We start from the raw sequence: 123,931 nt of genomic DNA, 5'->3' as shown, positions 1-123,931 counted from the left end.
ATGAAAGTCTGTTTCTGAGTGGGTATTCACACCAGTGGCCTGTTAGAGGTCATTTTGTAGCTCTGGCAGTGCCCATCCTGTTCTTTGCACAAAAGAGCAGATTCTGGTCCTGCTCATGGATTAGGGTCCTTCTGCAGCCCTGCCCAGCTCTCCTAGACTAACTGCATGTCTGCTGGAATTGCCCCATGCTCTTGAGACTGGGTTGGCAGACACCTGAAGGAGTTGGAAAGAATGTCAGTGGCCTCCACCTGTAAAACCTTTTCTGTTTTGTGTTTTCATTGTTGTCTAGTGTACTTGTTGTTAATTTCATTAACACCAAAACAGCTGGAACTGATTAACAACCCCCTCTGCTGTCCCAGATGTTTAACTGATGATGTTATCCGCTAATTAGAAAAGGTTAAAAGGTTTTCCTTTATTTTTAGATTAATTTTACTCAAGAAACTGTTGCAAAATATCTAACAGAATATAAAGTCTGTAAAAGCAACTCCAGGGTTATTACTTGAAATATTAAGATAATGCTTAAAATGAGTAGATCAGTAATAATGTTCCTCTTGTACCTTTCCCATTGTAGTGTACATTTCAGTGTTTTTTCTGTAATGCAACCATTCTCTGACTTGTATCCCCATGTGATGTCTGTGTTGTATGTGTAAGGTCGGGGGCGGGTTCATTCCACTGCAGGGCAACCTGCCACTGCATGTGGCGAATAAACTTTGAACTTGAACTTGATTGTCTCATTCTGAGTTGTCTTTGTACATTTACGCTGCTGCAGCACTTGTGTCTTTGACCTTGACTGCATCGAGTTGTTAAAATCCATTTACTGAAGCTTCTCACTTTACACATCTTATGGAAACTTGCAACCTAAAATAAACAAATACTAATGGTTATGAGCCTACCACCTGTTCACAGTATAGTCTTTGGAAATTATTTCTACATTAGTGAAAACAATTTAGCATAAAAAAAAAGTTTTTTATTTTTTCCCTTAAATGTTATATTTTTTTTATTATTTGAAATATCTTGATAAGCAACAAGATTTGTATTAACAAAGGTGGTTGTGGGAGTATTTTAAAGTGCCATGCTGATCCACAAGGATTTGAAAAGCTTTTTCTCCTCTGTACACAAATTCAGTGGATCTTTAAAAAAAAAAAGCTAAGAGGTTTTTCTGCAAGAATGATGGATAGATAGGTATGTAAAAAGGATTCAAATATCATCTCCCAGAGATGCTGGACATGGAATGGCTTTACCATGTGCTATTTCTTGTGACTGAAGATGCAGCAGAATGAATTACAACTACAGTGTATGCTTAAACTGCATTGGATGCAGCCAAACCGGTATGTCTTGCAGTACTGATAGGCAAATGCTTTGTCTCCTGAAGTCAGCTGGTCTGAGGGTGTGAGGAGAAAAGTCCTACAAACAAGCAGCAACTGAAGGCAGCTGTAGGAAAAGCCTGGCCAAGCATCCCAAGGGAGGAAAGTCAGAATGATCTGACGTGCATGGATGCACAAGATTTGCATCCAAATTTAAAATAATCATTGCAGTTACTTATCAAAAGTAACAGACTCAAGCACATAGGAAATGAAGGGGAGAGTGCAGGCAGGGTGGAGACGGGTGTAAGGGGTGATTTGTGACAGAAGAGCAGTAAAAGTGAAAGGGGAGGTACAAGGTTTGGAGATGATGGCACTGTCAAAAAGCACAGACAGCAGAGATGGAGATGTTCAGATTTTCATGTGGAGTGATCAGATTGGACACAGAAATGAGTAGATCAGGAAGACAGATTGAACAAGCAGTTTGGAAATAAAGTTAGAGAGGCTGAGATGGTTTGGATATGTCCAGAGGAGGGATAGTGGATATACTGGACAATGGATGTTGAAGATGGCACAGCAAGGAAGAAAAGAGGAAGAACATAGAGAAGATTAATGGATGTAGTGAAGGAGGAGATGTTGATGTGGCATAGAATAGGTGGCAGAGAATCTTGCAATAGGACTTAAAGGTACTGTGCTGCAGGGGTTGTAACAGACTCCACTTTGTTTGTGTGAATGGGGAGTCTGCCTAACAAAGTTTCATCATGGAGTTCCACAGGGTTCTGTGCTAGAACCATTTATATTCACATTACACATGCTTCCCATTGACTGTATCATTGTGGCCTTTAATTTCTTACTGGGCCCTAAGAGTCTTAGAAACATGGGGTATGGTTGTTGGGGTTTTCTTTTGAAGGGTCTTTGCCCTAAAGCATCTTGAGGCCACTGTTGTTGCCATTTATGTAAATAAAATTGAATTAAAGTCTGAATTCTACACCTTAAATGCTTCATTTTAAGTTCACCGTGTATATTGAATTATGCAGTTTTTTAAAAAGTAAGGTATGCTGTTGCAGAAATTGCCTCTTTGCTCTTTAATAATCGTGCTCACCCAGAGGTCCTTTGCATATAAAATTCAAAGGGGGGTGGGAGTGAGGGCAACGTGACGGGCGTATCACGTTGACGCTGGCTTTTTTACAAAGCACCGCCCAATAAGCGTCTCCGCGGTGCTAAACCTATCGGAGCCCGGTAGATTCAAACGAACGCGCTGATTCAGCGAGTGGGGGCGGAGCTACTTCTAGGTTCTGTTTGGTGCTTGAACAGCGAAGCGTCGGATTGAGAGCGATTATCTTCGTTACGGTGGCAAGTGTTACGTTTAGATGTTAACAAACCCCCACGTAAAGAAAAAAAATGAGACTTAGGTCTCAGAAAACTGTTGCTGCTTGTCCAGAGACACCGAGGCGCTCCCGTCGACGGTCTAACGGAAAAAGGAGTCGATCGCGCCTGTCCGGGTCGGAGATTGAAAGTCCGCTTCAAAGCAAGGTAATTTATTGTTTGCCGGGTTATTTCTCTATGGTGATAGTGCTGTTATTAATGTTGGTGGAACAGGTAAACATTATGGTAGCATACAGAGCTGGATGTTGAATATCGTCCCTTTGTTAGGATGCTAGGCTAGTTAGCTAGCTACTAGCGTTCTCATAACAAAACAGCTAACAGAGTTGCTAACATTAGCACCTTCTCGATGGTAGGTGGCTTTTGCCACCGTTCACTAGTTTTATCTGGATCTGTCTGGACCTATTTAAGTAATTTTTTTTGGTTAATTTTAATTGGTAGGTTAAATACAGCAAGGAGGGTTGGTAGGGATATAGTTTCCAATTTAGACGTGAAAATAAACTATCGTGGTTGTAAATATAAGCTACTGTTAAAACTTCGAGCTACTGATTAAGCTTTATGACTTTAAGTTTAGATTTTTAAACGTGTTGGATTGGCAGACATGACTGTGACTAACCACTGTTTGCATTGTAGATTTAAACTGTAGATCATTCACTGGGTGTCGAAAAGAACAAAGGAAAACAATGTTGTTCATACAGATCCAATTCATTCTTAGTAGCTGCTGTCTTTAAGTAAATCAGTCAATCAATCAATGAAACTATCATTAGTATTATTTTTTTGTGTTCTTTTCTTTTAACCTCTACACCGAGTCGCATTGTTGTGTGTTGCTTTAAATTACTAAAATGAAACAGTGAGTTAACTTTGATTTCAAGTTTAATCCTTTACCTTAAAATTGAGGGTCTTTTCACTCATAAGAGAAACTTGAGAACATCTCAAAGAAGAAGCATACATACTAGGCAGCGTTAATCACATCACAACACTGGATTCCAAGAGGATTGATGCCAACAAGGATTAAAGATCCCAGTTGCATGTGGAAGAGGGTCGCAGTAAAGTAGGTCACCAGGACACGTCTTTCTGTGTAGACCCATTAGACTAGTGTGGATAGAGGCCACGCAGAACAGAATCCCATTCAGGGCAACATATGTGGTGACTTTGGTTGTTGGTTAAATCAACTTGATACTCAGGTTGAAATATGGGGCAAACTGCTGCTTGAAGAAAGGTTTATAACCATATTACAATTGTACTGTAAATAGCTGTGAAACTGTGTGGTCACCAAAATACAAGCTGACTTACCTTTGTTTGAATGATGGCGTATTCACTACGTGAAGGCTTAAAAATAGCCAAATCTTGTACCCATCCTTGGTGAATTGGGTGTGTGCCTCCAGAGATTTATAATTGCGAAATTGGTTCGCCCTATATGTGCTGACTCCTCAGACAAGGTACGAGAATAAATAGCGGTTGGTTTTCAGGGTTTCTACTCCACTGCCGTATTTCATACGGGTCCACATTTCCAATGCGCGCAATTTTTTGCAAGTACCGTCTCTTTGCATCTGGACACAATCTGTCTCTATAACGTCCTTTTTCTTTTGAGCTGCTTTTAAGTATGGTTCATAGCAATCATCCTTCCAACACAGTGTGTTTGTTTTGATTCGTGGCCTACTAAAATGGTGCCGCGCTCCCACAATGCACTGCGGCGTGAACTCCAAAGCCCCATTGTCCTTGGTGATGTAAGACTTGGATGCAGCTGCTGGCCATGGAAACCCATTCTATGGAGCTCTCTACACGCTGTTTTTGAACTAATGTAAATTCCACAGTTTGGAGGTCTGTAATGATTGACTCTGCTGAAAATTAGCGACCTCTGTGCACTATGCGTTTGTTGAAACAATCTGCATGCCTAGGTGTTCCCGTGGAAGTAATTGGAACACCTGAATTCAATGATTTGGATGAGTAAGTGAACACTATAGTGTAGAATAGAATAATCCTTTATTGTCATTGTACGTGTACAACGAAACTATGGGTGCTCTACAGGAATGAAATATAAATAGTAAAACAACAGGAATAAATGGCATACAGGAGATATATATATATACAAGCTAGAGGCATGTCAGCAAAACAAGAGAAGGGGACACATTGAAGAACAAAGTGCTTGGAAGAAGTGCAAAGGGGTTGGTCTGAGTATAGAGTCCGTATGTGAGGCCTGAGTGATGGGGATTACTCAGACCGTGGCACAGATTGGTGGGGGGATGGTGCTGAAGTGCTGACCAGAGGTCAGCAGGCCTTCCTGTTCTCAGTCGTGGCCCCTGCGTACCAAACACCCAGGCAGTAGGAAAGCTTGCTCTCCATCGAGGAGCGGTAGAAGGTCAGGAGCAGCTTCTGGTCCAGGTTATTCTGGAAGTGCAGCTGCTTTTGGGTCTTCTCTAACAGAATTTTTTTTATAAACGTGGGATACTGATTGAGACATCCTGAAGTAATGCACTATTACGCTGTTTTAAATGGACCTTTAGGGGTAATAATGAAGGTGTTGCTTCACTGAACAGTTTTTTCTTCTTCTTGTTTTTATTGTGTAGGATGAAGAGACTGTGAATAAAGACTCAGAGGATGAAGTTCCCGCTATGGTGAGGCGACCACTGCCTCGTGGCCGGGCGAGAAAGAGGGCTATTGCTGTGAATGACCAAGAATCAGGTATTTTAGCGCCATCGGCTGATTCTGCTTTAAAGCACAGTTACACTACCTGTTAGTTGTTAGTTGAAATGCTCATCGTTTTCTGTTGTGTTTTCTGAATGACTCTCATTTTACTGTCTAGATTTGACCTTCAAGACTCCAGTCCGTCCCATCATGCACCACGAGCGCATACTGTCAGAGATCGACCCTGTGACTCCGCGTAACGCGACAACAGCTAGAAACATCTACTCACCCATTGTGCGTTTCCTCACACCCAGCAAAGAAAGTGAGTACCAGTCATCCATTTGAAACTTGTTTACATGTAACAAAAGTCTCTCATTGAGAGACATCACCATACAACTGAATGCAGCTTTGTGATCCATGTGATAAACTCCACCTTGAACAAGCTGACCTGCTTAAACTACTTGGTCGGGAGTCAACTATATAAGTCTTATGTGATGTCATAAAGTCAGACTTGTTACTTACAGTCTGTGTGTGTGTGTGTGTGTGTGTGTGTGTGTTTTCTATTCAGATTTGAAGTACGCAGGAACGGGGACCAGTGTACTGATGAGCCCAGAACACGGTGTGTTCGGTTGTGGCTCCATTGACCTTCTGGGTGGAGACGAGGACGATGACATCTTTGATCCGTAAGTTGTTTTTCTACATACAGTCACAGGAGAAGACCATGATGTAACTTCATCTCATACATTATTTTAAAGGAAGTATTCAAAATCAGTTTACAAAATCCAAAAATATCTTTTTCTAGTTCTTCAGTAACATCATGTCGGCAATTCAATTTTATTTATATAGCGCCAAATCACAACAACAGTCACCTCCAGGCGCTTTATATTGTACAGTAGATCGTACAATAATAGATACAGAGAAAAACACAACAATCATATGACCCCCGTATGAGCAAGCATTTTGGCGACAGTGGGAAGGAAAAACTCCCTTTTAACAGGAAGAAACCTCCGGCAGTGGATATGGGTTTGGTAACTTAGCTATTTGAGAAACAACACAAAGTTTTGTTTGAAAGTTTCTGTTGCTGAGCATCATTTTCATCTGCAGCTTTACGTTCATCAAGAACATGCCGTCGCGGTCCCAGCATTCTAGACCTGCTCTTCTAGATATTCCCCCGAAGACCAGAAGCACCCCAGAGGGAACGCTGGTGGTCGATCTGGTGAGTTTTATCCTCCCTGGCCTCCTGCTCGCTGCACACATATGTAGGGATGGGTACCGGTTCTGACATAAACGGTAGTAACCAGCCCGAAAAGCAGCGCACATTTCGGTGCTTTATTTCGGTGCTTTTTTTTCCTGAGCTGTGATACACTTTGGATTCTAGCCAATCATTTTACGTTTCCGAGGATAGTAGGCGGGTCCAGGTACATACGTTCTTTTAGAGCAGAGCTACAGATTAAAAATGCCCAGGGCGAAGCGGTCAAAAGTCTGGCTGTACTTCACAGCAAAAGATGCAAACTCAGCAGCCTGCAACAAGTGCTTTAAGGTGATACTGTGCAAAGGATGTAATACCTCAAATCCGATGAAACACCTGGCGACGCATAGCGTTCTTTTAAAAGCCGAAAAATGCACCATATTTGATAGCTTGCTGCGAGACCTCACACCGAGCACATCTACTGTGGGTGTGGTGCCTGTTATCGGACCCGGAGTTAGCAACATCCCCCAAAAACCCGAAGAGGAGAGTCCTGGCCCCTAGCCCTGCCAGTGTAGCAGAAATGATGACGGATGATGATGGCAGCAGCAGCCGTTCTTCTCTGCATGAGTAGCTTAATGTTGTTCGTGTGTAATTTACGTTGAGTAGGCTAACCACGTTATTACATTAATGCATGTAAGGTGAACTAGCAAACACCGTCGTAGTTACATGCGGCTGTCTTCTTGTTTGATGGCACCCTGGCCAAAAAGGCTAAAATGACCAAAGAAAAAGTGGAAAACAGTTAAACATAAGAGGTTTTTGGACAAAGTTTGTGTTTTTTTCCATCGTTTAAGCACTGCTTCCAGCCAAGAGTGATACCATATATGCCCCATAGCTGCAGAAAAGGCTAACATTGTTATCTTTTTACAAAAAAACAGCTGAACATGACAGGTTTTTGGACCAATTTTGTGTTCTCCATTCTTTAATAAATGTATGTATGTGTGTATGTATATATGTATGTATGTATATATATATATATATATATATATATATATATATATATATATACATACATACATACATATATATATGTGTATGTAGGTAATATATATTTATTTTATTTATTCGCTTTTTTGCACTACATTAGACAACATCAAAATAGCGTTGTCAAAAATGACAATAGCGTTGGCATTTTTTGTTATTTGTATGTTGTAATCTTTATAAAAAACCTAAAAAAACCCACCTCTTAATCTTTGGTATATGGCGAGGCGCTGTGGACACCCAAGTTTGTGATTGTGTAGAATTTTCAAATCAATACCATGGTTGCATCTGCTGAAAATCTCTGTGAAGCTTAAATCTCAGTGACCTTGACTTCAAGGTCAGAGGCCAACTTTTTTGAAAATCAGAGGAGTTTCACATTTATAACACAGGTATGTCTACTAGGAGGCTGAAGGGTAGCACTATATATTTATAAACAATCAAAAAAAAACAATTATTAGGCAATTTATTTATTTCCAATTTGTATTGAATTTATTTCTGTTAACATGGTGTTTTTGGTCCGATTGAAGGACTGATGTGATGGTAAGGTGTCCGCTGCTCCGCTTTGAATATTGGTAGGCTTTTTTTTTTTTTTTAAATTTTCACAAGAATTGCTAGTTCCCCTAGAGTTTTGGCCACCCCAACAATCAGACGATTCCCTATGAGCAAGCATTTAGCAACAGTGGGAAGGAAAAACTCCCTCTAAAAGGAAGAAACCTTCGACAGAACCAGGCTCAGGAAGGGACAGCCATCTGCCGCGACTGGTTGGGGTGGGGGGAGTGAAAATTTAAAAAAAAAAAAAAAGCCAAAGTGATCATTATTGGAGCAGCTTAATGAATTTTTCCAGTGCTGTTAATATCCTTTTCCAACCCCAGTTTGTGTTTTTGTCACTTTTGCCCAAGGTGGAGGAAGCCATGCTGTAGATTGATTCTGTATGGTCTTTCAATGTCAATACAAGGGAACCTCTTAGAGAGGCCAGGGTTGAAAAAGGGATGCCGGAGAACCTCCGAGGGTGTTATCCGCTGGTGTGCATCCAAGGCCAACATCCCTTTAATTAAGCCGACAAATAAACGTTGGCCATTTTCAGGTCCTCGTCTAAACACCATTGCTTGTTCGAGGTCATCAAGACGCGTAAGTTTTATGTATCGAGTCTCCAGGGACTCATATCCTGTCTCGCACTGAAATTGTTGGTCAGTCTTAAATGTCCAGCGCTGTTGGTTGTAGTTGTCTTCAATGAAATAGTCTTCAGTGTACACGCCAGAGTCCAGAACATGATCTGGTGGCTGTCCTTGAGTCTCTATGATGAATTTCAAAACATCATATTCTCCATTTCCAGGGTAGAGTGGCACCCCTGTACCAAGTTCCACAGCTACCAGCCCCAAAGACCACATGTCAGCTGCTTCATTATAAGGAAGGCCAAGCATAACCTCAGGTGCACTATAACCAACCGTCCCCACACAATCACTAGGATTCACTGCAGACACAGGACATGCGAGGCCAAAGTCTATAAGTCTGACTTTGACTGGAGACTCATGGCGGTTAACAACCATGATGTTTCCAGGTTTGAGGTCAGCGTGCACTATTCCCACAGAACCTAGGTGTGACAGGGCATTTGTGAGTTGATGTAAAATTGGCCTGACTTCGCTTATGGGGAGACCCTGGGTTTTCCGGTCCCGTATGTAGTCCCACAGGCATTGATCAAGGAGTTCAAAGTTTAAGCAGACCCGCTCTCCGTCGTGGAAAAAGCCGTTCCATTTAACTATGTTGGCGGCATCTGGATCCAACCTTCTCAGCTGCTCCAGGATGAAAAGTTCCAGTTTTGCCTGTTGCAGAATATCAGGACGGTTCCTGTTGACTTTAATAGCCACAGCACGGTTGGTTTTGGTATCGCGACATTTGGCTACAATACCAAAGCCCCCTTCTCCGAGGAAAGCCTCTACCTTGTAGCGGTTTCCCAAAATGTTCCCTTCCACTATTTCAAGCTCACCTGAGTTGAAGGATGAGCTGGCTGACGCGTGGACGCATACTTGCTGAGAAAATTCAACCGAGTTTTGGAAACTGCAGTTGATTTTCTGTGATCTCTTGCTTTCCAAGTTTGAAGGGTGCTGAAAGACCACAGGGTTTTGTGGTCTTTCAACACTCATGTTAGTGCAAGGGGAACTCTTACGGTTGAAAAAGGGATGCCGGAGAACCTCCGAGGGTGTTATCCGTTGGTTTGCATCCAAGGCCAACATCCCTTTAATTAAGCTGACAAATAAACGTTGGCCATTTTCAGGTCCTCGTCCAAACACCATGACTTGTTCGAGGTCATCAAGACGCGTAAGTTTTATGTATCGAGTCTCCAGGGACTCATATCCTGTCTCGCACTGAAATTGTTTGTCAGTCTTAAATGTCCAGCGCTGTTGGTTGTAGTTGTCTTCAATGAAATAGTCTTCAGTGTACACGCCAGAGTCCAGAACATGATCTGGTGGCTGTCCCTGGGTCTGTATGATGAATTTCAAAACATCATAATAATTTCTCCCAGGGTAGAGTGGCACCCCTGTACCAAGTTCCACAGCTACCAGCCCCAGAGACCACATGTCAGCTGCTTCATTATAAGGAAGGCCAAGCATAACCTCAGGTGCACTATAACCAACCGTCCCCACACGGTCACCAGGCATTACTGCAGACGCAGGACATGCGAGGCCAAAGTCTATAAGTTTGACTTTGATGGGAGACTCATGGCGGTTAACAACCATGATGTTTCTAGATTTGAGGTCAGCGTGCACTATTCCCACAGAGCCCAGGTGTGACAGGGCATTTGTGAGTTGATGTAAAATTGGCCTGACTTCGCTTATGGGGAGACCCTGGTTTTTCCGGTCCCGTATGTAGTCCCACAGGCACTGATCAAGGATTTCAAAGTTTAAGCAGACCCGCTCTCCGTCATGGAAAAAGCCGTTCCATTTAACAATGTTGGCGGCATCTGGATCCAACCTTCTCAGCTGCTCCAGGATGAAAATTTCCAGTTTTGCCTGTTGCAGAGTATCAGGGTGGTTCCTGTTGACTTTAATAGCCACAGCACGGTTGGTTTTGGTATCGCGGCATTTGGCTACAATACCAAAGCCCCCTTCTCCAAGGAAAGCCTCTACCTTGTAGTGGTTTCCTAAAATGCTCCCTTTAACTATTTCAAGCTCATCTGAGCTGAAGGATGGGTTAGCTGACATGGTGGAATGTGTCGGCTTGATCGGTGAATTGCTGAGAAACGTGAAATTCTCTCAAAACGTTCCAAAAGGTTTTTGGTTGCTGTCAGGTCTACGTCCGTTAAGCACTAAAGTTTAACAGAGCAAAGCCCCTATTTGTGGGTTCTGCCTCTCAGCAAGATTATGACATAACAAAGGATCAAAGGCATTCTATTCTGGATCAAAGGCATTCTATTTTTTTCAGTTGAAACACTGAAAAAAAATAGTGTTTCAACAGGGCAGGCTGGCGCCCTATGGGACGCAGAGGTGATAGGGTAAGGATGCAGTGGATAAGATCCAGGATAAGATTTGCTTATCGGTCAGCTCATCAGTGAGCAGCCGCAGAATCACAGGTGCAGCTTGGCAGGAGATGGACTCAGGGTGAAGACACAAAATCAACAATGACAACACTGTTATTCTTTATTAGTGTGAATTAGGGCTGCCACAAACGATTATTTTGATAGTCGACTAGTCACCGATTATTTTTGCGATTAGTCGACTAATCAGATCATCATCCATTGGACGTACAGCTTATTGCACCAGCAGCATCTGCTCTTATATAACTATCATTAGCTTAGAGCTTTAAGTGTTTAAGGTATGTGCTAACTAAAAATAAAGGCAAGATGATAGTTTATTAAATTTTAATGAAATTTGCAGATTGTTTCGGTGAAGTTTAATAAACTCCTTGCTATCTAAAATATAACAGGACACTGGAGTATATTCTCGAGCATCTGGCACTTCTGATAATCAGCTGTCTGCTTGACGTTTATTCAGCTGTGTAAAAACTTTAACTTTAATCTCAGCCAAACCGATTTACTCAGGAACAAATAAAATACTAAAAAAAAAGCCAAACAATAACATTTTTAAGTTATCTAAGTGACTTATATATCATGTTTAACCTGAGTAGCGAAAGACGGTGGTGGGTTTGAAAACGATTTGCCGGGAGTCCGGTGCTCTCACGGGCTCTAGTGAGCCTTGCCCCCGGCTAGCTATCGAGCTGGTGGGTAACAGACGTCTCCGAAAACGTCGGAGCGCTTTTGAAAATATGTGGTGTCTTGATAAACTGAGCAGATATTTGAAGTTTACACAGCTACATTCTCGCCTGAAAATATGTTAAACGTTTATTTTGTGACCCAGAAAGAATAATAAGAGTAATATTAAAACTAACTAGCTGCTGCCATTGTTGGAAACTGAGCTGGGCTGCGCTATGAATTCTGCGACAGAGCTACTTCTTCTTCGGGGTTTAACGGCAGCTGGCATCCTTGTACATGCAGTGCTGCCATCTTCTGTTTCAGTCCGTTATTACACTCTTAAATCCTACTACTTATTCCTGCATCTTTTGGGATCTTACAAAGCTTCAAACGACGCGTCGACTATTAAATCAGTCGTCGACGATTTTGATAGTCGACGTAATCGTGACTAGTCGACTAATCGTGGCAGCCCTAGTGTGAATGCTGGTAAGCGTGTGTGTGTGTGTGTGTGTTTCAACTGCTGCTGTGTGCACAGTGTTTGCTCTACAGCCATCATTTTACCCTCACGTAGCCATCGTTGTTGTCTTTCCAACAGCATGTCTTTCAAAGCTCAGAGATGTAAACGTTTTTAAACTGTGTGGATCCAAGTGGAGGGATAATCCTCTAACCGACCCATAGAAATACATTATATTTTCAGACAGGAGTTTGTCTCAACAGCAGGAAAGACCCCACTTTTTAAATTGCTCCTGCGGCCAAAGTTTTGACAGCAGGAACATGAAGAACACACTGTTGTATAGAACAGGTCCTCGGGATCGTCACCGTTTGAAAATGATTTTGATGGGAGTTAGGGTCTTGGATTTAGAAGCAGTTGTTCAACAGGTGCACCGAGGCAGATTTGACAGGGTTTTGCCACAGAGTAATAGTATGTCAGTAGTTAGTCCTGGACAACTAGATCAAGCATTCCGATTGGCCCATGAAATTCAGGCTTCTGTTTGATTGGTGCATTTGTTTTCAGCAGCCAGGTGGTTCAGATCTGGGCTTTTGGAGTCAGTTGATGACTTTTAGAATCATCTTTTCTGACTGGATCATTAAAACTTAAAGCATTGATCTTTCTGCAGTGGATTCTCCCACATTTCAGTGATATGGTGAATAAAAGAATATTGTAAAGTCAAAATACACAACGTCGTAGTCTCACTTCAAGCACTTTATTCCTTACGTCATGTTTTTCCGCTCACCCACAATAAGAACAACCCACCGCAGGCAACAGTACTCTCGCGATGTAACAGAAAATAACAAGTTAACAATCTCCCTCTTTCTTTTTTAAAACACACACAAATAACAATTTTTAAATTGTTATTTGTGTGTTGTAATCTTTATAAAAAACCTAAAAAAAAAACCCCACCTCTTAATCTTTGGTATATGGCGAGGCGCTGTGGACACCCAAGTTTGTGATTGTGTAGAATTTTCAAATCAATACCATGGTTGCATCTGCTGAAAATCTCTGTGAAGCTTAAATCTCAGTGACCTTGACTTCAAGGTCAGAGGCCAACTTTTTTGAAAATCAGAGGAGTTTCACATTTATAACACAGGTATGTCTACTAGGAGGCTGAAGGGTAGCACTATATATTTATAAACAATCAAAAAAAAACAATTATTAGGCAATTTATTTATTTCCAATTTGTATTGAATTTATTTCTGTTAACATGGTGTTTTTGGTCCGATTGAAGGACTGATGTGATGGTAAGGTGTCCGCTGCTCCGCTTTGAATATTGGTAGGCTTTTTTTTTTTTTTTTAAATTTTCACAAGAATTGCTAGTTCCCCTAGAGTTTTGGCCACCCCAACAATCAGACGATTCCCTATGAGCAAGCATTTAGCAACAGTGGGAAGGAAAAACTCCCTCTAAAAGGAAGAAACCTTCGACAGAACCAGGCTCAGGAAGGGACAGCCATCTGCCGCGACTGGTTGGGGTGGGGGGAGTGAAAATTAAAAAAAAAAAAAAAGCCAAAGTGATCATTATTGGAGCAGCTTAATGAATTTTTCCAGTGCTGTTAATATCCTTTTCCAACCCCAGTTTGTGTTTTTGTCACTTTTGCCCAAGGTGGAGGAAGCCATGCTGTAGATTGATTCTGTATGGTCTTTCAATGTCAATACAAGGGAACCTCTTAGAGAGGCCAGGGTTGAAAAAGGGATGCCGGAGAACCTCCGAGGGTGTTATCCGCTGGTGTGCATCCAAGGCCAACATCCCTTTAATTAAGCCGACAAATAAACGTTGGCCATTTTCAGGTCCTCGTCTAAACACCATTGCTTGTTCGAGGTCATCAAGACGCGTAAGTTTTATGTATCGAGTCTCCAGGGACTCATATCCTGTCTCGCACTGAAATTGTTGGTCAGTCTTAAATGTCCAGCGCTGTTGGTTGTAGTTGTCTTCAATGAAATAGTCTTCAGTGTACACGCCAGAGTCCAGAACATGATCTGGTGGCTGTCCTTGAGTCTCTATGATGAATTTCAAAACATCATATTCTCCATTTCCAGGGTAGAGTGGCACCCCTGTACCAAGTTCCACAGCTACCAGCCCCAAAGACCACATGTCAGCTGCTTCATTATAAGGAAGGCCAAGCATAACCTCAGGTGCGCTATAACCAACCGTCCCCACACAATCACTAGGATTCACTGCAGACACAGGACATGCGAGGCCAAAGTCTATAAGTCTGACTTTGACTGGAGACTCATGGCGGTTAACAACCATGATGTTTCCAGGTTTGAGGTCAGCGTGCACTATTCCCACAGAACCTAGGTGTGACAGGGCATTTGTGAGTTGATGTAAAATTGGCCTGACTTCGCTTATGGGGAGACCCTGGGTTTTCCGGTCCCGTATGTAGTCCCACAGGCATTGATCAAGGAGTTCAAAGTTTAAGCAGACCCGCTCTCCGTCGTGGAAAAAGCCGTTCCATTTAACTATGTTGGCGGCATCTGGATCCAACCTTCTCAGCTGCTCCAGGATGAAAAGTTCCAGTTTTGCCTGTTGCAGAATATCAGGACGGTTCCTGTTGACTTTAATAGCCACAGCACGGTTGGTTTTGGTATCGCGACATTTGGCTACAATACCAAAGCCCCCTTCTCCGAGGAAAGCCTCTACCTTGTAGCGGTTTCCCAAAATGTTCCCTTCCACTATTTCAAGCTCACCTGAGTTGAAGGATGAGCTGGCTGACGCGTGGACGCATACTTGCTGAGAAAATTCAACCGAGTTTTGGAAACTGCAGTTGATTTTCTGTGATCTCTTGCTTTCCAAGTTTGAAGGGTGCTGAAAGACCACAGGGTTTTGTGGGCTTTCAACACTCATGTTAGTGCAAGGGGAACTCTTACGGTTGAAAAAGGGATGCCGGAGAACCTCCGAGGGTGTTATCCGTTGGTTTGCATCCAAGGCCAACATCCCTTTAATTAAGCTGACAAATAAACGTTGGCCATTTTCAGGTCCTCGTCCAAACACCATGACTTGTTCGAGGTCATCAAGACGCGTAAGTTTTATGTATCGAGTCTCCAGGGACTCATATCCTGTCTCGCACTGAAATTGTTTGTCAGTCTTAAATGTCCAGCGCTGTTGGTTGTAGTTGTCTTCAATGAAATAGTCTTCAGTGTACACGCCAGAGTCCAGAACATGATCTGGTGGCTGTCCCTGGGTCTGTATGATGAATTTCAAAACATCATAATAATTTCTCCCAGGGTAGAGTGGCACCCCTGTACCAAGTTCCACAGCTACCAGCCCCAGAGACCACATGTCAGCTGCTTCATTATAAGGAAGGCCAAGCATAACCTCAGGTGCACTATAACCAACCGTCCCCACACGGTCACCAGGCATTACTGCAGACGCAGGACATGCGAGGCCAAAGTCTATAAGTTTGACTTTGATGGGAGACTCATGGCGGTTAACAACCATGATGTTTCTAGATTTGAGGTCAGCGTGCACTATTCCCACAGAGCCCAGGTGTGACAGGGCATTTGTGAGTTGATGTAAAATTGGCCTGACTTCGCTTATGGGGAGACCCTGGTTTTTCCGGTCCCGTATGTAGTCCCACAGGCACTGATCAAGGATTTCAAAGTTTAAGCAGACCCGCTCTCCGTCATGGAAAAAGCCGTTCCATTTAACAATGTTGGCGGCATCTGGATCCAACCTTCTCAGCTGCTCCAGGATGAAAATTTCCAGTTTTGCCTGTTGCAGAGTATCAGGGTGGTTCCTGTTGACTTTAATAGCCACAGCACGGTTGGTTTTGGTATCGCGGCATTTGGCTACAATACCAAAGCCCCCTTCTCCAAGGAAAGCCTCTACCTTGTAGTGGTTTCCTAAAATGCTCCCTTTAACTATTTCAAGCTCATCTGAGCTGAAGGATGGGTTAGCTGACATGGTGGAATGTGTCGGCTTGATCGGTGAATTGCTGAGAAACGTGAAATTCTCTCAAAACGTTCCAAAAGGTTTTTGGTTGCTGTCAGGTCTACGTCCGTTAAGCACTAAAGTTTAACAGAGCAAAGCCCCTATTTGTGGGTTCTGCCTCTCAGCAAGATTATGACATAACAAAGGATCAAAGGCATTCTATTCTGGATCAAAGGCATTCTATTTTTTTCAGTTGAAACACTGAAAAAAAATAGTGTTTCAACAGGGCAGGCTGGCGCCCTATGGGACGCAGAGGTGATAGGGTAAGGATGCAGTGGATAAGATCCAGGATAAGATTTGCTTATCGGTCAGCTCATCAGTGAGCAGCCGCAGAATCACAGGTGCAGCTTGGCAGGAGATGGACTCAGGGTGAAGACACAAAATCAACAATGACAACACTGTTATTCTTTATTAGTGTGAATTAGGGCTGCCACAAACGATTATTTTGATAGTCGACTAGTCACCGATTATTTTTGCGATTAGTCGACTAATCAGATCATCATCCATTGGACGTACAGCTTATTGCACCAGCAGCATCTGCTCTTATATAACTATCATTAGCTTAGAGCTTTAAGTGTTTAAGGTATGTGCTAACTAAAAATAAAGGCAAGATGATAGTTTATTAAATTTTAATGAAATTTGCAGATTGTTTCGGTGAAGTTTAATAAACTCCTTGCTATCTAAAATATAACAGGACACTGGAGTATATTCTCGAGCATCTGGCACTTCTGATAATCAGCTGTCTGCTTGACGTTTATTCAGCTGTGTAAAAACTTTAACTTTAATCTCAGCCAAACCGATTTACTCAGGAACAAATAAAATACTAAAAAAAAAGCCAAACAATAACATTTTTAAGTTATCTAAGTGACTTATATATCATGTTTAACCTGAGTAGCGAAAGACGGTGGTGGGTTTGAAAACGATTTGCCGGGAGTCCGGTGCTCTCACGGGCTCTAGTGAGCCTTGCCCCCGGCTAGCTATCGAGCTGGTGGGTAACAGACGTCTCCGAAAACGTCGGAGCGCTTTTGAAAATATGTGGTGTCTTGATAAACTGAGCAGATATTTGAAGTTTACACAGCTACATTCTCGCCTGAAAATATGTTAAACGTTTATTTTGTGACCCAGAAAGAATAATAAGAGTAATATTAAAACTAACTAGCTGCTGCCATTGTTGGAAACTGAGCTGGGCTGCGCTATGAATTCTGCGACAGAGCTACTTCTTCTTCGGGGTTTAACGGCAGCTGGCATCCTTGTACATGCAGTGCTGCCATCTTCTGTTTCAGTCCGTTATTACACTCTTAAATCCTACTACTTATTCCTGCATCTTTTGGGATCTTACAAAGCTTCAAACGACGCGTCGACTATTAAATCAGTCGTCGACGATTTTGATAGTCGACGTAATCGTGACTAGTCGACTAATCGTGGCAGCCCTAGTGTGAATGCTGGTAAGCGTGTGTGTGTGTGTGTGTGTTTCAACTGCTGCTGTGTGCACAGTGTTTGCTCTACAGCCATCATTTTACCCTCACGTAGCCATCGTTGTTGTCTTTCCAACAGCATGTCTTTCAAAGCTCAGAGATGTAAACGTTTTTAAACTGTGTGGATCCAAGTGGAGGGATAATCCTCTAACCGACCCATAGAAATACATTATATTTTCAGACAGGAGTTTGTCTCAACAGCAGGAAAGACCCCACTTTTTAAATTGCTCCTGCGGCCAAAGTTTTGACAGCAGGAACATGAAGAACACACTGTTGTATAGAACAGGTCCTCGGGATCGTCACCGTTTGAAAATGATTTTGATGGGAGTTAGGGTCTTGGATTTAGAAGCAGTTGTTCAACAGGTGCACCGAGGCAGATTTGACAGGGTTTTGCCACAGAGTAATAGTATGTCAGTAGTTAGTCCTGGACAACTAGATCAAGCATTCCGATTGGCCCATGAAATTCAGGCTTCTGTTTGATTGGTGCATTTGTTTTCAGCAGCCAGGTGGTTCAGATCTGGGCTTTTGGAGTCAGTTGATGACTTTTAGAATCATCTTTTCTGACTGGATCATTAAAACTTAAAGCATTGATCTTTCTGCAGTGGATTCTCCCACATTTCAGTGATATGGTGAATAAAAGAATATTGTAAAGTCAAAATACACAACGTCGTAGTCTCACTTCAAGCACTTTATTCCTTACGTCATGTTTTTCCGCTCACCCACAATAAGAACAACCCACCGCAGGCAACAGTACTCTCGCGATGTAACAGAAAATAACAAGTTAACAATCTCCCTCTTTCTTTTTTAAAACACACACAAATAACAATTTTTAAATTGTTATTTGTGTGTTGTAATCTTTATAAAAAACCTAAAAAAAAAACCCCACCTCTTAATCTTTGGTATATGGCGAGGCGCTGTGGACACCCAAGTTTGTGATTGTGTAGAATTTTCAAATCAATACCATGGTTGCATCTGCTGAAAATCTCTGTGAAGCTTAAATCTCAGTGACCTTGACTTCAAGGTCAGAGGCCAACTTTTTTGAAAATCAGAGGAGTTTCACATTTATAACACAGGTATGTCTACTAGGAGGCTGAAGGGTAGCACTATATATTTATAAACAATAAAAAAAAAACAATTATTAGGCAATTTATTTATTTCCAATTTGTATTGAATTTATTTCTGTTAACATGGTGTTTTTGGTCCGATTGAAGGACTGATGTGATGGTAAGGTGTCCGCTGCTCCGCTTTGAATATTGGTAGGCTTTTTTTTTTTTTTAATTTTCACAAGAATTGCTAGTTCCCCTAGAGTTTTGGCCACCCCAACAATCAGACGATTCCCTATGAGCAAGCATTTAGCAACAGTGGGAAGGAAAAACTCCCTCTAAAAGGAAGAAACCTTCGACAGAACCAGGCTCAGGAAGGGACAGCCATCTGCCGCGACTGGTTGGGGTGGGGGGAGTGAAAATTAAAAAAAAAAAAAAAAGCCAAAGTGATCATTATTGGAGCAGCTTAATGAATTTTTCCAGTGCTGTTAATATCCTTTTCCAACCCCAGTTTGTGTTTTTGTCACTTTTGCCCAAGGTGGAGGAAGCCATGCTGTAGATTGATTCTGTATGGTCTTTCAATGTCAATACAAGGGAACCTCTTAGAGAGGCCAGGGTTGAAAAAGGGATGCCGGAGAACCTCCGAGGGTGTTATCCGCTGGTGTGCATCCAAGGCCAACATCCCTTTAATTAAGCCGACAAATAAACGTTGGCCATTTTCAGGTCCTCGTCTAAACACCATTGCTTGTTCGAGGTCATCAAGACGCGTAAGTTTTATGTATCGAGTCTCCAGGGACTCATATCCTGTCTCGCACTGAAATTGTTGGTCAGTCTTAAATGTCCAGCGCTGTTGGTTGTAGTTGTCTTCAATGAAATAGTCTTCAGTGTACACGCCAGAGTCCAGAACATGATCTGGTGGCTGTCCTTGAGTCTCTATGATGAATTTCAAAACATCATATTCTCCATTTCCAGGGTAGAGTGGCACCCCTGTACCAAGTTCCACAGCTACCAGCCCCAAAGACCACATGTCAGCTGCTTCATTATAAGGAAGGCCAAGCATAACCTCAGGTGCACTATAACCAACCGTCCCCACACAATCACTAGGATTCACTGCAGACACAGGACATGCGAGGCCAAAGTCTATAAGTCTGACTTTGACTGGAGACTCATGGCGGTTAACAACCATGATGTTTCCAGGTTTGAGGTCAGCATGCACTATTCCCACAGAACCTAGGTGTGACAGGGCATTTGTGAGTTGATGTAAAATTGGCCTGACTTCGCTTATGGGGAGACCCTGGGTTTTCCGGTCCCGTATGTAGTCCCACAGGCATTGATCAAGGAGTTCAAAGTTTAAGCAGACCCGCTCTCCGTCGTGGAAAAAGCCGTTCCATTTAACTATGTTGGCGGCATCTGGATCCAACCTTCTCAGCTGCTCCAGGATGAAAAGTTCCAGTTTTGCCTGTTGCAGAATATCAGGACGGTTCCTGTTGACTTTAATAGCCACAGCACGGTTGGTTTTGGTATCGCGACATTTGGCTACAATACCAAAGCCCCCTTCTCCGAGGAAAGCCTCTACCTTGTAGCGGTTTCCCAAAATGTTCCCTTCCACTATTTCAAGCTCACCTGAGTTGAAGGATGAGCTGGCTGACGCGTGGACGCATACTTGCTGAGAAAATTCAACCGAGTTTTGGAAACTGCAGTTGATTTTCTGTGATCTCTTGCTTTCCAAGTTTGAAGGGTGCTGAAAGACCACAGGGTTTTGTGGTCTTTCAACACTCATGTTAGTGCAAGGGGAACTCTTACGGTTGAAAAAGGGATGCCGGAGAACCTCCGAGGGTGTTATCCGTTGGTTTGCATCCAAGGCCAACATCCCTTTAATTAAGCTGACAAATAAACGTTGGCCATTTTCAGGTCCTCGTCCAAACACCATGACTTGTTCGAGGTCATCAAGACGTGTAAGTTTTATGTATCGAGTCTCCAGGGACTCATATCCTGTCTCGCACTGAAATTGTTTGTCAGTCTTAAATGTCCAGCGCTGTTGGTTGTAGTTGTCTTCAATGAAATAGTCTTCAGTGTACACGCCAGAGTCCAGAACATGATCTGGTGGCTGTCCCTGGGTCTGTATGATGAATTTCAAAACATCATAATAATTTCTCCCAGGGTAGAGTGGCACCCCTGTACCAAGTTCCACAGCTACCAGCCCCAGAGACCACATGTCAGCTGCTTCATTATAAGGAAGGCCAAGCATAACCTCAGGTGCACTATAACCAACCGTCCCCACACGGTCACCAGGCATTACTGCAGACGCAGGACATGCGAGGCCAAAGTCTATAAGTTTGACTTTGATGGGAGACTCATGGCGGTTAACAACCATGATGTTTCTAGATTTGAGGTCAGCGTGCACTATTCCCACAGAGCCCAGGTGTGACAGGGCATTTGTGAGTTGATGTAAAATTGGCCTGACTTCGCTTATGGGGAGACCCTGGTTTTTCCGGTCCCGTATGTAGTCCCACAGGCACTGATCAAGGATTTCAAAGTTTAAGCAGACCCGCTCTCCGTCATGGAAAAAGCCGTTCCATTTAACAATGTTGGCGGCATCTGGATCCAACCTTCTCAGCTGCTCCAGGATGAAAATTTCCAGTTTTGCCTGTTGCAGAGTATCAGGGTGGTTCCTGTTGACTTTAATAGCCACAGCACGGTTGGTTTTGGTATCGCGGCATTTGGCTACAATACCAAAGCCCCCTTCTCCAAGGAAAGCCTCTACCTTGTAGTGGTTTCCTAAAATGCTCCCTTTAACTATTTCAAGCTCATCTGAGCTGAAGGATGGGTTAGCTGACATGGTGGAATGTGTCGGCTTGATCGGTGAATTGCTGAGAAACGTGAAATTCTCTCAAAACGTTCCAAAAGGTTTTTGGTTGCTGTCAGGTCTACGTCCGTTAAGCACTAAAGTTTAACAGAGCAAAGCCCCTATTTGTGGGTTCTGCCTCTCAGCAAGATTATGACATAACAAAGGATCAAAGGCATTCTATTCTGGATCAAAGGCATTCTATTTTTTTCAGTTGAAACACTGAAAAAAAATAGTGTTTCAACAGGGCAGGCTGGCGCCCTATGGGACGCAGAGGTGATAGGGTAAGGATGCAGTGGATAAGATCCAGGATAAGATTTGCTTATCGGTCAGCTCATCAGTGAGCAGCCGCAGAATCACAGGTGCAGCTTGGCAGGAGATGGACTCAGGGTGAAGACACAAAATCAACAATGACAACACTGTTATTCTTTATTAGTGTGAATTAGGGCTGCCACAAACGATTATTTTGATAGTCGACTAGTCACCGATTATTTTTGCGATTAGTCGACTAATCAGATCATCATCCATTGGACGTACAGCTTATTGCACCAGCAGCATCTGCTCTTATATAACTATCATTAGCTTAGAGCTTTAAGTGTTTAAGGTATGTGCTAACTAAAAATAAAGGCAAGATGATAGTTTATTAAATTTTAATGAAATTTGCAGATTGTTTCGGTGAAGTTTAATAAACTCCTTGCTATCTAAAATATAACAGGACACTGGAGTATATTCTCGAGCATCTGGCACTTCTGATAATCAGCTGTCTGCTTGACGTTTATTCAGCTGTGTAAAAACTTTAACTTTAATCTCAGCCAAACCGATTTACTCAGGAACAAATAAAATACTAAAAAAAAAGCCAAACAATAACATTTTTAAGTTATCTAAGTGACTTATATATCATGTTTAACCTGAGTAGCGAAAGACGGTGGTGGGTTTGAAAACGATTTGCCGGGAGTCCGGTGCTCTCACGGGCTCTAGTGAGCCTTGCCCCCGGCTAGCTATCGAGCTGGTGGGTAACAGACGTCTCCGAAAACGTCGGAGCGCTTTTGAAAATATGTGGTGTCTTGATAAACTGAGCAGATATTTGAAGTTTACACAGCTACATTCTCGCCTGAAAATATGTTAAACGTTTATTTTGTGACCCAGAAAGAATAATAAGAGTAATATTAAAACTAACTAGCTGCTGCCATTGTTGGAAACTGAGCTGGGCTGCGCTATGAATTCTGCGACAGAGCTACTTCTTCTTCGGGGTTTAACGGCAGCTGGCATCCTTGTACATGCAGTGCTGCCATCTTCTGTTTCAGTCCGTTATTACACTCTTAAATCCTACTACTTATTCCTGCATCTTTTGGGATCTTACAAAGCTTCAAACGACGCGTCGACTATTAAATCAGTCGTCGACGATTTTGATAGTCGACGTAATCGTGACTAGTCGACTAATCGTGGCAGCCCTAGTGTGAATGCTGGTAAGCGTGTGTGTGTGTGTGTGTGTTTCAACTGCTGCTGTGTGCACAGTGTTTGCTCTACAGCCATCATTTTACCCTCACGTAGCCATCGTTGTTGTCTTTCCAACAGCATGTCTTTCAAAGCTCAGAGATGTAAACGTTTTTAAACTGTGTGGATCCAAGTGGAGGGATAATCCTCTAACCGACCCATAGAAATACATTATATTTTCAGACAGGAGTTTGTCTCAACAGCAGGAAAGACCCCACTTTTTAAATTGCTCCTGCGGCCAAAGTTTTGACAGCAGGAACATGAAGAACACACTGTTGTATAGAACAGGTCCTCGGGATCGTCACCGTTTGAAAATGATTTTGATGGGAGTTAGGGTCTTGGATTTAGAAGCAGTTGTTCAACAGGTGCACCGAGGCAGATTTGACAGGGTTTTGCCACAGAGTAATAGTATGTCAGTAGTTAGTCCTGGACAACTAGATCAAGCATTCCGATTGGCCCATGAAATTCAGGCTTCTGTTTGATTGGTGCATTTGTTTTCAGCAGCCAGGTGGTTCAGATCTGGGCTTTTGGAGTCAGTTGATGACTTTTAGAATCATCTTTTCTGACTGGATCATTAAAACTTAAAGCATTGATCTTTCTGCAGTGGATTCTCCCACATTTCAGTGATATGGTGAATAAAAGAATATTGTAAAGTCAAAATACACAACGTCGTAGTCTCACTTCAAGCACTTTATTCCTTACGTCATGTTTTTCCGCTCACCCACAATAAGAACAACCCACCGCAGGCAACAGTACTCTCGCGATGTAACAGAAAATAACAAGTTAACAATCTCCCTCTTTCTTTTTTAAAACACACACAAATAACAATTTTTAAATTGTTATTTGTGTGTTGTAATCTTTATAAAAAACCTAAAAAAAAAACCCCACCTCTTAATCTTTGGTATATGGCGAGGCGCTGTGGACACCCAAGTTTGTGATTGTGTAGAATTTTCAAATCAATACCATGGTTGCATCTGCTGAAAATCTCTGTGAAGCTTAAATCTCAGTGACCTTGACTTCAAGGTCAGAGGCCAACTTTTTTGAAAATCAGAGGAGTTTCACATTTATAACACAGGTATGTCTACTAGGAGGCTGAAGGGTAGCACTATATATTTATAAACAATCAAAAAAAAACAATTATTAGGCAATTTATTTATTTCCAATTTGTATTGAATTTATTTCTGTTAACATGGTGTTTTTGGTCCGATTGAAGGACTGATGTGATGGTAAGGTGTCCGCTGCTCCGCTTTGAATATTGGTAGGCTTTTTTTTTTTTTTTTAAATTTTCACAAGAATTGCTAGTTCCCCTAGAGTTTTGGCCACCCCAACAATCAGACGATTCCCTATGAGCAAGCATTTAGCAACAGTGGGAAGGAAAAACTCCCTCTAAAAGGAAGAAACCTTCGACAGAACCAGGCTCAGGAAGGGACAGCCATCTGCCGCGACTGGTTGGGGTGGGGGGAGTGAAAATTTAAAAAAAAAAAAAAGCCAAAGTGATCATTATTGGAGCAGCTTAATGAATTTTTCCAGTGCTGTTAATATCCTTTTCCAACCCCAGTTTGTGTTTTTGTCACTTTTGCCCAAGGTGGAGGAAGCCATGCTGTAGATTGATTCTGTATGGTCTTTCAATGTCAATACAAGGGAACCTCTTAGAGAGGCCAGGGTTGAAAAAGGGATGCCGGAGAACCTCCGAGGGTGTTATCCGCTGGTGTGCATCCAAGGCCAACATCCCTTTAATTAAGCCGACAAATAAACGTTGGCCATTTTCAGGTCCTCGTCTAAACACCATTGCTTGTTCGAGGTCATCAAGACGCGTAAGTTTTATGTATCGAGTCTCCAGGGACTCATATCCTGTCTCGCACTGAAATTGTTGGTCAGTCTTAAATGTCCAGCGCTGTTGGTTGTAGTTGTCTTCAATGAAATAGTCTTCAGTGTACACGCCAGAGTCCAGAACATGATCTGGTGGCTGTCCTTGAGTCTCTATGATGAATTTCAAAACATCATATTCTCCATTTCCAGGGTAGAGTGGCACCCCTGTACCAAGTTCCACAGCTACCAGCCCCAAAGACCACATGTCAGCTGCTTCATTATAAGGAAGGCCAAGCATAACCTCAGGTGCGCTATAACCAACCGTCCCCACACAATCACTAGGATTCACTGCAGACACAGGACATGCGAGGCCAAAGTCTATAAGTCTGACTTTGACTGGAGACTCATGGCGGTTAACAACCATGATGTTTCCAGGTTTGAGGTCAGCGTGCACTATTCCCACAGAACCTAGGTGTGACAGGGCATTTGTGAGTTGATGTAAAATTGGCCTGACTTCGCTTATGGGGAGACCCTGGGTTTTCCGGTCCCGTATGTAGTCCCACAGGCATTGATCAAGGAGTTCAAAGTTTAAGCAGACCCGCTCTCCGTCGTGGAAAAAGCCGTTCCATTTAACTATGTTGGCGGCATCTGGATCCAACCTTCTCAGCTGCTCCAGGATGAAAAGTTCCAGTTTTGCCTGTTGCAGAATATCAGGACGGTTCCTGTTGACTTTAATAGCCACAGCACGGTTGGTTTTGGTATCGCGACATTTGGCTACAATACCAAAGCCCCCTTCTCCGAGGAAAGCCTCTACCTTGTAGCGGTTTCCCAAAATGTTCCCTTCCACTATTTCAAGCTCACCTGAGTTGAAGGATGAGCTGGCTGACGCGTGGACGCATACTTGCTGAGAAAATTCAACCGAGTTTTGGAAACTGCAGTTGATTTTCTGTGATCTCTTGCTTTCCAAGTTTGAAGGGTGCTGAAAGACCACAGGGTTTTGTGGGCTTTCAACACTCATGTTAGTGCAAGGGGAACTCTTACGGTTGAAAAAGGGATGCCGGAGAACCTCCGAGGGTGTTATCCGTTGGTTTGCATCCAAGGCCAACATCCCTTTAATTAAGCTGACAAATAAACGTTGGCCATTTTCAGGTCCTCGTCCAAACACCATGACTTGTTCGAGGTCATCAAGACGCGTAAGTTTTATGTATCGAGTCTCCAGGGACTCATATCCTGTCTCGCACTGAAATTGTTTGTCAGTCTTAAATGTCCAGCGCTGTTGGTTGTAGTTGTCTTCAATGAAATAGTCTTCAGTGTACACGCCAGAGTCCAGAACATGATCTGGTGGCTGTCCCTGGGTCTGTATGATGAATTTCAAAACATCATAATAATTTCTCCCAGGGTAGAGTGGCACCCCTGTACCAAGTTCCACAGCTACCAGCCCCAGAGACCACATGTCAGCTGCTTCATTATAAGGAAGGCCAAGCATAACCTCAGGTGCACTATAACCAACCGTCCCCACACGGTCACCAGGCATTACTGCAGACGCAGGACATGCGAGGCCAAAGTCTATAAGTTTGACTTTGATGGGAGACTCATGGCGGTTAACAACCATGATGTTTCTAGATTTGAGGTCAGCGTGCACTATTCCCACAGAGCCCAGGTGTGACAGGGCATTTGTGAGTTGATGTAAAATTGGCCTGACTTCGCTTATGGGGAGACCCTGGTTTTTCCGGTCCCGTATGTAGTCCCACAGGCACTGATCAAGGATTTCAAAGTTTAAGCAGACCCGCTCTCCGTCATGGAAAAAGCCGTTCCATTTAACAATGTTGGCGGCATCTGGATCCAACCTTCTCAGCTGCTCCAGGATGAAAATTTCCAGTTTTGCCTGTTGCAGAGTATCAGGGTGGTTCCTGTTGACTTTAATAGCCACAGCACGGTTGGTTTTGGTATCGCGGCATTTGGCTACAATACCAAAGCCCCCTTCTCCAAGGAAAGCCTCTACCTTGTAGTGGTTTCCTAAAATGCTCCCTTTAACTATTTCAAGCTCATCTGAGCTGAAGGATGGGTTAGCTGACATGGTGGAATGTGTCGGCTTGATCGGTGAATTGCTGAGAAACGTGAAATTCTCTCAAAACGTTCCAAAAGGTTTTTGGTTGCTGTCAGGTCTACGTCCGTTAAGCACTAAAGTTTAACAGAGCAAAGCCCCTATTTGTGGGTTCTGCCTCTCAGCAAGATTATGACATAACAAAGGATCAAAGGCATTCTATTCTGGATCAAAGGCATTCTATTTTTTTCAGTTGAAACACTGAAAAAAAATAGTGTTTCAACAGGGCAGGCTGGCGCCCTATGGGACGCAGAGGTGATAGGGTAAGGATGCAGTGGATAAGATCCAGGATAAGATTTGCTTATCGGTCAGCTCATCAGTGAGCAGCCGCAGAATCACAGGTGCAGCTTGGCAGGAGATGGACTCAGGGTGAAGACACAAAATCAACAATGACAACACTGTTATTCTTTATTAGTGTGAATTAGGGCTGCCACAAACGATTATTTTGATAGTCGACTAGTCACCGATTATTTTTGCGATTAGTCGACTAATCAGATCATCATCCATTGGACGTACAGCTTATTGCACCAGCAGCATCTGCTCTTATATAACTATCATTAGCTTAGAGCTTTAAGTGTTTAAGGTATGTGCTAACTAAAAATAAAGGCAAGATGATAGTTTATTAAATTTTAATGAAATTTGCAGATTGTTTCGGTGAAGTTTAATAAACTCCTTGCTATCTAAAATATAACAGGACACTGGAGTATATTCTCGAGCATCTGGCACTTCTGATAATCAGCTGTCTGCTTGACGTTTATTCAGCTGTGTAAAAACTTTAACTTTAATCTCAGCCAAACCGATTTACTCAGGAACAAATAAAATACTAAAAAAAAAGCCAAACAATAACATTTTTAAGTTATCTAAGTGACTTATATATCATGTTTAACCTGAGTAGCGAAAGACGGTGGTGGGTTTGAAAACGATTTGCCGGGAGTCCGGTGCTCTCACGGGCTCTAGTGAGCCTTGCCCCCGGCTAGCTATCGAGCTGGTGGGTAACAGACGTCTCCGAAAACGTCGGAGCGCTTTTGAAAATATGTGGTGTCTTGATAAACTGAGCAGATATTTGAAGTTTACACAGCTACATTCTCGCCTGAAAATATGTTAAACGTTTATTTTGTGACCCAGAAAGAATAATAAGAGTAATATTAAAACTAACTAGCTGCTGCCATTGTTGGAAACTGAGCTGGGCTGCGCTATGAATTCTGCGACAGAGCTACTTCTTCTTCGGGGTTTAACGGCAGCTGGCATCCTTGTACATGCAGTGCTGCCATCTTCTGTTTCAGTCCGTTATTACACTCTTAAATCCTACTACTTATTCCTGCATCTTTTGGGATCTTACAAAGCTTCAAACGACGCGTCGACTATTAAATCAGTCGTCGACGATTTTGATAGTCGACGTAATCGTGACTAGTCGACTAATCGTGGCAGCCCTAGTGTGAATGCTGGTAAGCGTGTGTGTGTGTGTGTGTGTTTCAACTGCTGCTGTGTGCACAGTGTTTGCTCTACAGCCATCATTTTACCCTCACGTAGCCATCGTTGTTGTCTTTCCAACAGCATGTCTTTCAAAGCTCAGAGATGTAAACGTTTTTAAACTGTGTGGATCCAAGTGGAGGGATAATCCTCTAACCGACCCATAGAAATACATTATATTTTCAGACAGGAGTTTGTCTCAACAGCAGGAAAGACCCCACTTTTTAAATTGCTCCTGCGGCCAAAGTTTTGACAGCAGGAACATGAAGAACACACTGTTGTATAGAACAGGTCCTCGGGATCGTCACCGTTTGAAAATGATTTTGATGGGAGTTAGGGTCTTGGATTTAGAAGCAGTTGTTCAACAGGTGCACCGAGGCAGATTTGACAGGGTTTTGCCACAGAGTAATAGTATGTCAGTAGTTAGTCCTGGACAACTAGATCAAGCATTCCGATTGGCCCATGAAATTCAGGCTTCTGTTTGATTGGTGCATTTGTTTTCAGCAGCCAGGTGGTTCAGATCTGGGCTTTTGGAGTCAGTTGATGACTTTTAGAATCATCTTTTCTGACTGGATCATTAAAACTTAAAGCATTGATCTTTCTGCAGTGGATTCTCCCACATTTCAGTGATATGGTGAATAAAAGAATATTGTAAAGTCAAAATACACAACGTCGTAGTCTCACTTCAAGCACTTTATTCCTTACGTCATGTTTTTCCGCTCACCCACAATAAGAACAACCCACCGCAGGCAACAGTACTCTCGCGATGTAACAGAAAATAACAAGTTAACAATCTCCCTCTTTCTTTTTTAAAACACACACAAATAACAATTTTTAAATTGTTATTTGTGTGTTGTAATCTTTATAAAAAACCTAAAAAAAAAACCCCACCTCTTAATCTTTGGTATATGGCGAGGCGCTGTGGACACCCAAGTTTGTGATTGTGTAGAATTTTCAAATCAATACCATGGTTGCATCTGCTGAAAATCTCTGTGAAGCTTAAATCTCAGTGACCTTGACTTCAAGGTCAGAGGCCAACTTTTTTGAAAATCAGAGGAGTTTCACATTTATAACACAGGTATGTCTACTAGGAGGCTGAAGGGTAGCACTATATATTTATAAACAATCAAAAAAAACCAATTATTAGGCAATTTATTTATTTCCAATTTGTATTGAATTTATTTCTGTTAACATGGTGTTTTTGGTCCGATTGAAGGACTGATGTGATGGTAAGGTGTCCGCTGCTCCGCTTTGAATATTGGTAGGCTTTTTTTTTTTTTTTTAAATTTTCACAAGAATTGCTAGTTCCCCTAGAGTTTTGGCCACCCCAACAATCAGACGATTCCCTATGAGCAAGCATTTAGCAACAGTGGGAAGGAAAAACTCCCTCTAAAAGGAAGAAACCTTCGACAGAACCAGGCTCAGGAAGGGACAGCCATCTGCCGCGACTGGTTGGGGTGGGGGGAGTGAAAATTTAAAAAAAAAAAAAAGCCAAAGTGATCATTATTGGAGCAGCTTAATGAATTTTTCCAGTGCTGTTAATATCCTTTTCCAACCCCAGTTTGTGTTTTTGTCACTTTTGCCCAAGGTGGAGGAAGCCATGCTGTAGATTGATTCTGTATGGTCTTTCAATGTCAATACAAGGGAACCTCTTAGAGAGGCCAGGGTTGAAAAAGGGATGCCGGAGAACCTCCGAGGGTGTTATCCGCTGGTGTGCATCCAAGGCCAACATCCCTTTAATTAAGCCGACAAATAAACGTTGGCCATTTTCAGGTCCTCGTCTAAACACCATTGCTTGTTCGAGGTCATCAAGACGCGTAAGTTTTATGTATCGAGTCTCCAGGGACTCATATCCTGTCTCGCACTGAAATTGTTGGTCAGTCTTAAATGTCCAGCGCTGTTGGTTGTAGTTGTCTTCAATGAAATAGTCTTCAGTGTACACGCCAGAGTCCAGAACATGATCTGGTGGCTGTCCTTGAGTCTCTATGATGAATTTCAAAACATCATATTCTCCATTTCCAGGGTAGAGTGGCACCCCTGTACCAAGTTCCACAGCTACCAGCCCCAAAGACCACATGTCAGCTGCTTCATTATAAGGAAGGCCAAGCATAACCTCAGGTGCGCTATAACCAACCGTCCCCACACAATCACTAGGATTCACTGCAGACACAGGACATGCGAGGCCAAAGTCTATAAGTCTGACTTTGACTGGAGACTCATGGCGGTTAACAACCATGATGTTTCCAGGTTTGAGGTCAGCGTGCACTATTCCCACAGAACCTAGGTGTGACAGGGCATTTGTGAGTTGATGTAAAATTGGCCTGACTTCGCTTATGGGGAGACCCTGGGTTTTCCGGTCCCGTATGTAGTCCCACAGGCATTGATCAAGGAGTTCAAAGTTTAAGCAGACCCGCTCTCCGTCGTGGAAAAAGCCGTTCCATTTAACTATGTTGGCGGCATCTGGATCCAACCTTCTCAGCTGCTCCAGGATGAAAAGTTCCAGTTTTGCCTGTTGCAGAATATCAGGACGGTTCCTGTTGACTTTAATAGCCACAGCACGGTTGGTTTTGGTATCGCGACATTTGGCTACAATACCAAAGCCCCCTTCTCCGAGGAAAGCCTCTACCTTGTAGCGGTTTCCCAAAATGTTCCCTTCCACTATTTCAAGCTCACCTGAGTTGAAGGATGAGCTGGCTGACGCGTGGACGCATACTTGCTGAGAAAATTCAACCGAGTTTTGGAAACTGCAGTTGATTTTCTGTGATCTCTTGCTTTCCAAGTTTGAAGGGTGCTGAAAGACCACAGGGTTTTGTGGGCTTTCAACACTCATGTTAGTGCAAGGGGAACTCTTACGGTTGAAAAAGGGATGCCGGAGAACCTCCGAGGGTGTTATCCGTTGGTTTGCATCCAAGGCCAACATCCCTTTAATTAAGCTGACAAATAAACGTTGGCCATTTTCAGGTCCTCGTCCAAACACCATGACTTGTTCGAGGTCATCAAGACGCGTAAGTTTTATGTATCGAGTCTCCAGGGACTCATATCCTGTCTCGCACTGAAATTGTTTGTCAGTCTTAAATGTCCAGCGCTGTTGGTTGTAGTTGTCTTCAATGAAATAGTCTTCAGTGTACACGCCAGAGTCCAGAACATGATCTGGTGGCTGTCCCTGGGTCTGTATGATGAATTTCAAAACATCATAATAATTTCTCCCAGGGTAGAGTGGCACCCCTGTACCAAGTTCCACAGCTACCAGCCCCAGAGACCACATGTCAGCTGCTTCATTATAAGGAAGGCCAAGCATAACCTCAGGTGCACTATAACCAACCGTCCCCACACGGTCACCAGGCATTACTGCAGACGCAGGACATGCGAGGCCAAAGTCTATAAGTTTGACTTTGATGGGAGACTCATGGCGGTTAACAACCATGATGTTTCTAGATTTGAGGTCAGCGTGCACTATTCCCACAGAGCCCAGGTGTGACAGGGCATTTGTGAGTTGATGTAAAATTGGCCTGACTTCGCTTATGGGGAGACCCTGGTTTTTCCGGTCCCGTATGTAGTCCCACAGGCACTGATCAAGGATTTCAAAGTTTAAGCAGACCCGCTCTCCGTCATGGAAAAAGCCGTTCCATTTAACAATGTTGGCGGCATCTGGATCCAACCTTCTCAGCTGCTCCAGGATGAAAATTTCCAGTTTTGCCTGTTGCAGAGTATCAGGGTGGTTCCTGTTGACTTTAATAGCCACAGCACGGTTGGTTTTGGTATCGCGGCATTTGGCTACAATACCAAAGCCCCCTTCTCCAAGGAAAGCCTCTACCTTGTAGTGGTTTCCTAAAATGCTCCCTTTAACTATTTCAAGCTCATCTGAGCTGAAGGATGGGTTAGCTGACATGGTGGAATGTGTCGGCTTGATCGGTGAATTGCTGAGAAACGTGAAATTCTCTCAAAACTTTCCAAAAGGTTTTTGGTTGCTGTCAGGTCTACGTCCGTTAAGCACTAAAGTTTAACAGAGCAAAGCCCCTATTTGTGGGTTCTGCCTCTCAGCAAGATTATGACATAACAAAGGATCAAAGGCATTCTATTCTGGATCAAAGGCATTCTATTTTTTTCAGTTGAAACACTGAAAAAAAATAGTGTTTCAACAGGGCAGGCTGGCGCCCTATGGGACGCAGAGGTGATAGGGTAAGGATGCAGTGGATAAGATCCAGGATAAGATTTGCTTATCGGTCAGCTCATCAGTGAGCAGCCGCAGAATCACAGGTGCAGCTTGGCAGGAGATGGACTCAGGGTGAAGACACAAAATCAACAATGACAACACTGTTATTCTTTATTAGTGTGAATTAGGGCTGCCACAAACGATTATTTTGATAGTCGACTAGTCACCGATTATTTTTGCGATTAGTCGACTAATCAGATCATCATCCATTGGACGTACAGCTTATTGCACCAGCAGCATCTGCTCTTATATAACTATCATTAGCTTAGAGCTTTAAGTGTTTAAGGTATGTGCTAACTAAAAATAAAGGCAAGATGATAGTTTATTAAATTTTAATGAAATTTGCAGATTGTTTCGGTGAAGTTTAATAAACTCCTTGCTATCTAAAATATAACAGGACACTGGAGTATATTCTCGAGCATCTGGCACTTCTGATAATCAGCTGTCTGCTTGACGTTTATTCAGCTGTGTAAAAACTTTAACTTTAATCTCAGCCAAACCGATTTACTCAGGAACAAATAAAATACTAAAAAAAAAGCCAAACAATAACATTTTTAAGTTATCTAAGTGACTTATATATCATGTTTAACCTGAGTAGCGAAAGACGGTGGTGGGTTTGAAAACGATTTGCCGGGAGTCCGGTGCTCTCACGGGCTCTAGTGAGCCTTGCCCCCGGCTAGCTATCGAGCTGGTGGGTAACAGATGTCTCCGAAAACGTCGGAGCGCTTTTGAAAATATGTGGTGTCTTGATAAACTGAGCAGATATTTGAAGTTTACACAGCTACATTCTCGCCTGAAAATATGTTAAACGTTTATTTTGTGACCCAGAAAGAATAATAAGAGTAATATTAAAACTAACTAGCTGCTGCCATTGTTGGAAACTGAGCTGGGCTGCGCTATGAATTCTGCGACAGAGCTACTTCTTCTTCGGGGTTTAACGGCAGCTGGCATCCTTGTACATGCAGTGCTGCCATCTTCTGTTTCAGTCCGTTATTACACTCTTAAATCCTACTACTTATTCCTGCATCTTTTGGGATCTTACAAAGCTTCAAACGACGCGTCGACTATTAAATCAGTCGTCGACGATTTTGATAGTCGACGTAATCGTGACTAGTCGACTAATCGTGGCAGCCCTAGTGTGAATGCTGGTAAGCGTGTGTGTGTGTGTGTTTCAACTGCTGCTGTGTGCACAGTGTTTGCTCTACAGCCATCATTTTACCCTCACGTAGCCATCGTTGTTGTCTTTCCAACAGCATGTCTTTCAAAGCTCAGAGATGTAAACGTTTTTAAACTGTGTGGATCCAAGTGGAGGGATAATCCTCTAACCGACCCATAGAAATACATTATATTTTCAGACAGGAGTTTGTCTCAACAGCAGGAAAGACCCCACTTTTTAAATTGCTCCTGCGGCCAAAGTTTTGACAGCAGGAACATGAAGAACACACTGTTGTATAGAACAGGTCCTCGGGATCGTCACCGTTTGAAAATGATTTTGATGGGAGTTAGGGTCTTGGATTTAGAAGCAGTTGTTCAACAGGTGCACCGAGGCAGATTTGACAGGGTTTTGCCACAGAGTAATAGTATGTCAGTAGTTAGTCCTGGACAACTAGATCAAGCATTCCGATTGGCCCATGAAATTCAGGCTTCTGTTTGATTGGTGCATTTGTTTTCAGCAGCCAGGTGGTTCAGATCTGGGCTTTTGGAGTCAGTTGATGACTTTTAGAATCATCTTTTCTGACTGGATCATTAAAACTTAAAGCATTGATCTTTCTGCAGTGGATTCTCCCACATTTCAGTGATATGGTGAATAAAAGAATATTGTAAAGTCAAAATACACAACGTCGTAGTCTCACTTCAAGCACTTTATTCCTTACGTCATGTTTTTCCGCTCACCCACAATAAGAACAACCCACCGCAGGCAACAGTACTCTCGCGATGTAACAGAAAATAACAAGTTAACAATCTCCCTCTTTCTTTTTTAAAACACACACAAATAACAATTTAAAAATTGTTATTTGTGTGTTGTAATCTTTATAAAAAACCTAAAAAAAAAACCCCACCTCTTAATCTTTGGTATATGGCGAGGCGCTGTGGACACCCAAGTTTGTGATTGTGTAGAATTTTCAAATCAATACCATGGTTGCATCTGCTGAAAATCTCTGTGAAGCTTAAATCTCAGTGACCTTGACTTCAAGGTCAGAGGCCAACTTTTTTGAAAATCAGAGGAGTTTCACATTTATAACACAGGTATGTCTACTAGGAGGCTGAAGGGTAGCACTATATATTTATAAACAATCAAAAAAAAACAATTATTAGGCAATTTATTTATTTCCAATTTGTATTGAATTTATTTCTGTTAACATGGTGTTTTTGGTCCGATTGAAGGACTGATGTGATGGTAAGGTGTCCGCTGCTCCGCTTTGAATATTGGTAGGCTTTTTTTTTTTTTAATTTTCACAAGAATTGCTAGTTCCCCTAGAGTTTTGGCCACCCCAACAATCAGACGATTCCCTATGAGCAAGCATTTAGCAACAGTGGGAAGGAAAAACTCCCTCTAAAAGGAAGAAACCTTCGACAGAACCAGGCTCAGGAAGGGACAGCCATCTGCCGCGACTGGTTGGGGTGGGGGGAGTGAAAATTAAAAAAAAAAAAAAAGCCAAAGTGATCATTATTGGAGCAGCTTAATGAATTTTTCCAGTGCTGTTAATATCCTTTTCCAACCCCAGTTTGTGTTTTTGTCACTTTTGCCCAAGGTGGAGGAAGCCATGCTGTAGATTGATTCTGTATGGTCTTTCAATGTCAATACAAGGGAACCTCTTAGAGAGGCCAGGGTTGAAAAAGGGATGCCGGAGAACCTCCGAGGGTGTTATCCGCTGGTGTGCATCCAAGGCCAACATCCCTTTAATTAAGCCGACAAATAAACGTTGGCCATTTTCAGGTCCTCGTCTAAACACCATTGCTTGTTCGAGGTCATCAAGACGCGTAAGTTTTATGTATCGAGTCTCCAGGGACTCATATCCTGTCTCGCACTGAAATTGTTGGTCAGTCTTAAATGTCCAGCGCTGTTGGTTGTAGTTGTCTTCAATGAAATAGTCTTCAGTGTACACGCCAGAGTCCAGAACATGATCTGGTGGCTGTCCTTGAGTCTCTATGATGAATTTCAAAACATCATATTCTCCATTTCCAGGGTAGAGTGGCACCCCTGTACCAAGTTCCACAGCTACCAGCCCCAAAGACCACATGTCAGCTGCTTCATTATAAGGAAGGCCAAGCATAACCTCAGGTGCGCTATAACCAACCGTCCCCACACAATCACTAGGATTCACTGCAGACACAGGACATGCGAGGCCAAAGTCTATAAGTCTGACTTTGACTGGAGACTCATGGCGGTTAACAACCATGATGTTTCCAGGTTTGAGGTCAGCGTGCACTATTCCCACAGAACCTAGGTGTGACAGGGCATTTGTGAGTTGATGTAAAATTGGCCTGACTTCGCTTATGGGGAGACCCTGGGTTTTCCGGTCCCGTATGTAGTCCCACAGGCATTGATCAAGGAGTTCAAAGTTTAAGCAGACCCGCTCTCCGTCGTGGAAAAAGCCGTTCCATTTAACTATGTTGGCGGCATCTGGATCCAACCTTCTCAGCTGCTCCAGGATGAAAAGTTCCAGTTTTGCCTGTTGCAGAATATCAGGACGGTTCCTGTTGACTTTAATAGCCACAGCACGGTTGGTTTTGGTATCGCGACATTTGGCTACAATACCAAAGCCCCCTTCTCCGAGGAAAGCCTCTACCTTGTAGCGGTTTCCCAAAATGTTCCCTTCCACTATTTCAAGCTCACCTGAGTTGAAGGATGAGCTGGCTGACGCGTGGACGCATACTTGCTGAGAAAATTCAACCGAGTTTTGGAAACTGCAGTTGATTTTCTGTGATCTCTTGCTTTCCAAGTTTGAAGGGTGCTGAAAGACCACAGGGTTTTGTGGTCTTTCAACACTCATGTTAGTGCAAGGGGAACTCTTACGGTTGAAAAAGGGATGCCGGAGAACCTCCGAGGGTGTTATCCGTTGGTTTGCATCCAAGGCCAACATCCCTTTAATTAAGCCGACAAATAAACGTTGGCCATTTTCAGGTCCTCGTCCAAACACCATGACTTGTTCGAGGTCATCAAGACGCGTAAGTTTTATGTATCGAGTCTCCAGGGACTCATATCCTGTCTCGCACTGAAATTGTTTGTCAGTCTTAAATGTCCAGCGCTGTTGGTTGTAGTTGTCTTCAATGAAATAGTCTTCAGTGTACACGCCAGAGTCCAGAACATGATCTGGTGGCTGTCCCTGGGTCTGTATGATGAATTTCAAAACATCATAATAATTTCTCCCAGGGTAGAGTGGCACCCCTGTACCAAGTTCCACAGCTACCAGCCCCAGAGACCACATGTCAGCTGCTTCATTATAAGGAAGGCCAAGCATAACCTCAGGTGCACTATAACCAACCGTCCCCACACGGTCACCAGGCATTACTGCAGACGCAGGACATGCGAGGCCAAAGTCTATAAGTTTGACTTTGATGGGAGACTCATGGCGGTTAACAACCATGATGTTTCTAGATTTGAGGTCAGCGTGCACTATTCCCACAGAGCCCAGGTGTGACAGGGCATTTGTGAGTTGATGTAAAATTGGCCTGACTTCGCTTATGGGGAGACCCTGGTTCTTCCGGTCCCGTATGTAGTCCCACAGGCACTGATCAAGGATTTCAAAGTTTAAGCAGACCCGCTCTCCGTCATGGAAAAAGCCGTTCCATTTAACAATGTTGGCGGCATCTGGATCCAACCTTCTCAGCTGCTCCAGGATGAAAATTTCCAGTTTTGCCTGTTGCAGAGTATCAGGGTGGTTCCTGTTGACTTTAATAGCCACAGCACGGTTGGTTTTGGTATCGCGGCATTTGGCTACAATACCAAAGCCCCCTTCTCCAAGGAAAGCCTCTACCTTGTAGTGGTTTCCTAAAATGCTCCCTTTAACTATTTCAAGCTCATCTGAGCTGAAGGATGGGTTAGCTGACATGGTGGAATGTGTCGGCTTGATCGGTGAATTGCTGAGAAACGTGAAATTCTCTCAAAACTTTCCAAAAGGTTTTTGGTTGCTGTCAGGTCTACGTCCGTTAAGCACTAAAGTTTAACAGAGCAAAGCCCCTATTTGTGGGTTCTGCCTCTCAGCAAGATTATGACATAACAAAGGATCAAAGGCATTCTATTCTGGATCAAAGGCATTCTATTTTTTTCAGTTGAAACACTGAAAAAAAATAGTGTTTCAACAGGGCAGGCTGGCGCCCTATGGGACGCAGAGGTGATAGGGTAAGGATGCAGTGGATAAGATCCAGGATAAGATTTGCTTATCGGTCAGCTCATCAGTGAGCAGCCGCAGAATCACAGGTGCAGCTTGGCAGGAGATGGACTCAGGGTGAAGACACAAAATCAACAATGACAACACTGTTATTCTTTATTAGTGTGAATTAGGGCTGCCACAAACGATTATTTTGATAGTCGACTAGTCACCGATTATTTTTGCGATTAGTCGACTAATCAGATCATCATCCATTGGACGTACAGCTTATTGCACCAGCAGCATCTGCTCTTATATAACTATCATTAGCTTAGAGCTTTAAGTGTTTAAGGTATGTGCTAACTAAAAATAAAGGCAAGATGATAGTTTATTAAATTTTAATGAAATTTGCAGATTGTTTCGGTGAAGTTTAATAAACTCCTTGCTATCTAAAATATAACAGGACACTGGAGTATATTCTCGAGCATCTGGCACTTCTGATAATCAGCTGTCTGCTTGACGTTTATTCAGCTGTGTAAAAACTATAACTTTAATCTCAGCCAAACCGATTTACTCAGGAACAAATAAAATACTAAAAAAAAAGCCAAACAATAACATTTTTAAGTTATCTAAGTGACTTGTATATCATGTTTAACCTGAGTAGCGAAAGACGGTGGTGGGTTTGAAAACGATTTGCCGGGAGTCCGGTGCTCTCACGGGCTCTAGTGAGCCTTGCCCCCGGCTAGCTATCGAGCTGGTGGGTAACAGACGTCTCCGAAAACGTCGGAGCGCTTTTGAAAATATGTGGTGTCTTGATAAACTGAGCAGATATTTGAAGTTTACGCAGCTACATTCTCGCCTGAAAATATGTTAAACGTTTATTTTGTGACCCAGAAAGAATAATAAGAGTAATATTAAAACTAACTAGCTGCTGCCATTGTTGGAAACTGAGCTGGGCTGCGCTATGAATTCTGCGACAGAGCTACTTCTTCTTCGGGGTTTAACGGCAGCTGGCATCCTTGTACATGCAGTGCTGCCATCTTCTGTTTCAGTCCGTTATTACACTCTTAAATCCTACTACTTATTCCTGCATCTTTTGGGATCTTACAAAGCTTCAAACGACGCGTCGACTATTAAATCAGTCGTCGACGATTTTGATAGTCGACGTAATCGTGACTAGTCGACTAATCGTGGCAGCCCTAGTGTGAATGCTGGTAAGCGTGTGTGTGTGTGTGTTTCAACTGCTGCTGTGTGCACAGTGTTTGCTCTACAGCCATCATTTTACCCTCACGTAGCCATCGTTGTTGTCTTTCCAACAGCATGTCTTTCAAAGCTCAGAGATGTAAACGTTTTTAAACTGTGTGGATCCAAGTGGAGGGATAATCCTCTAACCGACCCATAGAAATACATTATATTTTCAGACAGGAGTTTGTCTCAACAGCAGGAAAGACCCCACTTTTTAAATTGCTCCTGCGGCCAAAGTTTTGACAGCAGGAACATGAAGAACACACTGTTGTATAGAACAGGTCCTCGGGATCGTCACCGTTTGAAAATGATTTTGATGGGAGTTAGGGTCTTGGATTTAGAAGCAGTTGTTCAACAGGTGCACCGAGGCAGATTTGACAGGGTTTTGCCACAGAGTAATAGTATGTCAGTAGTTAGTCCTGGACAACTAGATCAAGCATTCCGATTGGCCCATGAAATTCAGGCTTCTGTTTGATTGGTGCATTTGTTTTCAGCAGCCAGGTGGTTCAGATCTGGGCTTTTGGAGTCAGTTGATGACTTTTAGAATCATCTTTTCTGACTGGATCATTAAAACTTAAAGCATTGATCTTTCTGCAGTGGATTCTCCCACATTTCAGTGATATGGTGAATAAAAGAATATTGTAAAGTCAAAATACACAACGTCGTAGTCTCACTTCAAGCACTTTATTCCTTACGTCATGTTTTTCCGCTCACCCACAATAAGAACAACCCACCGCAGGCAACAGTACTCTCGCGATGTAACAGAAAATAACAAGTTAACAATCTCCCTCTTTCTTTTTTAAAACACACACAAATAACAATTAAAAAATTGTTATTTGTGTGTTGTAATCTTTATAAAAAACCTAAAAAAAAAACCCCACCTCTTAATCTTTGGTATATGGCGAGGCGCTGTGGACACCCAAGTTTGTGATTGTGTAGAATTTTCAAATCAATACCATGGTTGCATCTGCTGAAAATCTCTGTGAAGCTTAAATCTCAGTGACCTTGACTTCAAGGTCAGAGGCCAACTTTTTTGAAAATCAGAGGAGTTTCACATTTATAACACAGGTATGTCTACTAGGAGGCTGAAGGGTAGCACTATATATTTATAAACAATCAAAAAAAAACAATTATTAGGCAATTTATTTATTTCCAATTTGTATTGAATTTATTTCTGTTAACATGGTGTTTTTGGTCCGATTGAAGGACTGATGTGATGGTAAGGTGTCCGCTGCTCCGCTTTGAATATTGGTAGGCTTTTTTTTTTTTTAATTTTCACAAGAATTGCTAGTTCCCCTAGAGTTTTGGCCACCCCAACAATCAGACGATTCCCTATGAGCAAGCATTTAGCAACAGTGGGAAGGAAAAACTCCCTCTAAAAGGAAGAAACCTTCGACAGAACCAGGCTCAGGAAGGGACAGCCATCTGCCGCGACTGGTTGGGGTGGGGGGAGTGAAAATTAAAAAAAAAAAAAAAGCCAAAGTGATCATTATTGGAGCAGCTTAATGAATTTTTCCAGTGCTGTTAATATCCTTTTCCAACCCCAGTTTGTGTTTTTGTCACTTTTGCCCAAGGTGGAGGAAGCCATGCTGTAGATTGATTCTGTATGGTCTTTCAATGTCAATACAAGGGAACCTCTTAGAGAGGCCAGGGTTGAAAAAGGGATGCCGGAGAACCTCCGAGGGTGTTATCCGCTGGTGTGCATCCAAGGCCAACATCCCTTTAATTAAGCCGACAAATAAACGTTGGCCATTTTCAGGTCCTCGTCTAAACACCATGACTTGTTCGAGGTCATCAAGACGCGTAAGTTTTATGTATCGAGTCTCCAGGGACTCATATCCTGTCTCGCACTGAAATTGTTGGTCAGTCTTAAATGTCCAGCGCTGTTGGTTGTAGTTGTCTTCAATGAAATAGTCTTCAGTGTACACGCCAGAGTCCAGAACATGATCTGGTGGCTGTCCTTGAGTCTCTATGATGAATTTCAAAACATCATATTCTCCATTTCCAGGGTAGAGTGGCACCCCTGTACCAAGTTCCACAGCTACCAGCCCCAAAGACCACATGTCAGCTGCTTCATTATAAGGAAGGCCAAGCATAACCTCAGGTGCGCTATAACCAACCGTCCCCACACAATCACTAGGATTCACTGCAGACACAGGACATGCGAGGCCAAAGTCTATAAGTCTGACTTTGACTGGAGACTCATGGCGGTTAACAACCATGATGTTTCCAGGTTTGAGGTCAGCGTGCACTATTCCCACAGAACCTAGGTGTGACAGGGCATTTGTGAGTTGATGTAAAATTGGCCTGACTTCGCTTATGGGGAGACCCTGGGTTTTCCGGTCCCGTATGTAGTCCCACAGGCATTGATCAAGGAGTTCAAAGTTTAAGCAGACCCACTCTCCGTCGTGGAAAAAGCCGTTCCATTTAACTATGTTGGCGGCATCTGGATCCAACCTTCTCAGCTGCTCCAGGATGAAAAGTTCCAGTTTTGCCTGTTGCAGAATATCAGGACGGTTCCTGTTGACTTTAATAGCCACAGCACGGTTGGTTTTGGTATCGCGGCATTTGGCTACAATACCAAAGCCCCCTTCTCCAAGGAAAGCCTCTACCTTGTAGTGGTTTCCTAAAATGCTCCCTTTAACTATTTCAAGCTCATCTGAGCTGAAGGATGGGTTAGCTGACATGGTGGAATGTGTCGGCTTGATCGGTGAATTGCTGAGAAACGTGAAATTCTCTCAAAACTTTCCAAAAGGTTTTTGGTTGCTGTCAGGTCTACGTCCGTTAAGCACTAAAGTTTAACAGAGCAAAGCCCCTATTTGTGGGTTCTGCCTCTCAGCAAGATTATGACATAACAAAGGATCAAAGGCATTCTATTCTGGATCAAAGGCATTCTATTTTTTTCAGTTGAAACACTGAAAAAAAATAGTGTTTCAACAGGGCAGGCTGGCGCCCTATGGGACGCAGAGGTGATAGGGTAAGGATGCAGTGGATAAGATCCAGGATAAGATTTGCTTATCGGTCAGCTCATCAGTGAGCAGCCGCAGAATCACAGGTGCAGCTTGGCAGGAGATGGACTCAGGGTGAAGACACAAAATCAACAATGACAACACTGTTATTCTTTATTAGTGTGAATTAGGGCTGCCACAAACGATTATTTTGATAGTCGACTAGTCACCGATTATTTTTGCGATTAGTCGACTAATCAGATCATCATCCATTGGACGTACAGCTTATTGCACCAGCAGCATCTGCTCTTATATAACTATCATTAGCTTAGAGCTTTAAGTGTTTAAGGTATGTGCTAACTAAAAATAAAGGCAAGATGATAGTTTATTAAATTTTAATGGAATTTGCAGATTGTTTCGGTGAAGTTTAATAAACTCCTTGCTATCTAAAATATAACAGGACACTGGAGTATATTCTCGAGCATCTGGCACTTCTGATAATCAGCTGTCTGCTTGACGTTTATTCAGCTGTGTAAAAACTATAACTTTAATCTCAGCCAAACCGATTTACTCAGGAACAAATAAAATACTAAAAAAAAAGCCAAACAATAACATTTTTAAGTTATCTAAGTGACTTATATATCATGTTTAACCTGAGTAGCGAAAGACGGTGGTGGGTTTGAAAACGATTTGCCGGGAGTCCGGTGCTCTCACGGGCTCTAGTGAGCCTTGCCCCCGGCTAGCTATCGAGCTGGTGGGTAACAGACGTCTCCGAAAACGTCGGAGCGCTTTTGAAAATATGTGGTGTCTTGATAAACTGAGCAGATATTTGAAGTTTACGCAGCTACATTCTCGCCTGAAAATATGTTAAACGTTTATTTTGTGACCCAGAAAGAATAATAAGAGTAATATTAAAACTAACTAGCTGCTGCCATTGTTGGAAACTGAGCTGGGCTGCGCTATGAATTCTGCGACAGAGCTACTTCTTCTTCGGGGTTTAACGGCAGCTGGCATCCTTGTACATGCAGTGCTGCCATCTTCTGTTTCAGTCCGTTATTACACTCTTAAATCCTACTACTTATTCCTGCATCTTTTGGGATCTTACAAAGCTTCAAACGACGCGTCGACTATTAAATCAGTCGTCGACGATTTTGATAGTCGACGTAATCGTGACTAGTCGACTAATCGTGGCAGCCCTAGTGTGAATGCTGGTAAGCGTGTGTGTGTGTGTGTGTGTGTGTTTCAACTGCTGCTGTGTGCACAGTGTTTGCTCTACAGCCATCATTTTACCCTCACGTAGCCATCGTTGTTGTCTTTCCAACAGCATGTCTTTCAAAGCTCAGAGATGTAAACGTTTTTAAACTGTGTGGATCCAAGTGGAGGGATAATCCTCTAACCGACCCATAGAAATACATTATATTTTCAGACAGGAGTTTGTCTCAACAGCAGGAAAGACCCCACTTTTTAAATTGCTCCTGCGGCCAAAGTTTTGACAGCAGGAACATGAAGAACACACTGTTGTATAGAACAGGTCCTCGGGATCGTCACCGTTTGAAAATGATTTTGATGGGAGTTAGGGTCTTGGATTTAGAAGCAGTTGTTCAACAGGTGCACCGAGGCAGATTTGACAGGGTTTTGCCACAGAGTAATAGTATGTCAGTAGTTAGTCCTGGACAACTAGATCAAGCATTCCGATTGGCCCATGAAATTCAGGCTTCTGTTTGATTGGTGCATTTGTTTTCAGCAGCCAGGTGGTTCAGATCTGGGCTTTTGGAGTCAGTTGATGACTTTTAGAATCATCTTTTCTGACTGGATCATTAAAACTTAAAGCATTGATCTTTCTGCAGTGGATTCTCCCACATTTCAGTGATATGGTGAATAAAAGAATATTGTAAAGTCAAAATACACAACGTCGTAGTCTCACTTCAAGCACTTTATTCCTTACGTCATGTTTTTCCGCTCACCCACAATAAGAACAACCCACCGCAGGCAACAGTACTCTCGCGATGTAACAGAAAATAACAAGTTAACAATCTCCCTCTTTCTTTTTTAAAACACACACAAATAACAATTTAAAAATTGTTATTTGTGTGTTGTAATCTTTATAAAAAACCTAAAAAAAAAACCCCACCTCTTAATCTTTGGTATATGGCGAGGCGCTGTGGACACCCAAGTTTGTGATTGTGTAGAATTTTCAAATCAATACCATGGTTGCATCTGCTGAAAATCTCTGTGAAGCTTAAATCTCAGTGACCTTGACTTCAAGGTCAGAGGCCAACTTTTTTGAAAATCAGAGGAGTTTCACATTTATAACACAGGTATGTCTACTAGGAGGCTGAAGGGTAGCACTATATATTTATAAACAATCAAAAAAAAACAATTATTAGGCAATTTATTTATTTCCAATTTGTATTGAATTTATTTCTGTTAACATGGTGTTTTTGGTCCGATTGAAGGACTGATGTGATGGTAAGGTGTCCGCTGCTCCGCTTTGAATATTGGTAGGCTTTTTTTTTTTTAATTTTCACAAGAATTGCTAGTTCCCCTAGAGTTTTGGCCACCCCAACAATCAGACGATTCCCTATGAGCAAGCATTTAGCAACAGTGGGAAGGAAAAACTCCCTCTAAAAGGAAGAAACCTTCGACAGAACCAGGCTCAGGAAGGGACAGCCATCTGCCGCGACTGGTTGGGGTGGGGGGAGTGAAAATTTAAAAAAAAAAAAAAGCCAAAGTGATCATTATTGGAGCAGCTTAATGAATTTTTCCAGTGCTGTTAATATCCTTTTCCAACCCCAGTTTGTGTTTTTGTCACTTTTGCCCAAGGTGGAGGAAGCCATGCTGTAGATTGATTCTGTATGGTCTTTCAATGTCAATACAAGGGAACCTCTTAGAGAGGCCAGGGTTGAAAAAGGGATGCCGGAGAACCTCCGAGGGTGTTATCCGCTGGTGTGCATCCAAGGCCAACATCCCTTTAATTAAGCCGACAAATAAACGTTGGCCATTTTCAGGTCCTCGTCTAAACACCATTGCTTGTTCGAGGTCATCAAGACGCGTAAGTTTTATGTATCGAGTCTCCAGGGACTCATATCCTGTCTCGCACTGAAATTGTTGGTCAGTCTTAAATGTCCAGCGCTGTTGGTTGTAGTTGTCTTCAATGAAATAGTCTTCAGTGTACACGCCAGAGTCCAGAACATGATCTGGTGGCTGTCCTTGAGTCTCTATGATGAATTTCAAAACATCATATTCTCCATTTCCAGGGTAGAGTGGCACCCCTGTACCAAGTTCCACAGCTACCAGCCCCAAAGACCACATGTCAGCTGCTTCATTATAAGGAAGGCCAAGCATAACCTCAGGTGCGCTATAACCAACCGTCCCCACACAATCACTAGGATTCACTGCAGACACAGGACATGCGAGGCCAAAGTCTATAAGTCTGACTTTGACTGGAGACTCATGGCGGTTAACAACCATGATGTTTCCAGGTTTGAGGTCAGCGTGCACTATTCCCACAGAACCTAGGTGTGACAGGGCATTTGTGAGTTGATGTAAAATTGGCCTGACTTCGCTTATGGGGAGACCCTGGGTTTTCCGGTCCCGTATGTAGTCCCACAGGCATTGATCAAGGAGTTCAAAGTTTAAGCAGACCCGCTCTCCGTCGTGGAAAAAGCCGTTCCATTTAACTATGTTGGCGGCATCTGGATCCAACCTTCTCAGCTGCTCCAGGATGAAAAGTTCCAGTTTTGCCTGTTGCAGAATATCAGGACGGTTCCTGTTGACTTTAATAGCCACAGCACGGTTGGTTTTGGTATCGCGACATTTGGCTACAATACCAAAGCCCCCTTCTCCGAGGAAAGCCTCTACCTTGTAGCGGTTTCCCAAAATGTTCCCTTCCACTATTTCAAGCTCACCTGAGTTGAAGGATGAGCTGGCTGACGCGTGGACGCATACTTGCTGAGAAAATTCAACCGAGTTTTGGAAACTGCAGTTGATTTTCTGTGATCTCTTGCTTTCCAAGTTTGAAGGGTGCTGAAAGACCACAGGGTTTTGTGGTCTTTCAACACTCATGTTAGTGCAAGGGGAACTCTTACGGTTGAAAAAGGGATGCCGGAGAACCTCCGAGGGTGTTATCCGTTGGTTTGCATCCAAGGCCAACATCCCTTTAATTAAGCCGACAAATAAACGTTGGCCATTTTCAGGTCCTCGTCCAAACACCATGACTTGTTCGAGGTCATCAAGACGCGTAAGTTTTATGTATCGAGTCTCCAGGGACTCATATCCTGTCTCGCACTGAAATTGTTTGTCAGTCTTAAATGTCCAGCGCTGTTGGTTGTAGTTGTCTTCAATGAAATAGTCTTCAGTGTACACGCCAGAGTCCAGAACATGATCTGGTGGCTGTCCCTGGGTCTGTATGATGAATTTCAAAACATCATAATAATTTCTCCCAGGGTAGAGTGGCACCCCTGTACCAAGTTCCACAGCTACCAGCCCCAGAGACCACATGTCAGCTGCTTCATTATAAGGAAGGCCAAGCATAACCTCAGGTGCACTATAACCAACCGTCCCCACACGGTCACCAGGCATTACTGCAGACGCAGGACATGCGAGGCCAAAGTCTATAAGTTTGACTTTGATGGGAGACTCATGGCGGTTAACAACCATGATGTTTCTAGATTTGAGGTCAGCGTGCACTATTCCCACAGAGCCCAGGTGTGACAGGGCATTTGTGAGTTGATGTAAAATTGGCCTGACTTCGCTTATGGGGAGACCCTGGTTCTTCCGGTCCCGTATGTAGTCCCACAGGCACTGATCAAGGATTTCAAAGTTTAAGCAGACCCGCTCTCCGTCATGGAAAAAGCCATTCCATTTAACAATGTTGGCGGCATCTGGATCCAACCTTCTCAGCTGCTCCAGGATGAAAATTTCCAGTTTTGCCTGTTGCAGAGTATCAGGGTGGTTCCTGTTGACTTTAATAGCCACAGCACGGTTGGTTTTGGTATCGCGGCATTTGGCTACAATACCAAAGCCCCCTTCTCCAAGGAAAGCCTCTACCTTGTAGTGGTTTCCTAAAATGCTCCCTTTAACTATTTCAAGCTCATCTGAGCTGAAGGATGGGTTAGCTGACATGGTGGAATGTGTCGGCTTGATCGGTGAATTGCTGAGAAACGTGAAATTCTCTCAAAACTTTCCAAAAGGTTTTTGGTTGCTGTCAGGTCTACGTCCGTTAAGCACTAAAGTTTAACAGAGCAAAGCCCCTATTTGTGGGTTCTGCCTCTCAGCAAGATTATGACATAACAAAGGATCAAAGGCATTCTATTCTGGATCAAAGGCATTCTATTTTTTTCAGTTGAAACACTGAAAAAAAATAGTGTTTCAACAGGGCAGGCTGGCGCCCTATGGGACGCAGAGGTGATAGGGTAAGGATGCAGTGGATAAGATCCAGGATAAGATTTGCTTATCGGTCAGCTCATCAGTGAGCAGCCGCAGAATCACAGGTGCAGCTTGGCAGGAGATGGACTCAGGGTGAAGACACAAAATCAACAATGACAACACTGTTATTCTTTATTAGTGTGAATTAGGGCTGCCACAAACGATTATTTTGATAGTCGACTAGTCACCGATTATTTTTGCGATTAGTCGACTAATCAGATCATCATCCATTGGACGTACAGCTTATTGCACCAGCAGCATCTGCTCTTATATAACTATCATTAGCTTAGAGCTTTAAGTGTTTAAGGTATGTGCTAACTAAAAATAAAGGCAAGATGATAGTTTATTAAATTTTAATGAAATTTGCAGATTGTTTCGGTGAAGTTTAATAAACTCCTTGCTATCTAAAATATAACAGGACACTGGAGTATATTCTCGAGCATCTGGCACTTCTGATAATCAGCTGTCTGCTTGACGTTTATTCAGCTGTGTAAAAACTATAACTTTAATCTCAGCCAAACCGATTTACTCAGGAACAAATAAAATACTAAAAAAAAAGCCAAACAATAACATTTTTAAGTTATCTAAGTGACTTATATATCATGTTTAACCTGAGTAGCGAAAGACGGTGGTGGGTTTGAAAACGATTTGCCGGGAGTCCGGTGCTCTCACGGGCTCTAGTGAGCCTTGCCCCCGGCTAGCTATCGAGCTGGTGGGTAACAGACGTCTCCGAAAACGTCGGAGCGCTTTTGAAAATATGTGGTGTCTTGATAAACTGAGCAGATATTTGAAGTTTACGCAGCTACATTCTCGCCTGAAAATATGTTAAACGTTTATTTTGTGACCCAGAAAGAATAATAAGAGTAATATTAAAACTAACTAGCTGCTGCCATTGTTGGAAACTGAGCTGGGCTGCGCTATGAATTCTGCGACAGAGCTACTTCTTCTTCGGGGTTTAACGGCAGCTGGCATCCTTGTACATGCAGTGCTGCCATCTTCTGTTTCAGTCCGTTATTACACTCTTAAATCCTACTACTTATTCCTGCATCTTTTGGGATCTTACAAAGCTTCAAACGACGCGTCGACTATTAAATCAGTCGTCGACGATTTTGATAGTCGACGTAATCGTGACTAGTCGACTAATCGTGGCAGCCCTAGTGTGAATGCTGGTAAGCGTGTGTGTGTGTGTGTGTGTGTTTCAACTGCTGCTGTGTGCACAGTGTTTGCTCTACAGCCATCATTTTACCCTCACGTAGCCATCGTTGTTGTCTTTCCAACAGCATGTCTTTCAAAGCTCAGAGATGTAAACGTTTTTAAACTGTGTGGATCCAAGTGGAGGGATAATCCTCTAACCGACCCATAGAAATACATTATATTTTCAGACAGGAGTTTGTCTCAACAGCAGGAAAGACCCCACTTTTTAAATTGCTCCTGCGGCCAAAGTTTTGACAGCAGGAACATGAAGAACACACTGTTGTATAGAACAGGTCCTCGGGATCGTCACCGTTTGAAAATGATTTTGATGGGAGTTAGGGTCTTGGATTTAGAAGCAGTTGTTCAACAGGTGCACCGAGGCAGATTTGACAGGGTTTTGCCACAGAGTAATAGTATGTCAGTAGTTAGTCCTGGACAACTAGATCAAGCATTCCGATTGGCCCATGAAATTCAGGCTTCTGTTTGATTGGTGCATTTGTTTTCAGCAGCCAGGTGGTTCAGATCTGGGCTTTTGGAGTCAGTTGATGACTTTTAGAATCATCTTTTCTGACTGGATCATTAAAACTTAAAGCATTGATCTTTCTGCAGTGGATTCTCCCACATTTCAGTGATATGGTGAATAAAAGAATATTGTAAAGTCAAAATACACAACGTCGTAGTCTCACTTCAAGCACTTTATTCCTTACGTCATGTTTTTCCGCTCACCCACAATAAGAACAACCCACCGCAGGCAACAGTACTCTCGCGATGTAACAGAAAATAACAAGTTAACAATCTCCCTCTTTCTTTTTTAAAACACACACAAATAACAATTTAAAAATTGTTATTTGTGTGTTGTAATCTTTATAAAAAACCTAAAAAAAAAAACCCACCTCTTAATCTTTGGTATATGGCGAGGCGCTGTGGACACCCAAGTTTGTGATTGTGTAGAATTTTCAAATCAATACCATGGTTGCATCTGCTGAAAATCTCTGTGAAGCTTAAATCTCAGTGACCTTGACTTCAAGGTCAGAGGCCAACTTTTTTGAAAATCAGAGGAGTTTCACATTTATAACACAGGTATGTCTACTAGGAGGCTGAAGGGTAGCACTATATATTTATAAACAATCAAAAAAAAACAATTATTAGGCAATTTATTTATTTCCAATTTGTATTGAATTTATTTCTGTTAACATGGTGTTTTTGGTCCGATTGAAGGACTGATGTGATGGTAAGGTGTCCGCTGCTCCGCTTTGAATATTGGTAGGCTTTTTTTTTTTTAATTTTCACAAGAATTGCTAGTTCCCCTAGAGTTTTGGCCACCCCAACAATCAGACGATTCCCTATGAGCAAGCATTTAGCAACAGTGGGAAGGAAAAACTCCCTCTAAAAGGAAGAAACCTTCGACAGAACCAGGCTCAGGAAGGGACAGCCATCTGCCGCGACTGGTTGGGGTGGGGGGAGTGAAAATTTAAAAAAAAAAAAAAGCCAAAGTGATCATTATTGGAGCAGCTTAATGAATTTTTCCAGTGCTGTTAATATCCTTTTCCAACCCCAGTTTGTGTTTTTGTCACTTTTGCCCAAGGTGGAGGAAGCCATGCTGTAGATTGATTCTGTATGGTCTTTCAATGTCAATACAAGGGAACCTCTTAGAGAGGCCAGGGTTGAAAAAGGGATGCCGGAGAACCTCCGAGGGTGTTATCCGCTGGTGTGCATCCAAGGCCAACATCCCTTTAATTAAGCCGACAAATAAACGTTGGCCATTTTCAGGTCCTCGTCTAAACACCATTGCTTGTTCGAGGTCATCAAGACGTGTAAGTTTTATGTATCGAGTCTCCAGGGACTCATATCCTGTCTCGCACTGAAATTGTTGGTCAGTCTTAAATGTCCAGCGCTGTTGGTTGTAGTTGTCTTCAATGAAATAGTCTTCAGTGTACACGCCAGAGTCCAGAACATGATCTGGTGGCTGTCCTTGAGTCTCTATGATGAATTTCAAAACATCATATTCTCCATTTCCAGGGTAGAGTGGCACCCCTGTACCAAGTTCCACAGCTACCAGCCCCAAAGACCACATGTCAGCTGCTTCATTATAAGGAAGGCCAAGCATAACCTCAGGTGCGCTATAACCAACCGTCCCCACACAATCACTAGGATTCACTGCAGACACAGGACATGCGAGGCCAAAGTCTATAAGTCTGACTTTGACTGGAGACTCATGGCGGTTAACAACCATGATGTTTCCAGGTTTGAGGTCAGCGTGCACTATTCCCACAGAACCTAGGTGTGACAGGGCATTTGTGAGTTGATGTAAAATTGGCCTGACTTCGCTTATGGGGAGACCCTGGGTTTTCCGGTCCCGTATGTAGTCCCACAGGCATTGATCAAGGAGTTCAAAGTTTAAGCAGACCCGCTCTCCGTCGTGGAAAAAGCCGTTCCATTTAACTATGTTGGCGGCATCTGGATCCAACCTTCTCAGCTGCTCCAGGATGAAAAGTTCCAGTTTTGCCTGTTGCAGAATATCAGGACGGTTCCTGTTGACTTTAATAGCCACAGCACGGTTGGTTTTGGTATCGCGACATTTGGCTACAATACCAAAGCCCCCTTCTCCGAGGAAAGCCTCTACCTTGTAGCGGTTTCCCAAAATGTTCCCTTCCACTATTTCAAGCTCACCTGAGTTGAAGGATGAGCTGGCTGACGCGTGGACGCATACTTGCTGAGAAAATTCAACCGAGTTTTGGAAACTGCAGTTGATTTTCTGTGATCTCTTGCTTTCCAAGTTTGAAGGGTGCTGAAAGACCACAGGGTTTTGTGGTCTTTCAACACTCATGTTAGTGCAAGGGGAACTCTTACGGTTGAAAAAGGGATGCCGGAGAACCTCCGAGGGTGTTATCCGTTGGTTTGCATCCAAGGCCAACATCCCTTTAATTAAGCCGACAAATAAACGTTGGCCATTTTCAGGTCCTCGTCCAAACACCATGACTTGTTCGAGGTCATCAAGACGCGTAAGTTTTATGTATCGAGTCTCCAGGGACTCATATCCTGTCTCGCACTGAAATTGTTTGTCAGTCTTAAATGTCCAGCGCTGTTGGTTGTAGTTGTCTTCAATGAAATAGTCTTCAGTGTACACGCCAGAGTCCAGAACATGATCTGGTGGCTGTCCCTGGGTCTGTATGATGAATTTCAAAACATCATAATAATTTCTCCCAGGGTAGAGTGGCACCCCTGTACCAAGTTCCACAGCTACCAGCCCCAGAGACCACATGTCAGCTGCTTCATTATAAGGAAGGCCAAGCATAACCTCAGGTGCACTATAACCAACCGTCCCCACACGGTCACCAGGCATTACTGCAGACGCAGGACATGCGAGGCCAAAGTCTATAAGTTTGACTTTGATGGGAGACTCATGGCGGTTAACAACCATGATGTTTCTAGATTTGAGGTCAGCGTGCACTATTCCCACAGAGCCCAGGTGTGACAGGGCATTTGTGAGTTGATGTAAAATTGGCCTGACTTCGCTTATGGGGAGACCCTGGTTCTTCCGGTCCCGTATGTAGTCCCACAGGCACTGATCAAGGATTTCAAAGTTTAAGCAGACCCGCTCTCCGTCATGGAAAAAGCCATTCCATTTAACAATGTTGGCGGCATCTGGATCCAACCTTCTCAGCTGCTCCAGGATGAAAATTTCCAGTTTTGCCTGTTGCAGAGTATCAGGGTGGTTCCTGTTGACTTTAATAGCCACAGCACGGTTGGTTTTGGTATCGCGGCATTTGGCTACAATACCAAAGCCCCCTTCTCCAAGGAAAGCCTCTACCTTGTAGTGGTTTCCTAAAATGCTCCCTTTAACTATTTCAAGCTCATCTGAGCTGAAGGATGGGTTAGCTGACATGGTGGAATGTGTCGGCTTGATCGGTGAATTGCTGAGAAACGTGAAATTCTCTCAAAACTTTCCAAAAGGTTTTTGGTTGCTGTCAGGTCTACGTCCGTTAAGCACTAAAGTTTAACAGAGCAAAGCCCCTATTTGTGGGTTCTGCCTCTCAGCAAGATTATGACATAACAAAGGATCAAAGGCATTCTATTCTGGATCAAAGGCATTCTATTTTTTTCAGTTGAAACACTGAAAAAAAATAGTGTTTCAACAGGGCAGGCTGGCGCCCTATGGGACGCAGAGGTGATAGGGTAAGGATGCAGTGGATAAGATCCAGGATAAGATTTGCTTATCGGTCAGCTCATCAGTGAGCAGCCGCAGAATCACAGGTGCAGCTTGGCAGGAGATGGACTCAGGGTGAAGACACAAAATCAACAATGACAACACTGTTATTCTTTATTAGTGTGAATTAGGGCTGCCACAAACGATTATTTTGATAGTCGACTAGTCACCGATTATTTTTGCGATTAGTCGACTAATCAGATCATCATCCATTGGACGTACAGCTTATTGCACCAGCAGCATCTGCTCTTATATAACTATCATTAGCTTAGAGCTTTAAGTGTTTAAGGTATGTGCTAACTAAAAATAAAGGCAAGATGATAGTTTATTAAATTTTAATGAAATTTGCAGATTGTTTCGGTGAAGTTTAATAAACTCCTTGCTATCTAAAATATAACAGGACACTGGAGTATATTCTCGAGCATCTGGCACTTCTGATAATCAGCTGTCTGCTTGACGTTTATTCAGCTGTGTAAAAACTATAACTTTAATCTCAGCCAAACCGATTTACTCAGGAACAAATAAAATACTAAAAAAAAAGCCAAACAATAACATTTTTAAGTTATCTAAGTGACTTATATATCATGTTTAACCTGAGTAGCGAAAGACGGTGGTGGGTTTGAAAACGATTTGCCGGGAGTCCGGTGCTCTCACGGGCTCTAGTGAGCCTTGCCCCCGGCTAGCTATCGAGCTGGTGGGTAACAGACGTCTCCGAAAACGTCGGAGCGCTTTTGAAAATATGTGGTGTCTTGATAAACTGAGCAGATATTTGAAGTTTACGCAGCTACATTCTCGCCTGAAAATATGTTAAACGTTTATTTTGTGACCCAGAAAGAATAATAAGAGTAATATTAAAACTAACTAGCTGCTGCCATTGTTGGAAACTGAGCTGGGCTGCGCTATGAATTCTGCGACAGAGCTACTTCTTCTTCGGGGTTTAACGGCAGCTGGCATCCTTGTACATGCAGTGCTGCCATCTTCTGTTTCAGTCCGTTATTACACTCTTAAATCCTACTACTTATTCCTGCATCTTTTGGGATCTTACAAAGCTTCAAACGACGCGTCGACTATTAAATCAGTCGTCGACGATTTTGATAGTCGACGTAATCGTGACTAGTCGACTAATCGTGGCAGCCCTAGTGTGAATGCTGGTAAGCGTGTGTGTGTGTGTGTGTGTGTTTCAACTGCTGCTGTGTGCACAGTGTTTGCTCTACAGCCATCATTTTACCCTCACGTAGCCATCGTTGTTGTCTTTCCAACAGCATGTCTTTCAAAGCTCAGAGATGTAAACGTTTTTAAACTGTGTGGATCCAAGTGGAGGGATAATCCTCTAACCGACCCATAGAAATACATTATATTTTCAGACAGGAGTTTGTCTCAACAGCAGGAAAGACCCCACTTTTTAAATTGCTCCTGCGGCCAAAGTTTTGACAGCAGGAACATGAAGAACACACTGTTGTATAGAACAGGTCCTCGGGATCGTCACCGTTTGAAAATGATTTTGATGGGAGTTAGGGTCTTGGATTTAGAAGCAGTTGTTCAACAGGTGCACCGAGGCAGATTTGACAGGGTTTTGCCACAGAGTAATAGTATGTCAGTAGTTAGTCCTGGACAACTAGATCAAGCATTCCGATTGGCCCATGAAATTCAGGCTTCTGTTTGATTGGTGCATTTGTTTTCAGCAGCCAGGTGGTTCAGATCTGGGCTTTTGGAGTCAGTTGATGACTTTTAGAATCATCTTTTCTGACTGGATCATTAAAACTTAAAGCATTGATCTTTCTGCAGTGGATTCTCCCACATTTCAGTGATATGGTGAATAAAAGAATATTGTAAAGTCAAAATACACAACGTCGTAGTCTCACTTCAAGCACTTTATTCCTTACGTCATGTTTTTCCGCTCACCCACAATAAGAACAACCCACCGCAGGCAACAGTACTCTCGCGATGTAACAGAAAATAACAAGTTAACAATCTCCCTCTTTCTTTTTTAAAACACACACAAATAACAATTTAAAAATTGTTATTTGTGTGTTGTAATCTTTATAAAAAACCTAAAAAAAAAAAACCCACCTCTTAATCTTTGGTATATGGCGAGGCGCTGTGGACACCCAAGTTTGTGATTGTGTAGAATTTTCAAATCAATACCATGGTTGCATCTGCTGAAAATCTCTGTGAAGCTTAAATCTCAGTGACCTTGACTTCAAGGTCAGAGGCCAACTTTTTTGAAAATCAGAGGAGTTTCACATTTATAACACAGGTATGTCTACTAGGAGGCTGAAGGGTAGCACTATATATTTATAAACAATCAAAAAAAAACAATTATTAGGCAATTTATTTATTTCCAATTTGTATTGAATTTATTTCTGTTAACATGGTGTTTTTGGTCCGATTGAAGGACTGATGTGATGGTAAGGTGTCCGCTGCTCCGCTTTGAATATTGGTAGGCTTTTTTTTTTTTAATTTTCACAAGAATTGCTAGTTCCCCTAGAGTTTTGGCCACCCCAACAATCAGACGATTCCCTATGAGCAAGCATTTAGCAACAGTGGGAAGGAAAAACTCCCTCTAAAAGGAAGAAACCTTCGACAGAACCAGGCTCAGGAAGGGACAGCCATCTGCCGCGACTGGTTGGGGTGGGGGGAGTGAAAATTAAAAAAAAAAAAAAAGCCAAAGTGATCATTATTGGAGCAGCTTAATGAATTTTTCCAGTGCTGTTAATATCCTTTTCCAACCCCAGTTTGTGTTTTTGTCACTTTTGCCCAAGGTGGAGGAAGCCATGCTGTAGATTGATTCTGTATGGTCTTTCAATGTCAATACAAGGGAACCTCTTAGAGAGGCCAGGGTTGAAAAAGGGATGCCGGAGAACCTCCGAGGGTGTTATCCGCTGGTGTGCATCCAAGGCCAACATCCCTTTAATTAAGCCGACAAATAAACGTTGGCCATTTTCAGGTCCTCGTCTAAACACCATTGCTTGTTCGAGGTCATCAAGACGCGCAAGTTTTATGTATCGAGTCTCCAGGGACTCATATCCTGTCTCGCACTGAAATTGTTGGTCAGTCTTAAATGTCCAGCGCTGTTGGTTGTAGTTGTCTTCAATGAAATAGTCTTCAGTGTACACGCCAGAGTCCAGAACATGATCTGGTGGCTGTCCTTGAGTCTCTATGATGAATTTCAAAACATCATATTCTCCATTTCCAGGGTAGAGTGGCACCCCTGTACCAAGTTCCACAGCTACCAGCCCCAAAGACCACATGTCAGCTGCTTCATTATAAGGAAGGCCAAGCATAACCTCAGGTGCGCTATAACCAACCGTCCCCACACAATCACTAGGATTCACTGCAGACACAGGACATGCGAGGCCAAAGTCTATAAGTCTGACTTTGACTGGAGACTCATGGCGGTTAACAACCATGATGTTTCCAGGTTTGAGGTCAGCGTGCACTATTCCCACAGAACCTAGGTGTGACAGGGCATTTGTGAGTTGATGTAAAATTGGCCTGACTTCGCTTATGGGGAGACCCTGGGTTTTCCGGTCCCGTATGTAGTCCCACAGGCATTGATCAAGGAGTTCAAAGTTTAAGCAGACCCGCTCTCCGTCGTGGAAAAAGCCGTTCCATTTAACTATGTTGGCGGCATCTGGATCCAACCTTCTCAGCTGCTCCAGGATGAAAAGTTCCAGTTTTGCCTGTTGCAGAATATCAGGACGGTTCCTGTTGACTTTAATAGCCACAGCACAGTTGGTTTTGGTATCGCGACATTTGGCTACAATACCAAAGCCCCCTTCTCCGAGGAAAGCCTCTACCTTGTAGCGGTTTCCCAAAATGTTCCCTTCCACTATTTCAAGCTCACCTGAGTTGAAGGATGAGCTGGCTGACGCGTGGACGCATACTTGCTGAGAAAATTCAACCGAGTTTTGGAAACTGCAGTTGATTTTCTGTGATCTCTTGCTTTCCAAGTTTGAAGGGTGCTGAAAGACCACAGGGTTTTGTGGTCTTTCAACACTCATGTTAGTGCAAGGGGAACTCTTACGGTTGAAAAAGGGATGCCGGAGAACCTCCGAGGGTGTTATCCGTTGGTTTGCATCCAAGGCCAACATCCCTTTAATTAAGCCGACAAATAAACGTTGGCCATTTTCAGGTCCTCGTCCAAACACCATGACTTGTTCGAGGTCATCAAGACGCGTAAGTTTTATGTATCGAGTCTCCAGGGACTCATATCCTGTCTCGCACTGAAATTGTTTGTCAGTCTTAAATGTCCAGCGCTGTTGGTTGTAGTTGTCTTCAATGAAATAGTCTTCAGTGTACACGCCAGAGTCCAGAACATGATCTGGTGGCTGTCCCTGGGTCTGTATGATGAATTTCAAAACATCATAATAATTTCTCCCAGGGTAGAGTGGCACCCCTGTACCAAGTTCCACAGCTACCAGCCCCAGAGACCACATGTCAGCTGCTTCATTATAAGGAAGGCCAAGCATAACCTCAGGTGCACTATAACCAACCGTCCCCACACGGTCACCAGGCATTACTGCAGACGCAGGACATGCGAGGCCAAAGTCTATAAGTTTGACTTTGATGGGAGACTCATGGCGGTTAACAACCATGATGTTTCTAGATTTGAGGTCAGCGTGCACTATTCCCACAGAGCCCAGGTGTGACAGGGCATTTGTGAGTTGATGTAAAATTGGCCTGACTTCGCTTATGGGGAGACCCTGGTTCTTCCGGTCCCGTATGTAGTCCCACAGGCACTGATCAAGGATTTCAAAGTTTAAGCAGACCCGCTCTCCGTCATGGAAAAAGCCGTTCCATTTAACAATGTTGGCGGCATCTGGATCCAACCTTCTCAGCTGCTCCAGGATGAAAATTTCCAGTTTTGCCTGTTGCAGAGTATCAGGGTGGTTCCTGTTGACTTTAATAGCCACAGCACGGTTGGTTTTGGTATCGCGGCATTTGGCTACAATACCAAAGCCCCCTTCTCCAAGGAAAGCCTCTACCTTGTAGTGGTTTCCTAAAATGCTCCCTTTAACTATTTCAAGCTCATCTGAGCTGAAGGATGGGTTAGCTGACATGGTGGAATGTGTCGGCTTGATCGGTGAATTGCTGAGAAACGTGAAATTCTCTCAAAACTTTCCAAAAGGTTTTTGGTTGCTGTCAGGTCTACGTCCGTTAAGCACTAAAGTTTAACAGAGCAAAGCCCCTATTTGTGGGTTCTGCCTCTCAGCAAGATTATGACATAACAAAGGATCAAAGGCATTCTATTCTGGATCAAAGGCATTCTATTTTTTTCAGTTGAAACACTGAAAAAAAATAGTGTTTCAACAGGGCAGGCTGGCGCCCTATGGGACGCAGAGGTGATAGGGTAAGGATGCAGTGGATAAGATCCAGGATAAGATTTGCTTATCGGTCAGCTCATCAGTGAGCAGCCGCAGAATCACAGGTGCAGCTTGGCAGGAGATGGACTCAGGGTGAAGACACAAAATCAACAATGACAACACTGTTATTCTTTATTAGTGTGAATTAGGGCTGCCACAAACGATTATTTTGATAGTCGACTAGTCACCGATTATTTTTGCGATTAGTCGACTAATCAGATCATCATCCATTGGACGTACAGCTTATTGCACCAGCAGCATCTGCTCTTATATAACTATCATTAGCTTAGAGCTTTAAGTGTTTAAGGTATGTGCTAACTAAAAATAAAGGCAAGATGATAGTTTATTAAATTTTAATGAAATTTGCAGATTGTTTCGGTGAAGTTTAATAAACTCCTTGCTATCTAAAATATAACAGGACACTGGAGTATATTCTCGAGCATCTGGCACTTCTGATAATCAGCTGTCTGCTTGACGTTTATTCAGCTGTGTAAAAACTATAACTTTAATCTCAGCCAAACCGATTTACTCAGGAACAAATAAAATACTAAAAAAAAAGCCAAACAATAACATTTTTAAGTTATCTAAGTGACTTGTATATCATGTTTAACCTGAGTAGCGAAAGACGGTGGTGGGTTTGAAAACGATTTGCCGGGAGTCCGGTGCTCTCACGGGCTCTAGTGAGCCTTGCCCCCGGCTAGCTATCGAGCTGGTGGGTAACAGACGTCTCCGAAAACGTCGGAGCGCTTTTGAAAATATGTGGTGTCTTGATAAACTGAGCAGATATTTGAAGTTTACGCAGCTACATTCTCGCCTGAAAATATGTTAAACGTTTATTTTGTGACCCAGAAAGAATAATAAGAGTAATATTAAAACTAACTAGCTGCTGCCATTGTTGGAAACTGAGCTGGGCTGCGCTATGAATTCTGCGACAGAGCTACTTCTTCTTCGGGGTTTAACGGCAGCTGGCATCCTTGTACATGCAGTGCTGCCATCTTCTGTTTCAGTCCGTTATTACACTCTTAAATCCTACTACTTATTCCTGCATCTTTTGGGATCTTACAAAGCTTCAAACGACGCGTCGACTATTAAATCAGTCGTCGACGATTTTGATAGTCGACGTAATCGTGACTAGTCGACTAATCGTGGCAGCCCTAGTGTGAATGCTGGTAAGCGTGTGTGTGTGTGTGTTTCAACTGCTGCTGTGTGCACAGTGTTTGCTCTACAGCCATCATTTTACCCTCACGTAGCCATCGTTGTTGTCTTTCCAACAGCATGTCTTTCAAAGCTCAGAGATGTAAACGTTTTTAAACTGTGTGGATCCAAGTGGAGGGATAATCCTCTAACCGACCCATAGAAATACATTATATTTTCAGACAGGAGTTTGTCTCAACAGCAGGAAAGACCCCACTTTTTAAATTGCTCCTGCGGCCAAAGTTTTGACAGCAGGAACATGAAGAACACACTGTTGTATAGAACAGGTCCTCGGGATCGTCACCGTTTGAAAATGATTTTGATGGGAGTTAGGGTCTTGGATTTAGAAGCAGTTGTTCAACAGGTGCACCGAGGCAGATTTGACAGGGTTTTGCCACAGAGTAATAGTATGTCAGTAGTTAGTCCTGGACAACTAGATCAAGCATTCCGATTGGCCCATGAAATTCAGGCTTCTGTTTGATTGGTGCATTTGTTTTCAGCAGCCAGGTGGTTCAGATCTGGGCTTTTGGAGTCAGTTGATGACTTTTAGAATCATCTTTTCTGACTGGATCATTAAAACTTAAAGCATTGATCTTTCTGCAGTGGATTCTCCCACATTTCAGTGATATGGTGAATAAAAGAATATTGTAAAGTCAAAATACACAACGTCGTAGTCTCACTTCAAGCACTTTATTCCTTACGTCATGTTTTTCCGCTCACCCACAATAAGAACAACCCACCGCAGGCAACAGTACTCTCGCGATGTAACAGAAAATAACAAGTTAACAATCTCCCTCTTTCTTTTTTAAAACACACACAAATAACAATTAAAAAATTGTTATTTGTGTGTTGTAATCTTTATAAAAAACCTAAAAAAAAAACCCCACCTCTTAATCTTTGGTATATGGCGAGGCGCTGTGGACACCCAAGTTTGTGATTGTGTAGAATTTTCAAATCAATACCATGGTTGCATCTGCTGAAAATCTCTGTGAAGCTTAAATCTCAGTGACCTTGACTTCAAGGTCAGAGGCCAACTTTTTTGAAAATCAGAGGAGTTTCACATTTATAACACAGGTATGTCTACTAGGAGGCTGAAGGGTAGCACTATATATTTATAAACAATCAAAAAAAAACAATTATTAGGCAATTTATTTATTTCCAATTTGTATTGAATTTATTTCTGTTAACATGGTGTTTTTGGTCCGATTGAAGGACTGATGTGATGGTAAGGTGTCCGCTGCTCCGCTTTGAATATTGGTAGGCTTTTTTTTTTTTTAATTTTCACAAGAATTGCTAGTTCCCCTAGAGTTTTGGCCACCCCAACAATCAGACGATTCCCTATGAGCAAGCATTTAGCAACAGTGGGAAGGAAAAACTCCCTCTAAAAGGAAGAAACCTTCGACAGAACCAGGCTCAGGAAGGGACAGCCATCTGCCGCGACTGGTTGGGGTGGGGGGAGTGAAAATTAAAAAAAAAAAAAAAAGCCAAAGTGATCATTATTGGAGCAGCTTAATGAATTTTTCCAGTGCTGTTAATATCCTTTTCCAACCCCAGTTTGTGTTTTTGTCACTTTTGCCCAAGGTGGAGGAAGCCATGCTGTAGATTGATTCTGTATGGTCTTTCAATGTCAATACAAGGGAACCTCTTAGAGAGGCCAGGGTTGAAAAAGGGATGCCGGAGAACCTCCGAGGGTGTTATCCGCTGGTGTGCATCCAAGGCCAACATCCCTTTAATTAAGCCGACAAATAAACGTTGGCCATTTTCAGGTCCTCGTCTAAACACCATGACTTGTTCGAGGTCATCAAGACGCGTAAGTTTTATGTATCGAGTCTCCAGGGACTCATATCCTGTCTCGCACTGAAATTGTTGGTCAGTCTTAAATGTCCAGCGCTGTTGGTTGTAGTTGTCTTCAATGAAATAGTCTTCAGTGTACACGCCAGAGTCCAGAACATGATCTGGTGGCTGTCCTTGAGTCTCTATGATGAATTTCAAAACATCATATTCTCCATTTCCAGGGTAGAGTGGCACCCCTGTACCAAGTTCCACAGCTACCAGCCCCAAAGACCACATGTCAGCTGCTTCATTATAAGGAAGGCCAAGCATAACCTCAGGTGCGCTATAACCAACCGTCCCCACACAATCACTAGGATTCACTGCAGACACAGGACATGCGAGGCCAAAGTCTATAAGTCTGACTTTGACTGGAGACTCATGGCGGTTAACAACCATGATGTTTCCAGGTTTGAGGTCAGCGTGCACTATTCCCACAGAACCTAGGTGTGACAGGGCATTTGTGAGTTGATGTAAAATTGGCCTGACTTCGCTTATGGGGAGACCCTGGGTTTTCCGGTCCCGTATGTAGTCCCACAGGCATTGATCAAGGAGTTCAAAGTTTAAGCAGACCCACTCTCCGTCGTGGAAAAAGCCGTTCCATTTAACTATGTTGGCGGCATCTGGATCCAACCTTCTCAGCTGCTCCAGGATGAAAAGTTCCAGTTTTGCCTGTTGCAGAATATCAGGACGGTTCCTGTTGACTTTAATAGCCACAGCACGGTTGGTTTTGGTATCGCGGCATTTGGCTACAATACCAAAGCCCCCTTCTCCAAGGAAAGCCTCTACCTTGTAGTGGTTTCCTAAAATGCTCCCTTTAACTATTTCAAGCTCATCTGAGCTGAAGGATGGGTTAGCTGACATGGTGGAATGTGTCGGCTTGATCGGTGAATTGCTGAGAAACGTGAAATTCTCTCAAAACTTTCCAAAAGGTTTTTGGTTGCTGTCAGGTCTACGTCCGTTAAGCACTAAAGTTTAACAGAGCAAAGCCCCTATTTGTGGGTTCTGCCTCTCAGCAAGATTATGACATAACAAAGGATCAAAGGCATTCTATTCTGGATCAAAGGCATTCTATTTTTTTCAGTTGAAACACTGAAAAAAAATAGTGTTTCAACAGGGCAGGCTGGCGCCCTATGGGACGCAGAGGTGATAGGGTAAGGATGCAGTGGATAAGATCCAGGATAAGATTTGCTTATCGGTCAGCTCATCAGTGAGCAGCCGCAGAATCACAGGTGCAGCTTGGCAGGAGATGGACTCAGGGTGAAGACACAAAATCAACAATGACAACACTGTTATTCTTTATTAGTGTGAATTAGGGCTGCCACAAACGATTATTTTGATAGTCGACTAGTCACCGATTATTTTTGCGATTAGTCGACTAATCAGATCATCATCCATTGGACGTACAGCTTATTGCACCAGCAGCATCTGCTCTTATATAACTATCATTAGCTTAGAGCTTTAAGTGTTTAAGGTATGTGCTAACTAAAAATAAAGGCAAGATGATAGTTTATTAAATTTTAATGGAATTTGCAGATTGTTTCGGTGAAGTTTAATAAACTCCTTGCTATCTAAAATATAACAGGACACTGGAGTATATTCTCGAGCATCTGGCACTTCTGATAATCAGCTGTCTGCTTGACGTTTATTCAGCTGTGTAAAAACTATAACTTTAATCTCAGCCAAACCGATTTACTCAGGAACAAATAAAATACTAAAAAAAAAGCCAAACAATAACATTTTTAAGTTATCTAAGTGACTTATATATCATGTTTAACCTGAGTAGCGAAAGACGGTGGTGGGTTTGAAAACGATTTGCCGGGAGTCCGGTGCTCTCACGGGCTCTAGTGAGCCTTGCCCCCGGCTAGCTATCGAGCTGGTGGGTAACAGACGTCTCCGAAAACGTCGGAGCGCTTTTGAAAATATGTGGTGTCTTGATAAACTGAGCAGATATTTGAAGTTTACGCAGCTACATTCTCGCCTGAAAATATGTTAAACGTTTATTTTGTGACCCAGAAAGAATAATAAGAGTAATATTAAAACTAACTAGCTGCTGCCATTGTTGGAAACTGAGCTGGGCTGCGCTATGAATTCTGCGACAGAGCTACTTCTTCTTCGGGGTTTAACGGCAGCTGGCATCCTTGTACATGCAGTGCTGCCATCTTCTGTTTCAGTCCGTTATTACACTCTTAAATCCTACTACTTATTCCTGCATCTTTTGGGATCTTACAAAGCTTCAAACGACGCGTCGACTATTAAATCAGTCGTCGACGATTTTGATAGTCGACGTAATCGTGACTAGTCGACTAATCGTGGCAGCCCTAGTGTGAATGCTGGTAAGCGTGTGTGTGTGTGTGTGTGTGTTTCAACTGCTGCTGTGTGCACAGTGTTTGCTCTACAGCCATCATTTTACCCTCACGTAGCCATCGTTGTTGTCTTTCCAACAGCATGTCTTTCAAAGCTCAGAGATGTAAACGTTTTTAAACTGTGTGGATCCAAGTGGAGGGATAATCCTCTAACCGACCCATAGAAATACATTATATTTTCAGACAGGAGTTTGTCTCAACAGCAGGAAAGACCCCACTTTTTAAATTGCTCCTGCGGCCAAAGTTTTGACAGCAGGAACATGAAGAACACACTGTTGTATAGAACAGGTCCTCGGGATCGTCACCGTTTGAAAATGATTTTGATGGGAGTTAGGGTCTTGGATTTAGAAGCAGTTGTTCAACAGGTGCACCGAGGCAGATTTGACAGGGTTTTGCCACAGAGTAATAGTATGTCAGTAGTTAGTCCTGGACAACTAGATCAAGCATTCCGATTGGCCCATGAAATTCAGGCTTCTGTTTGATTGGTGCATTTGTTTTCAGCAGCCAGGTGGTTCAGATCTGGGCTTTTGGAGTCAGTTGATGACTTTTAGAATCATCTTTTCTGACTGGATCATTAAAACTTAAAGCATTGATCTTTCTGCAGTGGATTCTCCCACATTTCAGTGATATGGTGAATAAAAGAATATTGTAAAGTCAAAATACACAACGTCGTAGTCTCACTTCAAGCACTTTATTCCTTACGTCATGTTTTTCCGCTCACCCACAATAAGAACAACCCACCGCAGGCAACAGTACTCTCGCGATGTAACAGAAAATAACAAGTTAACAATCTCCCTCTTTCTTTTTTAAAACACACACAAATAACAATTTAAAAATTGTTATTTGTGTGTTGTAATCTTTATAAAAAACCTAAAAAAAAAACCCCACCTCTTAATCTTTGGTATATGGCGAGGCGCTGTGGACACCCAAGTTTGTGATTGTGTAGAATTTTCAAATCAATACCATGGTTGCATCTGCTGAAAATCTCTGTGAAGCTTAAATCTCAGTGACCTTGACTTCAAGGTCAGAGGCCAACTTTTTTGAAAATCAGAGGAGTTTCACATTTATAACACAGGTATGTCTACTAGGAGGCTGAAGGGTAGCACTATATATTTATAAACAATCAAAAAAAAACAATTATTAGGCAATTTATTTATTTCCAATTTGTATTGAATTTATTTCTGTTAACATGGTGTTTTTGGTCCGATTGAAGGACTGATGTGATGGTAAGGTGTCCGCTGCTCCGCTTTGAATATTGGTAGGCTTTTTTTTTTTTAATTTTCACAAGAATTGCTAGTTCCCCTAGAGTTTTGGCCACCCCAACAATCAGACGATTCCCTATGAGCAAGCATTTAGCAACAGTGGGAAGGAAAAACTCCCTCTAAAAGGAAGAAACCTTCGACAGAACCAGGCTCAGGAAGGGACAGCCATCTGCCGCGACTGGTTGGGGTGGGGGGAGTGAAAATTTAAAAAAAAAAAAAAGCCAAAGTGATCATTATTGGAGCAGCTTAATGAATTTTTCCAGTGCTGTTAATATCCTTTTCCAACCCCAGTTTGTGTTTTTGTCACTTTTGCCCAAGGTGGAGGAAGCCATGCTGTAGATTGATTCTGTATGGTCTTTCAATGTCAATACAAGGGAACCTCTTAGAGAGGCCAGGGTTGAAAAAGGGATGCCGGAGAACCTCCGAGGGTGTTATCCGCTGGTGTGCATCCAAGGCCAACATCCCTTTAATTAAGCCGACAAATAAACGTTGGCCATTTTCAGGTCCTCGTCTAAACACCATTGCTTGTTCGAGGTCATCAAGACGCGTAAGTTTTATGTATCGAGTCTCCAGGGACTCATATCCTGTCTCGCACTGAAATTGTTGGTCAGTCTTAAATGTCCAGCGCTGTTGGTTGTAGTTGTCTTCAATGAAATAGTCTTCAGTGTACACGCCAGAGTCCAGAACATGATCTGGTGGCTGTCCTTGAGTCTCTATGATGAATTTCAAAACATCATATTCTCCATTTCCAGGGTAGAGTGGCACCCCTGTACCAAGTTCCACAGCTACCAGCCCCAAAGACCACATGTCAGCTGCTTCATTATAAGGAAGGCCAAGCATAACCTCAGGTGCGCTATAACCAACCGTCCCCACACAATCACTAGGATTCACTGCAGACACAGGACATGCGAGGCCAAAGTCTATAAGTCTGACTTTGACTGGAGACTCATGGCGGTTAACAACCATGATGTTTCCAGGTTTGAGGTCAGCGTGCACTATTCCCACAGAACCTAGGTGTGACAGGGCATTTGTGAGTTGATGTAAAATTGGCCTGACTTCGCTTATGGGGAGACCCTGGGTTTTCCGGTCCCGTATGTAGTCCCACAGGCATTGATCAAGGAGTTCAAAGTTTAAGCAGACCCGCTCTCCGTCGTGGAAAAAGCCGTTCCATTTAACTATGTTGGCGGCATCTGGATCCAACCTTCTCAGCTGCTCCAGGATGAAAAGTTCCAGTTTTGCCTGTTGCAGAATATCAGGACGGTTCCTGTTGACTTTAATAGCCACAGCACGGTTGGTTTTGGTATCGCGACATTTGGCTACAATACCAAAGCCCCCTTCTCCGAGGAAAGCCTCTACCTTGTAGCGGTTTCCCAAAATGTTCCCTTCCACTATTTCAAGCTCACCTGAGTTGAAGGATGAGCTGGCTGACGCGTGGACGCATACTTGCTGAGAAAATTCAACCGAGTTTTGGAAACTGCAGTTGATTTTCTGTGATCTCTTGCTTTCCAAGTTTGAAGGGTGCTGAAAGACCACAGGGTTTTGTGGTCTTTCAACACTCATGTTAGTGCAAGGGGAACTCTTACGGTTGAAAAAGGGATGCCGGAGAACCTCCGAGGGTGTTATCCGTTGGTTTGCATCCAAGGCCAACATCCCTTTAATTAAGCCGACAAATAAACGTTGGCCATTTTCAGGTCCTCGTCCAAACACCATGACTTGTTCGAGGTCATCAAGACGCGTAAGTTTTATGTATCGAGTCTCCAGGGACTCATATCCTGTCTCGCACTGAAATTGTTTGTCAGTCTTAAATGTCCAGCGCTGTTGGTTGTAGTTGTCTTCAATGAAATAGTCTTCAGTGTACACGCCAGAGTCCAGAACATGATCTGGTGGCTGTCCCTGGGTCTGTATGATGAATTTCAAAACATCATAATAATTTCTCCCAGGGTAGAGTGGCACCCCTGTACCAAGTTCCACAGCTACCAGCCCCAGAGACCACATGTCAGCTGCTTCATTATAAGGAAGGCCAAGCATAACCTCAGGTGCACTATAACCAACCGTCCCCACACGGTCACCAGGCATTACTGCAGACGCAGGACATGCGAGGCCAAAGTCTATAAGTTTGACTTTGATGGGAGACTCATGGCGGTTAACAACCATGATGTTTCTAGATTTGAGGTCAGCGTGCACTATTCCCACAGAGCCCAGGTGTGACAGGGCATTTGTGAGTTGATGTAAAATTGGCCTGACTTCGCTTATGGGGAGACCCTGGTTCTTCCGGTCCCGTATGTAGTCCCACAGGCACTGATCAAGGATTTCAAAGTTTAAGCAGACCCGCTCTCCGTCATGGAAAAAGCCATTCCATTTAACAATGTTGGCGGCATCTGGATCCAACCTTCTCAGCTGCTCCAGGATGAAAATTTCCAGTTTTGCCTGTTGCAGAGTATCAGGGTGGTTCCTGTTGACTTTAATAGCCACAGCACGGTTGGTTTTGGTATCGCGGCATTTGGCTACAATACCAAAGCCCCCTTCTCCAAGGAAAGCCTCTACCTTGTAGTGGTTTCCTAAAATGCTCCCTTTAACTATTTCAAGCTCATCTGAGCTGAAGGATGGGTTAGCTGACATGGTGGAATGTGTCGGCTTGATCGGTGAATTGCTGAGAAACGTGAAATTCTCTCAAAACTTTCCAAAAGGTTTTTGGTTGCTGTCAGGTCTACGTCCGTTAAGCACTAAAGTTTAACAGAGCAAAGCCCCTATTTGTGGGTTCTGCCTCTCAGCAAGATTATGACATAACAAAGGATCAAAGGCATTCTATTCTGGATCAAAGGCATTCTATTTTTTTCAGTTGAAACACTGAAAAAAAATAGTGTTTCAACAGGGCAGGCTGGCGCCCTATGGGACGCAGAGGTGATAGGGTAAGGATGCAGTGGATAAGATCCAGGATAAGATTTGCTTATCGGTCAGCTCATCAGTGAGCAGCCGCAGAATCACAGGTGCAGCTTGGCAGGAGATGGACTCAGGGTGAAGACACAAAATCAACAATGACAACACTGTTATTCTTTATTAGTGTGAATTAGGGCTGCCACAAACGATTATTTTGATAGTCGACTAGTCACCGATTATTTTTGCGATTAGTCGACTAATCAGATCATCATCCATTGGACGTACAGCTTATTGCACCAGCAGCATCTGCTCTTATATAACTATCATTAGCTTAGAGCTTTAAGTGTTTAAGGTATGTGCTAACTAAAAATAAAGGCAAGATGATAGTTTATTAAATTTTAATGAAATTTGCAGATTGTTTCGGTGAAGTTTAATAAACTCCTTGCTATCTAAAATATAACAGGACACTGGAGTATATTCTCGAGCATCTGGCACTTCTGATAATCAGCTGTCTGCTTGACGTTTATTCAGCTGTGTAAAAACTATAACTTTAATCTCAGCCAAACCGATTTACTCAGGAACAAATAAAATACTAAAAAAAAAGCCAAACAATAACATTTTTAAGTTATCTAAGTGACTTATATATCATGTTTAACCTGAGTAGCGAAAGACGGTGGTGGGTTTGAAAACGATTTGCCGGGAGTCCGGTGCTCTCACGGGCTCTAGTGAGCCTTGCCCCCGGCTAGCTATCGAGCTGGTGGGTAACAGACGTCTCCGAAAACGTCGGAGCGCTTTTGAAAATATGTGGTGTCTTGATAAACTGAGCAGATATTTGAAGTTTACGCAGCTACATTCTCGCCTGAAAATATGTTAAACGTTTATTTTGTGACCCAGAAAGAATAATAAGAGTAATATTAAAACTAACTAGCTGCTGCCATTGTTGGAAACTGAGCTGGGCTGCGCTATGAATTCTGCGACAGAGCTACTTCTTCTTCGGGGTTTAACGGCAGCTGGCATCCTTGTACATGCAGTGCTGCCATCTTCTGTTTCAGTCCGTTATTACACTCTTAAATCCTACTACTTATTCCTGCATCTTTTGGGATCTTACAAAGCTTCAAACGACGCGTCGACTATTAAATCAGTCGTCGACGATTTTGATAGTCGACGTAATCGTGACTAGTCGACTAATCGTGGCAGCCCTAGTGTGAATGCTGGTAAGCGTGTGTGTGTGTGTGTGTGTGTTTCAACTGCTGCTGTGTGCACAGTGTTTGCTCTACAGCCATCATTTTACCCTCACGTAGCCATCGTTGTTGTCTTTCCAACAGCATGTCTTTCAAAGCTCAGAGATGTAAACGTTTTTAAACTGTGTGGATCCAAGTGGAGGGATAATCCTCTAACCGACCCATAGAAATACATTATATTTTCAGACAGGAGTTTGTCTCAACAGCAGGAAAGACCCCACTTTTTAAATTGCTCCTGCGGCCAAAGTTTTGACAGCAGGAACATGAAGAACACACTGTTGTATAGAACAGGTCCTCGGGATCGTCACCGTTTGAAAATGATTTTGATGGGAGTTAGGGTCTTGGATTTAGAAGCAGTTGTTCAACAGGTGCACCGAGGCAGATTTGACAGGGTTTTGCCACAGAGTAATAGTATGTCAGTAGTTAGTCCTGGACAACTAGATCAAGCATTCCGATTGGCCCATGAAATTCAGGCTTCTGTTTGATTGGTGCATTTGTTTTCAGCAGCCAGGTGGTTCAGATCTGGGCTTTTGGAGTCAGTTGATGACTTTTAGAATCATCTTTTCTGACTGGATCATTAAAACTTAAAGCATTGATCTTTCTGCAGTGGATTCTCCCACATTTCAGTGATATGGTGAATAAAAGAATATTGTAAAGTCAAAATACACAACGTCGTAGTCTCACTTCAAGCACTTTATTCCTTACGTCATGTTTTTCCGCTCACCCACAATAAGAACAACCCACCGCAGGCAACAGTACTCTCGCGATGTAACAGAAAATAACAAGTTAACAATCTCCCTCTTTCTTTTTTAAAACACACACAAATAACAATTTAAAAATTGTTATTTGTGTGTTGTAATCTTTATAAAAAACCTAAAAAAAAAAACCCACCTCTTAATCTTTGGTATATGGCGAGGCGCTGTGGACACCCAAGTTTGTGATTGTGTAGAATTTTCAAATCAATACCATGGTTGCATCTGCTGAAAATCTCTGTGAAGCTTAAATCTCAGTGACCTTGACTTCAAGGTCAGAGGCCAACTTTTTTGAAAATCAGAGGAGTTTCACATTTATAACACAGGTATGTCTACTAGGAGGCTGAAGGGTAGCACTATATATTTATAAACAATCAAAAAAAAACAATTATTAGGCAATTTATTTATTTCCAATTTGTATTGAATTTATTTCTGTTAACATGGTGTTTTTGGTCCGATTGAAGGACTGATGTGATGGTAAGGTGTCCGCTGCTCCGCTTTGAATATTGGTAGGCTTTTTTTTTTTTAATTTTCACAAGAATTGCTAGTTCCCCTAGAGTTTTGGCCACCCCAACAATCAGACGATTCCCTATGAGCAAGCATTTAGCAACAGTGGGAAGGAAAAACTCCCTCTAAAAGGAAGAAACCTTCGACAGAACCAGGCTCAGGAAGGGACAGCCATCTGCCGCGACTGGTTGGGGTGGGGGGAGTGAAAATTAAAAAAAAAAAAAAAGCCAAAGTGATCATTATTGGAGCAGCTTAATGAATTTTTCCAGTGCTGTTAATATCCTTTTCCAACCCCAGTTTGTGTTTTTGTCACTTTTGCCCAAGGTGGAGGAAGCCATGCTGTAGATTGATTCTGTATGGTCTTTCAATGTCAATACAAGGGAACCTCTTAGAGAGGCCAGGGTTGAAAAAGGGATGCCGGAGAACCTCCGAGGGTGTTATCCGCTGGTGTGCATCCAAGGCCAACATCCCTTTAATTAAGCCGACAAATAAACGTTGGCCATTTTCAGGTCCTCGTCTAAACACCATTGCTTGTTCGAGGTCATCAAGACGTGTAAGTTTTATGTATCGAGTCTCCAGGGACTCATATCCTGTCTCGCACTGAAATTGTTGGTCAGTCTTAAATGTCCAGCGCTGTTGGTTGTAGTTGTCTTCAATGAAATAGTCTTCAGTGTACACGCCAGAGTCCAGAACATGATCTGGTGGCTGTCCTTGAGTCTCTATGATGAATTTCAAAACATCATATTCTCCATTTCCAGGGTAGAGTGGCACCCCTGTACCAAGTTCCACAGCTACCAGCCCCAAAGACCACATGTCAGCTGCTTCATTATAAGGAAGGCCAAGCATAACCTCAGGTGCGCTATAACCAACCGTCCCCACACAATCACTAGGATTCACTGCAGACACAGGACATGCGAGGCCAAAGTCTATAAGTCTGACTTTGACTGGAGACTCATGGCGGTTAACAACCATGATGTTTCCAGGTTTGAGGTCAGCGTGCACTATTCCCACAGAACCTAGGTGTGACAGGGCATTTGTGAGTTGATGTAAAATTGGCCTGACTTCGCTTATGGGGAGACCCTGGGTTTTCCGGTCCCGTATGTAGTCCCACAGGCATTGATCAAGGAGTTCAAAGTTTAAGCAGACCCGCTCTCCGTCGTGGAAAAAGCCGTTCCATTTAACTATGTTGGCGGCATCTGGATCCAACCTTCTCAGCTGCTCCAGGATGAAAAGTTCCAGTTTTGCCTGTTGCAGAATATCAGGACGGTTCCTGTTGACTTTAATAGCCACAGCACGGTTGGTTTTGGTATCGCGACATTTGGCTACAATACCAAAGCCCCCTTCTCCGAGGAAAGCCTCTACCTTGTAGCGGTTTCCCAAAATGTTCCCTTCCACTATTTCAAGCTCACCTGAGTTGAAGGATGAGCTGGCTGACGCGTGGACGCATACTTGCTGAGAAAATTCAACCGAGTTTTGGAAACTGCAGTTGATTTTCTGTGATCTCTTGCTTTCCAAGTTTGAAGGGTGCTGAAAGACCACAGGGTTTTGTGGTCTTTCAACACTCATGTTAGTGCAAGGGGAACTCTTACGGTTGAAAAAGGGATGCCGGAGAACCTCCGAGGGTGTTATCCGTTGGTTTGCATCCAAGGCCAACATCCCTTTAATTAAGCCGACAAATAAACGTTGGCCATTTTCAGGTCCTCGTCCAAACACCATGACTTGTTCGAGGTCATCAAGACGCGTAAGTTTTATGTATCGAGTCTCCAGGGACTCATATCCTGTCTCGCACTGAAATTGTTTGTCAGTCTTAAATGTCCAGCGCTGTTGGTTGTAGTTGTCTTCAATGAAATAGTCTTCAGTGTACACGCCAGAGTCCAGAACATGATCTGGTGGCTGTCCCTGGGTCTGTATGATGAATTTCAAAACATCATAATAATTTCTCCCAGGGTAGAGTGGCACCCCTGTACCAAGTTCCACAGCTACCAGCCCCAGAGACCACATGTCAGCTGCTTCATTATAAGGAAGGCCAAGCATAACCTCAGGTGCACTATAACCAACCGTCCCCACACGGTCACCAGGCATTACTGCAGACGCAGGACATGCGAGGCCAAAGTCTATAAGTTTGACTTTGATGGGAGACTCATGGCGGTTAACAACCATGATGTTTCTAGATTTGAGGTCAGCGTGCACTATTCCCACAGAGCCCAGGTGTGACAGGGCATTTGTGAGTTGATGTAAAATTGGCCTGACTTCGCTTATGGGGAGACCCTGGTTCTTCCGGTCCCGTATGTAGTCCCACAGGCACTGATCAAGGATTTCAAAGTTTAAGCAGACCCGCTCTCCGTCATGGAAAAAGCCATTCCATTTAACAATGTTGGCGGCATCTGGATCCAACCTTCTCAGCTGCTCCAGGATGAAAATTTCCAGTTTTGCCTGTTGCAGAGTATCAGGGTGGTTCCTGTTGACTTTAATAGCCACAGCACGGTTGGTTTTGGTATCGCGGCATTTGGCTACAATACCAAAGCCCCCTTCTCCAAGGAAAGCCTCTACCTTGTAGTGGTTTCCTAAAATGCTCCCTTTAACTATTTCAAGCTCATCTGAGCTGAAGGATGGGTTAGCTGACATGGTGGAATGTGTCGGCTTGATCGGTGAATTGCTGAGAAACGTGAAATTCTCTCAAAACTTTCCAAAAGGTTTTTGGTTGCTGTCAGGTCTACGTCCGTTAAGCACTAAAGTTTAACAGAGCAAAGCCCCTATTTGTGGGTTCTGCCTCTCAGCAAGATTATGACATAACAAAGGATCAAAGGCATTCTATTCTGGATCAAAGGCATTCTATTTTTTTCAGTTGAAACACTGAAAAAAAATAGTGTTTCAACAGGGCAGGCTGGCGCCCTATGGGACGCAGAGGTGATAGGGTAAGGATGCAGTGGATAAGATCCAGGATAAGATTTGCTTATCGGTCAGCTCATCAGTGAGCAGCCGCAGAATCACAGGTGCAGCTTGGCAGGAGATGGACTCAGGGTGAAGACACAAAATCAACAATGACAACACTGTTATTCTTTATTAGTGTGAATTAGGGCTGCCACAAACGATTATTTTGATAGTCGACTAGTCACCGATTATTTTTGCGATTAGTCGACTAATCAGATCATCATCCATTGGACGTACAGCTTATTGCACCAGCAGCATCTGCTCTTATATAACTATCATTAGCTTAGAGCTTTAAGTGTTTAAGGTATGTGCTAACTAAAAATAAAGGCAAGATGATAGTTTATTAAATTTTAATGAAATTTGCAGATTGTTTCGGTGAAGTTTAATAAACTCCTTGCTATCTAAAATATAACAGGACACTGGAGTATATTCTCGAGCATCTGGCACTTCTGATAATCAGCTGTCTGCTTGACGTTTATTCAGCTGTGTAAAAACTATAACTTTAATCTCAGCCAAACCGATTTACTCAGGAACAAATAAAATACTAAAAAAAAAGCCAAACAATAACATTTTTAAGTTATCTAAGTGACTTATATATCATGTTTAACCTGAGTAGCGAAAGACGGTGGTGGGTTTGAAAACGATTTGCCGGGAGTCCGGTGCTCTCACGGGCTCTAGTGAGCCTTGCCCCCGGCTAGCTATCGAGCTGGTGGGTAACAGACGTCTCCGAAAACGTCGGAGCGCTTTTGAAAATATGTGGTGTCTTGATAAACTGAGCAGATATTTGAAGTTTACGCAGCTACATTCTCGCCTGAAAATATGTTAAACGTTTATTTTGTGACCCAGAAAGAATAATAAGAGTAATATTAAAACTAACTAGCTGCTGCCATTGTTGGAAACTGAGCTGGGCTGCGCTATGAATTCTGCGACAGAGCTACTTCTTCTTCGGGGTTTAACGGCAGCTGGCATCCTTGTACATGCAGTGCTGCCATCTTCTGTTTCAGTCCGTTATTACACTCTTAAATCCTACTACTTATTCCTGCATCTTTTGGGATCTTACAAAGCTTCAAACGACGCGTCGACTATTAAATCAGTCGTCGACGATTTTGATAGTCGACGTAATCGTGACTAGTCGACTAATCGTGGCAGCCCTAGTGTGAATGCTGGTAAGCGTGTGTGTGTGTGTGTGTGTGTTTCAACTGCTGCTGTGTGCACAGTGTTTGCTCTACAGCCATCATTTTACCCTCACGTAGCCATCGTTGTTGTCTTTCCAACAGCATGTCTTTCAAAGCTCAGAGATGTAAACGTTTTTAAACTGTGTGGATCCAAGTGGAGGGATAATCCTCTAACCGACCCATAGAAATACATTATATTTTCAGACAGGAGTTTGTCTCAACAGCAGGAAAGACCCCACTTTTTAAATTGCTCCTGCGGCCAAAGTTTTGACAGCAGGAACATGAAGAACACACTGTTGTATAGAACAGGTCCTCGGGATCGTCACCGTTTGAAAATGATTTTGATGGGAGTTAGGGTCTTGGATTTAGAAGCAGTTGTTCAACAGGTGCACCGAGGCAGATTTGACAGGGTTTTGCCACAGAGTAATAGTATGTCAGTAGTTAGTCCTGGACAACTAGATCAAGCATTCCGATTGGCCCATGAAATTCAGGCTTCTGTTTGATTGGTGCATTTGTTTTCAGCAGCCAGGTGGTTCAGATCTGGGCTTTTGGAGTCAGTTGATGACTTTTAGAATCATCTTTTCTGACTGGATCATTAAAACTTAAAGCATTGATCTTTCTGCAGTGGATTCTCCCACATTTCAGTGATATGGTGAATAAAAGAATATTGTAAAGTCAAAATACACAACGTCGTAGTCTCACTTCAAGCACTTTATTCCTTACGTCATGTTTTTCCGCTCACCCACAATAAGAACAACCCACCGCAGGCAACAGTACTCTCGCGATGTAACAGAAAATAACAAGTTAACAATCTCCCTCTTTCTTTTTTAAAACACACACAAATAACAATTTAAAAATTGTTATTTGTGTGTTGTAATCTTTATAAAAAACCTAAAAAAAAAAAACCCACCTCTTAATCTTTGGTATATGGCGAGGCGCTGTGGACACCCAAGTTTGTGATTGTGTAGAATTTTCAAATCAATACCATGGTTGCATCTGCTGAAAATCTCTGTGAAGCTTAAATCTCAGTGACCTTGACTTCAAGGTCAGAGGCCAACTTTTTTGAAAATCAGAGGAGTTTCACATTTATAACACAGGTATGTCTACTAGGAGGCTGAAGGGTAGCACTATATATTTATAAACAATCAAAAAAAAACAATTATTAGGCAATTTATTTATTTCCAATTTGTATTGAATTTATTTCTGTTAACATGGTGTTTTTGGTCCGATTGAAGGACTGATGTGATGGTAAGGTGTCCGCTGCTCCGCTTTGAATATTGGTAGGCTTTTTTTTTTTTAATTTTCACAAGAATTGCTAGTTCCCCTAGAGTTTTGGCCACCCCAACAATCAGACGATTCCCTATGAGCAAGCATTTAGCAACAGTGGGAAGGAAAAACTCCCTCTAAAAGGAAGAAACCTTCGACAGAACCAGGCTCAGGAAGGGACAGCCATCTGCCGCGACTGGTTGGGGTGGGGGGAGTGAAAATTAAAAAAAAAAAAAAAGCCAAAGTGATCATTATTGGAGCAGCTTAATGAATTTTTCCAGTGCTGTTAATATCCTTTTCCAACCCCAGTTTGTGTTTTTGTCACTTTTGCCCAAGGTGGAGGAAGCCATGCTGTAGATTGATTCTGTATGGTCTTTCAATGTCAATACAAGGGAACCTCTTAGAGAGGCCAGGGTTGAAAAAGGGATGCCGGAGAACCTCCGAGGGTGTTATCCGCTGGTGTGCATCCAAGGCCAACATCCCTTTAATTAAGCCGACAAATAAACGTTGGCCATTTTCAGGTCCTCGTCTAAACACCATTGCTTGTTCGAGGTCATCAAGACGCGCAAGTTTTATGTATCGAGTCTCCAGGGACTCATATCCTGTCTCGCACTGAAATTGTTGGTCAGTCTTAAATGTCCAGCGCTGTTGGTTGTAGTTGTCTTCAATGAAATAGTCTTCAGTGTACACGCCAGAGTCCAGAACATGATCTGGTGGCTGTCCTTGAGTCTCTATGATGAATTTCAAAACATCATATTCTCCATTTCCAGGGTAGAGTGGCACCCCTGTACCAAGTTCCACAGCTACCAGCCCCAAAGACCACATGTCAGCTGCTTCATTATAAGGAAGGCCAAGCATAACCTCAGGTGCGCTATAACCAACCGTCCCCACACAATCACTAGGATTCACTGCAGACACAGGACATGCGAGGCCAAAGTCTATAAGTCTGACTTTGACTGGAGACTCATGGCGGTTAACAACCATGATGTTTCCAGGTTTGAGGTCAGCGTGCACTATTCCCACAGAACCTAGGTGTGACAGGGCATTTGTGAGTTGATGTAAAATTGGCCTGACTTCGCTTATGGGGAGACCCTGGGTTTTCCGGTCCCGTATGTAGTCCCACAGGCATTGATCAAGGAGTTCAAAGTTTAAGCAGACCCGCTCTCCGTCGTGGAAAAAGCCGTTCCATTTAACTATGTTGGCGGCATCTGGATCCAACCTTCTCAGCTGCTCCAGGATGAAAATTTCCAGTTTTGCCTGTTGCAGAGTATCAGGGTGGTTCCTGTTGACTTTAATAGCCACAGCACGGTTGGTTTTGGTATCGCGGCATTTGGCTACAATACCAAAGCCCCCTTCTCCAAGGAAAGCCTCTACCTTGTAGTGGTTTCCTAAAATGCTCCCTTTAACTATTTCAAGCTCATCTGAGCTGAAGGATGGGTTAGCTGACATGGTGGAATGTGTCGGCTTGATCGGTGAATTGCTGAGAAACGTGAAATTCTCTCAAAACTTTCCAAAAGGTTTTTGGTTGCTGTCAGGTCTACGTCCGTTAAGCACTAAAGTTTAACAGAGCAAAGCCCCTATTTGTGGGTTCTGCCTCTCAGCAAGATTATGACATAACAAAGGATCAAAGGCATTCTATTCTGGATCAAAGGCATTCTATTTTTTTCAGTTGAAACACTGAAAAAAAATAGTGTTTCAACAGGGCAGGCTGGCGCCCTATGGGACGCAGAGGTGATAGGGTAAGGATGCAGTGGATAAGATCCAGGATAAGATTTGCTTATCGGTCAGCTCATCAGTGAGCAGCCGCAGAATCACAGGTGCAGCTTGGCAGGAGATGGACTCAGGGTGAAGACACAAAATCAACAATGACAACACTGTTATTCTTTATTAGTGTGAATTAGGGCTGCCACAAACGATTATTTTGATAGTCGACTAGTCACCGATTATTTTTGCGATTAGTCGACTAATCAGATCATCATCCATTGGACGTACAGCTTATTGCACCAGCAGCATCTGCTCTTATATAACTATCATTAGCTTAGAGCTTTAAGTGTTTAAGGTATGTGCTAACTAAAAATAAAGGCAAGATGATAGTTTATTAAATTTTAATGAAATTTGCAGATTGTTTCGGTGAAGTTTAATAAACTCCTTGCTATCTAAAATATAACAGGACACTGGAGTATATTCTCGAGCATCTGGCACTTCTGATAATCAGCTGTCTGCTTGACGTTTATTCAGCTGTGTAAAAACTATAACTTTAATCTCAGCCAAACCGATTTACTCAGGAACAAATAAAATACTAAAAAAAAAGCCAAACAATAACATTTTTAAGTTATCTAAGTGACTTGTATATCATGTTTAACCTGAGTAGCGAAAGACGGTGGTGGGTTTGAAAACGATTTGCCGGGAGTCCGGTGCTCTCACGGGCTCTAGTGAGCCTTGCCCCCGGCTAGCTATCGAGCTGGTGGGTAACAGACGTCTCCGAAAACGTCGGAGCGCTTTTGAAAATATGTGGTGTCTTGATAAACTGAGCAGATATTTGAAGTTTACGCAGCTACATTCTCGCCTGAAAATATGTTAAACGTTTATTTTGTGACCCAGAAAGAATAATAAGAGTAATATTAAAACTAACTAGCTGCTGCCATTGTTGGAAACTGAGCTGGGCTGCGCTATGAATTCTGCGACAGAGCTACTTCTTCTTCGGGGTTTAACGGCAGCTGGCATCCTTGTACATGCAGTGCTGCCATCTTCTGTTTCAGTCCGTTATTACACTCTTAAATCCTACTACTTATTCCTGCATCTTTTGGGATCTTACAAAGCTTCAAACGACGCGTCGACTATTAAATCAGTCGTCGACGATTTTGATAGTCGACGTAATCGTGACTAGTCGACTAATCGTGGCAGCCCTAGTGTGAATGCTGGTAAGCGTGTGTGTGTGTGTGTTTCAACTGCTGCTGTGTGCACAGTGTTTGCTCTACAGCCATCATTTTACCCTCACGTAGCCATCGTTGTTGTCTTTCCAACAGCATGTCTTTCAAAGCTCAGAGATGTAAACGTTTTTAAACTGTGTGGATCCAAGTGGAGGGATAATCCTCTAACCGACCCATAGAAATACATTATATTTTCAGACAGGAGTTTGTCTCAACAGCAGGAAAGACCCCACTTTTTAAATTGCTCCTGCGGCCAAAGTTTTGACAGCAGGAACATGAAGAACACACTGTTGTATAGAACAGGTCCTCGGGATCGTCACCGTTTGAAAATGATTTTGATGGGAGTTAGGGTCTTGGATTTAGAAGCAGTTGTTCAACAGGTGCACCGAGGCAGATTTGACAGGGTTTTGCCACAGAGTAATAGTATGTCAGTAGTTAGTCCTGGACAACTAGATCAAGCATTCCGATTGGCCCATGAAATTCAGGCTTCTGTTTGATTGGTGCATTTGTTTTCAGCAGCCAGGTGGTTCAGATCTGGGCTTTTGGAGTCAGTTGATGACTTTTAGAATCATCTTTTCTGACTGGATCATTAAAACTTAAAGCATTGATCTTTCTGCAGTGGATTCTCCCACATTTCAGTGATATGGTGAATAAAAGAATATTGTAAAGTCAAAATACACAACGTCGTAGTCTCACTTCAAGCACTTTATTCCTTACGTCATGTTTTTCCGCTCACCCACAATAAGAACAACCCACCGCAGGCAACAGTACTCTCGCGATGTAACAGAAAATAACAAGTTAACAATCTCCCTCTTTCTTTTTTAAAACACACACAAATAACAATTTAAAAATTGTTATTTGTGTGTTGTAATCTTTATAAAAAACCTAAAAAAAAAACCCCACCTCTTAATCTTTGGTATATGGCGAGGCGCTGTGGACACCCAAGTTTGTGATTGTGTAGAATTTTCAAATCAATACCATGGTTGCATCTGCTGAAAATCTCTGTGAAGCTTAAATCTCAGTGACCTTGACTTCAAGGTCAGAGGCCAACTTTTTTGAAAATCAGAGGAGTTTCACATTTATAACACAGGTATGTCTACTAGGAGGCTGAAGGGTAGCACTATATATTTATAAACAATCAAAAAAAAACAATTATTAGGCAATTTATTTATTTCCAATTTGTATTGAATTTATTTCTGTTAACATGGTGTTTTTGGTCCGATTGAAGGACTGATGTGATGGTAAGGTGTCCGCTGCTCCGCTTTGAATATTGGTAGGCTTTTTTTTTTTTTAATTTTCACAAGAATTGCTAGTTCCCCTAGAGTTTTGGCCACCCCAACAATCAGACGATTCCCTATGAGCAAGCATTTAGCAACAGTGGGAAGGAAAAACTCCCTCTAAAAGGAAGAAACCTTCGACAGAACCAGGCTCAGGAAGGGACAGCCATCTGCCGCGACTGGTTGGGGTGGGGGGAGTGAAAATTAAAAAAAAAAAAAAAGCCAAAGTGATCATTATTGGAGCAGCTTAATGAATTTTTCCAGTGCTGTTAATATCCTTTTCCAACCCCAGTTTGTGTTTTTGTCACTTTTGCCCAAGGTGGAGGAAGCCATGCTGTAGATTGATTCTGTATGGTCTTTCAATGTCAATACAAGGGAACCTCTTAGAGAGGCCAGGGTTGAAAAAGGGATGCCGGAGAACCTCCGAGGGTGTTATCCGCTGGTGTGCATCCAAGGCCAACATCCCTTTAATTAAGCCGACAAATAAACGTTGGCCATTTTCAGGTCCTCGTCTAAACACCATTGCTTGTTCGAGGTCATCAAGACGCGTAAGTTTTATGTATCGAGTCTCCAGGGACTCATATCCTGTCTCGCACTGAAATTGTTGGTCAGTCTTAAATGTCCAGCGCTGTTGGTTGTAGTTGTCTTCAATGAAATAGTCTTCAGTGTACACGCCAGAGTCCAGAACATGATCTGGTGGCTGTCCTTGAGTCTCTATGATGAATTTCAAAACATCATATTCTCCATTTCCAGGGTAGAGTGGCACCCCTGTACCAAGTTCCACAGCTACCAGCCCCAAAGACCACATGTCAGCTGCTTCATTATAAGGAAGGCCAAGCATAACCTCAGGTGCGCTATAACCAACCGTCCCCACACAATCACTAGGATTCACTGCAGACACAGGACATGCGAGGCCAAAGTCTATAAGTCTGACTTTGACTGGAGACTCATGGCGGTTAACAACCATGATGTTTCCAGGTTTGAGGTCAGCGTGCACTATTCCCACAGAACCTAGGTGTGACAGGGCATTTGTGAGTTGATGTAAAATTGGCCTGACTTCGCTTATGGGGAGACCCTGGGTTTTCCGGTCCCGTATGTAGTCCCACAGGCATTGATCAAGGAGTTCAAAGTTTAAGCAGACCCGCTCTCCGTCGTGGAAAAAGCCGTTCCATTTAACTATGTTGGCGGCATCTGGATCCAACCTTCTCAGCTGCTCCAGGATGAAAAGTTCCAGTTTTGCCTGTTGCAGAATATCAGGACGGTTCCTGTTGACTTTAATAGCCACAGCACGGTTGGTTTTGGTATCGCGACATTTGGCTACAATACCAAAGCCCCCTTCTCCGAGGAAAGCCTCTACCTTGTAGCGGTTTCCCAAAATGTTCCCTTCCACTATTTCAAGCTCACCTGAGTTGAAGGATGTGCTGGCTGACGCGTGGACGCATACTTGCTGAGAAAATTCAACCGAGTTTTGGAAACTGCAGTTGATTTTCTGTGATCTCTTGCTTTCCAAGTTTGAAGGGTGCTGAAAGACCACAGGGTTTTGTGGTCTTTCAACACTCATGTTAGTGCAAGGGGAACTCTTACGGTTGAAAAAGGGATGCCGGAGAACCTCCGAGGGTGTTATCCGTTGGTTTGCATCCAAGGCCAACATCCCTTTAATTAAGCCGACAAATAAACGTTGGCCATTTTCAGGTCCTCGTCCAAACACCATGACTTGTTCGAGGTCATCAAGACGCGTAAGTTTTATGTATCGAGTCTCCAGGGACTCATATCCTGTCTCGCACTGAAATTGTTTGTCAGTCTTAAATGTCCAGCGCTGTTGGTTGTAGTTGTCTTCAATGAAATAGTCTTCAGTGTACACGCCAGAGTCCAGAACATGATCTGGTGGCTGTCCCTGGGTCTGTATGATGAATTTCAAAACATCATAATAATTTCTCCCAGGGTAGAGTGGCACCCCTGTACCAAGTTCCACAGCTACCAGCCCCAGAGACCACATGTCAGCTGCTTCATTATAAGGAAGGCCAAGCATAACCTCAGGTGCACTATAACCAACCGTCCCCACACGGTCACCAGGCATTACTGCAGACGCAGGACATGCGAGGCCAAAGTCTATAAGTTTGACTTTGATGGGAGACTCATGGCGGTTAACAACCATGATGTTTCTAGATTTGAGGTCAGCGTGCACTATTCCCACAGAGCCCAGGTGTGACAGGGCATTTGTGAGTTGATGTAAAATTGGCCTGACTTCGCTTATGGGGAGACCCTGGTTTTTCCGGTCCCGTATGTAGTCCCACAGGCACTGATCAAGGATTTCAAAGTTTAAGCAGACCCGCTCTCCGTCATGGAAAAAGCCGTTCCATTTAACAATGTTGGCGGCATCTGGATCCAACCTTCTCAGCTGCTCCAGGATGAAAATTTCCAGTTTTGCCTGTTGCAGAGTATCAGGGTGGTTCCTGTTGACTTTAATAGCCACAGCACGGTTGGTTTTGGTATCGCGGCATTTGGCTACAATACCAAAGCCCCCTTCTCCAAGGAAAGCCTCTACCTTGTAGTGGTTTCCTAAAATGCTCCCTTTAACTATTTCAAGCTCATCTGAGCTGAAGGATGGGTTAGCTGACATGGTGGAATGTGTCGGCTTGATCGGTGAATTGCTGAGAAACGTGAAATTCTCTCAAAACTTTCCAAAAGGTTTTTGGTTGCTGTCAGGTCTACGTCCGTTAAGCACTAAAGTTTAACAGAGCAAAGCCCCTATTTGTGGGTTCTGCCTCTCAGCAAGATTATGACATAACAAAGGATCAAAGGCATTCTATTCTGGATCAAAGGCATTCTATTTTTTTCAGTTGAAACACTGAAAAAAAATAGTGTTTCAACAGGGCAGGCTGGCGCCCTATGGGACGCAGAGGTGATAGGGTAAGGATGCAGTGGATAAGATCCAGGATAAGATTTGCTTATCGGTCAGCTCATCAGTGAGCAGCCGCAGAATCACAGGTGCAGCTTGGCAGGAGATGGACTCAGGGTGAAGACACAAAATCAACAATGACAACACTGTTATTCTTTATTAGTGTGAATTAGGGCTGCCACAAACGATTATTTTGATAGTCGACTAGTCACCGATTATTTTTGCGATTAGTCGACTAATCAGATCATCATCCATTGGACGTACAGCTTATTGCACCAGCAGCATCTGCTCTTATATAACTATCATTAGCTTAGAGCTTTAAGTGTTTAAGGTATGTGCTAACTAAAAATAAAGGCAAGATGATAGTTTATTAAATTTTAATGAAATTTGCAGATTGTTTCGGTGAAGTTTAATAAACTCCTTGCTATCTAAAATATAACAGGACACTGGAGTATATTCTCGAGCATCTGGCACTTCTGATAATCAGCTGTCTGCTTGACGTTTATTCAGCTGTGTAAAAACTATAACTTTAATCTCAGCCAAACCGATTTACTCAGGAACAAATAAAATACTAAAAAAAAAGCCAAACAATAACATTTTTAAGTTATCTAAGTGACTTGTATATCATGTTTAACCTGAGTAGCGAAAGACGGTGGTGGGTTTGAAAACGATTTGCCGGGAGTCCGGTGCTCTCACGGGCTCTAGTGAGCCTTGCCCCCGGCTAGCTATCGAGCTGGTGGGTAACAGACGTCTCCGAAAACGTCGGAGCGCTTTTGAAAATATGTGGTGTCTTGATAAACTGAGCAGATATTTGAAGTTTACGCAGCTACATTCTCGCCTGAAAATATGTTAAACGTTTATTTTGTGACCCAGAAAGAATAATAAGAGTAATATTAAAACTAACTAGCTGCTGCCATTGTTGGAAACTGAGCTGGGCTGCGCTATGAATTCTGCGACAGAGCTACTTCTTCTTCGGGGTTTAACGGCAGCTGGCATCCTTGTACATGCAGTGCTGCCATCTTCTGTTTCAGTCCGTTATTACACTCTTAAATCCTACTACTTATTCCTGCATCTTTTGGGATCTTACAAAGCTTCAAACGACGCGTCGACTATTAAATCAGTCGTCGACGATTTTGATAGTCGACGTAATCGTGACTAGTCGACTAATCGTGGCAGCCCTAGTGTGAATGCTGGTAAGCGTGTGTGTGTGTGTGTTTCAACTGCTGCTGTGTGCACAGTGTTTGCTCTACAGCCATCATTTTACCCTCACGTAGCCATCGTTGTTGTCTTTCCAACAGCATGTCTTTCAAAGCTCAGAGATGTAAACGTTTTTAAACTGTGTGGATCCAAGTGGAGGGATAATCCTCTAACCGACCCATAGAAATACATTATATTTTCAGACAGGAGTTTGTCTCAACAGCAGGAAAGACCCCACTTTTTAAATTGCTCCTGCGGCCAAAGTTTTGACAGCAGGAACATGAAGAACACACTGTTGTATAGAACAGGTCCTCGGGATCGTCACCGTTTGAAAATGATTTTGATGGGAGTTAGGGTCTTGGATTTAGAAGCAGTTGTTCAACAGGTGCACCGAGGCAGATTTGACAGGGTTTTGCCACAGAGTAATAGTATGTCAGTAGTTAGTCCTGGACAACTAGATCAAGCATTCCGATTGGCCCATGAAATTCAGGCTTCTGTTTGATTGGTGCATTTGTTTTCAGCAGCCAGGTGGTTCAGATCTGGGCTTTTGGAGTCAGTTGATGACTTTTAGAATCATCTTTTCTGACTGGATCATTAAAACTTAAAGCATTGATCTTTCTGCAGTGGATTCTCCCACATTTCAGTGATATGGTGAATAAAAGAATATTGTAAAGTCAAAATACACAACGTCGTAGTCTCACTTCAAGCACTTTATTCCTTACGTCATGTTTTTCCGCTCACCCACAATAAGAACAACCCACCGCAGGCAACAGTACTCTCGCGATGTAACAGAAAATAACAAGTTAACAATCTCCCTCTTTCTTTTTTAAAACACACACAAATAACAATTTAAAAATTGTTATTTGTGTGTTGTAATCTTTATAAAAAACCTAAAAAAAAAACCCCACCTCTTAATCTTTGGTATATGGCGAGGCGCTGTGGACACCCAAGTTTGTGATTGTGTAGAATTTTCAAATCAATACCATGGTTGCATCTGCTGAAAATCTCTGTGAAGCTTAAATCTCAGTGACCTTGACTTCAAGGTCAGAGGCCAACTTTTTTGAAAATCAGAGGAGTTTCACATTTATAACACAGGTATGTCTACTAGGAGGCTGAAGGGTAGCACTATATATTTATAAACAATCAAAAAAAAACAATTATTAGGCAATTTATTTATTTCCAATTTGTATTGAATTTATTTCTGTTAACATGGTGTTTTTGGTCCGATTGAAGGACTGATGTGATGGTAAGGTGTCCGCTGCTCCGCTTTGAATATTGGTAGGCTTTTTTTTTTTTTAATTTTCACAAGAATTGCTAGTTCCCCTAGAGTTTTGGCCACCCCAACAATCAGACGATTCCCTATGAGCAAGCATTTAGCAACAGTGGGAAGGAAAAACTCCCTCTAAAAGGAAGAAACCTTCGACAGAACCAGGCTCAGGAAGGGACAGCCATCTGCCGCGACTGGTTGGGGTGGGGGGAGTGAAAATTAAAAAAAAAAAAAAAGCCAAAGTGATCATTATTGGAGCAGCTTAATGAATTTTTCCAGTGCTGTTAATATCCTTTTCCAACCCCAGTTTGTGTTTTTGTCACTTTTGCCCAAGGTGGAGGAAGCCATGCTGTAGATTGATTCTGTATGGTCTTTCAATGTCAATACAAGGGAACCTCTTAGAGAGGCCAGGGTTGAAAAAGGGATGCCGGAGAACCTCCGAGGGTGTTATCCGCTGGTGTGCATCCAAGGCCAACATCCCTTTAATTAAGCCGACAAATAAACGTTGGCCATTTTCAGGTCCTCGTCTAAACACCATTGCTTGTTCGAGGTCATCAAGACGCGTAAGTTTTATGTATCGAGTCTCCAGGGACTCATATCCTGTCTCGCACTGAAATTGTTGGTCAGTCTTAAATGTCCAGCGCTGTTGGTTGTAGTTGTCTTCAATGAAATAGTCTTCAGTGTACACGCCAGAGTCCAGAACATGATCTGGTGGCTGTCCTTGAGTCTCTATGATGAATTTCAAAACATCATATTCTCCATTTCCAGGGTAGAGTGGCACCCCTGTACCAAGTTCCACAGCTACCAGCCCCAAAGACCACATGTCAGCTGCTTCATTATAAGGAAGGCCAAGCATAACCTCAGGTGCGCTATAACCAACCGTCCCCACACAATCACTAGGATTCACTGCAGACACAGGACATGCGAGGCCAAAGTCTATAAGTCTGACTTTGACTGGAGACTCATGGCGGTTAACAACCATGATGTTTCCAGGTTTGAGGTCAGCGTGCACTATTCCCACAGAACCTAGGTGTGACAGGGCATTTGTGAGTTGATGTAAAATTGGCCTGACTTCGCTTATGGGGAGACCCTGGGTTTTCCGGTCCCGTATGTAGTCCCACAGGCATTGATCAAGGAGTTCAAAGTTTAAGCAGACCCGCTCTCCGTCGTGGAAAAAGCCGTTCCATTTAACTATGTTGGCGGCATCTGGATCCAACCTTCTCAGCTGCTCCAGGATGAAAAGTTCCAGTTTTGCCTGTTGCAGAATATCAGGACGGTTCCTGTTGACTTTAATAGCCACAGCACGGTTGGTTTTGGTATCGCGACATTTGGCTACAATACCAAAGCCCCCTTCTCCGAGGAAAGCCTCTACCTTGTAGCGGTTTCCCAAAATGTTCCCTTCCACTATTTCAAGCTCACCTGAGTTGAAGGATGTGCTGGCTGACGCGTGGACGCATACTTGCTGAGAAAATTCAACCGAGTTTTGGAAACTGCAGTTGATTTTCTGTGATCTCTTGCTTTCCAAGTTTGAAGGGTGCTGAAAGACCACAGGGTTTTGTGGTCTTTCAACACTCATGTTAGTGCAAGGGGAACTCTTACGGTTGAAAAAGGGATGCCGGAGAACCTCCGAGGGTGTTATCCGTTGGTTTGCATCCAAGGCCAACATCCCTTTAATTAAGCCGACAAATAAACGTTGGCCATTTTCAGGTCCTCGTCCAAACACCATGACTTGTTCGAGGTCATCAAGACGCGTAAGTTTTATGTATCGAGTCTCCAGGGACTCATATCCTGTCTCGCACTGAAATTGTTTGTCAGTCTTAAATGTCCAGCGCTGTTGGTTGTAGTTGTCTTCAATGAAATAGTCTTCAGTGTACACGCCAGAGTCCAGAACATGATCTGGTGGCTGTCCCTGGGTCTGTATGATGAATTTCAAAACATCATAATAATTTCTCCCAGGGTAGAGTGGCACCCCTGTACCAAGTTCCACAGCTACCAGCCCCAGAGACCACATGTCAGCTGCTTCATTATAAGGAAGGCCAAGCATAACCTCAGGTGCACTATAACCAACCGTCCCCACACGGTCACCAGGCATTACTGCAGACGCAGGACATGCGAGGCCAAAGTCTATAAGTTTGACTTTGATGGGAGACTCATGGCGGTTAACAACCATGATGTTTCTAGATTTGAGGTCAGCGTGCACTATTCCCACAGAGCCCAGGTGTGACAGGGCATTTGTGAGTTGATGTAAAATTGGCCTGACTTCGCTTATGGGGAGACCCTGGTTTTTCCGGTCCCGTATGTAGTCCCACAGGCACTGATCAAGGATTTCAAAGTTTAAGCAGACCCGCTCTCCGTCATGGAAAAAGCCGTTCCATTTAACAATGTTGGCGGCATCTGGATCCAACCTTCTCAGCTGCTCCAGGATGAAAATTTCCAGTTTTGCCTGTTGCAGAGTATCAGGGTGGTTCCTGTTGACTTTAATAGCCACAGCACGGTTGGTTTTGGTATCGCGGCATTTGGCTACAATACCAAAGCCCCCTTCTCCAAGGAAAGCCTCTACCTTGTAGTGGTTTCCTAAAATGCTCCCTTTAACTATTTCAAGCTCATCTGAGCTGAAGGATGGGTTAGCTGACATGGTGGAATGTGTCGGCTTGATCGGTGAATTGCTGAGAAACGTGAAATTCTCTCAAAACTTTCCAAAAGGTTTTTGGTTGCTGTCAGGTCTACGTCCGTTAAGCACTAAAGTTTAACAGAGCAAAGCCCCTATTTGTGGGTTCTGCCTCTCAGCAAGATTATGACATAACAAAGGATCAAAGGCATTCTATTCTGGATCAAAGGCATTCTATTTTTTTCAGTTGAAACACTGAAAAAAAATAGTGTTTCAACAGGGCAGGCTGGCGCCCTATGGGACGCAGAGGTGATAGGGTAAGGATGCAGTGGATAAGATCCAGGATAAGATTTGCTTATCGGTCAGCTCATCAGTGAGCAGCCGCAGAATCACAGGTGCAGCTTGGCAGGAGATGGACTCAGGGTGAAGACACAAAATCAACAATGACAACACTGTTATTCTTTATTAGTGTGAATTAGGGCTGCCACAAACGATTATTTTGATAGTCGACTAGTCACCGATTATTTTTGCGATTAGTCGACTAATCAGATCATCATCCATTGGACGTACAGCTTATTGCACCAGCAGCATCTGCTCTTATATAACTATCATTAGCTTAGAGCTTTAAGTGTTTAAGGTATGTGCTAACTAAAAATAAAGGCAAGATGATAGTTTATTAAATTTTAATGAAATTTGCAGATTGTTTCGGTGAAGTTTAATAAACTCCTTGCTATCTAAAATATAACAGGACACTGGAGTATATTCTCGAGCATCTGGCACTTCTGATAATCAGCTGTCTGCTTGACGTTTATTCAGCTGTGTAAAAACTATAACTTTAATCTCAGCCAAACCGATTTACTCAGGAACAAATAAAATACTAAAAAAAAAGCCAAACAATAACATTTTTAAGTTATCTAAGTGACTTGTATATCATGTTTAACCTGAGTAGCGAAAGACGGTGGTGGGTTTGAAAACGATTTGCCGGGAGTCCGGTGCTCTCACGGGCTCTAGTGAGCCTTGCCCCCGGCTAGCTATCGAGCTGGTGGGTAACAGACGTCTCCGAAAACGTCGGAGCGCTTTTGAAAATATGTGGTGTCTTGATAAACTGAGCAGATATTTGAAGTTTACGCAGCTACATTCTCGCCTGAAAATATGTTAAACGTTTATTTTGTGACCCAGAAAGAATAATAAGAGTAATATTAAAACTAACTAGCTGCTGCCATTGTTGGAAACTGAGCTGGGCTGCGCTATGAATTCTGCGACAGAGCTACTTCTTCTTCGGGGTTTAACGGCAGCTGGCATCCTTGTACATGCAGTGCTGCCATCTTCTGTTTCAGTCCGTTATTACACTCTTAAATCCTACTACTTATTCCTGCATCTTTTGGGATCTTACAAAGCTTCAAACGACGCGTCGACTATTAAATCAGTCGTCGACGATTTTGATAGTCGACGTAATCGTGACTAGTCGACTAATCGTGGCAGCCCTAGTGTGAATGCTGGTAAGCGTGTGTGTGTGTGTGTTTCAACTGCTGCTGTGTGCACAGTGTTTGCTCTACAGCCATCATTTTACCCTCACGTAGCCATCGTTGTTGTCTTTCCAACAGCATGTCTTTCAAAGCTCAGAGATGTAAACGTTTTTAAACTGTGTGGATCCAAGTGGAGGGATAATCCTCTAACCGACCCATAGAAATACATTATATTTTCAGACAGGAGTTTGTCTCAACAGCAGGAAAGACCCCACTTTTTAAATTGCTCCTGCGGCCAAAGTTTTGACAGCAGGAACATGAAGAACACACTGTTGTATAGAACAGGTCCTCGGGATCGTCACCGTTTGAAAATGATTTTGATGGGAGTTAGGGTCTTGGATTTAGAAGCAGTTGTTCAACAGGTGCACCGAGGCAGATTTGACAGGGTTTTGCCACAGAGTAATAGTATGTCAGTAGTTAGTCCTGGACAACTAGATCAAGCATTCCGATTGGCCCATGAAATTCAGGCTTCTGTTTGATTGGTGCATTTGTTTTCAGCAGCCAGGTGGTTCAGATCTGGGCTTTTGGAGTCAGTTGATGACTTTTAGAATCATCTTTTCTGACTGGATCATTAAAACTTAAAGCATTGATCTTTCTGCAGTGGATTCTCCCACATTTCAGTGATATGGTGAATAAAAGAATATTGTAAAGTCAAAATACACAACGTCGTAGTCTCACTTCAAGCACTTTATTCCTTACGTCATGTTTTTCCGCTCACCCACAATAAGAACAACCCACCGCAGGCAACAGTACTCTCGCGATGTAACAGAAAATAACAAGTTAACAATCTCCCTCTTTCTTTTTTAAAAATAAAAGTATAAACACCCCTTTTAAACATTTGTATACACATATATGTAAACAAAACAAAAAAATGTTGTCAACATTATAGAACATTCAGGAAACATTTCAATGTGCTTTGCTTTGCTTAAAGCATACTATCACTGCACACAATAAACAAGAGTGCATTTTAATGCAAAGAAAACTTCGTAAACAAAGGATCACAGTATCCAGAGTCTTTCATCTAGCGCTTTTAGAATGGTTAAAGGTGAAACTCCCTTTTATTTTATTTATTTTTTTTTTTTTTTCAGACAATCAGCAAGTTGGGATTTGAAATCTGACCAACCAATCTGTCTGATTTTAATGGATTGTATGAGCTCTTTAATGCTGCTCATTTCCAGCCCCAGTCTCTTCTCTGTAACCTGCTTAGTGGACTTGAGTGCATCAAACAAGGAATGATTGTCAGGCACACAGATCAACATTAGAGCATTCAGACCAGTGTTACCAGTTTTAAGCTCAGAAAAAAGTGTTGCCAGGAAGACAGCACTGTCTATTCCATCTGACATGGCAAGAGTTTCTCCTGCCAGTGTACTTCTGACCACACGCCTGATATTTTTTTATTTTTTAGACTGCCAAAAGAGAGGACAAAACTTTCTTCCTTTACCCATAAGGATGATTAATGCCCCTCCTTGAGTACCGCCAGCGGGAAGGTTGCCAAATGAAGCGTCACTGAAAACAACCAATGCCAAATCCTCACTGTTACCCAAGTGTTGAAACTTAAGAGTCACTTTCTCTACTTTAAGTTTACGGATAACTTTGTTCACTTCATGAATGGACTGCACAATTGCACCTTTGATATTAGATCCCAGGCTGCATGTGTCAAACATAACATCTGGTCTCGTTTGTTTGGCAACCCACAAAATCTGTCCTATTTTTGACCTGAGTTGCTCCTGTTCTGTTTCACTTAAGGAAGCATCCCTCTGTACAGCCCGTGCTGCTTGTAACTGAACAGGTTGTAGGTTGTCAATGTAAAGTTATTGATGCACCTCTATTACATTAACTGTACAAATGTCCATACCAACATAAAAAAACTGTCATGTTCTTCACGGCCCACAAGGAAGGTAGATTTCAGTACAGGAATGATATGAGTTGCAAAGTGACTTGAACCAGCCCAAAGGAAATCATCAACGTGACATGCAAGCACTCCTGTAATCTCAGATTGTTCATTCTGCCAATAGAACATTGTGGGATCAACCTGTGATATTTTACCACCAGTTTTGAGCATAATGTCTTTGACCTTATTGTACCAATAAAGTGAAGCAATTATTTCATTTCAGCTCAAAACATTCAGCTATCAGCATTCACACAGCAATTTCTTCAGAAAATGCATTTTCTAGTTGATTTTTAAGTATCTGCAATTCCTTTTGGATGTTGTATTTAGCAAGAATAGAGTATGGTCTACATTTTATTGTTAAAGATTGACTTTCTGTGGCTTTAACATGGTTAAAATCATAAACTGGACACTTTCACCTTGCTCCCTTGTGAAAGCAGTCAGTTATATATTTAAAATATTAAGTAATCTGAGGCATGTGGTCATGTTTATTTCCAGGAGGAGACCCTGATGTTGAGCTCTCTGAATGTGATCGAAGACGCAGAGTACACCTTCCATGCAGCTTTCCAGGACCATCAGTACAAGGTGACCACTCACTGAAAGCCACTCTTCACAACCCTCTGTGGTAGTCTCTTCTGCAGACCAGATGTTTACCACAGCAACTTATTTAACAACAAACAAGATCTTTCATTTTGATTCACTGTTGAGAACTTAACATGTGCCTCACATGTTGGTGCATTATATCACAGAGCTGGTGATGATGTTACTGATATATCAGCAGGTTTATTTTTCTTTCAGAGACATGAAACAGAAGCTTCCCTAACATTTGTTACCCCTGCTTATTGGAGTCCTTATTAACATGATGTGGCAATAATAAAAAAAATATTGATTTTTTTTTTAACTGCATTGTCACAAGTCATGGATAATTTCTCGTGTCTTTACTCTTTAATCGGCTTTTATAAATGCTGATACCAGCAGATCGTCAAACAGCCAATATTTTCAGGGGACCTCTACATTATGTTATCTTTCCTAACGTCGTTAAAAACAAAAGGAAATGTATATTTCAGTTGAAAGTCACATAACCTATTGGATTTTGTTTTTAATAACTTGATGCGGTTGGGTTTCTGTATTTGGAAATTGTGCACTTCTCTATTTCATACTTCCTTGGTGGCTCATTTACGTACAAGATGCATGAATTAGGAAACTAGTAGAAAGTGTTGCATGCGAGCATCTGTGAAACCATTTTTCATTCACTCTAAAAATTAAAAACTGCAGTTGATGAAGTGCAAAAACCCACTTTGGAAAACTGAAAAGATACACACATTTTTATGAATTTTGAAATATGCATTTGATTTCTTTGACCTCTCTTCTGTTTTGTGAGCAACTGGGGAGCTTCCATCGAGGGCTAAAATGGTCTAAATTCTTTCTGTTCCCACAAAGAAATTATTCTGCAAAGTGTTGTAATCGAGTGCAGCATCAAGGCATCTTTGTGGAAAAAAGGATTCACGAGGTTGAGCAGACTTAGAAATTGTCTGTAAGCTTGTTATCTAGCTGGGATCTGAAAATGATATGCTGCGGAGGGTCAGTGAAGTCAGCCTAGTTATAAATAATGATATGTCATTCCAAGGCAGGCTACACAGCTGTCATTACACGGACATAACACTGGCAGAGGTTTAAAGGTGAGGGTGAAATGGGTTTTAATAAGCACACACTGGGGCGCAGATAACGTAGGAGCCAAGAGCGTCTGAGACAACACATTTCACAACGCTGTGCAGTTAGTTGAAATGTTTGGTGGTTTTGAGTTAATTGCCAAAAGTTATGATCCTAACCTTAATCATCTGACTACACCAGGCAGTTGGATCTTTACTGAAACTACAAATTTTGGTATCTGGGACGCTGTGAGTCCAGGAGCTGACTCTACAACTGCACTTAACTCTTTACCCCTTAAAGCCTACTACGTGTAACCCTCAAAGCTCTTTTATGAACTGAGTGGTTTCTGTTATTTCTCAGGCTTATAGAACAAAATGACTGAGTGTGCATCAGCAGTTGGTGAGGGTGGCCTCTGTTGATGCAGACAAACCATTCTAGAGGTGGTCAAACCGTTTTTATTGGTGTGTATATACCAAGGTGTCAAAGCTAGTCATAAAGGGTACCTGGAAGGTTGTCAGATGTCTTGATGGGGAACAGAGTTAAAAGATGAGCTTCAGTCAGCAGAGCAGACCTGAGGTTACTGACTTGACCACTTATTCTTCCCCTGTTCTCAACAGGTATACATGGTGCTGCGACCACATGTGAAGGAGTTCCTGCAGGCCATGGCAAAAATCTACGAGGTGTGTGTCAGTGTGTAGATTAGCAAATAGTTTGGTTATTTTGAGCCTCATTCACACGTTAAACAAATTATTTTTCTCTCACTGCTTTAACGTGGAGCAGTTAAAAGTGTGGACTTGTACCAACTACTGTGCGTGCTCTGTTCCAGCTGTTCGTTTACACGTGTGCGAAGAAGGAATATGCCGAGAAGATCCTGGACATCCTGGACCCGCAGAGAAAGCTGTTTCGGTATGAGCTGCTTCCACTTGTGTTTTGTAAACTCGGTGCTTGAGTGCAGAGACGTGCGGATTCGCACTGCTGCTGTGTTGCGTGCTCAGAAATTCGACATGGCCTGCTTCAAATGTTCCCTTTAACATTCTGCCCGTGCCATACAATGAGGACGGTAAATGTGAATTTCACTTGTGATTTCTCTGGTAGACACCGGCTGTATCAGGACGACTGTGCCTGTGTTCTTGGCCACTACATCAAAGATCTCAGCATCCTCGGGAGGGATCTGAAGAAGACGGTGGTTCTGGATAATGCACCCCACACATATCCATATAATGTAAGTTTAAAGGCTGTGTTCTTTGATTTTCTCTGAGCCCCACTTGAATGACTGAACTTCTCACCTTGTGCTAACAGAGACCCGTCCACCCTTCGGAGAAAGCTCATTGCACCGATTGTATCCACTATCTCATTCTTCGAGCTAACAGTAACAGTATAAAGAATGAGACCAGGCTTAGATACTGGGATTTTAGCTCCATCTGGTGGCAGATGGCTGCATAACATTTATGGCACAACAACTTATGGTAACTGGGCATCAATTAAAATGTTAATAATTAGACTAAATGACTACGTCTGGCATCGACTGACAGTAGTGACGATTATTCATCTTGTTGACTATTCGCACACATCCTTAATTAATTACTTTGTTTTGCTCTGTCAGCACTTTGTTGCTGTTACTGACTTTTAATAACATGTTTGTTTGTTTTTTGTAGTTGTTGAACACGATTCCCATCAAGAGCTGGTCTGGGGAGTCTGATGACAGAGAGCTGCAGAAGCTCATCCCCTACATGGAGAAACTGTCTGCAGCTGTAAGTGTGCTTACATCTTCTGTGTTTACTGTGCACTTGTTTAAAATGGATTCAGAGGCAACAACATGTGCTTCCTCCTTCACCGCTTCCACTCTCACTGCACCAGCATCATTGTTTTTGGTCCCGGCAGGCGGCTGTTTTCAGAGAAAAACCCCGCTGCTCTGCAGGTGCTGCTCTGCACCGGACAGCAAACCCATACAGATGACATTTATCAGTGCCTCACGTTTACTTTAGAGATTATGAGAGAACGAGAGCAGATCTTTGAGAGTAAAACTGTGAGTTACAGTAGTCAGCTGGACACAAGCGCCAACCAAATTAAAGGATTGAGCTTTAAGGTTCGCATCAAGTCGAACTGTATGCTAGTGTTGTTTCGGCTGCCGCCAAGTGGCCACTCACGTTGTTACGTGAGTTACAGTTAACAAAAAAGATTTTAAAATGAATATAAAATTCAGATAAGTAGCTTTGATCGTCAGCTTTAGTGAATGCCTCTCGTCCGTGAGCCTGCTTCCTGCGATCTATACAGACGTTTAGATGTGTGGCAGGCGGACACTTAATCGACTCAGAGCTCATTTGCATCGGTTTTGTTAAACAAATTAATCGTGTCTGTGTGATGGTGCCTGTGATAAGATGCAAGCGTTTGTCTGTCTTTAATCTCACGAGATTCAAACATGCTAGTGTGTTTTTTCTGATGTATGTTATGTAGCTGCAGTTAATAATTGTCATGAACTATTAAAGAGTTCTCACATGCTCGCATTCGATAAACTAGAAAATCTTCACCATTTAATACAATGATTGATTTATATTAATAGTTGAGGCTGTAAGAATGCATGGTAACTGGTGTGGTTCTCTTACAGCACATTTCTACTTAGCCCTAGTACAAGTCTCATTTATGCTTCACATTCATTTGTGCCTCACAGACTGGACACGTGAATATGGTGAGATACATGTTGTAATATTGGGCGGATCCACACTGGGTTTAGTGTTTTTTATTGTCAGCGTTATAATTTGGCCCCCTGTTTGAAAACTTTGCTGCATAAACCTGTCCATGTTTGGGATGAGTCGCATGCTGCGCTCGCTTCCTGTTTTATGTGAACATGCTGATGGCTGGAGCGGGGAGGCCCGGGCTGGCTCGCTGAGTTGATAACCTTGTCGTGTAGCTGCTCAGCGTCACCGTGCTTGTGGTTTGGTGAGGACAGATAGTGAAAAGATATTCTGGGCATGCCGGGCAGGCTAAGTGCTACAGACTCAGATTGTCATAGAGAAAATGGATTTTCCTTTTCTTTTAGGGTTGTTGCTGATTCCCCGGTCAGTGAGCTGTGAGTGAAACAGCTGGTTATCTGCAGAAGCATCTGCCTGATGTCTTTCCTCCCCCGGTTTCATGATTGACTCTGAATATCTGAATATCTCTCGCTGGTGTTTTTTCAGGAGGATTTTCGGGAGGTGCTGAAGAAGAGGAAGGATCACTTCCACAGGCTGCTGTCAGAGGACTGACAAACCCCCCACTTTGACTGCTTAATGTGACTTTCACAGCCCATGTTTGCTTTGGCGAAAAGGCAGAAGCCAGTTGGACCTAGGTAACCTGCAGACTGTTGGTTTGTGGTGGACCTGTGCGCCCTCCTCCATCCTCCCCCGTCCTCCCGTTGGCTTGAAATGACAGCAGAGCGGTGTTTCAGACATGCTGCTGGTCGCTCAACAGATTACACAAGCAATAAACTCATATCTGTGTGTGTGTATGTATATATATATATATATATATATATATATATATATATATATATAATTTTTTTTTTTTTTTTTTTTTTTTTTTTTACAGCTCAGAATCCAAAATATGTTGTTTATAGTCATGATTTTTTTTTTAAATTTATTGATTATATTGCAAATCTACAGCTGTTATCTGTATATTTTAAAATGTTTTCTTATGCAATAAAATATCCCTGATAATAACTGGGGAAAATAAAGCATTCCTGCCTAGCTGTCATTTGATTTTCATATTTAGATTATGTTATTTTATATGATCCCCTTTTCTTCAGTTGTTGAAATTTTTCATTGAGCATACAGATGACTGTGAGGAAGAGGAGGAAGCTACATGTTTGGAGAACACATGGGCTCAGGGAGGCTGAACTAAAAGAGAGTCAGACAAAAAGAAATATTAATAAAGTTGAGGTGATTGAATGGAAATTGAATTCCAATCATTCCACGTTCAGGTCTCCCTATTTTTCAAGGGTGAAAGTCTTATGTTTCCAGGAAACGCTCCTCAACATAGCGAAAAGCAGCGATGTGAGAATTTCCTCTAAGGAAACATCCTGTAATAGGATTTTCAAAAGGTCTGCTTTGTTTCTCAGGCATGAAATAAATAGATTTTCAAAAATCTCAGCTGCTCTCTGCACTGCCTCTGCAGGTATCTGTAACCCTTTCAACATCTGCACCGCTGCAGCAGAGCTTTAAACTTGTTTCTATTCACAATAACTTAATGCGCAAACCCTGCTCATCACTTCCTGTTAAGGAGGAAATGGAAGTGTCACAAGGGCAAGTGGAAAGATGGTAACGCATGCGCACACCTTTCCTAGATCACTCCTTTATTACCATTGGTAATCTGATATTCACTGACAGCACATTAAGCATCCCAGGATCCATGTGAGAGTCACAGACTTCATTCACCAGTGGCTTTTATGTATTGTTTGTGGGCAAAGATGTTAAACGCTTTTCTTTATCTATTTGGTGAGAAATTCCAGGAATCAGATGTTTAGAGAAAATGGGGCATGCGCAGTAAAGTTACACACAATCCGAAAATGTTTGGCGTCTGTTCGTCGCGCCCGAGGCCACCGAGGAGTTATCAGTGGACTGTTGGAAGTTGGAGTGACTGATAATGAAAAGCCCAACAAAATCAGAAAAAACACAATGACGTCTCTATAACCTTATTTTTGAAAAGTTCATCACTTATTATTGAGTGAAAAGACTTTCTATAAACGGGTTGTCTGTAGTAGCTGATGCTGTCTGAGTGAGCATTAATATACTTGGAGTTCACGCGCTCATCCTGTGTATGAATATCAGAGGCGCGCCGAGGTTTGGTTTCATTGTAAATATTTACTGCCCTGTTTAGATGCACTCGTGTTCGTGATGGATGTGATTGTTCATGTTGAATTTGAAGGTAAACTAAAAGTAAGTGCCTCCTCCTCCTCCTGCTGCTGCTGCTGCCGCTCCTCTGCCTTTATTTGCTCCATATGGTGTTTGACATGGTACCCAGGAAGGAGAAAAAAAAAACTTGTGTGGGCGGAGGAAAAAGCCTAGTATTTTGTCCGTCCTGAAATTTGATTCAGAAGTTCGGGATCCTGGAAGACAAAAAGCAAACGGAGGGGGAGGGAAGAAAGGCAGACGAGGACGGAGGGTTTTTTTTAAACTGCGAGGAGAGTAAACTCACCCAAATACTCCGCAACCTCCGACTAAAGTAAGTTCATTTATAAGAGTAACGCTTCTTGTTCCGCTGATCAGCACATTTGGGCATTTCGTTTCGCCAAAGTGAGGCAGGTTTGTCTGTGAAATGAAATGAATCGCTTTAATTGCTGCTGGATGCCACAAAATACACGATTCGTGATTTGTGAATGACCTGTCCTTTACGCGTAGCTTTCACGCGTGCGTTTTCCCCTCATTTGATTTATTTATCAATAAATGAGGTGTTTCCTGCAGCTGCTACACTGAGCCCGAGAAGCTTCGTGGAGGAGGCATCGTATAAAGTTTTTGTTTTCAGAGAGTGGCTCAACACTGAAGGGAAAGTTATTTTTCAGCGGGTTTTAAAGCCACATACCCCTCTCCGCCCCCTACGCGCCACATCCAGGCCAGCTCCGATAACCGCCACCGACATTTATTCCTCCAGACCTTCAAGCCCCGCGGCTCCTAATTGATCTCTATACATGGTAAGGTCCTCGCTTGTTTGGAGAAACGTCGCCGTGCGCTCCCGCTCTGCGCCACAGTTGGTTGTGCGCCAAGAAAACCCACAGAAAAATGCTCCAGATTCAATCTGCAGATGTTAATGAAGCCTTTGAAGACAAAGGCGCGTGACTGATGTTATTTTACGCACACCTGGCAGACGCTTTTGTCCAGTAAGTGCATTTTATGTGCTTTAGAGTTCATAAGTGCTGGAAACATTCGTCCGTGTGTATGCATATGTGTAGAAAACAGTCATAAATGAATATGTATTTATAGATTGTATTTACTGTTGTAATACAGGAAAAGGTACAGTGTTACAATAACTGCTTAGGATTATTTGTGATATCAATAGTGGAGTTGAAGTAGTCCATGAAGAGCCATAAAGGAGATGTTCCAGTAAGCTGCTTCTGTGCTTTTTTAGACCTTTTTAACTAACTTGAACATCTCTGGTTCAGTTTCACATCATGAGATGGGAACAGGTGAAACGTTGCCCTGTTTCATCCTCCAGAGTTCTCTTAGAAGAAAGCTAAAGTCTGACCTCACAGTAGCAATGTAACACAAGATTTTCCATGAATCCACGAGTTTCTGAATTGAAATCTCATCAGTGTTATAATCCTGTGTTTTTTGGATTTGAAATATGTGTTTTTAAAATTTGTAGCTTCTAAAACTTTGGTCAAAGCTGCCAGGACAGGAAATACTTTTCACAAGATGCCGAGAACTGATTATCAGTACTGAAGGGACGTGTAGTGACATCCACACTTCAAAATATAACTTTAGAGATTCCTGATGGTGACACACTTAGCAGTCGGAGCACTTTGCTCAAGAAAGATTAGAAACAGGGGGGACGTTATGTGAATCCTTCCAGTGCCTTTAAATCTTGTTAATAAACACATTATGTCTCATTTGTTTAATCAGTATGTGAGTAAATACACATTTAACATTTCTCCCTGTTTCAGTTTTGCTCAGCAGGTCAGCTGTTTGCTGTAGCTTCATGGTTTTGGGCTTCTTATCTCCCAAAATATCGATTTGCTCCTTTTAGGTGAAAACGGTCAAAGCATATTTATTACACCTCTGCAGTGCTTTCCATTTTACTACATAGATATTTGAGTCATCCTGCTGCGAAATACGAGCCAAAAGGAAGCTTTTAACTAATAATAAGCTCCCTCCAAAGTGTTGAAACCTGCAGATTCACACAGTCTCATGTGTGATACGTTTAAAGGATGCAGGGCAACAGCACGGTGCACGCCAGCCACCTTCTGGACTTCCCGCTGTAGATCATAAAGCTGGAGTCTGTGATTATTGTGACGTCCTTCGGTGTGCACGAGAGTGTGACACATTCGTGTGCTGATTTCCTGAGTTTCTCTACTGACAGGGATTCAAACCTGATGAGAAAGTGTTCCCAACAGAAACAGGGGAAGATAAACTTTGACATCCTGTCAGTGATGATTATTGTATAACCATGTGCATAAACCCATAATTTCCTCTATCCTCCCCCCAAAAAAGCCTGCATAAAGTCCCAGTGAAGTTTTTGAGTGTAAGCGTCTCCCTCAGCGCTGACCTTTCCCCTGAGGTCAGGGCTGTTCTGGTCAAGACAAACAGATTCCTGAAGCAGGATATAAATTGGGCCTTACAGGTAGAAGAAAAGCGCAAAGACAGCAGAGGCTTGAAAGAAAGCGGATTACTGACGATATTTAAGGGAAAATAAAGATGAATCACTGTGTTTTCTCTGGGATATTTTTTCAGACGTGTGTATTAATCAAGCTTTTCTGACACTTTGGGGAATTAAGGTGATTTTCTCCCTCACTCTTGTCTCTTTCCGCAGTCTGATGTTTTAAACTGATCTTGGCCTGATTTCCACCTGGACCTCTTCCTGCTCCTCTCAGGCTCTGTGACTATGAGCACCTCGGGGCTTCAGGCCACTAACCGGCAGAATGCGAAGGAGCTCGACAGCATGAAGGAATCCATCAGCGATATCATCAACCAGCTCCAGGACATCGACCCGGCCAGGCTCTCCTTCTCCCCCTTCCTGGATCTGGACACTCAGATCTCTTTGGCTCCGGTGTCAGACAGCCCCGAGTCGTCGGTGGAGGAGCTGCACTCGTCCTCCCACTCTGTCTCCGGCTCCCAGCGCTCGCTGGAACCGCCACCAGCGACGGATCAGCCAAGGAGTGAGTTATTGCCGCTGCTTTTTACTGTCTCCTCGTCGGAGCTGTAGGATTTGAAGGGAGGCCAGAGCAAATTAGCAAAAGCTAAAGTCGGATTGAGTCCAGGCTGGATCCAAATAGAATTAGGACAGAGTCTGCAGAGGAAAAAAAGCATTGTTTGTGTTGAATGGAATAAGCTAAGAGCAATTATATCACAAAAACATTAAGAAAAAACAAGTTAAGTCATTTTCCAGAAGAGAAAAAACTTTTAAAATCCTTGACTTTAGTCAGATTTTGGAAAAATCAGCTTTGAATTCTGGGTAAAATATCATAAAAACTTCAGTTGTGTTTTAGGAAATGGAGCTTTTTTTTGTAAACAAGACAAACATTCTTATAATTAGATTTAATATTTGTGTGAGAGAACCAAGTCCAAGCTGTGAGGGAAACAGTTAAAGTTGGTGTTGGTGGGTGACTCCCATCTGTAATGTGAAGTGTCCAGATGTTTGTAACCCTTCTCAACAGCTTCTGGTGTTTAATGTGTGCTGTTTTGTGTCCTTGCAGCAGCGGCGGTCTGGATGTTTTTACGTTTCGGTCCAAACCCTTTTTCTAGAGCTTTAATTTGTGTCTGTTGGTCTTTGGGTTCTCTTCTGCATATCGCACCCGTCAGATGCTTAATTAGAAGTGAATGAAATGTAATGAAAATTAAAGATGACACGTGGTTTTTGTGGCAGTCGGGATGCACCTCATGATGTACGACTTTACTTTTTATAAACAAATCCCATTTAAAGACCAAAACCAACAGCGAGTTGGTGCGACCGTCTACACTTTAGATAGATAGATTTTTAAAGAAGTATCTGTACAGGACTATTTTCTGTGTATTAAAACACAACCCTTTGGTTAAACTATGTCACACTTTTAGTATATAGAAAATTTAATTCCTTTCACTGGTTGTTGGTTGTTTTGGTCCTTTTCATTAGATTATTTGACAGTAATGCAAATACACTCACATCGACCTGTCCAGGCTCTCCTTCTCCTCCTTCCTGGATCTGGACCTTCAGATCTCTTTGGCTCCGGTGTCAGACAGGCCAGTTCATTAGGGACACCTTGCTAGTACCGGGTGGGGCCCTTTTTTGTCTTCTGGTTCTTTTAGGGCATTGATTTAACAAGGTGCTGAAGTTTGACTGAGATTTGTTGGCTGCATATCCATGACATCACTCTCCCGTTCCACCACATCCCAAAGGTGCTCTATTGGATTGAGATCTGGTGACTCTGGAGGCCGTTTGAGTGCAGTGAACTGATTATCTATCAGCTCGGAGCGCTCTAAAAGGTCACCTCTGACATCAACAAGGCATTTCCATCCAGAGTGCTGCTGCTCACTGGATTGCTTCCCTTCGTCAAAACCATTGTGTTGTGCAAGAAAATCCCAGCAGATGAGCAGTTTCTGAAATATTCAGATCAGCCTGTCTGACACCGACGATCCTGCCGCATGCAAAGTCACTTAAATCACCTTTTCTTCATCCTAGTGTTCAGTTTGAACCTCAGCAGGTGGTTTTGATCATGTCTTCACACCTAAATGCACTGAGCTGCTGCCATGTGATTGACCTAATAAAATGGCCCGTGAATGCATATATCATTACTACAGCTCAACCAAAGATGAATTAAAGTTCAAAGCAATTATTAGACTCTTTATTGGTTCATTTAAATGTTTTGATATATCTTTTTTTCCACACATATTTTCAGTAGCATTGAAATGACTAGAGAAATAAATAAAACATAATAACAAACCTTTCAAATATAGATTTCACAAATGTGTACACAAAGCCAGCCTGTTAAGGACACTGTGTATTAGGCTAATATTACCTACTGTTTACATGCTTCGAATACTAAACTATGAACAGTCATTTATGAGCAGGCCATCAGCCTGCAGAAATCCAGCCTTATAGTAAATGTAATTAGTGTGTAAGCACCGCAGTTCAACCACGTAAACTAGAGGTGCCACTAATTGCTCCCCCCCCCCCCCACTAATCCAAACTTTGTGACACTAGCTTCTTTTCACTGATCAGTGTATGCTGGACAATTAGTGGGCAGGCCTAACCATCATCAGAGTAATCTTGTAAGAACAGTTTATATGAGTATTTCGACTCTGCTTTGTATTTTGAAAGTAAGAAAGTGAATGATTGATTGGAGTAAGTCTGCAGCTGATTGCTTTTGATGTTTTTTTTTTTTAAATGTGCTCTGATTCGAACAGGCTCTGCTCCTTGCCACCAGCAGTCTGGCGTCAGTCTCCCACAAGAGCCTCGAGCGCATCGTGGGGAGGAGGGGGAGCTGGATCAAACTCTTTCCAGTCCTATCATCACGGCGCGCAATTTGGACGCCGCCACGGAAAACTGCGTCGGCCCTCCAACCCCAGCCTCTCAGGGAGACATTCCCAACGGCACAGACGCACCGAGATGGAGTCCAGAATCCACCAATCTGGACTGCACTGTGGACGAGGGTCGGCCTCTGATAGGGCCGCCGCCGGAGAGCGTGGAGCTGGCTGTGTGGAGCTCCGAGGGCCGGGGAGAGACTTGCGTGGCTGCGCGGGAGGCTTCGGATCGGGGGCAATGCCGCTGCTGCCAGTGCACATGCTGTCAGAGCAGCCGAGTCCCCGCTTTCTTCTCGGTGCTGGCCTCGCTTCTGTGTGCATCCGGGATCCTCTATGCACTCTATTTCTACGTGCCCATCAAACCCCCTGACTTCCCTGACGTAACCAGCCGCATCGTTTTCACCTTGTGCTGCTGTGTGGTGGCCGCTGTCCCCATCCTGCTCGGTATGCGTCTCACAAACACACACACCTGCCCGCTAACATTCAAAAACAGCCATGTGAGAGCCTTGAATGAAAGATAATGATTAAGAAAGGATTTGGTTTGTCTGGCTGCTTTGTCTTGGAATGCTTCAGTGTCTCCTGTCCTCTTTAATTTCATGCGCTTTCAGCCTCAGTAGCAGCAGACGTCTCCCAGGCCTCTGGGGAGAAGCATAATTTCCTTCTCCTTCACATAGCTTTAAATGGAAACTACAATAAGAGGCTGGCTGTGTCCTTCATCTCCCAGGCTGTGGCCTAATTGTTCGAGAACATTTTAATCACTTCCCAACCGAGAGTGACTCGGAATAAGAGGGCAGGTGGTAAAAAAAAAAAAAAAAGGTCAGGCTGGTAGCTGTGAGGAGCATTTGCATGTGGGCCAGTCTGCTGGCGTTTGCTTCACATTCAAATGATGGAATTGCAAAAACAAAGTGTGCTGTCAGGATGAGCGCGCTGTTTGCGGAAAGATGGCCCAGATTCAAGATGCTAACTGACTTATTGCTCCTTTATCCCTCGCAGCGATGCTCATGGGTGCAGCCTGCCAGTTCTGCAACGGCTCCTTCGATCTGCAGGAGTCGTTTCCCAGAAGAGGTGCGGTTCAGCAGCTTTTCGTCACCACATCCCTGGAGCAGTTACTCCTCTATGTCCTGAACCTTGTTGTTATGGCTGCGTTACTGCCTCAAGACCAGCTGAAGTTGGTGCCTATCCTGGTCATAATGTTCATCTTTGGAAGGTGAGGCTCAAAAGCGAGAAAGGTGGAAAGCTCCTGTGAGCCAGTGGGGTTGGTCCGACCTTACCGGATGCACGATTTGTTTTTCCTTTCTTCCCCTTCTGTGGTCACTCTCTTCCCCATTCTAGCTATTTGAATTACCCACTGTGGATGGGTCTGCTAGCTGCTGGCTTGTTGGAGGACTTTACATAAACGTCTCAGCAGCCTCCGCGTCAGCTGAATTTCCATAATTCTTCTATCTGCGTAGCCGGAGTGCTACACAAATAAGGACCAATAAATCCGCCTGAAAGTCAGGTCTAGAATAACTCCACACTGTTACACACAGATCACTTTGTTCCCAGCAAAGAACTCTGACATTTTAAGATGAGACCGTGATGTCCCCACGGAGAGTTAACCCTGTAACGCCACGTGTATCATATTTGACTTTTTGAGACCTCTACATCACCAGTAACACATTTTTAAGTAATAAATAGTGGATTTGGCAAATACGATATAAATTAAAACCCATATATGCAGATTAATATTTAATATCTTATTTTTTTATTTGGCAGAAAAGGTGATAAAGACAGGCTTTATTAAATATTACACCTGCAACAACCTAAGAGTTTATAGCCATGTTGGCAGCCAGGCTTTCCTGTGAGCCCAGTGTTGTCATCAGTGTGCAAACGTGCTAATTAGTGACACTTTTTTCTGCTTCACAGACCAGAATTGAGAAAAGTCCAGAGTTAGTACACTGAATAGGAAGAGTGCAAAATGCCAACCCCATGTTGAAACTAGACAGAGGTAAAGGGGACCAAGACCAGTTGCCAAAAGGTTAATGACTTTTTGTTACAGTTGCAAAAATAAAAAGGAAACCCATTTTGAGCCAGCACTTTAAGGAAAGGTTATTGAAAGATGTTTCAGTGATCAGTGTGGTTGTCACACAAAAGTGTGACAACCACACGTTTTCTCCAAAAGCCACGGAGTTTATCCTCTGTGCACCATAAATGACGGCGATGGCGTTGAGATAGTTATTTTAGTCCAAAGCGATGCACTGACAGGCTGACACTGCCGTTTGTAGAGCCACGCCACTGACAGGGCTAAAAATGAACACAACCACTGTCATTAACAAACCCAAAGAGAAGCTCTGGCTCTGCGTCACAGAGCGGTGCAGAGCTCAGACTGCGAGCCTCAAAATTTGCCAGTTTTACAAAGTGAAGTTGGTTTGTGCATCTGATTTATCAACCCTCTTATTAGATATTAGTTAGGCCTCATTTGTGACCTCTTGAAGTTTTGTCTCCTTTACTTTGGTCTCTAAGATCTAAGTGAAATGCAGCATCTGTCTCTTAACCTGCTCATTTAAACAGCCCGTCGCTGACTGCGTCTGCACTGCTGTTTGATGCTGGACGGGTATTACTCAGTTGGTTTTTAAAGCTGAGCAGCTGTCTGCTGTGGCCAGTAAAAAACTAGAGTACAAAAAACCCCAGTAAAACTGTGGTTTCGAAAGTTGCTATAAACTGCTGAGAGCTGTTTGTGTTATTGCACCCACTCCCAAAAAAAGGTCAATTTATGACCCTACAAATCGATTGTAGCAACATTTATTGCAGTGCATTGAAAGGCGTATATGTATTTTGGGAGACTTTATTTAAAAATATGGAGTTATTAAACATGTCTGGCAGACTGAGCTTAGCCGATTGGAGGTAACGCTGGTGGGGAAGCTGTGAGTGTCTGATTTCCTGTTTGATGTTTTCTTTTCGTGCTCCTCAGGCTTGTTTACTGGGTCGCCCTGAACACGTGCGTCTCCTGGCGAGGCTTCGGCTCCGGCCTGAGCGTCTTCCCGCTCCTCGCCATGGTGGCTCTTAATCTGTTCCTTGTGTACATGCTCCATCTCAGAGAGCCACTTTTTGGCTCTCAGGACGTCCTCTATAATCAGGTCACCCCCTCTTCCTGGTCATCACAGAGCCCGAGTGCCACACCAGACATCCTGGACGCTCAGTGAAGAGGCAAGCTGCCTGCTTCCTTCTCCGAGAGGAGGAGATCTTTCCAAAAATAGCCCATTCCTGTGGTCTGCAGTTCAGCACAGCTACCCGTGCTGCCACTGCAACCTCCATCTCTGTGACGGCTTGACTTGTGTTTTCTTGCTCCTCCCTATACACAACCTTTTATGTGGATTCATGCTTATTATCTGAAATGCAAGAGCTCCGCCTGCTAGTGGCTGGGGACGCCTTTGAACAATGCTGTAGTCATAAAACATTTGTCCTTTTAAGCTATTCCTGTGCCTACATTTAATGTTTTGAACTCTAAATACTTAAAAGCTCTGCTATATATACATACATATATATGGCTGGATTTGGTTTGACCGAAACACGAGCAAAGCAGCTGCAGTTGTCAGACTTTATTATTATTTGACAAAGTTTGTACATGATGAAGACAGAATAAAAGCCATTTTGTAAAAAACAAAACAAAAAAAAAAACCAAATGAAAAAATGTCTTGCCGTTGTTGGTTTTCCATTGACCGCTCTTTGCTTTTGCCTTGGCTGAGCATCTATTCCTGGAGAGACGGCGGCGAGCGTTTTCAGAGCTGGGACTGTCATTATGTGATAATAACGTGCTCCATCTCCACCCTGCTGGCGTCCTCGCTGCTGCTGCTGATGAACTTGCTCGGTTTGTGGCACCAAAACGGGGCCAAAACAAAAACGAGATGAGACGCAGTGCGTTTCGTCTGACAACTGACACTCGACTGAAGAATACCCAGGGATCCAGATTACTATAATTACAGCAGTGTTGACCCGAGGTATTCACTGAATCTGAATGCATATTTTTCACCGTCAAATCCAGAGATTTATTTGAGTTTTCCAAATAGCAGTAAAGATTGAACCACACTCACGGACGTTACAAACAACCAGCACACAGGTGTGTCAGCGTCAGACTAAATAACCGGCTCTAAAGGTATCTGAGCACGGAGCACAGTGAGAGGGGAACACAGACGTTTTGATGCGTTTCAGAGTGAATGCCTGAAATTACTTTACAAATGACTGTTTATTAAAAGACCTTTAATTTCCTTTCTTATACATTAATGTGCAAAAGTCTTGAGCCACCACTCTTTTGTTTTTCTTCAAAATATTTTGCTTCCAAGCAGCCAGACTGTCTGGTCATTTTTAAAAGTGATAAAAAGGCACCTAACTCAGCAGATGTACCTGCATTGTTTAAATGTAACACTTGGCAAAGAAATTGTATCTTAGTAGCAGAATGTCACAATAACTCATAATTTGTTGCAGTTTCTTTAGTTGAATCTACAAAAAAAATCCAAAGAAAGTAACATTTTTGCCATAACAAAGTGAATCCCAAAGAGCCACGAGCCAGAAACTGGGCATGGTGAGCAGAAACAGGACAAATGGGGGACTAAAGAAGAAGTCATGTCCATCTACTGACCATCAGATGTGGTCTCAGTGGGAGGATGGATGGATGTCAGAAACCATTCTTAAGAAAGGGAAACGGGAAGAAAAGGCAGTGGTATGTCAAAGTATGTCAACTCTATGGAATCAGAAAACAGAACGAAAGAAAGTCGACATCCAAAGAAGAGCTTTGAGAAGTCTGGAGAAATATTCCAGAAGAAAGAAAGTTTGCCTGAGAGTTCAGACTGTGTTGAATAATAAGTCAAGTCAACCATGTACAGTGGTACAGTACAGAGTGAAATGAGACAACACCAAATATTAACTTTCTTAAGCTTGTTAGAATTGTACAAACTGTTTTTGTCTTCTGTATTTCCATGCATGTTTGCAGATGTTTCACCTATTTCCCATTTTCCTAACAAAATATAAAGAAATGAGCTCAAGACTTTTGCACAGGACTGTATGTAACATCAAATTTGGGGATTTCCTCAACATGTTTCCAAACAACTTTGAATAAACTTCATCTGTTACAAACTTCCTGTAAGCTGCTTTCAGAGTCAGCTGAAGTTCTGGATTTTTTTGGCAAGCAAAGTAATTCAAGTTTGAGCTTCTTTTTTCACACTCATCGTAAAATAAATTGGAGATTAATCGACGATCTGCTTGCTGCGCTGCTTCTCGTCTGTTCTGCTTTCATTTCATTTGAGATAAATTATTTTAAATCTGCACATAAAGATGTTAGATTAGCTTCCCATTCATCATCTCCATCCTCCTCCTGATGGAACCAAGAGGAAACAAACCATCACTCTAGGTCAGCAAATGAACAGAAAATTAACCATTTAAACACTTTTAGACATTTAAATCTGTTTACAGAGATGGATCAGGAGATTAATGAGACACAGGTTAGACCGTGCAGGACCTCTCGCTCTCTGCTATCAAACTGAAACCAGAGACTGCTGCTTTCAGTCGTTGAGCAGCTCCAATAATAAGTCAGGCGCTCCTGCAGTGTTTGATGTTATTGTGCTCTCATGCTGGTGCGAACCTTTGGCGTGGCTGTGCTCTGTTTTCATGGTGCAACACTCACATGAATGGAGACAATAAGTTTAACTTCATCTGTGATAGTAAAGTAATAAAAGAGTCAACACGGACATATTTTAAATATGATCAAGCACACACACGATCATACGTGTTAGTGCAGCAGATATAAATCAGCCCTGGGTAACATGACAGCGTTATTTGAGTGTGATAAATTTGATTTAATAAATGTATTTGTTATGACAACATGCTCCTGAATGCAGCTCAACCAGTAGAGCCAGGCTGTTCCTACTGTTGCTCTGATTACCTGACATGTAAGTGAAAGTCAAAGCTCTGTTAATGCACTCTAATAATCTCCAAAGTAAGAGTAGCCACAACCCCACTGGTGTTTTTCACGATTTCTGAAGTACAGTGTAGTTGGCCAGTAATGAAACAGAAATGTGTTGTGTGGTTTTGCTCTAAAAATAGATAAAATAATAAATAAATTAAATTAAATGGAAATGTTTTATTGACTAATGACATAAATTATGTCCCTCAAACGGTTTACTTTTTGTTTCCTCTGCACAGAAACTTAAGTTGCACCTCAAACTGTGGGGTGGGCCCCAGTGATGGGACATGGAGCCACTGTGGGTGGGATGTAACTGATAAAATCATGCATCAAATGTGGGGCATTTCAGAAAACGTGTGAGGCTCAGTGAGTTAACCTCAGTCTGAATGTGTCACGGTGACAGTATCTGTGGATACTCTTTAGCATCGCAGAGGTTTTTACAAATGCATACATACACATATACATGAGAAACCACAGTCATAAATCACCCTTGGAGACGTTCAAGTCTGTCAGTAGCAATGTGCCTCCACTGGAGGCGCCAAACAGCTACCTAAAGACTCAATAACTGTGATCAGTCTATTTAATAATATATAGACATCTAGACACGTATGCACTGATTTTATGATTATTTAAGAGTTATAATAATATGCTAATGAAAAAAACATTATTTTAGGCTACAGAATATATTTTATTATGATATGCTGTTATTCTTGTATTTGACAGGTAAAATGTGACCCCAACATGGCCTTCTGAAGCATCAGACCTGTTTGGTTGCTGGTTAAATGCTGAGAGTTGCACTGTGACACAGATTTCCGATCTTTTTGAAAATTCAGTATTTCTAAAAGTCAGAGTCCAAAAATGTTCCCCCAGTATTGTATTAGTACTTTTAGGGATTATTGTTTGTCTGTTTTTTTGGTTTTTGATTATGAGTCTCTGGGGTTTTGAGCTGGTTTAAAGTGCGCAGCTCGAATATGTGGTTGTTGTCACGTGGCAGCAGCGCCCTCAGCAGCTCGCGCTCTGACACGACAAGAGCCCGTTTGACGTAACCAGAACCTCCAAAGATGGCGGCGTTGGTAGGTGAGTGATGTTTTGACTGAAACTACACGCTTTTCTGTAGTCGTTGGTGTCTTTTTATACTCATGCTGCTCTGAGTATTTTAAAAATGAGCCCAGGGGAGTGAACTGCGCGGCGGCTTGGCTGCGTTTGACGGCTGGTTTGTAACTTTTAAGGAAAGCGCCGCTGACCTTGCTCTGTCTGTGTTAGCATAGCGGCTAGCCATGTTAGCATGCAGCAGTCACATTAAACAGATATTAAAACAGGCTTTGACAAATGTCGTGTTTAAACCACCCAGACTGCTGTTATTTTAGTTTACTAACGACTGCATCCATACTGGATTAAAGCTGGTGCCTCCCAGTGCAAGACGACAGGTTCGAAGTGCTGATCATGGAACCAAACTTGGTGCAAAAACCGAGTTTGCGATCACCACAGCTTGAGAAGCACAAGTTAAAGACTTTTTGAAACGAGGCAGAAATTTTCTACTTTTCGGCTTTGATTTGATATGTTACAGACAGCAAGAAAACTAATACATTTCTATTCCTAGATTCCCCCCCCCCCAACCATAAGGTTATAATAACATTTAAGTGTTACACTTTATTTCTGGTGGATTGTCAACAACTGGGTGCTGACATTACTTTAAGTGAACAGATGTTGCAGTGTAGTTTGGCATGCAGAGAAAGTGTTTTTCGTGTGCAGACATGGTGCTGCTCCTATAGCTTGCAAAAATCCTTCTTTGCATAGTTTGAACAAAGGCCCCATTTATACACCTCTAGCTCTTGCACTCTCTCTAGTTGTTAAAGTTTCTTCACCTTGTGTAATAATGCGTTCTGTATTTATTTTGCAGCACCTCGCCTGGCCATATTTGGCTCTTTTTCAACAAGGTAAGAACCTTCTAATCTGGTTCCTTGTATTGAAACCGATGCTAATCCGGCCTTGTCCTGCTTACAGCTGTTACAGCATCACACTTCATAAGAGGTTCTCTTTATACTTGTGTACAAATGCATTCTGTATGCGGTCATCTTAAAAACAAATAACAAAAGGTAGTCACACATATAGAGTAGACCCGATTTTACTTCTCAACCTTCTGAATTTGTTATTGGAGAAAATAACAAGATGAAGCAACCTCCAGAAAAAAACAAAGACTGAAACATTTGCTGTTAGGTTTTATTCCTCCACACTGGCAAGCAGCAGCACCCAGCCTGTGAGTTAATCCTTTAAAGCACCACCAGGTTTTGAAGGCTCAGGCAAAATTGCCATCGCATCGCCGTCAAAGAAATCCCCCCCATCTGTCCGTCACCCGGTACCATCAAATGATGATAGCATTTCAAATGCTGTCTTTTTGTGAAGCTGAGAGCTTTTGTGGTGCATTATTTTATTGTTAGGAGTGGCTTTAACATTTAACATCCCGCTATGTCTAACTGTTACTTCTGTCCCCGCAGGCCCATTTCTGTTTTTGCTCTTCAGCACAAGAGCCTGCACAGCACTGCTAAAAATGATAACAACAGCACAAGGTGAGTTTATGAGAGAGATTCTGTGGTAACAGATACATTCAAACTAATGCGCATGGTAAAACTCTACTCTCTCTCATTCCCTCCTCCTCCTGCTGCTGCAGCGTGGTGCCAGCTAGAGAGAAAAGCACGGCGGTGGCTGCAGCCAAACCGACGTCTGCAGCCAGCAGCAAGGGCGAGTATGTGATCACCAAGCTGGACGACCTGGTTAACTGGGCTCGCAGGGTGAGTAGATGAGAAACCGTGAGCTGTGTTAACATGCTGTTAGACTCATGAGTATGTGCGCTGTGTTTTCATTACATGCCAAATGGAGAACAAAGCAGTCTGATATAAAGTACACATCTAGAAATAAAACCAAGTTCTCTGTCAGCATGTGATGTGACCCCACCATCACCTGAAGAACGTTGTAAATGTGACACTGTAACTGGGGTATTATGGATCTTAACCCCCTGGGGTCGACTACTTCTGATTTTCTGTTTATATTTCACCTTTAAAAACTATTGAGCTTGTCTTGTTTGATATCATTCGTCTCAGTACAACCTCGCTTTTCTCTGTTCAGTTATTTTCTTATTTTCAGTGACCTTATTGTTTTGCCACACAAAATCAAACAAATGACTACAATACTACACACTAACCATTCACTCCAAACACACTCAAAACTCACTATCGATATTGCTCTTGCTTTCTGCCGTCACTCCCCAAACTTTCCCCTCTTTCTAAGCAACCGAATGCCACGTGTTGTCATATAATTTATTTTGGTTGACGTGGTGCATTTTCCCACCAATAGGAAAGGGGTGTCCTTTTTGTTTCTTTTTTCTTTTTTCCTTTTTTTTTTCTTTTTTTTTTTGGTCTTTGTTCGAGGGCTGTCCTTTTTTCTTGATGCAACATCTGTTACAACAGTATTCAGGAGAAAGTATGGTGCAAGTTGTTTATCATAACTCTGTTGTTTTTTTTCTGGCTTATCAACAGAGTTTAAAAACTAGTATACAGTTTGAAGTCCAGGCTTTCAAAACGAGTTGAAACAGGGACTCAGCGAGGCTGCATCTTGCTGCTACATCATCTTAAATCAGTTACGTGATTTAGACACTACAGCGTGACTACAGGGGGTTAAAGGGCCAAAAGTAACTTGCAGACTTGTTGCTTTCACGTTAACATAATGCACATACAGAGCTAAGTACACATTGAGACGGTAAACGTCCTCGTCCTTGATAACCCTGTGAACGTTGCGGCCTATTGCCCAGAAACTGCACAAATGATGACTGCTGTTTCCTCCTCAGAGCTCTCTGTGGCCCATGACCTTTGGCCTGGCTTGCTGTGCGGTGGAAATGATGCACATGGCGGCTCCCCGTTACGACATGGACCGTTTTGGAGTCGTATTCAGAGCCAGTCCCCGGCAGGCAGATGTCATGATCGTGGCAGGAACGTTAACCAATAAGATGGCTCCAGCCCTGCGCAAGGTGAGAAAAGGGCCTCCACTAATCATCATCATCATCACTTCCACCTAACTGCAGTTTAACTGATTAGCTGAAGTGTGAGGTTTGACTTGGGTTTGGGAATTGAAGGAGAAACAAAAAAATGTGTTTTCACTCACAGCTTGTAGACATAGTCAGTGCTGTCTGTTTGCAGGATAGCTGAGCAAACGCTGGCTGGATTATGAGCAGCCTGCCGGTGGATTGAGTGACTGGCATGAAGCCGCCTCCAGCTGAATCTACAGATTAGACTTAGTTAGACATTATATAAGAGTGTCTGAACCGCTTCTTCTTCCCAACAGGTGTATGACCAGATGCCTGAGCCCAGATATGTCATTTCCATGGGAAGGTAAGTCCTGAAGAGATCTCCTCTAATCTTTTTATTCCAACCACTGATCCACTGATCAAGTCGTTCCTTTTTTTTTTTTTTTTGGTAGGGGGGGCAGTTAAAGAAATATTAGGCTTCTGTGATAAAGAGACAGGATCAAAGTGCTGAAGCTGCTCGTTCCAACCTATGAAATTTTGAGTTGCAACTTATTCACTTTTGATTTAACGATAAACGATGTTTAGAAGCTGGTGTGTGCACCCGTCTTTTCAGTCTTACAAAGACAAATAATCTGGCACGTTTGTAATTTTTACTCTTGCACACTCTTAAATTGTGACGTCGTAGAGTCAGACCCTCACTGCAACACTAGCAGGCTGAGGTCGGTGGGGGGAAAAAAAGATTTGAGGATCCCGACACCTTCGGATCATCACAATGAGCTTTTTAATGATCAGCTCTGCTAGGAATGAGAGAAGCAGCATAAAAGCAGCTGTCTTAGCAGAGGTTTTATTTTAATTGCAAAGAAAGAGGCAAAAAAGGTGCAGCAACATCAGAGTAAAGGAAGTCAAAAGACTAACAAAGCACTAAAGAACTGAAGAAGTGATTGAAAAGAAATAAAATTAACCACCTAACAACACTTTGTCAACCAGGTAAAACTAAGCCTGTCCCAGGTAGTGAAATGAGTGCTTCGTGTAAGTACAAACACTAATTACAACAACAGGATTATCGCTATAATCAAAGGAGAGAGATGATTTTAAGCTGTTCGCGTGAAATCACATCATCTCTGCTTCATGTAAATAAAGCAAACATGAGTGTGGTGGAAAAGCTGGAGTGGGCTTCTCTCCACTTAGTGTTCAGACAGCAGCTGGGAAACAGACTGAGCTGCAGTCTGAGGCTCAGCCAATCACACAATCAGAGATTGCAGAGGAAAAGGTCGAGCACAATCAAAGCAATGCTGGGTTTTAGGACACAACACATCCGTGTCATTAGGAACCCATAATTTAGCTGAACATGAAACTCGGCAGTGTCTTTATTACTGCTGTGACGTTGACGTGAAATGTTGCTGCTGTGGTGTCACGTTTAAAGAGAGCTGATTGGATTTTTTTTTTCTTTTCCAGCTGTGCTAACGGAGGAGGCTACTACCACTATTCTTACGCTGTCGTCAGAGGCTGTGACCGAATCGTACCGGTGGACATTTATGTTCCAGGTAGAGTTTATTACAGAGAAAGGATAAAATTTGCACATTTTCTTATTAATGAAAGTGGAGAATGTAGTCTAGACACCCAGTTAGTGGAGAGATATTTGTGGATTGCCATTTCTGTAGTCTGGTTATTAAGAATTACCAAATTAAGGGTTTCTGCTACCATATTGCAAGCCTCTTCGATCTGTGACCTTTTCCATCTTCATATATTTTCTGCTGGAGTGGAGCTGAACTGGCAACCAGTTAGATTTGAGCCAATAAACCAAGTCAACCTTTATGAAAACGCCTGTAGGCCTCAAGTGGCTGACCTCACTCGTGCTTCTGCTGCTGAATGATAGATTAAGATTTTGCAAAGAGATGTTGTTCTCACATTTGTTGGTGTGTTCACAGTCTGTGGTCTTGTGTTCCCCATCCACACTAGTCCAGATCAACATCTTTTTCATAGTAATAATTTATAAACACGGCAGCCTGGAGTCTGCTGGCTGGGGAAGGGAGAGAAGCACTCGTACTTGATCTGTAGCTGCAGTATGAAAACTAGTAATTGTGTCATCAGCAGTAATCAAATATAGATCGTTTGATTGTTTTAAATAGGAGATGACTGCGCAGTGCTAATGTCATTGTGCAGTAATGTGGCCTCGTGTTTCTGTTGAAACATGCATTATCAGTACTTATGTCTTGCAGGTTGCCCGCCCACTGCAGAGGCTCTTCTCTACGGGACTTTACAGCTGCAGAAGAAAATCAAGCGTGAGAAGAAATTAAAGATCTGGTACAGGAAGTGAACAATCTGTATATGTGTGTGCGTCTGTTTGTAAACACTGTATTTCTGGTTGCATTTGGAGCGCTGCTCCTCCTCAATGTAGAGCTGCAGGAACGAACTTCATTAAAGTCTTTGTTGTAATTTACAGAAGGCACACGCTGCGTATTTAAATTATAGCTTTAAATTGAATTCACGTCTTCAAGTAGCCATCAGAAAAACTGCATATCTCATCAGTCATTCATGAAGATAGAATATGAGTGGCATATTTCAGAATCTTAAGTGTTATTTTCAATAAACTGAGCTTACGTGAAGTCCCGTGCCAGCTGTTGTCATTTCTGATGCTGTGAACGCCAGAGCCGAGTCTCGGCCACCAGGGGGCTCCTGTGATCGCCAGCCCTGACCTTCACTGGTGTTTGTGGATGCTCTGCAGTGGTTGGAAGCAAAATGCACTTTTATTGTGTGCTGATTGTTTCGCTCTGAGTTTGGTCTTTTAAAACACACACAAAGGAGTAAAAAGGTTAGTGTATGTTTGCATGTACTGCTATAATGGAATAGGCTGACAACGCTAGAGCACTAATATCAGGTATATTTGAACCCTTATAACCCTTTTAACCCTTATGTGCTGCCCATCAAAATATATTAAAAGACATGGCAAGCTGAATTACTCTTATTTTATTTTGCCTCTACAACATCTCATAAACTGAAGAAAGGTAACCTATAAAATGGCTCTAAAGCAAAAACAAAGAGAATTACGTGGGTGAAAATCGCCTATCATAGGTGTCCTACAGTTAATGTAGAAGGTTTTTTTTTTCCCTAAAAATTCAAACATGAATTCGCTTTATGGTTATCTACCGTGCAGCCATGACAGCCACGTGTGAGTCACAATATAACCTGAAATGCATGTTTTTAAACTCTGGGAGGAAACCCAACAACCTGGTTGTTGAGACCGCTCTATCACTGTGCAATCAAAACACAAGTTTTTCTTTACTGTGACTTCAGGGTCTTTGTTTTATGTTCTTCCATTAATCTGATTGTTTCAATTCCACAAAAGTAAAATAAAACAGGTTACATGTTTATGAGCAGTGGGTTTTTGTGTGTGTGTGTGTGTGTGTGTGTGTATCTATATAATGTATACCAAAATAATGAAGCTCAATAAAAGGCAGCAGGATGCTAGAGGAATCAACCATTTAAAAACATTGCTGCAGGTTGGGTTGTTTAGTCTCACTGAGCTGAAACACCTTGTAGTCCACAGGTTCATCTGATATTTAGTTATTAAGTCATCAAAAGTTACAGCAGCACAAAACAAAACTAAAATTTCAAGAAGCTCTGAAATAAATATCCTCAACAGTTGAATTGCTATACTAGCCTTGATATATTACAGGGAGTGATCATGTGTAAAGCTCTTGAGCAGTTTACTTATTTTGCTTCCAGGGAGCCAGACTTTTTGTCATTTTTAAAGTGGTCTTGAGCAATAGCTTTCCAAAGGTTTCCAAAGGTCTTTTAAATATTTTCTTTGGACTTTGGCTTTTTTATTCATCTCCAGTTCAGTCCTTGTAGCCAACTCTTTTCAGGAATGTTTTTTGTTATCGATTAAGCCTCTTAACACTGACCTATGAATGATTCAAACATAAAAAAGGCACCTAACTCAAGGGATGAACCCACATTGTGTCTAAACAAAACAGCAAAGAAATGATTTGTAAGGTGACCTTGAGGGTCTGAAAGGCGCCTATAAATAAAATGTATTATTATTATTATTATTAAATCTTGAAACACGTATCCTTGAATATTTTGAGGAAACTGGACGAGTGGAAAATGAAAGAAGTGACGGGCCGAAAAAACAGCATCTGAAAGTCATCTTCTTAAGAAATGGGGGGAAAAAACCCAGAAAAGACCTGACACAAGAGCTGAGGGATGCATCTGGACCTTCAGTTGATCCAGCTACTGTTCGATCAAGTCTCTTCAGAAATGGTCTCAGTGGGAGGGTGGCTGTCAGGAAGCTGTTTTTAAGGAAGGGAAAAGGGAGAAAAGGCTGACACCTGCCAAGTTACACAAGAGTGAAGATCAGTGTCAACACGGCTGATGGAGTGATTAATGTACATTTCAAATATCTGGTTCAATTCCTTCTCACTGCGAGAGGTTCGTTTAGTGTAGTTTAGCTACAGCTTCAGTTTTCAGCATGCCAAAGATCCCAAACACACTGCCAATGCAATAAAAGCATGCCTGGATAGAAAAATGCACGAAGAACCCAATCCGTCATGGATTGGCTTAAAAATAACCCTCATCGTTACTGAAGCATTATGGGATCATCTTGACAGAGAACAGAACTACGAGCCGCTAACATCCAGAGAAGAGCTTTGAATGTCCTTTGGACTATGGCACATATTTCCCATTTTCCAAACAAAATAGAAAGAAAGAAGAGGTGGTTCAAGACTTTTGCACAGCATTGTACCACAAATGCATGCATGTAACTAGCATTTGTTTGCTCCCCTTTAACTACTGGCAACTATAATAAGCAGATTTGCTTTAGTGCATGTGCACTGATTCATTTCTTATATATCACTTAAGTTTCAGTCCTCATGTGTAGTTCGTGCCCTCTTGGGTGTAAGGTCTGTTTTTTTTTGCTTCTCCATTTTGCACACGAGCACACTTGCAAAAATACGAGTCCTGATTCAGATCTGCCAGCTGCTGTAGTTTCCCACCTGACTGCCGCTTGGTGTTGCATCATCACATCCGTCTAATGATTAATGAGTCTGCGCCAGGTGGTAACTTATTTCCACATGTTCAGATAACGTGCACCGTTATCTGAGACCATAAATGAAAACATAGTGTGCAGTGTACTCTGTGGTAACCTCGATGAACTTTTTGACTGCTGATGCCTTGTTTTTAACGATTGTCTTTCATTATGTAGACGGATGTTAACACGCGCAGTTATTAGAAATATGTCACTTTTAAGCAGGTGATTTTTATGGGATTTTCATTGTTTCAGTCTTTTTGCCTTTTCTTGTGAACATGCATGATATTCAACAACGGGTCGTGTTATTGCTTACATGTTGTTAGTGTCAGGTTGGACTCCTTTTTTGCTTGCAGAACTGCTTTTATTCTTCGTGGCATAGATTAAACAAGGTCCTGGAAACATCCCTCAGAGATTCTGGTCCATAGTGACATGACAGCATCGCGCGGGTGCTGCAGGTGAATCTCCTGTTCCACCACATCCCAAAGGTGCTCCGTTTATTGAGATCTGGTGACTGTGGAAGCCACTTGATTATAGTGAACTCATCATGTTCAAGAAAGCAGTTTGAGATGATCTAGTTTGTGACACGGTGTGTTATCTTACTGCAAGCAGCCATCAGACGATTAGTACACTGTGCTGACACAGTCAGCAACAATGCTCAGGCAGGCTGTGTTTAAACAATGCTAAGTTGGTACTATGGTGCCCAAAGCATGCCAAGAACATATCCCCCCCGACACACACACACCAAAACACCACCAGCAGCCTGAACTGTGGATACGAGGCAAGATGGATTCATGGTTTCATGGACCGTTTACACCAGGGTCTCACCCTACCATCCAAAAGTCTCAGAGGTGGTCTTGCATATCTTAGTTTGTAACTCATGGTTACTTGATTTACTGTTGTCTTCCTATCAGCTCAAAGCAGTCTGACCTTTCTCCTTTGAGCGCTCACTCCAACAAGGCAACCATAGAGATGGCTGCATGGGGAAAATCTCAGCAGTTCCTGAAACACTCTGAAATGTTCAGTCACCTTTCTCCCTCATTCTGATGCTCAGTTTGAACTTCAGCATGTTGTCTTGACCATGTCTATATGTCTAAGTGCACCAGAGCAGCTGCCATGTCAGTAGTGATTAGATATCAGCATTAACGAGCAAGTGACCAGGTGGCCAATGAGTCCATGCATACAGTATAACTTCTGAAATACTACTGGAAACTTTTGCACCGATTTGGCATTATAAAGACAGATTTCACATAAATATAAGTTTACAGACTTTTCATGGTGGACACTTTTGTGAAACTCATTACAAAGCATGTCTTTGAACATGCAGTGATATATTCGCTGGTCTGAAACTGGGCTACGCATGGTGTGAGATGCTGTGTGATTAAAGACCTGAAACAGGTGAGTCTCAGTGGGGTGTAAATGCAACTCTGCTGTTGTCTCACGTTTGTTACGGAAATATATTTGTAGCTAGGTGATTGTGCAGACCCCCAAAACTGGAGCTAAAAACTACGCTGTAGTCCAGAAGTCGTTTGAAATGTTATATTAAAAGCAAACAGGGAGACCAACTCATGACAAAGTAATTACAAGGATGTGTAAAGGAGTGGAGTTGGATGGAGTTTATTGAATATATATATATATATATATATATATATATATATATATATATATATATATATATATATATATATATATATATATATATATATAAAAAAAAATAAATCAGAGGTCAGAGGAACAGGCACATTAGAGGAAAAAAAAAAAAAGCTACACTGGTGTCTTTATACTTTATTCTTTTACAACAGTGGGAGTGATCATCTTGCGGAAGGAATAGTATTTGCATTCACTGGGTGGTTCAATGTCCATGGTGGTGGTGCTAATCTTCTCCTTCTTGAAGCCTGCTTCGACCAGATGAGGCACCTGGGTCTCCTGGAAATCATTAACGGGAGGGGAGAGAGACGGTCAGCGTGAGGCGTCTCACGGCATTATCGGCCTCTACAGAACGCTCCTGTTTATCATCAACCTTCCAGAGATTGCCTCAACCAATCCAGGTGCTGTGCTACACTGACGAATTAATCGAGTCCTAGACTCACAGGCCTGAGACGTGTTTATGAGTGGTCCAACCGGTTCAATCTTCAGCTGATGTGCATTTAAAATTAAAATCACATTTTATGAATCAATAATTTATCATTTGTAAATCGTGTTGAAATTACACGCATCTTTGTTTTTTATGTGCTCGTCCTCCTTTTGCAACATAGCGCTTGCAGATACTTTAACGACAGCAACAACGTTCCCGGTTCTGCACTGCTCGTTTTAAGCATATAACGCATTAGAAACTCATAAGCAACGCAATTACATCTCATTAAATGTCAGTATGTCTATTAGCAACTGCACCAACCTCAAACATTTTCTCAATGTTGTCGTATTTAGTCTTGAGCAGCTCGCCCCAGGAGGTCAGGTTGCAGTAGGTGAGGACGCCACCGGGTTTCAGCAGCCTGTGAGCATGACCCTATAGAAGACACACACAAAAAAAAACCCTCAGCCCTTCCTTGTGTGTAAGCATACGAGGCTATATGACCAAAGGCCTCTCCACACTACAGATGAACTGATCTCTTCAAACATAGGTCATTCAAATTGTTCTACTTTCTTTACTTTATTCCTTGTGTGTAACTTACTGTAAGTATTTACAAGTACACACAAGTACAAGGTAGGTTCAACTACCTACCTTGATGAAATCAAACTGGTGAGTGTGCCACGTCTCCTCTGACAGAGGGTATGTGTCATACAGGATACCTGAGAGAGGAGGACAGTGTGTTAGCAGCAGGTCAATCACACTTTTTAATGCATTTTTATCCTTGAAAAAAACAAAATATAACTCTTAAATATGAAAACAGCTTAAGCTTCATCTGTCTCACCATCAAAGTGGTTATCTGGCAAAGTGGGGACAACATTTTCCCAGAGGCCCTTCAGAGGGACGACCTGCAGCAACATTAATCAGCATTTAAGGCCAGGAACAGTAAAATTTACCATAAGCTAGTCCTGCATGCAGGTAGATCAGCTGATATCTTAGTGTCCTATTGATTCATCAGACCTACTGACCTTGTGTGGCTGAGCCTTTGCCCAGTTCTCCAGGCGGGCAAAGACTCCATCGTTGCACTCAATGATCCAGTGCTCCTCAATGGGGAAAGACTCGAGTTTGGTGGCAGCGATGGCCATGCCGAAACCAATCTCCAGCACCCGACCGCCTACCCGAACATTCAAAACAGAAACAAAATATGTTGCTAAAGATTCAGCAACTTGGCTGTCAAAGTATTTCTGCATAACTGCACAGATGTGCTGTCAAAATGTCTTTTCCAGCTAAACTAGGTTAGGGGGAGGCCATTATCATATTACCGTTTTTCTTACATGTGGTATCTTTACAGGACACGTCTGTGATAATTCTAGTACTGGAGCTGATTTTCATGATAACACTCAGACTTGTGGCTGAACAGAAAGGCCAAAGGGTTTAATTTCCTTTCAGAGTGGAATATAAATAGATGTGGGCTGAAGCCTTTTAGTTGTTGCCTGACCCTTTCATAGGAGATTTTTTTTTGTATTTTTGAAGATCTATCAGAGGAGCTGAGTGTTATTTTCACACTTTTCAATGTATTCATTTTTGTGTAGTCCCAGAACAATGTGTGCAGATGAGGTAAAAATATCTAAAAAATACTAATAAAACTTAGTGAAAGTGAATGAAAAGTATCTGGGCTGTGCAAAATAAGATTTTTACTTGTATTGACAGGTGAAAACATAAGAAGCGCTACTGTTCCACATAAAGGTGAAGTCATTTTGTAAAACAAGTGGTAAAATTACAGTGTAAATGTAAAACGACCCCAGTCTAACAACGCTGTGCAATGTGCAATGGAAGTCACACTGATTAAAGCATGCATTCATTAGAAGAACAATTTGAATCACCTAAACAAATAATAACACTTTCAAGTGTGAGAAAGTTGTGCAATTTTGCAAAATTCTGCAGACTGCTGTGTGCACATGCTGTCTGTGAGGTCATGTGGATCAGTCTATTTTCACATATAGCTAAAAGCGGATGACCCCCCCCAGACTGATTTCTTGGCTCTGTCCCTGGAGTGAAGTAACAGCTGTTGTAGTACTCACCAGTACTGACCACACTGCCACATGTGCTCACAAGATCAGTAACCGTAAATGAAGAGAAAAGCTCTAATATGTGTGAAAACTCCATTCAAACTAAATAACATGTATGTATAGTTGAAAAATAATATCAACATACATTTCCCCTGTTTGGTTTTCTCCCACGTGATGTCATGATTTTTCATTCATCTGACCACAGTTTGTTTTTATATAGTATCCTTTGGATGGCATCTAAGTGTTTACAAATAGTACGTGTGTGCCTGCTGCGCCGACTCCATACGGTGCCTTTTGACTCCATTATCGGACAAACCGCATGACGCAGAGTACAGTGTCCGACAAAGGACAAGCCACTTCATACAAGTAACCGCTTTTACCTTTTGAGGCAGCAACAGTGGCCAGGGAGTGCATATACGGCGTCTCCCAGCGCTCCATTACAGGCTTTCCCATGATCTCCAGGTGCGTGTCGGCCTCATTGTAGCCCGCGCTAGCGTCGTGCCAGGTGGCCTTGCAGTCCTCTCCCTTTGAGAATATGGGCTGAGCGGAGGTGGTCATTTTGTTTTGATGCAGTTCGGCTCTGGTGAACGGTTTGACAGGCCGGGTCTCCACACAGAAGGAGGGGAAGGCGGGAGGTCGCGGTTTATATCTGGGTTAAAGTGCTGACTCGACGGGAGTTTGAGAGTTTGGAGTGCGCACACACAAGAGCTCCCAAGATCCTCTGACAAGAAGATGTTTCACTCACTGGGAAATAACCTGTGTGTCAAACCTAAGGCCTGGGGGCCAGAATCGGTCCAACAGGGACTCCCTTTGGCCACCGGCGTTGGAAACTGCAAATGAGGACATATATTTTGGACTTCTTTTTTTTCTTATAACTTTTACAGCTTTTTCTGCTGATCAAGATCCACCAGGGTAGGGGTGTCCAACTCCAGGCCTCCAGGGCCGGTGTCCTGCAGGTTTTAGATCTCACCCTGGGTCTACACACCTGAATCATTACTAGGCCTCTGGAGAACTGCAAGACATGTTGAGGAGGTTATTTAGCCATTTGAATCAGCTGTGTTGGATCAAGGACACATCTAAAAACTGCCCTCAAGGCCTGCAGTTGGGGACACCTGCACCAGGGTATCCATACCACACTAAAGTAATTAAGTCATAGATAAACAAATGATAGAGATATTTTTTGTTTTTCTTTATCATTTTAGAAATGCATGTTTTTCACAGTGGATCCAAAATGGAAAAAATAGCACTTTATCTGCAAATCAAGAAAACCCTTCTGTTTTACAATTACAGTCAGGACCAAGGGTGTCCAACTCGAGGGCCGGTGTCCTGCGGGTTTTAGATGTCACCCTGGGTCAACACACCTGAATCAAATGGTTAGTTTATTACCAGGCCTCTGTAGAACACCAAGACATGTTGAGGAGGTTATTTGGCCATTTAAATCAGCTCTGTTGGATCAAGGATACATCAAAAACCTGCAGGACACCGGCCTTTGAGGCCTTGAGTTGGACATCCTGGTCTAGACAATAAGCTAGCAGAAATTTTTCTGTAATTTGACACATGAATTTCTTAGAATTTAAGTTCAAAGAGCCATGCTGATGGATTTATTTTTTATTTACTACAGCAGCATTGTAGAAAAACTGAGACGTACTACTGAAACTCGTCTTTGTTTTCTCATATTAACATGTCT

At 42.7% G+C, this 123,931-nt stretch overlaps 15 protein-coding genes across 16 annotated transcripts; 3 read left to right on the top strand and 12 right to left on the bottom strand.

Annotated features, from left to right (window-relative positions):
• Positions 1-2,555: 2,555 nt before the first annotated feature.
• On the top strand, positions 2,556-96,656 carry ctdspl3 (CTD (carboxy-terminal domain, RNA polymerase II, polypeptide A) small phosphatase like 3). The gene is made up of 11 exons (XM_084953897.1): positions 2,556-2,834; positions 5,252-5,366; positions 5,488-5,631; positions 5,878-5,992; positions 6,414-6,525; positions 91,793-91,879; positions 93,562-93,624; positions 93,771-93,850; positions 94,040-94,166; positions 94,600-94,695; positions 96,121-96,656. Exons 1-11 carry the CDS (start codon positions 2,703-2,705, stop codon positions 96,184-96,186), a joined length of 1,137 nt encoding a protein of 378 aa, XP_084810023.1. The 5' UTR covers positions 2,556-2,702; the 3' UTR covers positions 96,187-96,656.
• Positions 8,080-11,320, bottom strand: LOC146372480 (uncharacterized). Its single transcript, XM_084953889.1, has one exon. It carries the CDS (start codon positions 10,734-10,736, stop codon positions 8,421-8,423), a length of 2,316 nt encoding a protein of 771 aa, XP_084810015.1. The 5' UTR covers positions 10,737-11,320; the 3' UTR covers positions 8,080-8,420.
• LOC146372479 (uncharacterized) lies at positions 12,844-16,706 on the bottom strand. The gene has a single exon (XM_084953886.1). It carries the CDS (start codon positions 16,120-16,122, stop codon positions 13,807-13,809), a length of 2,316 nt encoding a protein of 771 aa, XP_084810012.1. The 5' UTR covers positions 16,123-16,706; the 3' UTR covers positions 12,844-13,806.
• Positions 18,870-22,090, bottom strand: LOC146372478 (uncharacterized). Its single transcript, XM_084953892.1, has one exon. The coding sequence runs from the start codon at positions 21,504-21,506 to the stop codon at positions 19,191-19,193; it is 2,316 nt and encodes a 771-aa protein (XP_084810018.1). The 5' UTR covers positions 21,507-22,090; the 3' UTR covers positions 18,870-19,190.
• On the bottom strand, positions 24,473-27,476 carry LOC146372477 (uncharacterized). The gene has a single exon (XM_084953893.1). The coding sequence runs from the start codon at positions 26,890-26,892 to the stop codon at positions 24,577-24,579; it is 2,316 nt and encodes a 771-aa protein (XP_084810019.1). The 5' UTR covers positions 26,893-27,476; the 3' UTR covers positions 24,473-24,576.
• On the bottom strand, positions 29,859-38,240 carry LOC146372476 (uncharacterized). Its single transcript, XM_084953305.1, has 2 exons — positions 35,344-38,240; positions 29,859-32,329 (listed from the first exon to the last, which is right to left on the bottom strand). The coding sequence occupies exons 1-2, from the start codon at positions 37,654-37,656 to the stop codon at positions 29,963-29,965; spliced, it is 4,680 nt and encodes a 1,559-aa protein (XP_084809431.1). The 5' UTR covers positions 37,657-38,240; the 3' UTR covers positions 29,859-29,962.
• On the bottom strand, positions 44,812-47,815 carry LOC146372475 (uncharacterized). Its single transcript, XM_084953890.1, has one exon. It carries the CDS (start codon positions 47,229-47,231, stop codon positions 44,916-44,918), a length of 2,316 nt encoding a protein of 771 aa, XP_084810016.1. The 5' UTR covers positions 47,232-47,815; the 3' UTR covers positions 44,812-44,915.
• LOC146372474 (uncharacterized) lies at positions 50,195-58,582 on the bottom strand. The gene is made up of 2 exons (XM_084953303.1): positions 55,686-58,582; positions 50,195-52,665 (listed from the first exon to the last, which is right to left on the bottom strand). Exons 1-2 carry the CDS (start codon positions 57,996-57,998, stop codon positions 50,299-50,301), a joined length of 4,680 nt encoding a protein of 1,559 aa, XP_084809429.1. The 5' UTR covers positions 57,999-58,582; the 3' UTR covers positions 50,195-50,298.
• Positions 65,153-68,156, bottom strand: LOC146372473 (uncharacterized). Its single transcript, XM_084953891.1, has one exon. The coding sequence runs from the start codon at positions 67,570-67,572 to the stop codon at positions 65,257-65,259; it is 2,316 nt and encodes a 771-aa protein (XP_084810017.1). The 5' UTR covers positions 67,573-68,156; the 3' UTR covers positions 65,153-65,256.
• Positions 70,322-73,539, bottom strand: LOC146372472 (uncharacterized). The gene has a single exon (XM_084953888.1). It carries the CDS (start codon positions 72,953-72,955, stop codon positions 70,640-70,642), a length of 2,316 nt encoding a protein of 771 aa, XP_084810014.1. The 5' UTR covers positions 72,956-73,539; the 3' UTR covers positions 70,322-70,639.
• LOC146372471 (homeodomain-interacting protein kinase 2-like) lies at positions 75,706-77,735 on the bottom strand. Its single transcript, XM_084953898.1, has one exon. It carries the CDS (start codon positions 77,149-77,151, stop codon positions 76,024-76,026), a length of 1,128 nt encoding a protein of 375 aa, XP_084810024.1. The 5' UTR covers positions 77,152-77,735; the 3' UTR covers positions 75,706-76,023.
• LOC146372470 (uncharacterized) lies at positions 79,895-88,491 on the bottom strand. The gene is made up of 2 exons (XM_084953302.1): positions 85,595-88,491; positions 79,895-82,580 (listed from the first exon to the last, which is right to left on the bottom strand). Exons 1-2 carry the CDS (start codon positions 87,905-87,907, stop codon positions 80,214-80,216), a joined length of 4,680 nt encoding a protein of 1,559 aa, XP_084809428.1. The 5' UTR covers positions 87,908-88,491; the 3' UTR covers positions 79,895-80,213.
• A 1,049-nt stretch (positions 96,657-97,705) lies between the features above and the next one.
• On the top strand, positions 97,706-108,237 carry LOC146372468 (uncharacterized). 2 transcript variants are annotated; one of them, XM_084953895.1, is made up of 5 exons: positions 97,706-98,140; positions 100,442-100,787; positions 103,012-103,572; positions 104,122-104,335; positions 106,079-108,237. In XM_084953895.1, exons 2-5 carry the CDS (start codon positions 100,514-100,516, stop codon positions 106,308-106,310), a joined length of 1,281 nt encoding a protein of 426 aa, XP_084810021.1. In that variant the 5' UTR covers positions 97,706-98,140; positions 100,442-100,513; the 3' UTR covers positions 106,311-108,237. The 2 variants fall into 2 exon arrangements, with proteins under 2 accessions (XP_084810021.1, XP_084810022.1); XM_084953896.1 differs by lacking the exon at positions 97,706-98,140 and adding an exon at positions 98,151-98,792.
• Positions 108,238-110,066: 1,829 nt separating this feature from the next.
• ndufs7 (NADH:ubiquinone oxidoreductase core subunit S7) lies at positions 110,067-115,687 on the top strand. The gene is made up of 8 exons (XM_084953843.1): positions 110,067-110,140; positions 110,964-111,000; positions 111,559-111,630; positions 111,732-111,852; positions 112,905-113,084; positions 113,399-113,445; positions 114,537-114,625; positions 115,301-115,687. The coding sequence occupies exons 1-8, from the start codon at positions 110,125-110,127 to the stop codon at positions 115,396-115,398; spliced, it is 660 nt and encodes a 219-aa protein (XP_084809969.1). The 5' UTR covers positions 110,067-110,124; the 3' UTR covers positions 115,399-115,687.
• Positions 115,688-119,876: 4,189 nt separating this feature from the next.
• On the bottom strand, positions 119,877-123,025 carry gamt (guanidinoacetate N-methyltransferase). The gene is made up of 6 exons (XM_084952710.1): positions 122,625-123,025; positions 121,204-121,349; positions 121,020-121,083; positions 120,830-120,897; positions 120,503-120,613; positions 119,877-120,033 (listed from the first exon to the last, which is right to left on the bottom strand). Exons 1-6 carry the CDS (start codon positions 122,800-122,802, stop codon positions 119,893-119,895), a joined length of 708 nt encoding a protein of 235 aa, XP_084808836.1. The 5' UTR covers positions 122,803-123,025; the 3' UTR covers positions 119,877-119,892.
• Between the last annotated feature and the right edge of the window lie 906 nt (positions 123,026-123,931).

The sequence above is a fragment of the Perissodus microlepis genome, chromosome 15, assembly GCF_051167445.1.
Source record: "Perissodus microlepis isolate ML-2025 ecotype Zambia chromosome 15, ASM5116744v1, whole genome shotgun sequence".
Classification (NCBI taxonomy): Eukaryota; Metazoa; Chordata; class Actinopteri; order Cichliformes; family Cichlidae; genus Perissodus; species Perissodus microlepis.
Note: the sequence above shows the minus strand (reverse complement) of the source record. Positions and strands in the feature narration are given on the sequence as shown.

What these genes read in the sequence shown, in the direction of transcription:
- LOC146372480 (XM_084953889.1), bottom strand. Translation starts at nt 10,736, where the DNA reads ATGTCAGCTAACCCATCCTTCAGCTCAGATGAGCTTGAAATAGTTAAA.
- LOC146372473 (XM_084953891.1), bottom strand. Translation starts at nt 67,572, where the DNA reads ATGTCAGCTAACCCATCCTTCAGCTCAGATGAGCTTGAAATAGTTAAA.
- LOC146372474 (XM_084953303.1), bottom strand. Translation starts at nt 57,998, where the DNA reads ATGTCAGCTAACCCATCCTTCAGCTCAGATGAGCTTGAAATAGTTAAA. An exon ending in TCCTCCACCTTGGGCAAAAG is followed by an intron (nt 52,666 to 55,685) that starts TGACAAAAACAC and finishes GGAAAGTTTTGA; the next exon opens with GAGAATTTCACGTTTCTCAG.
- LOC146372468 (XM_084953895.1), top strand. Translation starts at nt 100,514, where the DNA reads ATGAGCACCTCGGGGCTTCAGGCCACTAACCGGCAGAATGCGAAGGAG. An exon ending in CGCTGTCCCCATCCTGCTCG is followed by an intron (nt 103,573 to 104,121) that starts GTATGCGTCTCA and finishes TATCCCTCGCAG; the next exon opens with CGATGCTCATGGGTGCAGCC. An exon ending in ATAATGTTCATCTTTGGAAG is followed by an intron (nt 104,336 to 106,078) that starts GTGAGGCTCAAA and finishes CGTGCTCCTCAG; the next exon opens with GCTTGTTTACTGGGTCGCCC.
- LOC146372476 (XM_084953305.1), bottom strand. Translation starts at nt 37,656, where the DNA reads ATGTCAGCTAACCCATCCTTCAGCTCAGATGAGCTTGAAATAGTTAAA. An exon ending in TCCTCCACCTTGGGCAAAAG is followed by an intron (nt 32,330 to 35,343) that starts TGACAAAAACAC and finishes GGAAAGTTTTGA; the next exon opens with GAGAATTTCACGTTTCTCAG.
- LOC146372475 (XM_084953890.1), bottom strand. Translation starts at nt 47,231, where the DNA reads ATGTCAGCTAACCCATCCTTCAGCTCAGATGAGCTTGAAATAGTTAAA.
- LOC146372478 (XM_084953892.1), bottom strand. Translation starts at nt 21,506, where the DNA reads ATGTCAGCTAACCCATCCTTCAGCTCAGATGAGCTTGAAATAGTTAAA.
- LOC146372479 (XM_084953886.1), bottom strand. Translation starts at nt 16,122, where the DNA reads ATGTCAGCTAACCCATCCTTCAGCTCAGATGAGCTTGAAATAGTTAAA.
- LOC146372470 (XM_084953302.1), bottom strand. Translation starts at nt 87,907, where the DNA reads ATGTCAGCTAACCCATCCTTCAGCTCAGATGAGCTTGAAATAGTTAAA. An exon ending in TCCTCCACCTTGGGCAAAAG is followed by an intron (nt 82,581 to 85,594) that starts TGACAAAAACAC and finishes GGAAAGTTTTGA; the next exon opens with GAGAATTTCACGTTTCTCAG.
- LOC146372477 (XM_084953893.1), bottom strand. Translation starts at nt 26,892, where the DNA reads ATGTCAGCTAACCCATCCTTCAGCTCAGATGAGCTTGAAATAGTTAAA.
- gamt (XM_084952710.1), bottom strand. Translation starts at nt 122,802, where the DNA reads ATGACCACCTCCGCTCAGCCCATATTCTCAAAGGGAGAGGACTGCAAG. An exon ending in CACTGTTGCTGCCTCAAAAG is followed by an intron (nt 121,350 to 122,624) that starts GTAAAAGCGGTT and finishes ATGTTCGGGTAG; the next exon opens with GCGGTCGGGTGCTGGAGATT. An exon ending in CAAAGGCTCAGCCACACAAG is followed by an intron (nt 121,084 to 121,203) that starts GTCAGTAGGTCT and finishes ATGTTGCTGCAG; the next exon opens with GTCGTCCCTCTGAAGGGCCT.
- ctdspl3 (XM_084953897.1), top strand. Translation starts at nt 2,703, where the DNA reads ATGAGACTTAGGTCTCAGAAAACTGTTGCTGCTTGTCCAGAGACACCG. An exon ending in AAAGTCCGCTTCAAAGCAAG is followed by an intron (nt 2,835 to 5,251) that starts GTAATTTATTGT and finishes TTTATTGTGTAG; the next exon opens with GATGAAGAGACTGTGAATAA. An exon ending in GACGATGACATCTTTGATCC is followed by an intron (nt 5,993 to 6,413) that starts GTAAGTTGTTTT and finishes TTTCATCTGCAG; the next exon opens with CTTTACGTTCATCAAGAACA.
- ndufs7 (XM_084953843.1), top strand. An exon ending in TTTGGCTCTTTTTCAACAAG is followed by an intron (nt 111,001 to 111,558) that starts GTAAGAACCTTC and finishes CTGTCCCCGCAG; the next exon opens with GCCCATTTCTGTTTTTGCTC. An exon ending in TGGCTCCAGCCCTGCGCAAG is followed by an intron (nt 113,085 to 113,398) that starts GTGAGAAAAGGG and finishes TCTTCCCAACAG; the next exon opens with GTGTATGACCAGATGCCTGA.
- LOC146372471 (XM_084953898.1), bottom strand. Translation starts at nt 77,151, where the DNA reads ATGTCAGCTAACCCATCCTTCAGCTCAGATGAGCTTGAAATAGTTAAA.
- LOC146372472 (XM_084953888.1), bottom strand. Translation starts at nt 72,955, where the DNA reads ATGTCAGCTAACCCATCCTTCAGCTCAGATGAGCTTGAAATAGTTAAA.